The sequence below is a fragment of the Gopherus flavomarginatus genome, chromosome 9, assembly GCF_025201925.1.
Source record: "Gopherus flavomarginatus isolate rGopFla2 chromosome 9, rGopFla2.mat.asm, whole genome shotgun sequence".
Taxonomy (NCBI): Eukaryota; Metazoa; Chordata; order Testudines; family Testudinidae; genus Gopherus; species Gopherus flavomarginatus.
Window position 1 is genome coordinate 52,525,811 of NC_066625.1, and position 141,553 is coordinate 52,667,363.

Consider the following 141,553-nt stretch of genomic DNA (forward strand, 5'->3'; position numbering starts at 1 on the left):
TTGCCTTGAGGGGGTGGCAGGGAAAGGGAAGCGAGTGCTTTCCCTGACTGCCCACAGACTGGTCAGCTTTCAGATGCAGGGCTGAGCCCATTCTTCTGGGGTGGAGTAGGGAAAAGGGAGTGGGGGGGAATGAATGCAGGGGGACTGGACTAGATGACCTCTCATGGTCCGGTCCAGTCCTATGATTCTATGATCTCAGCTCTCCCTTGTGACTTCCCCTTTTTCTCTTCCCCTCCTGGCTGCCGCTTTCCCTTTCACCTTCTGCTTTCTCGAAAGCTTGTCTTTTGCCAGTTCGGTAAAAGATACGACCTCACCCACCTTGTCTTGCCTTCTCTTGCAGGCTGCTACCTTCTTACCCTCTCCCCTGGGCTGGCCTGCACCTTCCCTTCCTACTTCTTTTCCTGTGGTCTCTGCTGCCTCCTTCCCCCACCCTCCACTCCTTAGCCAGCAGCTGATGCAAAGCCTTGGACTCTAATTAGAATTACTCAGGAAACATCAAGAACCAAAGTAGGGGCTGAGCTCACAAAGGCTGAGTGCGAACTAGTGCAGCACATTCCCCGTCGTGACTAGCCCTGAATGTGTTGCTGTGCCGGGTCTGATGGTGCCTTTCTCATGCTGAATTTGGGGATTAAAACTTCACGGGCTACTGTGTTGTGCAGGTCCTGTACTGGCCCACGGTATGGGTGTGAATGTCATCAGGCTGTGAAGAAGTACAGACTGCCCCACAGTGCAGACTAGTGAGAGCGGGTTTGCCATAAGCGTTTACACAAGGTTTAATCTCTCCCCCTATGGCACTGATCCTGATCCAGGAGCCTCCCTGTCTGTGCTGGGATGGATGATGTAGCAGGGAAGGGTTTCCATGTAGACCTGACATGCTTCCCACTAACCTGTGGACTCTTGGAACTTCCTCAAAGTTCTATGCAAGCACAAAATTCCGTAGCATCCACCAAGTCATTGCCTTGCTCAATGACTTCTCAAGAAAACCAGGCTTGTGAGTCATGTGTAGTTGTTGATCATTAGCAGCCATGGGTGTGCTTGGACCAGGAAGATACTGGAACCGCAGCCAGACACCCAAATCAGCCTGGCTTGGGGAAAGGCTAATGGTGCTGTTCTGAGATAAGGGCTAATTAAGAGCAAATCAGTGTTCCTGGAGAATGACTGCATTGTGGGCCCTTGTACCAACAGCACCCTGCCCAAACAATGACCCACACTTGATACTCCACAGTCTGCGCTTCAGAACACCCCCCCAGCCTCTCCAAGCAGATCATCAGAAGCAAGCTACCCACAAGCCAGGACTCCCCAGCTCAGGCCCTGCCACTACAATTGCAAAACCCACAGACGTATCTCCTCTCAGTCCTTGGCCTTGAAGGAAACCTGCACAACGTTTTCAAAAGATGAGTCTAGGAGAGTAAATTCGCAACTCTGCTACACACTGGATTTGTAGCTTATTACAACAATCTATAACCTACTAACAAGCCCCCACATGCTCCCCCAACCCCATGACTAGAGAGGGGTTAACAGGCCACTTCACCTTGAAAGGCTCTTGAAATGTGTGTGAACTACATAGACGAAACAATCTGTTCCCCCTTATATCTAGCCGTGACTCTGGGAACATTTCCCAGCCCTGAAGAAAAACTCTGTGTGGCTCGAAAACTCGTTTCCCTCACCACCAGCAGTTGGCCCAATAACAGATATTGCCTCGCCTGCCTTGTCACTCCACACAGAGGCTATGTCTACACTACAGCAGCGCAGCTGTAGCACTCCTGGTGAAGATACTTTAAGCCAATAGGAGACAGCGCTCCCATCTACTTAATAATTCCTGCCTCCGTGAATGGCGATAGCTATGTTGGCAGGCGAAGCCCTCCTGCCGACATAGCACTATCCACCCCCGGCGCTGAGGTCCGTATAACTTACGTCAGTCAGGGGTGTGGATTATTCACATCCCTGAGCTACTTATTTATACCTAAATAATTTGTATAGACATAGCCAGAGACAGTTTAAGTATATAAAGCAAGACCAGCCAGAAGCAGTGAGCCGTGGAAAAGTAAACATTCTGCACTGCAATTGTTTTATGGTGTATGATGATTAGAGCTCAACAAATAACCCATGGCAAATATGTTATTCAATGAATTGCCCCTTTATTTTTGCCTAGGTCCCAATTCTCTTAAATTCATTAATTACTTTTAAATGGTCACCAAATAATTAGAGCTGACTGGAAAACAAGAATTCTGTTGTGTGAAAAATGTTGAGGGTCTGACATTTTGTTCAGCTTTGCATCAGACCAAAAACTGGGACCTTCTGAAGTTGTTATAAGCTGTTGTAGAAAGTATTTGACATTCAACATATGAACTGATTTGATTGAGTGATTACGTGATGTGATATGTTTCCATTTCCTGACTGATTACAGGAAACTCTCAAACTTTGTTGGCCATAGAGGCAGTGCTGCATTTGGAATTGGCTTTCTGCCCTGTTTATACTATGCATAATGTGGTAAACATTCCTCCAGGATTGACTCATTTGCTAGAATTGGGGTGGACTGTGGAAAGTGAAGGCAAATGTGACTGACTTCCCAAGAAGTGTTTCTGCTGTATTTGCCCAGCCGCCATTAGAACTGACTTCTTATTACTTTGATTCATTCCTGTTGCTTATGCCGTTATTGAATGAATAGTTCTGGAGGTAAACAAATGTCCTGCTATCTTAGCCCCAGTCTACACTACAGAGTTAGGTTGATGCACGGCAGCTTTCATCCATCTACCTGTGTCAGTGTTTACATTAAAATGCAGCTCCCACTGATCTAACTCACCCACTACACCAATGCAATAACTCCACCTCTGCGAGAGGCATAGCGTTTAGGTCAGTGTAGTTAGGTCGACACAGTGTTAGTGTAGACACTGCATTCCTTACATCGCCTGTTGCTGCCTTTCAGAGGCTGTCCCATAATGCCCCACACTGACAGTTCAATCAGTGCTAGCACTCCTGGCGAGGACGTGCATCGCCGACACAAGGAGCATAGGGTGGACAAGCAAAAGCAGTTTAATTACTGCGGTGGCTGTAAGTTGATGTAACTTAAGTTAATTTAATTTTGTAGTGTAGCCTAGCCCATATAATCTAGCCTTTGATTTGTATATTGCACCTACTGCCTATTACAGGTCATTTTTAGAATTACAAAATCCACATATTGGTTTGTAATCTATAAAATGAGCAGAGATTAACTGAATCAAACAAATTGCTGACTTCACGTGACCAGCAAAACACAGAGAACAGGGAATGCTAATTGTCTCCCCCGGTATATACAGACACATAGACCAGAAACAGTTCTCTGCAAGTCCGCATTCTCTATTACCTGGAGAGCAATGATGTATTTACATGCTGCAGGCTATGCACTGCCATACAAGTGTAAAATGCATGTATGTACACACTTAATAGCCACATACGCAGTGTAATAGCCTGCGAACCCAAGTAACAGGTCAGTAATAATCCCAGACAGCACAGCCAAAATCCCAGCCCTAGGCCTGGAGTGTAAGTCAAAGGCTACGTCCAGACTACCCGCCGTATCAGTGGATTAAAATCGATTGCTTGGGGATTGATATATCGTGTCTCATCTAGACGCGATATATCGATCCCCGAGTGCGCTTATATCGATTCCGGAACTCCATCAACCCCAACGGAGTTGCGGAATCAACAGGGAGAGCCGCGAACATCGATCCCGCGCGGTGAGGACGGGTGAGTAATCCGATCTTAGATATTCGACTTCAGCTACGTTATTCACGTAGCTGAAGTTGCGTATCTAAGATCGATTTCCCCCCCGTAGTGTGGACCAGCCCAAAGTAAAGTCATATCCCCGTGATCCACTGACTCACATTTGAAATGGCAGCCCCATTGGGGTAAAGCAGCATGACCCGCAGCCAGTAGAAATAAGGGGAACTTTTGCCCAGCTTGAGATGAGTCCTCTTTAGTTGGTTAAAGAGCCTGCCATAGCTTTGGGCTGGGCTGGGCTGGTCATGTCAGGATATGGCTGGGCTTTGGGTGGCTGAGTCTCCAGCGTAGTGCTGGCAGCACATCACTAGTCCATGGAGAGGGAAGGTGGGCATGTTAAACTGGTTTGGAAAATCATTTCACAAATAGGTCCTAGAAAGGGATTTAACTCTAGCGCTGGTGGGACTCCTGGCATGTCCTGCCACACACATCAGTTTCAGCACTGCCCCATAGACAGGGTGAGCCAGCTTCACACCTGTCCCGCTCCTTGCGTTGCCATTTCCCCCTGGCAAAGGGGCTCTGTGCAGGAGCATGTGCACACGTGTAAAAGGGCAGCACAGTGGAAAAGCAGGCATCCAGCCAAATCTTGACCAGCTTCTCTGCTCCAGCCTCTTTCTGGTCTTCCTTCTCAGGAGTGCCCCCTCAAACCATATTCTCACCAGTAGGATGCCAGGGCAGGCTGGGGTGTGCAGTGTTACTAGGACCTCATGCATCTCGCAGGCGAGCTTCTGTGTTATCCCCATTGGGTCATTGCAGCCTCACGCCTAGATAAGCTGGGTTGCAGTGATCAGCCTGGAAAGCACAAATGCTGTGGCTAGGGCTGAATTTGCTGGGAGGCTGTGAACATGGTGATCTGATGGCATGGTGACTTGGGGTGGACAGCACTGTAGCATGTCTGAAACAAACATGGCTGCCCTTTAGGGCAGGTTTGAATAAATTTGCCCTGACATGCAGTTTCTGCTAGCCCACTCCAAAGGCCTATTTCTGTTGGACAATGGAATGATTTTTAATGTGGTTCTCACTGCTTCAAAGTGAGCCAGCAGACAGGCACACGCCAATCTGCTCCTGCTTTGGAAAGGCAGCAGCATGAGCTCCTGGGCTGTGTTGCAGAGGGTGACGGCTTTGCAGCATCTCTCAACAATCAGCCCCTCAGTATTTCCGGGCGTCACCTGGCACAAGTGCTGCAACTGACACGTCTCGCTGTGACAGGTGCTTCCTTATTTACATTTTTCACTAGCTGCGAAAGGGGAAGGAGCTTTAAGAAGGAAGAGAGGGGAGTTCACATCTTGAAGGATTGTGTAACTTGAGGCAAAATCTCAGCCCATCTTTTTTTTGTTGTTGTTGAGAATGTCCCCAGGCAGCGTTTACTTCCTCTTCAGGTCTCTAAGTTAATACCTAGTTATGAATTGACCTTTGTGTCCTGAGTAAGCGCTGTGGCAAAGAGCCAGCTGTCAAGCTGGCTAGGGGTTAAACGGATCATTGGCTTTTTCAGGTAAAAGTGACACGATGTAAAAAGTGTGTGCTCAAGTCAGGCACCAGCTCCACGGGCCCTTCACATCAGCAGAGGAGCAATCAGATAGTTGTTAAAAATTGGCCAGTCTCGCTTTATGTCGGGCCTGGAAGGAGGACGGGAGGTTATCAAATTACGCCTCACCATTGGGTCCTGTGCAAGGCAATTTGCAAGGGATTGTCAAAGAACCAAGTGCAAGGTGTAGTGTACTTGGTTGTCATGGTTTTTGTTCCTATGGCAACTAAGTTAGATTATTAGGGGATAGCCCAGCCAGCTTCAGCCGGTTAGCTGAGCTCTATGTCTGTACATAAATGGTAGTTTTGTTAGCTGTCTGCTGTCTGGCCTCTAGTGATTTCTTCCTAAACCGGCTGCCCCCAAGGATGTAACAAGTGACGACAATAGATGGGATTCTGGTGCTGCTCCAGTAACAGAAGGAAGTAGAAGTCAAGGTAAAGAACAAACCAACAAAAAAACTGCTTGTTTGCACTGACTGTGAAAGTGAAACTAAAAATCATGGCTACTCTAACCGGGCCACTGGAACCTTTTGATGAGAATGTAGTGCAGTGGCATGTGTATACTGAGCGTTTTGAGCTTTTTGTTATTGCAAATGACATTACAGAAGAGAAGAAGGTACCAATATTCTTAAGTGTTGTAGGGGCTAAAACCTACTTCCTGCTACGCAGCTTACTACACCCTGTTAAGCCTGAGACTAAATCTTACAGTGACATTGTGGAAATCCTGGGGTCCCATTTTTCCCCAAAACCACTGGTAATTGCTGAAAGATATCGGTTCCACAAAAGAGACCAAAAAGAAGATGAAACAGTGGTACAATTTGTAGCAATTTTAAAAAAGCTAGCAGAACACTGTGAATTTAAAGAGATGTTAAATGATGCCCTGCGTGACAGGTTAGTGTGTGGCCTGTACAGTGAAGCTATACGGAAGCGCCTACTGACAGAGGCTCAGCTTACATTACAGAAGGCTGTTGATATTGCTGTCTCCATGGAACGGGCTACAAGGGAGGCGTAATACATCGGTGCATCCCCTAGGGTGCAAAAAGTGTCACAAAAATCTACCCACAAAACTGTGCAGAGTCAGGAATGTTACTGCTGTGGTAAGCCGGGTCACCAGGCATCAGAATGCTGGTGTAAGGCTGGTGTGTCGACACTGTGGCAAAAAGGGACACACTGAGTGTGGCTGTAAACAAAAGAAAAAGAGGCCTGTGGTCTGGCCGACAAAAAGAGGAACCCTGCATACCCTAGAGCAGACCCAGGATGATCAAGGTGACACCTCATCGCAAGAGGAAGTGCCACTGCGTGTTTTGTCTTTGGCAGTGAGCTCACATGAATACTGGGTAACCCCGTTGTTGGATGTAAACCTATACGCATGGAACTGGACACCGGTGCAGCCGTCTCGCTGGTCTCCGAGACTGTGTATAAAGAAAAGCTACAGCATCTTATAGATTCTAGGGTCAGAAGGGACCAATGTGATCATCTAGTCCGACCCCCTGCACAAAGCAGGCCACAGAACCCTACCCATCCAATTCTATAACAAACCTCTAACCTATGCCTGAGTTCTTGAAGTCTTCAAATTGTGGTTTGAAGACCTCAAGCTGCAGAGAATCCACCAGCAAGTGACCCATGCCCCACGCTGCAGGGGAAGGCGAAAAACCTCCAGGGCCTCTGCCAATCTGCCCTGGAGGAAAATTCCCTCCCGACCCCAAATATGGTGATCAGCTAAACTCTGAGCATGTGGGCAAGACTCACCAGCCAGCACTCAGAAAAGAATTCTCTGCAGTAACTCAGATCCCATCCCATCCAACATCCCATCACCAACCACTGGGCATACCTATCTGGCGATAATCAAAGATCAATTGCCAAAATTAGGCTCTCCCATCATACCATCCCTTCCATAAACTTATCAAGCTTAATCTTAAAGCCAGATATGTCTTTTGCCCCCACTACTCCCCTTGGAAGGCTGTTCCAGAACTTCAATCCTCTAATGGTTAGAAACCTTCGTCTAATTTCAAGTCTAAACTTCCTAGTGTCCAGTTTATACCCATTCGTTCTTGTATCTACATTGGTACTAAGCTTAAATAATTCATCTCCCTCCCTAATATTAATCCCTCTGATATATTTATAAAGAGCAAGCATATCCCCCCTCAGCCTTCTTTTGGCTAGACTAAACAAGCCAAGCTCCTTGAGTCTCCTTTCATATGACAGGTTTTCCATTCCTCGGATCATCCTAGTAGCCCATCTCTGAACCTATTCCAGTTTGAATTCATCCTTCTTAAACATGGGAGACCAGAACTGCACACAGTGTTCCAAGTGGGGTCTCACCAGCGCCTTATATAACGGTACTAACACCTCCTTATCTTTGCTGGAAATATCTCGCCTGATACATCCTAAAACCGCATTAGCTTTTTTAACGGCCATATCACATTGGCAGCTCATAGTCATCCTGTGATCTACCAATACCCCAAGGTCCTTCTCCTCCTCTGTTGCTTCCAACTGATGCGTCCCCAATCTATATCTAAAGTTCTTATTATTAATCCCTAAGTGCATGACCTTGCACTTTTCACTATTCAATTTCATCCTATTACTATTACTCCAGTTTACAAGGTCGTCCAGATCTTCCTGTATGATATCCCGGTCCTTCTCCGTGTTAGCAATACCCCCCAGCTTTGTGTCATCCGCAAACTTTATTAGCACATTCCCGCTTTTTGTGCCAAGGTCAGTAATAAAAAGGTTAAATAAGATTGGTCCCAGAACCGATCCTTGAGGAACTCCACTAGTAACCTCCTTCCAGCCTGACAGTTCACCCTTCAGTACGACCCGTTGGACTCTCCCCTTTAACCAGTTCCTTATCCACCTTAATCTTCCGCTTAAGGCAACAAAAACTGTTCTGAAGACGTATACGGGAGAAGCTGTGCCCATGTTGGGCACTATTGATGTTAAGGTGGAGCTCAATGGATAGGCTGCTAAATTGCCACTGTTTGTGGTGAGAGGTAATTACCCAGCCTCAATGGGTAGGTCTTGGCTTGGGAAGATTCAGCTGAACTGGGCAGAAGTGCACCGAGTGACTAAAGAAGAAACCAGTCTAACCCCTATACTAAGGAAACATGCTGCTGTTTTTGGAGAGGATCTGGGAAGTATGAAGGGAATCACTGTGACATTGAACATTAAACCTGACAGTCCACCAAAATATCTGAAAGCCCGAACTGTGCCATATGCCATCAGGCCAAAAGTTGAAGCAGACCTGGAGCGCCTGGTTACCAGTGGAGTCCTTATACCAGTTACCCATAGCCCATGTGAAGAAAGATGGCTGTCTCCAGATTTGCGGTGATTTTAAAGTCACTGTCAACCCAGTGTTGTGTGCAGAGCAATACCTGCTTCCCCGCATCGATGACCTCTTCGCAGGCCTGGCTGGGGGACAAAAGTTCAGTAAGATTGATCTGAGTCAAGCATATTTACAGATGCACGTCGATGAAAAGTCCCAAGAGCTGTTGACTATTGTGACTCATAAGGGGCTTTATTGATACTGTCGCCTACCCTTCGGAATAACGTCTGCTCCTGCCCTGTTCCAGAGGGCTATGGACCAGATCTTGTGTGGCTTGTCAGGAGTTCAGTGCTATCTGGATGATATCCTGGTCACTGGAAGGAATGAAGAGGATCACTTAAAGAATTTAGAGGCTACCCTACAAAGACTGGAAGAGTATGGCCTACGAGTTCGCAAAGACAAGTGTGAATTCTTCCAGCCCTCTGTTGAATATCTGGGACACATCATTGATGCTGCGGGTCTTCATAAGGCCCCTGCAAAAGTTAAGGATTGTGGAGGCTCACCCACCTCGAAATGTAAGCCAGCTGCGCTCGTTTCTAGGACTACTGAACTATTATGGAAAGTTCATCTCACAGTTAGCCACACTGCTAAAACCACTTCACGAGCTCCTTGGGCAGAATAAGGCCTGGAAGTGGACTGAAGCCTGTGATGTTGCATTTAACAAAGCTAAGGATGCATTGCTAAATTCTGAAGTTCTAACGCACTTTGATCCATCCTCTACCCCTACAATTGGCCTGCAATGCCTCCTCTTATGGAGTGCGAGCAGTTGTTTCACACATTATGCCTTCGGAAGAAGAGAGACCTATTGCTTTTGCTTCACACACTCTAAGCAAAGCAGAAACTAACTATGCCCAAATCGAAAATGAGGCGTTAGGAATTGTTTTTGGAATTCGGAGGTTTCATCAGTACCTGTTTGGGCAAAAGTTTACTCTTCTCACAGACCATCGACCTCTGACGTCAATTTTTGGGCCCTACACAGGCATTCCCCCATTAGCTGCTAGTCATATGCAACGCTGGGTGTTGTTACTTTCAGCACACACATATGAAATCAAATATCGGAAATCCACTCTGCACAGCAATGCAGATGGCCTCTCAAGGTTGCCTTTGCTGCTCAAACATCAAGATAGTGCCCAAAAGGAAATCTTCTACTTTCAACAAGTAGAGAATACACCCATCACTGCTACTCAGATAAAGAAGGCAACTCGCGTTGACTCAGTATTGTCTCAAGTTATGGACCTGGTGATGCATGGAAAATCTCGACAAACCTCTCCGGTCTCACCCGACCTTGTTACCTACATGTCCAGGAGGACAGAGTTATTGGTCCAATCTGGTTGTTTGTTGTGGGGGAGATGTGTCATTATTCCACCACCACTGAGATCACAGATGTTAGAACAGCTACATTCTGGTCACTGTGGAATAGTGTGCATGAAGGAAATTGCACAAAGCTATTTTTGGTGGCCTGGATTGGACAATGCTATTGAAGAGAAGGCAAAAGCTTGTACGTCATGTCAGGGTGTGAGGAATGCACCCCAGTGGGCACCCTTACACCCATGGTCCTGGCCTGAAAACCCATGGCAACATATTCACATTGACTTCGCTGGCCCCCTTGAAGGAAGCATGTTCTTGGTGGCAGTAGATGCCCATTCTAAATGGCCAGAAGTCTCTATAATGCAGTCCACTACTGCAGAGAGTACTATCCAAAAACTACGGGGACTCTTTAGTCGTTTTGGTCTGCCAGAACACTTGTGAGCGACAACGGACCGCAGTTCGTCTCTCAGGAGTTTCAAAATTTTATGAAGGCAAATGGGATAGACCACATCATTTCAGCACCGTATCATCCATCCAACAATGGATTAGCTGAAAGATTTGTGCAGACAATGAAACACGCTTTGAAATCAGCAAGGGGACAACACTCCATTCAAAAGCGTCTTACTTTCCTATAGAAACACACTTCATGCTACGACCAAGGCATCCCCGGCTTTTCTAATGATGAGACGACAGCTGTGCACTTGCTTTGATCTGCTGAAAACTTCTGAACCCTGACAAATTGTGCAACGTCAGCAGCAATATCAAGTCATCAGACAGGCACCCAGAGCAAAAGACCGAACCTTTAGTCCGGGACAGCCAGTTTTGGCTCAGAATTATACTTCCAGAGCCAAATGGGTCCCTGCCACGATCATCACTCAAATGGGACCTGTTTCCTACACAGTCCGGACTGCAGAGAATCTTACCTGACGGCGACATGTAGATCAGCTGTTGCCAGGTCATGCCAGTCCTCAGGACACATCTGCAGTTGAGTGGTCTGATTTCACCTCTTCTGGTGAGACACCGAATCACGAATCGCCTGTTCCTGACTGTTCTCCTCCATTACTGCCGGCGGCTGAGATACCCCTTTGCCCAGCATGAGCTGATACCACCTCCTCACCTGTTCATGCTGCGGACCCTGAGCCCATGGTACTTTCGGGTGCAACAACACCAGAAGTTCGCCGTAATCCTCCTCATTGGCTGGATCTTTAGCTAGAGCAAACCCACGGTTATGAGGCAAAATATTCCCCAGGGTTTAGCCAGGAATGGAGGCAGTCTACCCTCCTTCTCTAGTCTAGTGTGTGTTTTATTTAGGGGATGTTCTTATTGGGGGAGAGGGAGGAATATGTTGTGTATTTGATTGTCATGGTTTTTGTTTCTATGGCAACTGAGTTAGATTATTAGGGGATAACCCAGCCAGCTTCAGCCAGTTAGGCGAGCTCTGTGTCTGTAAATAAATGGTAGTTTTGTTAGCTGTCTGTTGTCTGGCCTCAAGTGATTTCTTCCTAAACCGGCTGCCCCCAAGGATATAACACAAGGCCTGGACCACGGAATTTGTAATAAAATGTCTCCGGATTTAGCCCTTTCCCCTTAGAAAGGCATATCCTAGATACTGTCCTGGTGGGCCATCTCGCTGCTATTGCTGATCCATTCATTCCCAGCATGAGGCACGTCTGAGCTGCTCAGTTCAGTCAGGCAACGGCTTGCCCAGCTCAGGAATGGCTTGAGCCCAGGTACAGATCTGAGGCCACTTGGGCACCTCACAGGGGTCATGATGCTGTGGGCCATGGCTAGTGATAACTGCACAGTACTGACAGGGCTAGCAGGGAGGTCCTTCTACCCCAAGACCAGAGGCACCCACCACTTGAGGCACAGGAGATCCTCTTGCACCTCTAGCAGTAGAGGGTCTATGAGACACAGTTGAAAAGAGGGCAGAGTCTGATTATATGCTATCTGGTGCAGTGCAGTGCAGTGCACCTCCTTGGCACACCAAATGTATATATGTTTAGGCTGAGATTCATCAAAGTTGCCTAATGGATTTGGAGCCCCAGGTACCATTACATTTGCAGGGGTGCAGGCACCAAGCTCCATCATGGACAGCTTCTCTGCTCCAGGCCCAGGGTCCCACCCACTCACCCAGAGAGGAACACAGATGTAGTTACACTAGTACTGGAGGGGTCCCTGCCAGCTTCCCTGGCTATGAGGAGCCCTGGCGCTACAGGACAGGATGGGCCACCCCCCTTGCAAGGTCTGAGGCCTTTTTCTGCAGTCATATTAGGAGAGCAGCAGCCATGAGCCAAGAAGCAGGAAGTCACATCCTCACATTCCTTCTAAATTATATCAAAACAATGTAATAGCTGGCTGTTCAGAATCCACCCCCCCCACATGCACAATAGTACCCACCATCACCAGAGAAAGGAACAGATCTTAAGATGTTTAATGAAAACGTTGATGGCTTTCTGCCTGGCAAGGAACCACTCCTCAAAAGTTGTGGGTGTAAAATTGCTACTTGTTAATTGTCTTGCTTTTGTGGTCCCCACTTTGCTATTGTTCATCTGTAGGGTCTCTGTCTGGTCGGGGTGATTGGTTAAAGAATTGTTTCATAATGGACTAAGATGGGTACAGCTAAGAGGACTCAAGTTTCACTGTACAACCTGGGGGTCCAAAGGGAAGTTCTCTGGCAGCAACTCAAGGGGACAGCCCCACGATCAGAGCTGCCAGACCTCAACACCCTGCTGCCAACAATAGCGTGCAAAAGCTGGAGTCCTCAGATGATGTGATCCTGCCTGGCCACCAGGAAAAGTTTGTCTGCCTTATTGGCAATGGTAAGCATTGTATGCTTAGCGCGTGCATTCTGTGTTGGTGATGGTTAATAAATGGAGTTTAAGGCTATTACTGTGTAAGGCTCTTTCACTGGTAAAAGGCCCCGCCAACCCACTGAGTGTAAGGTTATGCCCTGAGCCCATGGATACAGGTGGGTTATGCCTTGAGCCCTAGGAACAGGGTCAAGGTGGGTGCCCTAGAGTGTGAGGTTATGTCCTGCATGGGTGCTGACTCCATGGGTGCGTCCGTGTTCAGCACCCACCAGGGGGCCCTCCCCTTCTCCCCAGTGCCTCCCACCCACTGGCAGGCCCTGCCAATCAGCTCTTCCCCCTTCCCTCCCCCCACAGCGCCTCCCGCTGGCCAAGGAGCTGCTGTTCAGTGGTGGGCAGGAGGTGCTGGGGGGTGGGGGAGGAGCAGGGGCAGGAAGAGGTGGAGTGAGGGTGGGGCATACTCATGGGTGAGGTGGAATAGGGCAGGGTGGAGCCTTGGAGGTAAAGTGGAGGAGGGGCCTGGGACAGAGCCAGGGGGGTCAAGCACCCCTGGAAAATCAGAAAGTTGGTGCCTTTGACACCCTGAGCCCTAGGAACGGGGTACGGGTGGGTGGTGCGGGTAACACCCTGACCTCCTTCTCCACCTACTTGGGCTGAGGGGAGCCAGCTGAGGTCCTGGCTTGGGTGATGGTTTTTTTTACCCACCCCTATGGTGTCTGAGCCCCTTCTGCAGCACACAGTGCCTTGCATTCCAGGTCACAGTGCAGCGTGGACTCGCTGATGCTTTGCCTCAGAGCAGGGAGGGCAGCGCACCTGTAGCCTCTCCCCATGGCTTGTGCTCTGGAGCGCTGCCTCAGAGGGGCCCTGGGCTACCAGGTATGTCTGCTGGCTCCTGCACGCTGCAGCTTGTGGGGCTTTGCTGACATGGATAAATGATCTTAAGGGCCTCATGATGGGGCGCTGCCCGTTGGTGAGAAGGTGCCTGTGTCTCTCCCGCTCTCCCCATCACGGACTAGGCCTAGCCCAGGGCTCAATGGGTTATGCACTCTCCAGTTTCCCTTTGCTGCTGTGACTAGTCAGCACCAGCACTAGCGTTAGCATCTGCAGGGCTCTGCAAAGGGGCATGTACCCTGCTCAGTGGCCTCCAGTGCTCCCTGCTCCTGAGCATGACGGGATCCACGTCTTAGGCAGACCAATTGAGGAGATCTAAGAAGCCAGGTCCCCTGCATTCAGGCAGCTGTTTGGGCAACCCACCACCTCCCCAATACGCCCCGCTCCATGACACTGGGTCTTTGAGGTGATGGGGCTGGTTCCCCAAAGTGCTGGTGCCTCATCTCCTTCTGACCTGGGTGAGCAAATTAGTCACTAAATCCTGTGGCTGCGGGGACATCATGAAGGCTGCCAACAAGCCCAGCTGTGCTGTGCCTTGACCATAACCACAGGCTGGTTACACAGCAAACATGCCCCGGATTGTGTCATGTGCCCACGTTGGAGGAGCAGGACCAAGTGTGGGACTAACTGCCTACATGGGGCTCAGCCAAGCCCAGTGCTAGGAGCTGGAAGAGGCAGCGGTGGACAAGGGCATAACAGAGTCAGAACTAATGGGGCTGCAGGGAGTTTCCTTTCTGTAGCCTTTGTTTTTATTTCACATTAATTGTAGTGCTGTGATATTACACCATTGAGGGCTCGGCTCTGGCAGCTACAGCCTCATGTTCCTTAGGGCATGGCTACACTACCTGCCGGATCGGCGGGCAGCTATCGAGCCAGTTGGGGTCAACTGATCGCATATAGTCTGGATGTGATCAATCAACCCCCGAGCGCTCTCCCGTCGACTCCTGTACTCCAGCGCTGTGAGAGGCGCAGGCAGAGTCTACGGGGGAGCGGTAGCAGTCAACTCACCGCAGTGAAGACACCACGGTAAGTCCATCTAAGTACGTCAACTTCAGCTACGTTATTCACTCAGCTGAAGTTGCATAACTTAGATCAATCCTCTCCCCCCGTCCCCCCCCCCCAGTGTAGACCAGGCCATAGAGTTCGCTCTGCCTATTTTAGAACTAGAGTTCTTAGGAACATATGAAACCACAGGCAAGTAACATAGGCAATCACAAGAACAAGGGCCACTCTCTTTTATCAATTTTATGAAATTTACCAACAACGTTATGAAAGTCACGGCATGGACTTTCTAGACCCCTAGATCTAGCCATGCACCAGTTACGACTACAGCCAGCCTCGCAGCCTCCTAGACAGTGTTAGGGGCTGATGGCTCTTATGGATTGATCATCAGTGAAAGGATGAGCCCTGCTGGTGTTCTCCGACAGCAAGCGCCATTTTCCTCTGGGCACCCCCTTTTTCTAATGTGATTCTGCCTATACTGACATTCTGGGCGTATACATAAATGTGTCACCCCATCTCTTCCTTATTGGGCTGATGTTTCCCTAGAAACTTAAGGAACCCTGGTTTCCATAGGCTGTGTAGGTTCTCTTCATTCTTATTAGCATTGCAGCACCACTTGTATCCTGTGGTTAAGACACATGTTGGAGCCGGATGTGCCGCTACAGCATTTCTGTGATTTAAAATTAATCTTCCAGCTGATTTGTCACATACTGCCATGCGGTACCTCTTTTCCCATCATCGCAGGGCATTGGTTTGGCTTCACTCATTTACTTATGTGAGCATTTCTTATCTCCAAGGCCTAAAATAGCTAAGCTAAAATCTTGCAGGCGTCAGCCTACAGGACTTGCGGACCAGCCTTTCTTACTTACATGATTCCCTCTAAACACCGATCAATCTTATGCTATAGTCGACAATTTAACTCTAACAGACAATGATTATACATAGCAGGACGTGTGTATTAGGAGGGGTGTTGTAAGCACAACACGAGAAGTAATTCTACTCCATGCTGATTAGGCCTCAGCTGGAGTATTGTGTCCAGTTCTGGGCGCCACATTTCAGGAAGGATGTGGACAAATTGGAGAAAGTCCAGAGAAGAGCAACAAAAATGATTAAAAGTCTAGAAAACATGACCTGTGAGGGAAGATTGAAAAAAAACATGTTTGTTCAGTCTGGAAAAGAGAAGACAGAGGGGACATGCTAGTTTTCAAGTACATAAAAGGTTGTTTCAGGGAGAAGAGAGAAAAATTGTTCTCTTTAACCTCCGAGGATAGGATAAAAAGCAATGGGCTTAAATTGCAGCAAGGGAGGTTTAGGTTGGACATTAGGAAAAACTTCCTAACTGTCAGGGTGGTTAAGCACTGGGACAAATTGCCTAGGGAGGATGTGGAATCTCTATTACTGGGGATTTTTAAGAGCAGGTTAGATAAACACTTCTCAGGGATGGTCTAGCTAATACTTAGTCCTGCCATGAGAGAGCAAGGGACTGGACTAGATGATCTCTCGAGGTCCCTTCCAGTCCTATGATTCTATGATTCTGTGTTAATCATAAATGAATAATAAACTAAAACTACTGCTTACATTTTGCTAGTCACTAAATAGAGGACCAGCCCGACGTAATGCTCTCTCTATTGTAAACCCTGCATCAGTGCCCCTTGGAATTTCAGTCTGGCCTGGTGGTACCAAGACAGAGGGAAGACCTCACCCCATCCAAAGTGATGTCTGCAGTTCCATACACATACATATAGGGCCCCCAAGGTCAAAGCTTTCATACATTGTACAGATTCCCACATTGTCCCAACCCCTCTGCCACCCCCCACAGATGAGCTGAGTCTGCCATGGCCCTGCCCACAGACCTTGGCCCCTTAGCGCAAGTCGTAGAGATTTGGGCTTTTAGCTCTGAAGGTTCCCTGGCTACATCCCCACTGTCAGGAGAGAGGAAGCCATTACAACACCCTCCTGCAGATACCACCTGTGCTCATTACAGAACATGCTCTTCACTCATTACTAGCTGCAAATCGTTGAGTTCAGTGCTGTCATGCTGGAGCTACGCCATCGTCTGCTTCCTGTGCATTGACCAAAGCGGAGGGAACAAACACAGCTTCTTGATATGAACATAAGAATGGCCATACTGGGTCAGACCAAAGGTCCATCCAGCCCAGTATCCTGTCTACCTACAGTGGCCAATGCCAGGTGCCCAGAGGGAATGAACAGAACAGGTAATCATCAAGTGACCCAGTCCATCAGCCACTCCCAGCTTCTGGCAAACAGAGGCTAGAGACACCATCCCTATCCATCCTGGCTAATAGCTATTGATGGACCTATCCTCCATGAATTTATCTAGATCATTTTTGAACCTTGTTATAGTCTTGGCCTTCACAACATCCTCTGGCAAGGAGTTCCACAGGTTGACTGTGCGTTGTGTGAAGAAATACTTCCTTTTGTTTGTTTTAAATCTGCTACCTATTAATTTCATTTGGTGACCCCCAATAAGAAGGGATTATTGCTACATATCAAATAACAAACCCCAATAATTACCAAAGACAGGAGAATGATTCCGTATTTAACCAGTTTTATTTTGGAAGTGCCTTAAAATCAGTCATTTGAATTTACACATTCACAGCTCATCTAGATTAATGATTTCACTTTCCAGCTTTGGTTCTGAAACATGAAGCTTAACATTTACAAGTCATGAAAAGGGTATTTTAATACTGGGACAGTTTGCAGTAATCATTATTGCCTTTCTTACAAGAGGCATGAATAGTCAGTTAGCAAATTACACCAGGCTTTTTGGTGATTTGCCAACAAAAATAAGAGCTACAGGCGTAGCCATTAAATACGTAAAGAGAACAAACACAGACAAAATGGGTCGGACTTTAACAGCAGCAGCAAGTGCAATGAATGAATAGTTTCTTTTGGTAGCAGCCAGCAAGCACTGCTTTAATGAATGCACTTGCTCCAATACAACGCACACCTGAGTGGCCAAACAAGGGAGCCACAATTCTCTGTGTTGTAGTGGGAGCAGGCGAGAGCTGGGCAAATGGTGGAAATGGGTTTGAATGGGAAAGCAAATGGCGACTCATCCCTCGTAGGAGCAGGAAACGGGCTGCGTTATGCGGATGGCTACAGTCATTAGCAGAGAGGAGGAATGTTGGTCCCTGCAGGAGCACAGCACGAGCTCTAGGCACCACTTATGTTCCACGCCAGCCCCATGGAACGAACCCCCTTTTCACTCTATTCCAATGGCTCAGGCCCACCTAGAAGCCCTTTCAGGGGGCCCCAGCAACCAGCTCTGTACTGGATTTACTTGCAAGCATCCCAGTGCTCTTTGTACTGGTGTCTGCCAAGCTGAAAAGCCTCCTAAGGTCCCTTAGCTGAGGACTCCCCTTCAGCTGGAGTTGTGCAGACACCCTCCCTGCCCAAAGCAACCTGGTGTGGCTCTGCTGGTTTCCCCTTTCCACCCACCCTAGCATACCACACTGCTGCTGGCCACGCTCCCTGGACATGAAAATGCTGGTGCTGAGCTCCTCTGAGGGCTGTGCTGGGGCAGGCGACGGGCACATGACACCCCCAAAAACACATTGCCCCAGGTCTTCCCAGGCATTCTGCTTCCTCTCCCTCTGCTCGCCCACCTGTCCAGCCCGCAGAGCTGCTTGGGGTCACAGAGATTCAATTTCTCCGCATTGGATTACTGTTTGAGTGCAACCTAGAACTCTGACCCTAGTGAAGTCAATGGCAGCTTTGCCATTAAAATCAGTGAGACAGGACTGCGCCCAAGGGCTCTGTTATCTGAAGTCTTTACATTCGGTAAGATTTGCATTTCAGTTGCTTAATGCCAGTGTGTCGCTGTGAAATTCCAGCCACTGCTCTGGAGCACAGCTGAGTGGCGGAAGGCTCTCTCTCACACACGCACACACCTGCTCTGGGGAGCTGGCCACAGGGAAGCAGGTCAGAAATCCAGGAGGACTGCATTCCAGTGATGCTACCTGGAACAGAAGCCCCTTGTTTCAGGGCCTCCGAGACACAGCAAGGAGCTGCCGGATGCTAGTACAGAGGCTGACACAGTCCCAATCAAAGCCCCTTTTCATCGGTTCCTAAGGTCAGACGCATACAAAAGGAAGCCTTAACGGAACGGTGCAAGACGCATGCCAGGACCTGGTATGTCCCCACGGGATGGGAGAGCAGCGCTGGCTGGCTGGCTATGCTGCCATTGGGGTTTCCATAAATCACAGGCCAAGCTGCTTCCCGCTGGGCAGTGATTTCCAGGAACCTGCTGCCAATGCCATGCAGATCCCCAGCCCCCTCGCAATTCCCTCCTGGGACAGTGCGGCTCCAGAAGGGCATCTCCTTGAAGCTGTGCGGGGGATGTGCCATGGACACCCAGCAGCTCCGGTCTGAAAAGTGGCAGGGAACCTTTCCCAGGACTCTGGAAGTGCCTAGTTCACAGAGCAGCTGGCCCCATCACAGCCCAGGGAGCAGTGCTCACGCTGGGGCAGGGCTGTGCGTCTGTGGGGGTGTAGAGGGGTTAGAAGTTCTCATAGTGATGCACAAAGTAGGTCTGGTCCAGTTTGTTGATCTGCTGACAGGCTTGCTCCACATTCTTGGTCATCCCCGGGGGGCCGCAGCTGAACACTCCAATCTTCCACACCTGGGGACGCAGGAAAAAGGCAGGGGCGTCAAGTAACAGAGCTGCGGAGAGCAAGGGGCTCCCCCAGCCAGCCCCCTGCACTGGCCTGTCTTGTCACACCAGCAGTCTCAGTTCTGCCAGAAGCTCGGAGCGGTTCACCCTGCTGCCCTCAAGTGCCAGCTCTGGTTTCCTCCCACCAGCAAGAGGGGTGGGTGGCTCTACACCCGCTGTGCACGGGATGCTGGGGCCACCTAGCTCACACCTCCCTTCTCTTGGCAGCAGCCTCCCTGGTTTGAGTCCAGGAACTGACCCGTGTGCACACATGCTAAGGGCAGGCTCTGCCCTCAGGTCACAACACGGTCAGCCCAGTGCACTTGTACCTGCTTGGCCTGCACCTTGCATGAACGCCCCCCAAAGAGACCTCCCTTTAGGAACAGCTGCGACCTCCCCAGCGAGATGGGGGAAACAAAAGCCGCGTTTGTTTCTCTGTTCACCTTGAGCCTCTTTCCCAGAGCGTCTCAAACACCTCAGCTGGAGTTTCAGCCGCTGGCAGCGCCAACAGGCTCGCTGCAACCACGTCCTCACTCATCAGTGGTGCACTGGGCAGTACCAGGTCCCATCCCCCTCAGAGCGGGACTGTCCCCTTTGGGGCGCTTGCTACTGTTTTTGCCTAGTTTTCACAATCCCCAAGCAATGGGGCACCCCCCAGCTGGGCACATCCCTCCACCTTGCCAGCTGGTCAGCCACAAGACACATCCGTTAATTTCATCCCACTGCTTCTAGTTGGGCCTCCGACATCCTGCCCCATGTTTGCACACATGCAGGTGGTGGCTCGTCTCCCTTTGCAGAGCACGGCAGAGCTGGCTCTTCTCGGCCTCCCTCACCCATCAATCCCTCCCCAGGCATTTTCGTGGCTCTGCTGTGAGTGTGGCTGAGTTTTTCGGTACTTTCCCAGCGATGGGGTGTGCATGGTCTCTGCCCCAAGGCGAGAGGACACTGTGCATGCAGCCCTCAACCATGTTGGTCTTTCACTGGCCTCCATCAGTCCAGGTACTTTGGGGATTACTGGCTGGGTGCCAGGCTGCCAAGCCTGTGTTCCAAAGGCTTTTGACTCTTGCTTTGCAGGGGCAGGGCTCACAGATTTTTGTAACCCTTTGGTGTCAGGACTGGGGTCTGCCCAACAGGAATGGTCAGGAGGGAACATGGGCCAGTGACAGGATCAGCCTGGACCAGCTGGCATGAGGCTGCCATTTTCCCTGTAGGTGGGACTGGCAGACACCTCTCCCCTCCCTTGGCAAGGCTTCAGGGCAATCACTGGCCCAGCCCCACCATTTGGCTATTTGGGAACGTTTTCTCCTGGCCCTCTGGAGCTCCCAGTGCTGAACACAGGGTTCCCTGGGTGTCCCCCAGCATGCTGCTCAGCTGCCAGCTCCTACACTCCTTGCTTGGCAGAGATCGGTGCGGGCGAGGGCCAGCCGGCACTGACCTGGGGATGCACCTCCTGCAGGGACTTGAAGAAGGGCACAAAGGGGGGCCGCCCGAAGTGCGTGATGGAGCGCAGCCCTGTGAACAGGCTCCGGTTCAGCACCTTCTGGAAATGCCGCTCGCAGATGTACTGAAAGGAGAAAGGCGCCATGGGTCAGGGAGGGGAGAGGGCAGGGGCAGGGCCTCTCAGCTCTAATGTGGCCCAGAGGAGCCGAACTAGCGTGAAGCAGCACTGGGACCAGGGACACAGCACTGGGACCAGGGACACGGCATGGGGGGCAGGCCCAGCACATACTGGCACTGGGCTCAGGGACATGACACGGGGGAGGCTGCCCCACCACAGAGGAGAGCGGCCTAGCCCAGAGCGGCACTGGGGCAATGGCTAATCACCTTGTGCTCTCTCTTAGTTGGGTCCTGCCCCTCTAGCCTAGTCTTGGCAGAGGTGAAATTGGCCCTGCCCTCTCCTGTACCCAGACCTTCCCGTGGCACAGAGCAGCAGCCCTGGTGCAGGGCACTCACCAGCATGGTGGTGCGCAGGTCGAACTTCTCAGCCAGCTGGGTGATATAGATGTGCACAGACACCAGGTCGTGCCGGTCGTTCTCCTCCACCTCGCGGATGATGTCAGCCAGCCACTCGAACTGCCGCTGGGTCCGTGTCACCCAGATGAAATAGATCTGAGAGCACACAGAGAAGTAGCTCACCAGCAGGGCCCTAGTGACCTCAAGCCAAATCTCCTGCAGACAGCCCCCACTCCAGGGAATCCCCTGCAGCCAGCCCCCGTTCCCCAGGTCCCCACAGCTGGCCCCACCCTGGGGACCATCCATAGCTGGTCCCACCAGGATTGGCCATGAAAGGTAAAATTTCTGCGCTAAGGGAGGTGATAGGTGGCAGCCCACAGGGGGAGCACTGAGAGTGCTGGGCAGAGCTCACAGCGCTGGTCAGTGAGCGTTTCAGAGCCTCTGAGGGAATGGCTTGGGTCCCAGAGACATGTGCAGGGCCAGGGGACATCGCGCTGCAGCTGTCTGGGAGCTGTTGTCGGAGGTTCCTCCCATGTAACCAGGGCAGTGAGAGGAGGGGCCCAGGGAGTCCCTCGCACTCTGTGGGCTCTCACCTTCTTGCACGGCATCTTGGAGCTGACCGAGGACTTGAAGACCAGGTCTTTGAGGATGGAGGCGAAAGGAGTCACCCCGATGCCTCCTCCCACCAGCACAGAGACTTCAAACTTGTTCCACTCTTGGTGGCCCTCGCCGAACGGCCCGTCCAGATAGAGCTGGAAAGGAGCCAGCAGTTAGCAACGCTGCCCTGCCCGCACTGCTGCCTCAGGGAGCAGACCCAGCTAGCACAGTGCAGAGCACCCCAGGATGAGGGAAGAGGACATTTTACAAGCAGTGCCCAGAGATATCTGATGCCCACTTGGGGCAGACAGAAGCCAGGCTGGCTATGTTTCCTTGGACCGTCCCACACACAGCCAGTGGTAATAGAAACCAATGCACCGTCTGGGGTAGGATGAAGGACTGGGTCAGTCAGCCAGGAGAGAGACTTGTGGCTCCAAAGAATCTAGGTGCGCTAAGCCAGAGGCTTAGATCTAGGGAACCTGAGCTCTCCCCTCTCCTCCTCCTGGCCCACACAGCAGGTGCTGGCGCTCTGTAGTGCTCAGAGGACTCCACTCTCCAGAGATGTGGCTTTTTCGCCCATCCCCAGACTCACAGCGGAGGAAACGCCCGGCTGTACCTTGGGATATCTGCCGATTTCAGCCACAATCTCAGGAGAGTACAGCTCCCGCAGCCGGGTGGTCCAGGGGCCTGCAGCTCGGATATGCAGGCTCAGCGCGTCCTCGTGGGGTGCAGAGGTCAGGGTGAAGGGGTGGTATTCATTTGTCCCCAGCGACAGGCAGGCAATTCGCACCCACTGCCCGGACTTGTAATCAAAATCCTGTGGCCGCTGGAACTTGAGATAAGTAACGCCTAAGAGAAGGGCAAAGGTTTCCTTAGCATCTTTCTTAAGAGAACAGCTGCCTGCTCTGTAAAATCGACTTCCCCCTGGTCTGAGCCGCGAGGCTGCTGCACATAGCTCCTTCCTGGGTGGGAGCTGCACATGCACAGAACAGATGCTCCAACGCCCACCACGCCGCCAGGCCCCAGGCGGGAGTGGGACAGCAAGGGAGGGCTGAGATTGAGTGCAGGGAGAGTCCGGCTGGGTGGCGGTGAAAAGTGGTGTGGCGCTCCCAGCAGAGAAGAGCTTAGCCCCCATGGGCAGGGCAGCCGAGCAGGCTGCCTGGAGGGCGATGCCAGAGGGAGGCTCCTGGCAGCCTTGTGAGCCTGTGTCTGCTCCTGTCACTGGGCACGTTTTGGTCTCCAACAGGGACCAGGAGATGGAGGTTTCTAATAGGTGATTTGGCCTGGTTTCTCCTTTTCTAGCAAGTCTTTCCCATTGGTAGCTTTGATCCTAGTCAGGCAGGTATCTGGGGCTCAGCTCCCACCCCGTGAGGCAGGTGTAACGCCCTCCCCTGCCAGCCAGGGGCACTGGGAGGGGGAGCGAGTCACCACATTCACAGCGCTTGGAAGGTGCACCAACATCAGGGCGCAGCCGGCTCTCCTGTTCCAGCAGCAGCGTGGAGACGTACATTCCAGCGCCACTGCTGTGTCCGATGGCCTCAGACTTCAGCAGGGGCCTATCCAGGGACACAGGCCTGGGTCAAGGCAGCACAGGCCTGCCCCTGCCAGCCGGAGGTGGCTAACCAGGGACATTAAGATCTCCAAGGCTCCAGATCTCTGAGAAAGCTGGATATACCCCCCATGCCTGCGAAGGGTCATGCAGACTTCCTGATACGCTAGCACCCCCCGGGGAGCCGTCCTCACTGTACCTGAAGGAAGGAGCTCAGCTTTCAGCACACTCATCTCCACCTTCTTCCTGCTCAGGCTGATCAGCTTATCTGCCCCGTAGATGAGAGCTGGGATGATGAAATAGATGTGGAAGCGGGGCTGCTGGACCAGGCCGTAGCTGCCATGGATAATGACCTGGGAACACAGCGCCAAGCACACCCATGATTTCAGCACTCAGCACAGAAAACTGCTCGGTGTTAACGTGCCCCAAATGGAGCGACACGATGGCAGAGCCACCCAGTGGGCAGTAAGGCTAGGGTAGAGGAGCCCTGAGCAGCTGTAAGCTATGACAATAATCATCCCTACTTCTTTGCAGCCCCGTTCTACAGATGGGGAAACAGACCCGGAGCAGGGACGTGACTTGCCAAAGGCCACCCAGCAGGCCAGTGGCTGAGTGCAGGCTAGAACCCAGGTCTCCTGAGTCTCAGGCCCATGCTCTACCCACTAGGACCCACTGTCTGCCACACGTGCACTCTCTCTGTTTGCAAGGTTCCAGCACCTGCACGTGCTTTCTAACCAGGGCAGCTTGGTGGCTCGTGGTGCCATGCTACAATCTCTGGGTGCTGAGTGGATTTGCACCTCTCTCCTGTACTAAAGCATATTCTCTATGCTAGCAATAACATTCATTCTTCCAAGTCCTCACTAGTCCACAAAACATTCACCACCCCTCTGCTCAGCAGCCCCTTCTGCCGCCCGGTTCTGGTCCTGCAGTGAGTGGAGGATAATAGGAACTCTCACCTATTGAGTATAGGTTTGCAAACCGTGCTCACCCCTACAGGATCTGCGGAGGTGACAGACTGGTTGGGAAGCCCATCCACTCCCTGTACGTCCCTCCAGCTCCTTGCTGACGGCTGTGAGGAACACACTGCACCAGGGACAAAACAGGCCTGGTGCCCAACAGCTAGGATCAGCGCAGAGTGAAGCCGGGCAGCAGGACCCCAATCCACGTACCATGATGTAGAGCAGCACGTAGAGGTGGTGCGTGATCCAGAACCCCCGGAAGCTGATGCGCCGGAAGTGGTGGGAGGCAAACACATACATCACTGCCAGAATCACCAGCAGCAGCACCCCGGTCATGCCTGCCAGAAAGAGGGTTGAAGAACGAAGGCAAAGGGTTACCAGAATAGCCTGTGCCAAGAAGAGAGCCACTTCTCACTTGGAACCACCGGGGCGGTCGGTGGGGGAGCTATGCAGACACTCCCCCTCCCCCCGAATGCCTGGCATGCACGGATGGTCACCCTTACCTGGGATGGTCTCAAAGAACCACCAGTAGTACTTCTGGGGCAGCTGTGACCTAGAGAAGAAAGAGATGACTTAACCCTCTGACATCTGATCACAAACTTCTCCACAGAACAAACCAAACACCCACTGGCTTTCCACTCCACAAATGGCCTCTAACATCACCATTTGGGGATGGTGGCCGTCCACAGACTGCAGTCTCCCCAAGGATATCACCTCCCAGGCAGGTTGGACGAGATCTCTCAAGCCATCTAGCTCAGACTTCTGCATCGTACTGTCCTTCATCCATGGTCTTACCTAGCTGCTCCTCAAACAGTTGTGCTTTGCCCAGGGCAGGGCCTCCAAAATACACTCACCCATCATCCACGAAGACATTGGAGAAGAGGCAGGACAGGATGCTGAGTGGGCTGACCGAGAAGATATAGACATTCACTACATGGCCCCCGGTGTGGAGAACTGCAGGACACAGAGACAGCAAATACATGGTCACGCACCATCATATAGCTGTGCTTGAGAGACCCAAACACACGGCCGGAGCTAGGCAACCAATGAGTGCTTTGCAATACAGTGGGGCCCGCAATGTTTGCCCGGGTATCTCTGTCTGTGTCTAAGGGGCTGGTCAGTCCCGAACGGCACGGCCCGTGTCTGACTCTGGCTGTGCAGGATACACAGCAGCTGGCTTTGGGGGAATGTCTCATTCCCTGTCAGTATCAGGGCCAGGGGGATTCCACCCCTGCCCCCATGTAGCCAACTCACTTGAAAAGATCAGGGCCGCCATAGCGAGCCAGCGATGGAAGTCCACGGCGGCGTCAAAGGGGATGTAGCGGTTGAGGAAGGTTTCGCGCAGGAAGGTGATGAGGTTGCGGCACATGGTGAGCAGGATGTAGGAGTACATGAAGGAGATGCTGGCTGCCGCCCCCCGGGAGATGACGATGCCCACGTAGGTGGTGTCTGCAATTCCTGTTGCTGGCGATGCAAATGCATAGTCTGGGGACAAAACGGGGCAGGGCGGTTACAAACAGGGTGAGCACAAGAGAGTGAAGGGGAGGAGCTCACTCCCTCTCTGTGTCTCCTTAATAGAGGGGCAAGAAACCAGCTCATTTCTCCAAAGGTAGGGGTAGCAGGAATGCAAGGGTGGGCTAGTGGGAGGCTGGTTATGACTCTGATTCTGAGGACCAGACTGTGCCAGTTCCATCCTGAGCCCTACCATCATGTAGAGCAGCCTGGGGCCTGTCTGAACTTACACCCCCCCTGTATGAGATACTAGTGGAACGCCATGCCAGGGGAGGACTGGCGTAGTGGAGGGGGACTCTGCCATGTACCCTATCTGCCCCCGGTATGCCCCTCCATGCCAAGGTAGGGGCAGCAGGTACAGGAACTAGCTCTGCTAACTTTATGCCAGAGGAAAGAATGTCACGCCAGCTGCTATTGGCCAGAGTCAGGCCCCTTTGCACTGCGGGCGACAGGGACAAGTCTCACTAGAGTCTGGCTGGGGACCTCCATTCTCCTTGTCGTTCTGATGTCAGTGTGTGAGTGTGTAACTGGTTCATGGACTCCCCTCACTTTCCCAACCCATCACCGCCCCCATCAGGCTGGCCTAGCACGCAGAGCCCTGCTCCCGGCGAACTCCCCAGAAGGACACGTTCCTGCTTCTCTCCTCCCTGGATGGTGGCACTCTGGGCTGCCCCGTCAGCAGGGGACGCTCTACACTACTCACAATATGCTCTCTCCGCAAACACGCCGGCAGTGATGGCGGAGAACAGAACCACGCAGGCAATGTGGCGTCTGTAATTCTCGATGAAACGCTTGAACTGCTGGATCTTCTGGTGAACTTTGCTCCGCTCATATTTTGTCCTTTGGGCCTCGGTGTATAAATGTGGCTGGCGAGATGTTGCCCTAGAAAGAACAGTCGTCAGCTCCCGATTAAACAAGTGCAGCACTCTCCCCACCAGATGGAGCGCAAAACTCCAGCTGACTGCAAGCGAGCAGGGCTTAGATCAGCCATGGAACCACAGGGACCCCGCGGTTCCTTAATGCCACTGAGCGCATAGGCTCCGTGGGGTATAGACTTTTTCGCTATGTGTCTGAGCAGCAGCTAGCGCGTTGGCTGGGCTGGCGCCTCCGCTCACTCCTGTGATACAGCTAATGAATGAGAGTAGTAAGACAATGCAAACATGTGTCCAATGATGCCAGCTTGCAGAGTTATAACAACAAATAAACGGATCCTTAAATAAAGGCAGATAAGGTAAGCTTTAAAGGGCTGCCATAAAAGGATATTAATTACAGTAACAGGAAACCTGAGTGACAGCACTAAGGGCAGGGCAGAAGGCTGGGAACTCCGAGGGTAGGTCAGTAAATTCACAGGAGTTCCAATGTTGCTGCAGGGTGTGTTCCTTCCCTGGGTGATGTTTGGTGTCACTACAGCTGCAGGTTTGGGCCTCGCCCCTCTCCCACTCATGGGGAGAGAGTTGGGGTGAACAAGCAGAGGTAGGGAGACCATACGTCCCGTTTTGGTCGGAACAGTCCCTTTTTTAAGCTCTGTCTCAACTGTCCAGACTTCTTTGGCAAGAGTGGGCATTTGTCCCATTTCCCCTTGGCAGCCCTATGCAGGGGGAGAGACAGGGATTGGGTGAGAGGCAGGCTCGAGCGAGCAGTGATACCAGCCCCAGCCTCGCGAGGGGCAGAGAAGGCAGGCAGAGCACGGGCAAGTAGCGACACCAGCCCCACGGGGAAAGGAGGGCCAGGGCTTGGGTGTGCGGCTTGGGCCAGCCCCACACACTGTCCAGTTTTCCCTTTGGGAAATACGGTCACCCTAAGCAGAAGCCCCCAAAAGCAGGGAGGTGATGTGCGGGAAGTCCCCCACCCAGGGGAGCTCAGGACTGACCTAGCTCAGAACTGCCCCCGACCCCAGGCCCAGCTTCGCTTGGAGCCGCTCAACCAAAGGGACACGTTCCTCACAAACCAGCTCCTTTCCCGACCGATCCGACTGGAGTCGCACTGCAGTCAATGGGCCGGATTCTGACACCCTTACACCCACAGCGCAGCCACTTGTCCTTGTGTAGGTCCACTGAAATTAGTGAGGCTACCCCAGGTGTAAGGTACTACTCAGCCTGGGGAAGGGCATCAGAAACCGGTGCTTGGTAGCTGCGTGTGGCATGCAGGGAAGGGCAGAGGTGCTCAAGCCATGCTGCCATCCTACCCAAACGCCAAAACTGGCAGCTGCTTTCTTCCTTCCTAACGGGCCCCTGAAGTTTCAACTGGATCCAGATTCCTTCTTCATTTCCTGCCCTAACTGGTGTTTTATTTTATAATCCAAACCAATCTGCTACAGAGTCGTGCAGCCATAATACACATGACGCTCCAGGGCCCTTTTTACTGTCACCGTCCATAGAGAACAGCTGCATTAGCAAGGCATCAAACAGGAAACAGCTGAGCCAGAGCCTGACCCTTCAGCCAGCTGGCTCAGAGGCTCAGGCTGGTGCCCAAGGAGAGGGGGTGGCATATGCATTTCTTGCCCATCCTCCTCCCCAGACCTGGCCTCTTGCACTCCACAAGCTCTGTCGTGGTTTCGAGCTGGGGCTTCCTCCCTGGTTAGGATTGTGCTGCCAAAGGAACTATTTATATGCCAGAGATGCCTCTGTGGATAACCTGCGTAGCACAGCTCAGAGCCAGATGTGAGGGAATGAGCCTTTTGAAAGCAGCCCGGCAGGCTGAGGGAGGCCACAGCATGCCAGGTTCTCATGCAGCGGGAGCCTGGCAGGCTGGGTTATTGCATGTTTACACTGCAGTGTAAGGAGCCAGACTCCCCAGGCCAGGGGAGCCAGAGGGCTCCCCAGAGCAGAAGGCTGCACGTTCCCATGATGCAGTGTAAGCCTGCAGGTTCTGTACCAGAATTCTCATGTGAAATCCAGCTCTTGACGAGCTACCATGTGAACTCAGCAGCCAGCAGAGGCTGGAGTCAAGGGGAAAGACAGAAGGGGCCGTGTTCTCCCTTACTGGGCCTGCAGCTGGCCTGCTCCCAGACACACGCTGGAGCTTCAGAAGCAGCCATTTGCCTTCCCTCTCTCCCCGCATCCTGCTGGGGCAGCGTCCGAGTCTGAGCGTGCGCGTGGGGAGGAGAAGGGTTGGGAAGACAGAATGCAGCAGCAGCAGCACACTGCCTGCTAGCCAGGGGCAGGCCCCAGGCCAGTGGGCTCAACTTACCCATTGGCATTGGCCCGGTTTATGAAGGAGACACGGTTGCTCATGTTTTGCCTGAACACGTCAGGAACTCCTGTGGGAAGCAGAAAGGACAAAAGTGTGTCACGGAGACAGCGCTTCCAGAAACACCCCAATCATGCCCCTGGGCTCTCTGCTTGGCTGGCAGGGGCTCTGCTGGAATGGGCAGCCTGCTCTGCTCAAGAGAAGGGCCAGCATGTAGAGTCTCTGCAGCAGAAGGCAACCGCCCCACCTTGTAGCGAATGGCACCTCTGTGGGTTGCAGCTGGAAAAGAGATGCTGGAGGAAAGACAGGACTTTGCTCTGCCCTCCAGTGCCAGCCACCCAAAGCCCAGCTGAGTGCAGCAGAAAGGTCACTTGGACTTTCTTTGCTCTTTGTGTTCCACCACGCTGACCTTTGATGCAGAGTTGGGTGAAGCGCAGCTCGCTGTCATGGTCTCGCAACATGTAATGAAAATCCTCCCATGTCAGCTCCTGCTTATCCTGAAAGCCCGATGCTTGGAACATGGACGCAATCACCTGCTCCATCTGCTCGCCCGAGAGGCAGTTGTTGGAGATCTCGATGAAGGACCTAGAGCAAAGGGACAAAGCTGGGAGCTGCAGAGCAATCAGCTGACTCTCAGAGGACGAAAACACAGGCCTGGCTGTGCATAGCATATGCTAGTAGCCCTGGTGGGGTGCTGGTTATAGAGACCCCTGCAGGGGATGTGGCAGCACCATTACTGGAGCCACTTCAGATGAGACTGAACCGAGCATCAGGATACATCCAGGGGTTCTCAGCTCTGAGTACTGGACCCAAGGGTTTCACACTGGACCCCCAGAAGTTGAAACACCTCAAATGAGCAGCCACTTTTGAGAAGGCACATGCTGAGTACCTAGACAAGTGCAGCACGGACAGGAGAAATACCTCAGCATCCTGAAGAGCTCTTCCTTGGAGAGGAAGCCATTCCCGTCAACGTCGTACATGGTGAACATCAGCTTTGACTTCTCCTCTGGGGACCCTGTTAGGGAAGAAGATGGATGGAATAAGAAATACTTCCTATTTCTGTAGTTCCTTGCAAATTAGGGTCTCAAGGCACTTTACAAGGACTGAGGTGGGGCTTATGGGACCTGCGGTAACACAGTCTTCATTCCATCTGAGAAATTCCTGCAAAACAACACACTGCTAATGTTACTTGGAATTTGTAAGCAAGTTTGTTTCAGCTGCGTTTGCTGCTCCTGTGTGTGATTTCTCTAAATGCTGTCACACAAGCGTTACCAGCATGAAGAGACATGAAGAGAAATATCTTACGGCTTGAATAACTGAATGTTCGTCAAATGCAAATTCTTTATGACATATTTGAGTGTGAAAGTCACAATTCACACTTGTGTTAGTTAAGGACATAACTCATCATGTCAGGCAGCAGAAACAATCCCCTATGTTTACTTAAGTACCCAACAGGGCACAAATTTTGAATATTCCCAACGAGCTCCTTCTTAATGAGCTCCCAACCAAAGATGAATTGCTGTGGAAATCTGCAGAGATTCTGACTAATGAATAAGTCTGAGACCTTGGCTACCTGTCTGCAGACAGTTTGCAAAGAGAAAAAGAAGCACAATTTGTCAAGCAAAATTATTTGTTGTAAATTATTCTCCTAACCTGTGCAGAGCAAAGATTTTCTGGCAATCACCTTATCTAGTCTGTCAGTTACCATATCCCACCTCCTTATCCCCTCCCAGTGTCTCAATTAAAGTATTATGGCTGTGCATTTCTCTCCAGCCTGGGGGTAAACTGTGGAAGAGTCTGGTACTCTGGCTAGGAATAAAATCACATTTATTTTGGAACCGAGTGTCCACAGAGGCAATTATTCTAGAATAGCTGCTGGGAATAGCCTTTTCTGGTCAATTTCCCCATGTAGACAAGCTCTTTATAAAGCTTCCAAATGCACCCAGTATAATGCAACACCACCCAACTTCCCTCCAAGGAAGCTACCCATTAATGATCTGGAGGATGGCGTGGACTGCACTCTCAGCAAATTTGCAGATGACACTAAACTGGGAGAAGTGGTAGATATGCTGGAGGGTAAGGATAGGATACAGAGGGACTAGACAAATTAGAGGATTGGGCCAAAAGAAACCTGATGAGGTTCAACAAGGACAAGTGCAGAGTCCTGCACTTCGGACGGAAGAATCCCATTCACTGTTACAGACTAGGGACCGAATGGCTAGGAAGCAGTTCTGCAGAGAAGGACCTAGGGGTTACAGTGGATGAGAAGCTGGATATGAGTCAACAGTGTGCCCTTGTTGCCAAGAAGGCTAACGGCATTTTGGGTTGTATAAGTAGGGGCATTGCCAGCAGATCGAGGGATGTGATTATTCTCCTATATTCAACATTGGTGAGGCCTCATCTGGAGTACTGTGTCCAGTTTTGGGCTCTACACTATAAGAAGGATGTGGAAAAATTGGACAGAGTCCAGTGGAGGGCAACAAAAATGATTAGGGGGCTGGAGCACATGACTTAGGAGGAGAGGCTGAGAGAACTGGGATTGTTTAGTCTGCAGAAGAGAAGAATGAGGGGTGATTTGATAGCTGCTTTCAACTACCTGAAAGGGGGTTCCAAAGAGGCTGGATCTAGACTGTTCTCAGTGGTACCTGATGTCAGAACAAGGAGTAATGGTCTCAAGTTGCAGAGGGGGAGGTTTAGGTTGGATATTAGGAAAAACTTTTTCACTAGGAGAGTGGTGAAGCACTGGAATGGGTTACCTAGGCACGTGGTGGAATCTCCTTCCTTAGAGGTTTTTAAAGTCAGGCTTGACAAAGCCCTGGCTGGGATGATTTAGTTGGGAATTGGTCCTGCTTTGAGCAGAGGGTTGGACTAGATGACCTCCTGAGGTCCCTTCCAACCCTGATATTCTATGATTCTACCCCCAAAAACTGCCTGACAGTATATAAAATGATAGTATGAAGTGGTCATGGGATGCCCCCCTCCCACTGCCTCTTGAAAAGACAGCTGCAGTTTGCTGTAGCTTTACCTGTATGCTAGTGCATCAGAAAAACAGATTTTGAGAGTCACATCACTGGCCTCCTGACAGGTGGAGTGATACCTATTCATGGTAGCTTCAGAGACTAACTAGCCAAACTTTGTCCACCAGCATTGACTAAGAGAAGAGATTGCCTTCTCTGCGTTAGCAGCTGAAGGAGAAATGCTGTTCTGGTTGTTCTTGTTAATTAACAGGTAGAGGTCACTCTCTGCCTGTGTGAAACTGGGGTAGAAACTTGGACCCCAGTTTAAGAAAGCAGTTATCCTGTGCTAAATCCATTCCTATTCAGGACAACAATTGAGCACACATTTAAATTGAAACACGTGGTTACGTGCTGGCCTCAGTCAGGATCTCAGTCAGCTACTTCTTACACACATCATATTGAGAGGGATTTGGTCACACCTGTGTTCTGAGCTTGAAGGAATTTGGCTGAGGCACCAATGGACTTCAGTGACTACACAGGGACAGGACCTTCACTTTGTGTTTCATTTGATACATGGACCATGCCAAGGTTCAGCTGAGCTGTGATGGCTGATGAGCAGAGTGTGGACAAAGGAGGAAGCTGTTTAGCTGGGGTTCTGACTGCAGCAAGATACTTCCTGTTAGCAACGTGAGTCAGTGACTCTCAATCCTCCATCAAAGTCTCACCTTTCATGAAGACCACCAAGATGTCCAGAAACTCTCGGAAGGAGAGATATCCATTGCCATCTTTGTCAGCAAGCGAGAACATGGACTCCACAAACATGGACTGCGGTTTGAGCCCCAGCGACTCTGCAAACTCAGCTCGGCTCAGCTCACACTTGAGAGATTCTTTTGGTGTCAGTGATGTTTCAGAGTTGAGATCTCCGGCATCCAACTTGTCAATGTCCAGCACCTGCGATGAGAGAGGCAGGCTGAGGGTTAGTCCCATACTCAGCACTCAGACAACAGAACCACCCTAACCCACACCCCTTCCATTCCATACAAACACTGGTGGTCTCTCCCCAACTCTTAGCCAAGGCTTAATAGCAGATGCTCTGGCAAAGTCTCCTATGACTCCCATCTGATGGTCATTATTATTACAATACACACTGGAGAGCATTTACTGGTACAGTGTACTCATCATGCTGTCATGCAACAGCCTCTTCCTGGTATTAAATAGCCCAGCACTGCCATTTCCTCAGTCTTCTGTAAATAACAGGGATTCTTTACTGTCAAGCAGATTGGCAGCTTGTTCCTGGTGTGTGGTCTGCCTATTATGGTGGCCAACAATAACAGTAGTGCCTAATGCTTAGTCAATATAAATAGCTGCCCTCCATTTACCGGAGTGCTCACCACACCCATGTGCTGGCTTGGTACATACCTGAGCAAATAAATGTCTGAAGAAAGTCTCCAGGATCTGCTTCCTCTGCTCTTTGGTCACAGCCCTCTTCAGCAGGCTGCGTTCCGTCAGGTCAGACACGTTGAGAGACAGTCCGTTCCTCTCCAAGTAGTCGGTCAGCTTCCGGACAAAGTCACTTCGCTCCGCCTCACCATTAAAAAGCAACACCTGGAGGAGCAGCCCCCAAAGAATGAGCCATTGAGCTGGAGCCATTCTCAGCTGGGCTGGGAGTGGCACTCCACTAGCGTGTTAAAACCAGGCTAAAATGCCAAGACCCCAGCAGCAGCCCCAACACCACTCACAGCTAATCAGGCTCTTGCTTGAAGATCTCATTTCTCTTTCCTCTTACGTTCTCACTATGCCTAGGCACATGAGCCCAGCTTCCAACCGGCAAGACCCACCCAACCAGTGACATTTCTATTTCTAAGGGGATTGTTTGAGAGAAGGCTACAGCTTCTTGTAACTAAAGATCAGAATCTACGGGGCCCACCTGAAGCATTCGCTGTGTAGGCCAGACCATCAGACACCTCTGGGCCATTCCTATGGAGCTCTGGTTGTTATTTAGATAGGCAGGCATAGCCACCATTAACATGTTTCATGCTGCACATACCAAAGAATGGAAATATAGGATCCAAAATACCACGTGAGATAAAAATGCCTCCTATGGACTCTGGCGTTTCCACCTGTTTGATTGGTTTACCAGCACTAAGTAGAACCCTGATATTTCTTTCATGCATCTGTGGGACATGCATGCTTTGGAGCCTTGGAGCGTCATGTTTACTAGAAATTCAGTTATTAGACCTCACAGCTCTGGGCAAAAGGCTTTTTCAGAATGAGTACAAAGCATTGGTGTTATTATCCACTGGCCTGGAATCCCCAGTGTAAGGCTACTCCAGCAATAAACCCAGCCACCCCTGCCAAAGCATTTATTTTGGGCTCCCAAGAACACATCACCAAGGGAGGTGCAGGGTAGGGAATTTATTCTCTGTGATTGGCACAGCCAGGCAGAAAGAAAGCTCAGAGGCAATGCCAAGCACATGTCATGTGTCCCATTACATACCAGGTCATACTCTTTGGGAATCTTCAGGAGCAAAGCTTTGTTTCCTTTGTTGATGGAGAGGACCATGTCCACCTGCTGTTGGTTTTTCAGACTGATGCTGCGGAGCACGGCTCGCCGGCTGTCCAGCACTTTGATAATCCTGTCTGGATGCAGCTGAAGGTAGATGAGACTGCTGTCTGTCTTGGGACCTAGCCACTCCAAGGCTGGCGGGAGAGAAAGCAGGGAGTTGGGTCAGAATGGTTGTATGTGAGTATTAACAAACACCTTTCTTCACTGGGAGAAGTATTTCACTACAAATACATCTACTGCTGTATGAGATGGGCAACAGAAGCCCCTTATTCCTCTGCTGATCAAGTGGTCTATCCAAATTGCAGGGCAAACTGTACTGCTAATGGGCTCAACTCTGGTATCACATGGACTGGTTCTGTCTGGTATAATTCCATTGTCTTCAATACAGTTACTCCTGATTTACTTGAGACAGATCAAGGTCAGGTCACCAGGTTCAATTTTTAAGGACATTATAGAGCTGGAGGTCTTCATTTCATAGAGGATATGTATTATTCAGTAACCCAGATCTCCTACTGAATCACAAGGCAACACCGAGGGCAAAATTCCCTTATCCTATCCACATGGCTCTCAGAGCGTCAGAGCTGAGATCACTCATGCAAACAGGAGAGGGAGATTTTACTCTAACTGGGCAATGCCAGAGAGAAGCCCCATAGCTTCCAGATCAAATGCCAGCAGCTTGCTCTAGGGCCAGCCCCAGAAGCTGCCAACTGCCCTCACGATGCCCTATACCAGAGTTTCCCTCCCAGCTCCCGGCTGAAGGTGAGCTGCATGAAGAAGGGTGTCAGCTCCATGCCAGCACTGTCCTAGACAGTAACCCATGCTGACAGCAAAGGGGGTTTGGTGGATGCATGACTTGGAATACAGAGGAATCACCCAACTCCAGTGAAACGGAGGTTCCACCATGCTCCCCGAGCCAGCCGAAGGTCCCCGCCTTACCCTGCACTCCCTCGCCCGACACCTCTCTCCTCATGCTGGGGTTCGCTTTTCTCTGCAGCCTCTTGAAATCGCGCTTGCGGAAAGTAGCGACGATCCAGGCAACGAATAAACTCACTAGGGGAGCAAATGAGCAGGAAAGGGAGAAATGAGATAACAGAACGACACAGGATCACCCACCTCCTGGCAGCTCAGCCCTAGTGGTCACCCATGAGGGCTTACAACGATTCCCATCTACCACAGGGGCCTGGAGGGAATGTGGCATTGTTCCCCTCCCCCCTACGGCATGTTTCAACTGCAAATGGCTTTATTTAATCAAGGGTTCCAGTCACATTTGTGTCTCTTAGGTGTCACAAGTACTCCTATTACTTCTGCGGATACAGACTAACACGGCTGCTACTCTGAAATTTGTGTCTCTGCCTCCATCTCAGGCATCGCTAATGTCCCAAAGGCTCCTGCTGCTGCTAGGACCAGAGAGTCACACAACCATAGATGTGTCAGGCTAGAAGGGACCTTGAGAGATCATTTGGTCCAGCCCCTTGCAGGACCAAGTAAACCTAGACCAGCCCTAGCAGCTGTGTGTCCAACCTATTCTTAAAAACCTCCAAGGACGGGGATTCCACAACCTCCCTCGTACCCTACTCCAGAGCTTAACTCCCCCTAGAACTAGAAAGTTTTTTTCTAACATCAAACAAAAATCTATCTATCCTGCTGCAGTCTATGCCCATTGCTTCTTGTCCTACCTTCATCAAGACAGGACTATCAGATTGTCTAATCTGACCTCCAATCAAGCACAGACCCCTAAATGCCACCCAGCCAACATCTAAGGTATGTTTCCCCATTACACGTGGCCCCAGTGTCACAGGGGACCTTGGTGTGGTGAAGTGACTCTCAGTCAAGTGCAGCAGGAACTATCATCCTGCAGGCTGCTGAGCATCCTCCTTCCCCAGTGACTGTGATGGGAGCTGAGAGTGCTCAACATCTCTTGGAGGTATTCCATTCCAGCCAGGACTGGGCCTTTTCAGAGCAGGGGACAGCACACAGCTGCAGTGGGCCAATTCCCAAGGGCGGCCGAGTGCATGCAACTCCCGCTGATGCCAGATGGCGACACAGGTGCTCAGCCCTCAGGGGGATTTGGCACAACAACCACATTTAAGCAAGGAGTAAATAAACAAAGAAAGCAAAGACCAGTGCAAACCTAAAGGAAAACAGCAGAGGGCGACGAGGATAAGCCCAAATCCAGCTCCGCTGCCTTCAAAATAGTCCAGCACTGTCATGGGTGTGCAGTTTGCCAGCTTTTCCACAGTCAACTGCTGGGGCTGAGGACATGGATCCGCTGGTAGGCAGAGAGAAGATAGTCTGAATGCCATGGTGCCAACCCAGCTCATGCTTGCTTTGCCTCTCTAGGAGCACACTCACGATGGGATGATGAGAGGGCTTCTCTGGAGTTTGGAAGGGTTCCCCTAAAGCTTGGGAGGTCTTGGGGGAAAGCTCTGGGCCCTACATTTAACTCCAACTCAGAATTTTAGGGGCCAGATCCTTGCTATCAGTTACATGAGTTCCAGTCCCCTGGCTGCTGCACCCATTTTACTGAATTGGCCTGCTCTGGATTCCTTGAGAAGTCATTTGCACAATAGTGTTCTGCAGCGCCCACTCTCCTACGAGACCTGGGAATGGGCAGTAATGGAATTACCATGTCTTATGAGTTACTGGCACTACGGACCCAGTCCTCAACCAGGCTTTAGCGCCATACGGCAGGGTTGTGTTGCAATTCTGGAAATCACTCTTGATGCAACTACAAGTTGGCAGGATTTTTGTGTTTTAAACAGGAATCAATAAACCTCTTGCAATGGGATTGGAAGAATGCAATAAAAACGTTTGCATGGTAAATGGATAACTTTATAGGGCAGGGTGGGGCAAAAACACAGCAGCAAAATGACCACTGATGTTACTGGCCACAACTCACAAACAAACCGTGCCCTACTTTTTTCAGGCCAAGGTCAGTAACGGGATGAACGCATGACATGGAAAGTGAGGAAAAGTGACGGATGCTGGGTTAGCCATAAGTGCTGCCCAACCCAACTGCTAATGGACACGCGGTCCAGATGTGCAGTGGGGTGCATTAGAGAACAGCCATGCAGAGAGAGTCACCTGGACGATGCCCGAGCGGAGAGCCTCTCAGCTGGTGGGCAGGGTGCTGTGTGCAACCTGGCTGCATAGACCAAGACAGACCATGGGGAAAGGTGAAGGGACATAGCAGCCTGGCTCCCCTGGGTCATTGCCCCAGCAGCACAGAAAGGAAACACTCACTAGCACTCCAGTTAAACACCTGCTTTGGGACATCTGTCGGCTCCGCATAGGTGACACTAAGAAGGACATCACGGAATGTGGTCTTTTTAATCTCTCTAATTTCATCATCTGTGAATAACCTGCAGAAAGAGAAAATGGAATCCAGTGTAGGCTTCAGAGAACCCCGCCCACACCAGGAGTGTGTGTGACCCCCAACCCACGCCCTCCCCAGATCAGTACCTGGAGAGTCCCAAGAGTGTGTCTGACCCAGAGCCCCCAGCCTATACCCTGCCCCAGATCAGCCCCAGGAAAGTGCCAGGATTGTATAGCACAGACTCTGACGCCCACCCCACATCATCTCAGGAACTGGGGAAGAGGATTGAAGACCAAGGCTCCACATCATCTTGTTGATATGTTGCCAGGGCGCTGCTGGGACGGCTTTCTTCAGCCATATGAAAGTCTGAGCTCATTCTCCATTGGCCTGAAGTGCTTCTGGAGCTTCACCACGGGTTCCCACTGTGTAGGGCTCCAGGCCCCCGTCTCAGGCCAGTTACAGTGCATTACAGGATGTTAAATTGCACATCACCATCCTGGCAGTGCTCTGGGGGAACAACGGCCAATGCAGAGACCACCCATGACGCATGCTGCCAGAAGAGCCACTTACCTGTTCTTAGTGTTTTCGAACCAAAACCTGTCCCCATCACGCAGGCGCGTAAACTGGTCCAAGATGATGGCGGTGAAGAGGTCTCCAGGGTCTCCGTTGCTCTCCAGCATGCCCCCCGGCAGGAGTTCCAGCTTGGAGATGTCATTGTCGTATAAGGCAGATACATTCCCAAGGACCTGGAGAACAGGAAGGGCTGATTACACCCAGTGCCCCAGGCACTAGTGGGTGAGTGTATCAAAAAGCCTTGAGAAGTTTCATTAGCCCTTGGGGGTCTTATGGCAAAGCCAGCTGGTGGGGGATGGTGACAATGCCAGCTGTGTGTATTACCCTGTACGGGTGCCACAGCCATCCCACTGAAACGGAAGGAAGGAAGGAAGGAAGGAAGGAAGGACCAACCAAGGTCAATAGATCCCCTCTGCCCCTCCTCGCCCCTTCCAGAGATTTCAAGACTTGTCTGGTGTGGGAGGGGCAGGTGCTGAGAGCCCTGGCTCGCTGCTCCAGAAAACTCCCAGGGCTCTGCCAGTGAGAGCACAGGAAAGCCTAGCTGCTCTGTCATTGGCAGGAGTATCACTGTGCTTCCCATCGTGCTTGACTCCCAGTGGTCTGTGATCCATGCCTGGCACCTCCACCATCAGCTCCTCATCAATGTCCTCTGTGGCCTCTTTTACCTCAAACCACATAGACTCCAACTCTCCTGTACCATCCTTGCTGGAGCTGGGGCCTGATTATTTGCCATCAGATTTAGGATCTCCTAGCATGCATCTCGCCACTGGCAGAGAGACGTTGCAGCAACTGGGTGCGGGGCCTGATGATACTTCTAGCTAGGTAGGAGTGAGGACTGGGGAGAACCTGGCCAGTACTCTCTGCCCTTCCTACTGACCACTCAAAGCCTATGTCCACACTGCCGTCAGAGGGGTGGTGGCAGCAGCTCAGGCAGACTTACCCACACTAGCTTTAATCTCACTCGCAGGCTAAAAACAACAGTGAAACCACAGTGGCATGGGCTGTAGTGCAGGTTGTACAAGTCCACCAGGGACCCTGGGTACGAGCATGTGTTGCTGGCCTGGACAAAGCCATCCCGTCTTCACTGCTGTCTGTAGCTGCGCTAGCTAGACTACCTCTGACTAAGGTGCAGACATAGGCTCAGGGCCTGATCTGACCAGAGATGGCAAGTCAGTGGGAGGGGAAGGGGCTAAGCACTGCACTGATGTGGGCAGATGATTCAGTTGTATCAGCCTGGCTCACAGCTGTGACTGCTCTAACCCCCTGGCTGCTCCAATCCTCAACCTGGGACCAGCCGTGGCTCCAGGGAAGAGTAGAGCACACATAGCTATGTGGGAGGGTGGACAGCCGCCAGGCACAGAACTCAGCACAGAGCTCACCACCAGGGCAGGGCAGGGCACGGCAGGGCAGGGCAGGGCAGGGCAGGGCAGCCAACTGCACCAGCCACCAGGCCTGAAGGCCCAGTGCTGCTCTGAGGGCAGCAGCAGGGAACCCAGCACCTCACGTGGTGATCTCTCTCTAGCCAGTTTTAAAGCCAGACTGAGGCCTGATTTACACACCGCATTTGAGCTAGTGTAGCTACGTCGGTGAGGGCTGTGGCTCGCTCCCCTTCCCTTCGGGAATAACTATCCCAACAGAAACCCCTTTAGACCAGGGTAACTGGGTCCACATTAGGGTGTCGTAGTGCCTTGACTGCACCAGAACAGTTAGAGTCGTACGACTTTTGCATGCAGATGAGGCCCCAGCAGTAGGTGTCGGAGGCTAACACAAGCCGCTGAGGTTAAATAACATCTTGGTGCTTCTGACCTCTTTGTCCACGTGGGCGAAAAGTGACCAGTTCATGTCAGGCTTTAAGTCAAAGAGCTCCCTGGCCTTGGCATAGGTGGATAGGCCGAGGTCTCGCCCCCGCTGGATGTAGCTGGCCACGTAGTCGGTGCGAGAGTACTTCAGGGGCCCATACCAGTAATCTGGGGAGAACAAACAGAGTAGCTAAAGACACGGTAACACAAAATCAACCTCCAGCCCTCACCCTTCCCCTCGCAGGACAGTGGGGGCCCTGAGAGGACAATGCTTCATGCTGGCCTCTCCCCTCATCAAGTCCCCTTCCCTCATGGACTCATCTTAAAGCAAAGATCCCTGCCCAGCACTAGCTAGGAAGGGCTACAGGAAAGTGAGCAGCTGGGCACAACCACAGCTGCGGTTAGCACAGGAGAGTGTCAGGACTCCTCGGTTCCATTCCTGACTCTGTCACCGACTCTCTGCCAAGCCACGTTCCCTCCCTGTGCCTCATTGCCCCAGGGACAACGAGACTCCCTCGAACAGCCGAAAGAGACAGACGTTCAGCCAAACTGCACAACTGCAACAAGAAAGCATCTCAACCTCTGAGATCCTCCACCACCACGTTGTCCTCCAGCTCTGCGATCTGGGAGCTCATCCCCAGCAGCAGGTCGTCCACATCCTGCGCCGTCCGGTCATTGGGGTTCTAAATAAAAGGGAGATTCTCTGTCATTATGGTGCAAACCTGTGAGAGATCCGTGATGTTCGCACCTGCCTGACCCAGCACCCAAAGGAACCTTGATTCATAGAGTTTAAGGCCAGATGGGACCATTAGATTTTCTAGTCTGACTTCCTGCCTAGCACAGGCAAGTGACATTTACCCAGCTACCCCTTTATTGAGCCACTCCCTTGTGTTTGACTAAAGCTTGTCTCCCAGAAAGGCATCCAGGCTGGATGTGAAGGCATCCCGAGATGGAAACGCCACCCATTCCCTTGATAGCTTGTGCCCAGGGCCGGCGCTACCACTCAGGCAGCCTAGGCAATCGCCAAGGGCGCCAGAATAATTGGTGGGCGGCATTTTGCTGGAGGGGGCAGCAGGCAGCTGCCGCAGCGGTGCCTGCAGAGGGTCTGCTATTCCGTGGCTCCGGTGGAGCTGCCGCAGTCATGCCTGTGGACAGTCGGCTCCTCGCATGGCTCCAGTCAACCACCCGCAGGCACGACTGCGGCAGCTCCACTGGAGCCGCGGAGCACCGGACCCTCCGCAGGCACCACTGTGGCAGCTCCACTGGAGCCGCGGAGCACTGGACCCTCCGCAGGCACCACTGCGGCAGCTCCACTGGAGCCGCGGGACCAGAGCGCGGGGCGGCGAAATTCCCGTCCTCCTAGGGCGCTCAAAGCCCTAGCGCCGGTCCTGCTTGTGCCAAAGGTTGATCGCTCTCACTGAGAAACATGGGCCCGATCTCTAACTGAATATATCAGAGGGGTAGCCGTGTTAGTCTGGATCTGTAAAAGCAGCAAAGAGTCCTGTGGCACCTTATAGACTAACAGACGTATTGGAGCATGAGCTTTCATGGGTGAATATCCACTTCATCGGATGCATGTATTAGAATTTCCAGAGGCAGGTATATATATGCAAGCAAGAAACAGGCTAGAGATAACGAGGTTAGTTCAATCAGGGAGGATGAGGCCCTCTTCTAGCAGGGAGGAGAAACTGCTTTTGTAGTTGGCTAGCCATTCACAGTCTTTGTTTAATCTTTCACAGTCCTGCAGGCATCAAGCTAGATCCTCAGCTGATGGAAGTCACTACTGATGCCAAATCTACACGAGCTGAAGACCTGGCCTTAGACTTGAATGAGAAGTGTTCAGTTAATGCCCAGGACAGGAAAAGGCTGGCTCCTGATTCTCATTAAGCCAGTTATCCGGCTCACGCACTGCCGTTTTCACTGGTCGGCAAAACTGTTGGGTTCTATTTCAGGGACATTTTTACAATTAGTACTAAAAACATGATTTTTTTTTTGCCATTATTTGTGAAAATGTTACAGCAGGTGAAAATCAGCAGTCAATGGAAGGCAGAAGGTCCCTTGGGGCCTTGGAGGGTGTAGCACCCTGTGCCTTGTCTGTTCCCATAGGTGCCTGGTCTTCCTGTGACCCTGGGCAACACGTCACAGTGCGGCTGCAATACACATGTGAGTAACCATCTCCAGATCTGGTTCCCATAGGACAGATTCATTATCTTGGCCCTATCTGAGTCTCCTGTCTGCGGAAGCTGCCTCCCCAGGGATGGGGATGGAGGAACAGAAGCAGCATCAGAGAACAAGAAGGAGCTTATCAGGAGTCAAGCTGGTTGGGACTTTTCTGCTGAAACAGTTTTTCAATGGAAAATAGTTTCCACAAAATAGCAATTTTCTGTGGGAAAATTTTCATTGACCCAAAACGTATCAACTTTTTCTACGGAAAATCTCAACAAAAAATCTCTCGTCTGCAGTTGATTCGACCCAGATGAGAACATTTGGTGCATTCAACCACACGGACGCATTTCGTTTCAAATCTGTTCAACGTGAAACTGCATCTGCCGAAGGCACCTTGTTCCCTGGTTCCAGAGGTGTAGCGAGCGCTGTCTTTACCCTCCGACCGGAGGGGGCCCCGCAAGGAAGGGTGCCCCTAAAAGTGTCAAAAAAAATATAAGGTATAACTAGGTAAGTGACATTTATTGACGCTATTGCATAATCCATGTTGGTTTTACTGACAAAACCATGAAGTCATTATGATATATCATAATGCTATTGGCTACATCAGTTGTCTGTCGGTCAGAGAATTGATGCTGTGAAGCCATTGCGTTATCACCTTGAAGAATTGTGCAATGCTTTGTCATCTTTGCGAGAATATGCGCTCGAAAAGAAAGATGGCAATACAACAACAGAAGCCGGTGCGCTTTTAGACCATGCTATTACGTGGCCTTTTGTTCTGACTGTGTACACGTGGTACGATATACTATTTCACGTCAATAAAACCAGCAAATTAATTCAGTCACCAGATGTGTCAATTGACGTACTGCAGGCAGAAGTCGGTGCTACAATGACGTTTTTGGAAGACTATCAAAATACAGGATATAACTCTGTGGTCACAAATGCACGTGAAATAGCAGAGCATATGGGTATTGAGCAGGTGTTTCCAGAAACCAGGGTGCGACGTAAGAAGAGAATGTTTGATTACGAATGTGCTGATGATTCGAGTTGTCTTTCTGCCGAAGAAAAATTCAAATCGCAGTTCTTTCTTGTTCTCACTGATCAGGCCATATCTTCTGTTTCGTCACGATTTGACCAACTTGTGGAGTGGTATAAGTTGTTTGGATTTCTGTACAACGCTAACAGCCTGAAGCAGTGTCACAGAGAAAATGAACTGGAGAATCACAGCAAAAATTTTGAAAGAAAAATGGGAGACATTGATGTCAACTAACTCATAATGGAATTGAATCGTTTTATTTATGTCATCGAGAAAGAGAGAGGACCTGTCACGGCAAACAATTTTTTAACGTACATATACAAGAACAGCCTTCAGGAGATATATCCGAATCTTTGCATTTGCATCAGAATTCTTCTGACCACACCAGTTACTGTCGCTGGTGCTGAAAGGAGCTTCAGCAGAATGAAACTGATCAAGAATATCCTGTGCTCAACCATGACAGATGACAGGCTTTCTGCGCTTGCAGTTATCTCAATCGAAAACAAGATTGCCAGGTCTCTGGACTATGACGCATTGATTAACCAATTTGCGGAGAACAAGGCTCGAAAGAAGAGCTTTGCGTAAATACGGAATACATGTACACTGTAGGCCTATGTATACATAATATGAACCCTGTATATTGTATAAAATAAATACCGCATTCCAGTTTCTGCATTGTAAGGGGCCCCGGACATATGTTCGGAGGGGGCCACGTTCTTTGTTGCTACAGCCCTGCCTGGTTCTCCCCTATGACCCCGCCTCTCACCCAGCTGCATGGTGCATCATGGGATGGATATAGACCCCATTATGCTCAGGGGGTCGCTGCCCACGAGGTAACTCCCTGCTTTATCTCCTCAGATCTGCCGTGCCCCGCATGGCTGTTCACAGTGAGCTAGGTCGAGGCAGTGACTGAATTAGTGAAGCGCTGGGCAGGTGGGTGGGGTGGCCCTGGCGGCAGCTCCCTGCCGGCTCCTTCCTGCATCACTCTCTGTGCAGTGGAATTCCCACCAGGCCATTCTGGTGATGGGATATGGTTGGCAAGGGCCTTGCCACCACTGAAACAATCCATTTGGCCCCTGATGACCAGCAAGGCTCTGATCCCCAGGGTGGCCAGTAACGCTCACTCCTCACAACCTGACAACGTAAACTCTGCTACACGGCAGGCCGAACCAGCCCACTGCTACTGCACCAAGACCCTGCCCTCCTAACCCCTGAGTGCTCTACTATTGCCTATTGCAGGCACATTCAGAACCAGAGACCTGAATCCAGCCCATTCGCTGTGACCACGGCCAACTCGGCAAGCCTGGGGGCCCTGGGCATGCTGCGTGGCTGTGCTAGGAGCTGGCCTGTGTCATTAGAGCTGCCAATAAAGTCTGAGAACCCTGGGGATTCCTCCTCCCTGCCTGTCCCCTTTGAGTGGCTGGGCCAGGGCTTAGCATTCCTAGCTCTCAGGAAGGTAAATAAAGGAACAGGGGGAGGAGAGGGAAGTCTTTTAAACAGCAGCTCCAGGAGCCCCTCGACTGGCAGACAGCCACCAGCCTGGGGGGAGGATTAGCCTGCATGCTGGGTCTTTGCTGCCAGTGCAGCAGAGTTTCGGAGCGGGGCTCCTGGAACTTCCAGAACCTGCTGTGCAGAAGCATGGAGCAGCTCCCTAAATCCTGCCTTCCTGCTTCTGGGGCCGTGCCAAGCAGCGCAGCGGAGACAAGACTTGGCCTGCGATGCAGGTAGTCCCTGCCCTTGGCCAGGGCGCAGGTGAGACGCTGCCCTTCCCAGGTCTCCTGTACCTTTCTGCACCAGTAGTTGTTGCAGAGTCGGAAGGCCGGCGACTTGCTGTTGTCTTGGTTGAGCACTTCCTGGAAATTGCAGTTCTTGTTTCTGGAACAGAGGAGAAGGCTGAGGCCTGCAGCCCCTCTGGGCGGAGATAATGATGGGGCTGGGAGGGGCTTTTCTGCAGTTTGCTAGAGTCTGAGCCCTCAGAAAACAATCCTGAGTGTAGACAGTTGGTTGGGAGCTCCAGCCGCCCCAGCCTTCCCATGGCATGACCAGAGCTACACTTTGCTGGCAGAGAGAGGCAGCAGGGCAGGGAGCCTGCGTGGCCCCAGGCTCTGAAGGGAACACTTGCTACGGCAGCGATGCCAGCCCTGCTTCTAGGAGCTGGCAGGAAAGCACTAAGGTGGGTGATGCTTTGGAGCCTTGAATCTTTCAGGGTTTGGGGTGGATCTGCCACCCTCCAGGAGCGGAGAGCAGCTCTCCCTGCTGCAGTCGGACCTGTGTGGCACAGCCGCCAACACGCCTGACACAACTGCTGCCTCCATCTCACCCACCTGGCACTGCTGCCCCATCTGATGGGCACCCCCACCTGCCACACGGCTCTCCCTACCTCCTGTAGACTCCAGGGGGCACCATGGTCGCCAGGGAGTGCCCCATGGCAGCCAGGAACTCGGTGGAGATGCTGGGATCCACATGCTGCTTGTAACCTGCAACGAAGAGAAGCTGCTGGGCTGCACCTCCTGGCGGAGGAGTGAAGAGCCCCCTCAGGGCCCCTCACTCCCCATCCACCCACTGCTCCCCACAGCCCCCCCTCAGGGCCCCTCACTCCCCCATCCACTCTGTGCTCCCTACAGCCCCCCCTCAGGGCCCCTTGCTCCCCCATCCACTCAGTGCTCCCCACAGCCCCTCAGGCCCCTCATCCCACCCTCCTGCTCGCCTCTTGCACCCCGGGCTTCCTCCCCCTTCACCTGGGTACGACGGGATGGTTTTCTGTAGGAATGTCGGCAGCCACTCGTACAGAACGATATTCTGTGGAGGAGAGGAGGAGATGACATCAGCACAAACACCCACAGAGCTCTGGGCAGAGGCCCCAGCCGTCATCATTCCAGGGGCTCCTCATGCTGGCCCCTCTGCACGGGGCTCCCAGCTCCCTCACCTGGTAGGTAGCAACAACCCATTTGCGCGCGTGCTGGAACACGTCCTCGTCCGACCAGCTGGGGTTCTTCTGGGCCAGCTTCAAGGCCCAGTGATTGTGGTAGCGGAACCAGGCGATGCTCTCGGCCTGCAGGAAAAGGTTCTCGTTTCCTCTGGCATTCCCAAAATCTACAACAATCAAGGAGCCCATGAAGTGCAGGACAAACACACACAGAAGTTAGAAGAAAACATAAAATACTCTTGCTGGCAGGTTGCCACGTAACACAACTGTATTTCTTAGAATCCAAAACACTACCGCACAAACCAAATCCAGAGAGAGATAGAACAGGCTGCTCTCTAAGGCAGCAAGGCACAACCCTTGCTCTAGGCCAGCTCTTGGCAGACTGCGTACCAAAGACCCAGCTTGCACATATCCCTGCAGACCCCCTGTCCTGTGAGCAGAACCAGGAAACTCCTTGAAATTTAAAGTAGTAGCTTGTTTTTTAAGACAGTTTTCAATACACCACAGAGTTGACTGTTGCTGCCGCGGAAGAGAAAGGAAGCCTTCTGCTAGATTCCCACACGCAGCTTCCCTAGTGCTATGGGAAGGGAAGAGATTGGAGAGGGGATGTTCCGGTTGGGCTGTGTGTGCCGGCACTGGGTAGGGGACTTTCAATGTCCAAATCTGCCAACCAGAGGCCATTCTGTGGGGAACAGAAGAAAGATAGAAGAGAAGACAAGAGCCCTTCCTTGTTCTTATAGGATGCCAGTAGCTATTTTCTAGTCCTCTCTCTGTATATCAGAGGGGAGAGGAGTAAGAGGGAACACAACAGAGAAATAGAGAAAAACAAGGAGACAGTTGATTAATTTAAAAAGCAACACATTTAAACCTGATAAAGGAAGTCCTTTAACACTGAAAATGGCTACCCGGTGGAACTCCTTGACAAAGTGTGGCCAAGAAAAGAGGTTACATTTCTGTCTCCTACTGTTTTTAGTCTTTCCTCATGGAAAAAGTAAAAGACAAAGCAAACAAAGCTGTCAGATGCAATCAAGTATTTGATAGTTTTATGGTGAGCAATACACTTCGTCAGTCATAAAACATCTCTTGGCCGCAGCGTGGCATGGCATGAGCACACCCCTTGCTTTGGCACTGGAGATGCTGTGCTCTTCCTAGCATCAGGTAAAGGGGCAGAGAGCAAAGGATGGCCAAATAAAGAATTCAAAAAAAAAGCATAGCAGGATTATTACCAAGTTTAGTACCTGCAGCCTAGATCACTTCAGATTAGAAGGGGAGAGTGGGTTTCTATCAGCATAGTTTGGGCTGGGCTGGGAGTGATGCAGGGCTCTGAGCTGACGCAGGGCTATCTCAAATTCACATTGCATCTTCAACTTACACAGGGGCTCCTGTCAGCTCCCTTGCGTGATTTGGCATTTCTCTCCCTCTCGGACTGGGTCCCTGCCTCCTTCCCCGGCTGGGCACCGACACAGAGTGGTTCCAAAACTTTCCCACTTGCTGGGAACTGACTTTATTGTGACCTGACCGACATTATCCCAACAGGAACTTTCGCTGGCGCGTCCTTCCTGAGCTTGGCTGCCCCAGGGGCCTCCCTGACCTAGATCCCTCGCTCTAGGGAGCCAAACCGGCTAGTCAGGATGGAATTAACACGATGTACTTGCTATAATGAGTGGGTGGAGCTGCAGCAGCTTTGGGCAGAGTTCTCACCCTCATTGGCAGGGAGGTTCTGCCCCAACACACCACCCGATAACTGTCTCAGGGCTGCGTGGGCTGCAGGGCAGCCTGGGCCTGAAGCAATGCCTCCATAAGGGCTAGGGAGAGGGCCAGCCCTGGCAGGCCTTATGGTGCTGAATCTGACCAGGATTCTGCCTTCTTTGATCACTGCCTCCCTCGCTCAGGGTGTTGCTGGGGAAGAAACATTACACGGGTGAGTCTTCAAACTTGATTTGAGGACTTGAGTCACTCAGCCAGAGGTTAGGGGTCTAGTACAGCCACGAGGGGGTGGTTGAGGCTCTATGGCCTGCGACATGCAGCAGCTCAGACTAGATGATCATGAGGGTCCCCTCTGGCCTTAAAGTCTAGGTGACCCACCAGCATAGCCTGGGTCTGTAGGGGCAGCACCTGGCTGCAGGGAGTGGCCAGCACTTCGCTGCTGGGGCCTGGCTGGTGCTAAGAGATGTTTCTCTTCAGGGCACTGCGTGAATGCACCTTGGTTCCAAATCACACACCACACCCGGGAAACAAACGGCTTTTTGTCTGGGAATTTCCACTGGGCCACCCTTTCCAGGACGAGTGCTTGGCATCAGCTTCCCTAGATGCAGGGGGATCTGGCCTACCCACCCAGCCCCTCACTCCCTGCGCCGAGGTGACACTCTGCTCGGATGCATCCAGCGGTAGGTTTGCTCGAGGAATCGAGTGGGAGACTGATGACTCAGTGCTGGGGGAAGCCCAGCAGTTCTAACTGCTTTTCTGCATTTCTCTCAAGTAGCCTGTGCAATCGGCCACCTCTAGGCCTGATTCTGATCCAGGATGGGTTGGAGACTTCAGCCTGGTAGGGTGTGAAATAACCATTCAAATGCACCAGGGAAGCTGAAAGGTGGGAAACTGGGACATGAGGCTTCCTTACCATAAATCCCTTCAGAGCCCCCCTTTCCTGTTGACGGGTCCAGAGCCTTCCACATGAAGTTTCTCCCGTCCGTCTGCTTTGGGAAGCTCTCTTTAGTCTCAGAAGCCAGCTTCCCACCAGAGAAACTCCTCAAGGCATCACTCCAGGAATGGGAAGGGCCATAAATGGCACTTCCATCAAGCCAGCCTGTCACCATGTTTATCTGAGGAGAGAAACAAGGGCTGGGGTCAGAGCAGAATGATCAGCTGCCTCCTGGTCTCTACATGGGGACGGAGAAGAATCAGGGCTTAGCCAAAACAAAGGTCCTCTGTGCGCTTGTGTCTATTGATGGCCCACTACACACACGGTGAGATGGACAGCACGTATTCCACAAGGAACAGAAATCTTACCACCTTCTTATCAATCTGGAGCAGAAGTCACCAGAATCATCAAGAAAGGGATGGGCCTGCCAATGTTGATAAACTACCAACTCCGTGACCCTTCCTCCAGATAAAGGGGCTTCCCAGAGGCTGGAGGAAGTTCCGTTATCATTCTTTTAAATTATTTTTCATTTCCTGCTTTCCTTTAGATTCTGAAACAGAAGCTCTCGAATCACAGGCTAAATAAGGCAGGGCAGGAGGAAGTCCTGGACTCCTCCCCAGCAAACCTGTTCTCAGCAAGGTGGTTCTAACCAGACTCCCTCCGTTTGGCTGCTGCTCATCCATCCCTAGAGCCATGTCTCCTGCTGCTGCTTTGTGAAGTCTCTTTCTGCTACAGCTGGGCCATGCGTTTCACGTGGCAAACATTTCCATTGAAAAATGGCCTCTTTTGAAAATATACATTTCCTTGCAAACATTTTTGTGTCTTTAAAATGTTTCAAGATTTGAAATTTTTCTAGGAAACACTGAGTTAAAAATGTAACCTGCTAATCAGGCTCCATTGTGATTTTCTATTTTTGAGCTGTGTCCGATTGTGTTCATCAGGTGTCAGTTTCAGACTTTTTGTTTTCTGGATGGACCATCCTGACTGGCCAAATTAGGTACACAGTGGGACTTTTTTCAGCACAAAAACATTTTTCAGTTCTGAAAAAAATTTCAATCTCAAAACTGAAAAACTTCATTACAGGAAATTTTGATTTTCAAAAACAGTTTAAAAAATCTGTGGATGGGTTTTAAAAATATTAAATCAACCCATTTGGAAAACCAGTGACATGAAATGACATGTGCAATGCATTTTCATTTTTCAGCTAGCTTTGCCCATTTTCTGTCTAGTCCATTTCATTGCAATGTTTCCTCTCTTGCAACCTGGCCTGGTGATCAGTGGGAACTGTGCTGTTTTCAGGTCACTGTGGGCATTAATGTCATTAATAGGTGGGGCCAGTGATTGGTGTGTGAGAGAACGGTGCCGCTGCTCTCTGCTCTAGATTGCTTTCTTGTACTCAATTTCATAAGGCACCTTTATGTCGCTGTGCCAGAGACCTGTTGACACATGTCCTGCCTCAGCCCAGCCAGTTACGAAATACTCCTGTAAACAACCAGTGGAAGAAATAAGTACAACCCAAAAGGAAACAAAAAAGGAAATGCTGCCCCTTCACCTGTTCTCGGGGGTTGTTGGGGCTCTGCCCTGTCTCCACAGCCCACTTGCTGCGCTGAAAGGGTAGGACCACGTCTCCAGCATTGTCAGGGTCAAACACGGGGTCTCCCGCAGGGATGCGGATGTTTATGAATTGAGCAGGGCAACCGGGATTCTCCACCGCCATGATCTCCGAGAGCACATGGAAACCTATGAGAGACCCAAGCAGAGACACTGACTGGGACAGCTGGGTGGGAGCGGGTTGTCAATTGCACCCCAAGAATTACAGCATTCAACGAGATTCGGGCAAATTCTCCATGGCCCTGTGTAACGACTGCTGTTCCAGCTCAGTCAGAGCGGGTCAGGTGAAATGCGAAGGGGGGGGGCTGCACCCAGATGACCATGTTGGCAATGAGCCACATTCTCTCTCTGACTTTGCCACTGGCTTGCTGGCTGACCTTGGAGAAGTCACTTGACATCTCTGTCCCTTCGTTCCCCATCTGCAAACGGGAGTGATGATACTTGCCTATCTTTACAGAGCTTTGAGATCCCTGGGTGGGAGGGGCTATGGGGTAGAGTACTGTGAGGTGTGCTGGGCTTTACCCATTTGTGGGGCTGGGCGGATGAATACATGGCTTATGCAGAGTCCCATAGTCAGCAGGGATTAAATCTGATTGGTCCAGTGGCTGTTCAGAGATCCCCAGTAGGTGCTGCCTTTCATCAGCCTGACCTGCTCCCTCACTTGTCCTTGTTCCTGGAAATGCAGCCTGACCTGCTCCCTCACATGTCCTCATTCCTGGAACTGCCTTGAGGGACTGGGGGATCTATTCTCCAAGCCTGGTGACTGCCTGCCATAACCCGAGTGATGCACAGCAAGCAAGAACTGAGGAAGCGTCTGTCCTACAGGCAGGTGCTGAGCCAGAGGTTCACACCCTTCTTTGTCGGGAGCCTCTGAGCTGTCTGGTGTTGGTTGGAGCTGGAAGCAGAGGTGCCACAACCCTGTGAACCACAACCCACTTGTCGGCTAGTCCAGTCTGCCTAGCAGCAGGCAGGGCTGGAAATCTCACAGGCCGTTTTAATGCTGCCAACTGCGCGGTGCCTGGGAGGGGAATTTCTGAAGCTTGTGTAAGCACTGACCATCACTATCTCTAGCCCAAAACAGAGCAAAGGCCCCGGGGGAAGTGGGGGAATTTTGAGGACATATCCAACCCAGTCCCCTAAACCTTCCAGGGTTCTCCCACTCCTGTGTACTGCATAACTGCCCTCAGCCTGGGGATTGTGTCTCGCTAGGATAACAACTCGCTTGCCCACTTCGAGAGCCTCTAGCTCAGCTGGAGAGATGGGCTGGATGCAGGACTCTCTGGCTGGGTTCTCTGACCTGTGATCAGAGGAGAGGGTCAGGATGGTCCCCTTTACCATTGAAATCTCTGAGATAAAAATGAACATAGCACAGAATCCTGGCCAAAGTCTCTGCTAGCAGCCAGCACAGAGCTCTCCTGGGACAGGCTCCTGCTGGGATCCACTCCCCAGACGATCACAAATGCTCAGCAACATGGCTAATGAATGGGTGAAGTTCTGCATGTGACAGGAATGGACATTGATTCATGCCTCTTGCAGACAGCAGGGACACTGCTGATTGCCCCAGGCTAAAGGGACTGCCCCAGGCTAGAGGGACTGCCCCAGATGAGCTTGTGTTTGCTTTGCCTCTTAAATCAATGAGACTAAAGGAAATAATAACTGAACCCCACTTCCTCTTGCTTTTTCTCCTCCACTGAGATGGGCCTTTGGCTTCTGGGAAACCTGCTGCCTGGTTGCTCAACCTAGGTGAACATACCCAGGGGTTTACATTCTCCAAACATGACTCAGACAAATGGAGGAAGTCACCAGTGCACAGAGCATGGCCACAGGCCCCGGTGCGAGATGAGCCCGGATCATGACCCCACCGACAGGAATGTCCTCTGAGATGGATGAGGGACATGCCCCTGCAGGCTGTTCCTAACCTCCAGGGCTCCACAAGGTCAGATGTCTTGGTTTGGAAGTTATAGATTTGAATCTGTCTAACCAAGGGTTTAGGAGAAAGAGTAAGATGGGTCACAAAGATGGGAGTAAAGAAATAGCCCAAGGGCTGTACCCAGTGCTCTGCCAGACACCTCTTACCAAAGAAGACACCCAGCACGGTTCTGTTCCTGCGGGAGGCCAGCCCGGAGGGCCCCCGCGCAGCCACGTTGCTGAGCCTGCGAGCGTTGGGTACGTGTGGCTCCTGCAGGGGCTCGTACACGCCATCGGCATAGTTAGCTGGCAGGAGACGCAGCAGCTTGGAACCTGGTGGTACAACATCAGCATGTCACTGTGTCCAGTATCCCCAGGACAGATGGGATCCCAAGGTTGTTAGCAGCATATGGGGAAAGGGGGGTTGGGAAATCTGGGCTAGGGGGAGAGAATGAGGTAGATGGAGTGTTTGGGAACCTGTCTTCCAGAAAACCTAGTGTCTTTATAAAGGACCGTCAGGGCTGCAGTGTGCTAAACATCCAACTAGACACATTCCTTCTCCGCACAACCAGATCCACACAGCATCTCCTCATTCCATCGGGGCACAAGGGATGTTTTCACGAGGGTCAACAACCAGCAGCACAGACCATCCAACCTGGCATCCTCGATACTAGGCAACACCAGATACGTCAGAGGAGAACAAACATTTAATTCCAGCAGATCCACATCAGCCAGAAGCATGAAAACTCCCATAACTGACAAAAGCCAAAGCCCACCTGCAGATGCAGGTGTCCTGCATAAAAGCCCTTTTTCTGGGAGAGGTTATTTCATTTGGGGAAATGATATAAACTATCCTGGCAAAAGCACTCGTTCGTTGGTGCAGCTCTTCTGATCAATGCTAGCAGCAAGCCCTCGCCAGCGGAGATGAGGCCAAAATAAACAACGTTCTGCAAGCTACGCCATCTTGAGTTTCTGGAGGGATTGCAGGAGGGAGGTTTTAAAAGCACCTAAGGGAGTTTGGTGCCATCACCCTTTGAAAGTTAAAAGAAGCCACATGCACAAGAGAGTTTGGTGCCAACACCTATTGAAAGTCAGTGGAAGCTGGGGGCCTAAAGGAGTTTGGTGCCTATCACCTACTGAAAGTCAGTGGAAGCCGGGTACCTAACTCCCTTAGATGCTTTTGAAAATCCTCCTTGAAGGTGCCGCTCTGTTGAGGACCTGATTAAAGTCCACTGAAATCATTGGAAAGACTCAGGGGGCTTTGGCCCTGACCAGTGGAGTGGAGACTGCCTGCCCTGGAGGTGATCAAGGTATGGATGACAGTAGCAGGGCCTGCATCTGAATGTGAAGGTTGCAACCTCTCAACCAAGTGCAGGTGGCAGAAGCCATACGCTGCTGTATTACAATCACCTCAAAGGACCTGGGGATCCAACAAGAGCCTTGAGCAATACCCAGGAGCAACCAATGGTAGGCAACCCCCTCTGCCACTTCCTCTGGCTGCCCCAAGCCACCATCTTCAGCTCAGGCAGGTCTGGACTGAGCTTTAGCCTCCTGGCTCCATCAGGCCCCAGTTTCAAATCAACAGTTCTGCCCAGCAGGGCCGGCTTTAGGAAGTGCGGGGCCCAATTCGAACAGTTTTGACAGGGACCCAGCAGGGATGACAAAAAAACCCAACAACACGTGGGGCTTGTACTCACTGGGCGGTGCTCAGTGGAATAGGCCTAAAGCCGGCCCTGCTGCCCAGAGGCAGGACAAGCCAGGTCATCTACTCTGACCAAAGATGTCAAAGCCACTGGCTCTGCCTTGTCGCCAGCGCTGGCCTCCCGTACTCCTGCACTCACCTGCAGAGCCATGGTTGTGGTACAGGAGGTTGTTGTACCAGCCATCGTAGCGCTGTACTTCCCAGTGAACGTTCTCTTGAGCACCTGTGAAGACACCAGACCCAGGGATGGCATGAAGCAGGGATGGCAGCTGTTATAGGGGAGATGGGGACTGAACCCAGGGAACAAGATGCAGATTTGGTTTGTACAGTCACAGCTGGAGCAAACTGAAATCTCCTGAGATTTTAAACAAAACATTGAGAGGGGCCCTGGATTGGTGTGCTGGTAGCCCAGCCTGCCGAAGGGCCGCTGAGGCAGCACCTCACGCTGCCAGCAAGGAGAACATGCTTCCCAGTGGGGCAAGACAACTCCCCCTGCTATACAAGGAACGCTGGATTTCTGTGTCACAGGACTTTTACCTCTCAGCATGAGGGGCCAGACTGCCTCCGAGCCAATCCCCAGGGCTAAGAGTGAACTGAACAGCAAAACAATATCACTGACCAATCAAAGCCCAGGGACTAGACCAACATGTCCCACTCGCTGCATGGAACACACCAGCATGCCAGTGAAAGTCACTGTGCAGGCACGCCCACGCAGTACTATTCACAGCACACAACGGAGCCAGGGCATCCACCCCACAGTCACATGCCAGGGCACACCCTTATCTCAGCACCTCTCCTCCTCCCCCAAGAGATGTGGCCTTGGGCGGTAGATTCTTTCTAATCAAAGAAGCCCAAACAGAAGTGAGAAAACATGGGGCATTCCAATATGTCAGTAACCACAGATGGGGGGTGGTGGAAGCAAGGTAATGGTACTTACCCACTACGCTCCACGTCCCAGAGAGGAGCCACCCAACCAAGGCCAGGATCCAAGTCTTAGTCCTGGCCATGACGATTGTACTTTTCCTGGGAAACCCTCCCACTGATGCTTCTGAAAACAGAGAGGAAAGCAGGTGGATTGGAGCTCCACAAAGAATTTCTAAACCTCAGGAGGCCTTGGTGTCTCACAGAGCGCAGGGGGCCAGAGAATGACACTGTAGCTTGCTGGTTAGAGTACACACACAGGATGTGGGAGACCCAGGATTCAGTCTCCTGGCTCCAATAAAGTTTGAATTATTTATCCACAGGGGAACGGAGAGACCGAGGCAGCCCCATGTCAGAATATACCATCACCTAGTGGTTAGGGCACTCAGCTGTGAGATGCCTGTTCAAATCCCTTCTCCCCATCAGGCAGAGGGGGGACATGAACTGGGGAGGTCTCCCACATCCCATGTGGGTGACTGACCCACTAGGCTAAAAGTTATGAGAGAGATGCTCCTCCTCACATAATATGCCTTGGGTGCTTAACTCCAAAGGGCTTCCCAACCGTGGACCTCTAGGAGGAATGGATGCCTCCCTGCAGCCTAGACTTAGGTACCTATCTCTGAGACAGGGGCGGGATTTAGTATGCACTCCTCTCGCTGGCAGCTCCCATTGGCTAGCTTAGGTGGCTCCCCTAACATGCTAGATTGGAGTCAGTACGTGAAATCATCCAACCAGGTTAACACTTGTTCTGCTTCCGAGGCAGAAATCTTAAGGGTGCAGACCAGCAGTCTGCAAAGGCATCTTGCCTATGTATTTCTATAGTGTTCCTGTCCATAAGGCGCAGTTCTGAATAGCAGGTCTGCACAGGAGGGGAAAGAAGTTGCAGCAAATAGCAGTATGGCGGGTCTGTTTCCAAAGCTATTTTCACTTGCTCTGTGGAAGGACCCCCTCAATGCACTGCCTCGGCAAGAAGTCACATTGTTTGGATAAACAGTTTTCTGGACATGGTTTCTGACAAAGATTACATAATCGTCTTTTCCCACATTCCAGGCCTAAGTGACACTCCAGGTGTATCATGTGTTATACACAGAGGCTAATGGAACGCATGTATTGCACCTGATTTTTAGAAACCTCTCAACCTGGATCATAATATTATAGGTTCAGTTTTGCATCTGTAGTTAATGATACCTAGAACTTATCTCCTATCATTAGCAGAAGGTACAAATGCTAGCACGTGCACCTCTAATTCCAATGCAGTAGTTTAAGATCTAAATGCTAGCATTTGTGCCCACCTAACCAGATACCATCTCCAGGCCCTCAGTTTGTGTGCAAGAGGAGATACACACTCTAAAACAGGGGTTCTCAAACTGGGGGTCGGGACCACTCAGGGGGTCACGAGATTATTATATGGGGGGTTGCAAGCTATCAAGCTATCAACCTCCACCCCAAACCCCGCTTGCCTCCAGCATTTATAATGGTGTTAAACATATTAAAAAGTGTGTTTAATTTATTGGGGGGGGTCACACTCAGAGGCCTGCTATGTGAAAGGGGTCGCCAGTAAAAAAGTTTGAGACCCACTGCTCTAAAACCCATTATTTTTGTTGCCCTTTGAACACACGATGCCATTACAGGCGGTTTGATACACTGTAAACAAACCTTCCTTTACTTATGAGAAATAATACTGTATAAATCTCCGCTCAGCTGATCTCAGATCCATACGTCATCAAGTGTTATTACAAGCAAACCACTTCATTAGCTTTTTAAAGAAAGTTACATCTTTATGACATATGGATTTAAGATTGAACTACTACTGAAAGATTCTTCTACTTTGAAAAGCACAGTACACTGAAAACAGAACGGCGACATCCCCTTATGGTTGCAGGCAGTATGGCTATGTATGCATATGGGTATGTATTTATCAGTGGACAGAGTAGTTTCTAGAGGAAAGAGTTACAACCAAATTTACAAAAATTGCCAGCTGGGTGTAACATGAACTCAGATAGCTCCAATACAACTAGCACAGTGAATCCTTACTACAGCATTATCCAAAGCACCAGTAGAAAGAGACACTCACAAATGGCTACTTCTCACAAGCAGAAAACCACAAATCCAGACTGTAATAGGATCTGGGCTGGTATGAAATTAACAGGAAATTTCCACTCCTGGTCCAGTTTAAAGAAATAGAAGATAAACAGCAGAGAAAGATAGAATATTATGCAAGGAAAATTATTAGAAGATAGCCAACAGCTGGAGTGTCCAGTCATATATTTCTGCAAAGAGAGAGAGAGACTTAATCTCCACCACCAAAGCATTTATACAGTGCTCTTCCTGCCATGGTATCAGTCAATGCACTCTCCATTCAGGTCACATGCTTCACCTCTGTACGTAAATGCGAAGAGCTGAGCACATGCCTCAGGGATGGCTAGAGACACTAACAAGCAACTTGCCTTCGTTGCATTCTTCATTCTTTCCAGGGTAATACTTAGCTCTTATACAGCACTTTTCATTAGTAGATCTCAAAGGACTTTATAAAAGAGGCTGCTATTGTTAGCCACATTTTACAGATGTGGAAACTGAGGCACAGAGAGTGGAAGTGTCTTGCTTGTGGGTACCCAGAAAGTCAGTGGCAAAGTCAGGAATAGAGCCCAGATCTCCTGCATCTGAATTCAATGCTCCATCCTCCATAGCACATGAGCAACTAATGGATTTATGACAGGTTTCAGAGTAGCAGCCATGTTAGTTTGTATCCGCAAAAAGAACAGGAGTACTTGTGGCACCTTAGAGACTAACAAATTTATTTCAGCATAAGCTTTCGTGGGCTACAGCTCACTTCTTCGGATGCATAGAATGGAACACACAGACAGGAGATATTTATACATACAGAGAACATGAAAAGGTGGAAGTATGCATACCAACAGGAAGAGTCTAATCAATTGAGATGAGCTATCATCAGCAGGAGAAAAAAAAACTTTTGAAGTGATAATTGAGATGACCCATAGAAGCTGTGAGGAGAACTTAACATAGGGAAAGAGACTCAGTTAGTGTAATGACCCAACCATTCCCATTCTCTGTGTAAACCTAAGTTAATTGTATCTAATTTGCATATTAATTCCAGTTCAGCAGTCTCTCTTTGGAGTCTGTTTTTGAAGTTTTTTGTTGCAAAATTGCCACCTTCAAGTCTGTCACTGAGTGGTTAGAGAGGCTGAAGTGTTCTCCCACTGGTTTTTGAATGTTATGATTCTGATGTCAGATTTGTGTCCATTTATTCTTTTGCATAGGGACTGTCCGGTTTGGCCAATATACATGGCAGAGGGGCATTGCTGGCACATGATGGCATATATCACATTGGTAGATGTGCAGGTGAACGAGCCCCTGATGGCGTGGCTGATGTGAATGTGATTAAGTCCTATGATGGTGTCACTTGAATAGATATGTGGACAGAGCTGGCATTGGGCTTTGTTGCAAGGATAGGTTCCTGGGTTAGTGTTTATGTTGTATGGTGTGTGGTTGCTGGTGAGTATGGTGACTGCTGAACTTGAATTAATATGCAAATTAGATACAATTAACTTAGTCTCTAAGGTGCCACAAGTACTCCTGTTCTTTTAATGGATTTATCTTAACATTCCCTTCAGGAAGTAGGGAAGTGCTATCCACAGTCTATAGCTGGGGACCCAGAGACACATGGTAGGTTATGTGATTGACCCATGGTCCCACAGAAATCAAACCAAATGCACTGTCCAATAGCCCATCCTTCCTCCCTTTCCCCATCCCTTCACTGTATCAGAAAGGTTCTGCTCTCATGCAGAGTTCCAGCAGACAAGAGTTTTGAAAGTATCTTTTGTTCTTATCTTCTGGTGCAGTCTGGGGGATTTGTATTAGACCTGTGAAGCAGGGAGGTTGACTCTGTGTATCTGGGATTCTCATCTCTCCATGGTCTGGCCCAGAGGATCCACCCAGCCTCTATCAACTGACAAAATCCAAGACTGTGGGGAGTATTCAACAGGGACTGAGATCCCAAAATCCTCATGGGGAGCAATTAAACAAAGATTATATTGGTGGCTTCTGTGTTCCATTTTCCTGCTTGTCCTTTTGGGAACTCTCCATACTATCCATTTAGCATGTCTATCTCAGCAAGCCCGAGCAAGGACTCTGGGACTCAGGCCTGCCGAGAGGACCTTCTGCGCCTGAATAATGTGGTCTCCTGAGGGTGGTGCTCCTTGAGCAAGGGAATCTATTTCCCACGCATGGCCACCTAGAGCTCCAACTGGCCTGTGCTGCAGTTTTTTGCTTTGTTATCTACTCATCTGGGGGCTGATTTGCCTGATTTCTGGGATGCATTCATTCTGAACCAGGCCAGTGTTCTCTCCCAGCACAGTGGAGAAAGAGCAAGCACGTTGGTGCTGGTGAGCTCAGGCATAGCTAGCAAAATGCAGGCCAGCCCCTGCGTGCCAAACGAATGCCTTGTGTTATGGCATCTAGCAGCTCTTTGGCCTGTTTATTGACCCACTCCTGAAAACACGGGGCTTTGACTGGGGAACCAGTTTGCAGACTTGGGCGGGCTCCACAAGCCCTGGGAGCCCCACAAGGAGTTTGTAAGTTTGAAACCCCTCCTCTACTGTGGCAGAGGGAGGATGTGCTGGGAGGTAACACTAGGTAGGGGATCTAATCTCAGTTCTGCCCCAGGGAAGATCACTCCTCTCTGTACCTCAGATCCTTGCTGGTACATTCAAACAGCCAGCTCTGCGCTGTCCAGCAGTGGGGTTTGATCCTGCTTCTCTGCCCACACCCCACTCTAGCTCTGAGCTTCCCCACCCCATGAAAACACGGAACCCTCGTGTTGCCAGAGCCAAACCATGGTCCTTGACTCCTGCTAGGAGTCTCGGCGTGGGATTGCTTAGTTCCCTTGATATCTCCAAAAGCTCCAGACCCTTCATCGAATCGTTCAGTGAACCCTATCCAAAACCGCAAGGCTCTAGCAAACACTTCAGCAACTGCAAACAAATCCTCAGTGCCAAAGAAGGGCTTCCAGGAGGAATTGGCAAGGACAAGCTCCCTCCACGGCTGAGTTGCTGTATATTGAAAAAGGGAGTGGGGACTAGCTCCCCCAAACACTCACCCTCCTGTGTGGGAACCCCGGAGTCGGGGGGATGCTCACACAAGTACCCCAGAAAGTCTCTATGCTTAGTTAAGCAGAGCTGCGCAGCACAGGTGATTGGATAGCTCCGGGAAGCTGGTTTCTTAAAAAGATTAAACGCTGCAGAATGCGACTTGTGGCTGCTTTACGCTTCTTAACCTTGCAGCACATTCAGCCCCCAAGTTACATTTCCAAGACCCGGCTCCTTAATGGGTCCCGTGCGTTTAGCACCAGAATCCGTCTGGGGCCAAACCGTGCTCAGGGCTGGCTGGCAGGGGATGGGGTGGATGGGATTTCGCCAAGTTTCAGGGCAGGGCAGGACTTGCTGTCCCTGTAACCAGAGGGGGTCTGGGACCCCGAGTATGAAGAGAACTAACCCAACGGGGGCTCGGGAGCCCCACAGGGCTGTTCTACGTGCCGAGGAGACAGATTCCCACCGCCTGGCCCCGGACCGCCTAGTTGCGCGGAAGGGGAGGGACGGGGTATCCGAGAAGCAGAGCCAGCTCCTGGCGAGCCCCGGGGAACAGGCGCTGGGGCCCTGATCTGACTCCCCGCCTCCCTCTGGCCAAGGCACAGCCAGCAGCTGGGGCGCCCAGCACAGCCCTGCCCGGGGGCAGCTGGCGGAAGCAAAGGGCACAGAATGTGCAGGGGAACCCAGGCGCCCGCAAAGGGCCAGGGAAAGGAGGCTTCCGTCCAGAGGGGCCTCTGTCCTGAGTTCTGGCCTCGGCCAGGGAAATACAGAGCCAGCAAGCCCCACACGCGGCTCCCCTGGGAGGCTAGAGCCAGGGACTCAGCCCCTCCCCAGAGAGACCCTCCCGCCCAGCCCCTCCATCAGCGCCCTGAGCAAGGGACCAGCCTGGGAGGAAAAAGCGTCCCCGTGGCCAAGATTTAATTGGGGGTGGGGGCGCGCCCGGCCAAGGGCTCCCAGCCTCGGGGAGTGTGAGGCGGGGGGGGGAGCGCTGTGCCTGGCGCTCCGCATTCGGGCTAGGCACCTCCAAAGCGCAGAGCGACCCGTGCCGGGAGGGAGGCTGCGCAGCGGCTGTGCCAGGCTCCACCTGCCCTGGCCAGGCCGGCTCCAGGACGGCTGGCGCAGCCCGGCTCTCCCCAGGGACGCCACCTGCCCGCAGCAGGACCCTCTGCTTAGCACAGGTGGGCTCCCAGCTGGCCCAGCGCCGGCACAGATTCCACGTGTCAACGGACCGGGGGCGCGGCGCCCCCTGGCGGTGTCCTTCGGGCACCGCGCCGCTAGCGCCCAGTCAGACTCTCAGCAGGTGCATCCCGCTGCACCTCCTGGTCCAGGGCCCCCGCCCCAAGAGGGCAGCACACTCACCTGGACAGCGGGTGCGCCTTGTGTGCGGTGCCGCGCAGCGCTCTCGCCCTGGTGCCTCCTGCCTGGCCGGCTCTGGGCAGAGTGGGGCTGGGCGGCTCCAGCGCCGGGGAGGAAGCGCTGGGGGCGGGGCCCAGCTGCCTCATTTGCATAGACACCTGCCCCGGAGTGTGGCGGGCACCCCTACGGGGGAGCGGGCGGGAGGGCTATAAGAGAGCAGCCCGCGAGCTATTGCCAACACTGCTTGACCCTGAGCGCTGCCCTGCCGGACAGGTAAGAGAGGGGCAGGCGCCCATCCTGGGCTGGGGCTCCAGGCACCAGGGAGATGCTCTCCCGGGCCTCGCTAGGGTATTTCTGCCGGGAGCGGGCTGCACGGGAGAAGCCAAACACCCCGGGCTTCTCTTGGCTGCCATAGTGCAGGCCGTGGGGACTGGCTGTGTCCCTGCGTGAAGATCCTTGGGGACATGACCCGTAGCCCCTTTGCCTGACCCGCTCCCAGGAGACGTGTGGGTGCAAGGACCGTGAAGCCAAGTCCGCGCTGGCCCCCCACGCAGGGCATTGGCCATCCCCGGAGAAGCCCTTGGGGGCCGGGTGGGATTTCATCACTTGCCTGTCCCGTCTGGGGCACCCCAGAGCCAGCTGCACCCGTCTCTAGCCCCGACAGAAATTGCCAAGGGAGAGTTTTCGTAGGATGCTTTTTGCAGGAGAGCTGGGAAACAAACCGGCCGGTCCCCGCGGCGGGATTCGGAGCGAGATGTTGGCTCTGATTTAGTTTTCAACACCCACTCCCCTCGAAATGCCGGGGTTGGGTTTTCATTCCCCTCCCCGCTTGCTCCCCCCCCCCCGAGTCCTTTTGCCGCTGAATGGGGTAGGATGAATAGTGCCAGCCAGCTTTGCTTTCTTTTTTTTTCTTTTCTTTTCTCACTCTTAACTTTTCAAAGCCTCTTCACCCTTTGAACGCAGTCAGAGCCGAGGAGTTCACAAGTTTCATTTGTTACACCTGGGCGATTTTCCCCAGCCTTCTGAAAAGTTTCGGGGAGAAAAAGAAAAAAAGGAAAAACTAACCCCCTAGGTCTAGAAATTCTGGATCCAGCGCCGGGGGGGGGGGACCCCGCCCCGGCTAGAATTTTGAAAGTTCAACGAATTTTCCGTTTTCAAAGTGAACTTTCCATCCGGAATGAAGCCAGATGAAAATGGTTGTTCGACTTTAAAATTTCTCATTGAGAAATAATTATTTAAAAATTTAGAAAGAGTCGCCCCTGATTTCTGCGCGATCCAGGGAATTCCGGGCTGCCGTTCAATGATCAAAGTTTGATGCCGTCTGATCGCCGTATCGGGTTTTTCTCCGCATCTCAGAGCTGCCTGAGCGGCTTTACCAGAACTCGATTCCCCAATTCACACTTACCCTGCGAGCTACCCCACTGGAGTCCCTGCTTGAGAACGCGGGTCGGTTCTAAATTCTAACTCGGGACTTGTCTGCACGGGGGAATTGACCGGAAAAGCTCTTGTGGAATAATTGCTCTGGAATAAATGTGATTTTATTCCCGAATAATTACTCCGCTTTGGAAATACGTTAATTATTCTGGAATAAAGTGATTTCTCCTCCGGAAGAGAGGTTCTACATGGGAACTATTGTGGCGTAGCCATAGCCGGCTCCAGGGGTTTTGCGGCCCCAAGCAGCCAAAAAAAAAAAAAAAAAAAGAAGCCGCAATCGCGATCTGCGGCAGTTCAGCCGGAGGTCCTTCGCTCCGAGCGGGAGTTGAGGGACCCTCCGCCGAATTGCCGCGGAAACCCTGAAAATGCCGCCCCACTCCGGACTTGCAGCCCCAAGCACCTGCTTGATAAGCTGGTGCCTGGAGCCGGCCCTGGGCGTAGTTTATTCCACAGTAGCTATTGCGGTCAATTTCTCTGAGTTGACAAACCTTTATAAACACAGGGAGGGATCCCAATCTAGGGCATAGTAAAACGCTAAATTCCTTTTTATAAAGGCCAGAGTCCTTGTCGGGTGTTTATTCGACTGAGTTTAGGTTCCCGTGCTCTGCCCACCTATTTTCAGTGAGTTGGAATATTCGGAAACTTTCCCCTTTGCGGCTGAACTGTTCCGAGGTCTTCCCGGGAAGATGAAATGATTTTTGCTGAAAAGTTTCAGCAAAATCAGTTTAGCTATTTGTGAGAAATGAGAAAGAGGAGAGTGACAAACAGCCCGGACTATGCATGAAATAGAAATAACGCTTTTTAAATCTGGCTGCTTTCTAAAGAAATCACACAACAATCTTAAGAGATAATCAAATCGGACAGAACAGACCCGGCTGCCACGAAAACTTATGGCAAATATGTATCTAAATCTCCTAGGCAGCGTTAGAAAATGCCAGCTAATACACCTGTGCTCCAGCCAGTCTGGGGAGAGGCGGGGATTGCTTAGAGCTGGGAACTCCGAGCCAAATCCTGACTCTGCCAATTGCTCCCTCTTTGACCTTGGGCAGCACCTCGCACCCCTTTGGTGCGCATACAGGATTCCTGCTCTGCCAGGCTGGAACGGGGGGTATTTGTTGCTGGTGGCGATGTCCAGCCCACCAATGGCATTTGAGACCCAGGGCCAGGAAACGGAGCAAATACAAAGCCAGCGTTATAGATGCAGAGCGCAGCCTGCGGCGCGTCTGAGCGCCTGCTCGCCCGGGAGATCGCTGGCTCGCTCGCTCCTTCGGGTGCAGTGCAAGGCGCACCGCAAAACACACGTGCCCTGATTCCCGCTGCTGCGGCGCCAGGCAGGTCCCAGCTAGTCCCCGCCCAGCGCGGAGTGGCGGCACTGGCTGCCTTAGGGTCAAGGGGAAGGGGGCAGCTGAGCAGCGGGGAGCAGAGCGGCGCTCGGTGGGGTGCCCGCCCGCTCCCACAAGCCCAGATCGCCTGGAAAACGGGGCCCTGAGACTAGCGGAGCCTTTGTCCGGCGCGTTTCCTCTGGCCCCGGGCGCGTTCCATCATCTCAGGCACGTGTCCTGGCGCCGCTCGGGAACTCGGAGGCGAGGTCAGCCCAGCCCAGCGCGGGGAAGCCAGGGCCGGGCAGCCGCCCCCGAACCCCGCACAGAGATGCAGCCGATGGTCCTGGGGCCATCCCAGCCCTCTGCCCGGGGCTTCCCACAGGGCCCGGGCGGATCCCAGGTCCGAGGCGGTGCTAGACACCCCGGCTCTGGGCACGTCTAAGTCTCTCTCTGTCTCTCAGGTTCGCTGCCCTCTGCCCAGCCCCAGCCTGCACAATGACTCTCTTCGACGGCGTCTACCCCTTCTACCCGCAGCCGAGGAAGGCCTACGCCTTCGATGTCAGCTCCATCATCGTCATCGCCGTCTTCCTATCGCTGGGGCTCAGCTTCCTGCTCATCCTGCCGGGGATCCGGGGCCGAGCGGTGAGTGCCCCAGCCGCCAGCCGGTCCCAGAGAGACTGAGAGGGCTGATCTGCTACCTAGTCCATGCAGGCCCTGGCACCCCCAGACCTCTGCCAGGGCACCTCAGCCCTGCCCCCTGCTCTGCCAGGGCACCCCAACCCTGCCTCACAGCGCCCTGCTAGTCCTGCACTATAGCCCTGACACCCCCGAGCTCTGCCAGGGCATCCAAGCCCTGCCCCACAACGCCCTGCTACCCTGGCACTATAGCCCTGACACCCCCCAGAGCTCTGCCAGGGCACCCCAACCCTGCCCCACAGCAGCCTCCTAGTCCTGCACTATAGCCCTGCCCCCTGCTCTGCCAGGGCACCCGAGCCCATCCTGCACTATAGCCCTGCCCCCCAACTCTGCCAGGGCACCCCAGCCCTGCCCCACAGCGCCCTGCTAGTCCTGCACCATAGCTCTGCCCCCTGCTCTGCGAGGGCACCACAGCCCTGCCCCACAGCCCCCTGCTAGTCCAATCCTGGGCTTCCCCCACCTCTGTATTTGCCCTTCCCCTCTGATAGGCTGCACCTCCTGCTACTCAAGTCATGGCCTCTCCCCGCCTCACAGCAGTTTTTCTGTAAGTCCAATGATGTTATTGTTTGTTTCTATTACAGTAGAGCCTAGAAGCCCTGAGCAGGATTGGTGTGAGGTGCTGCACCAACATATGCAGAGCCTCTGTCCCTGTCCCAGAGAACTCAGTCTCATACTATCTTTGCGCCTTTTAAGTGGTTTTGTTACATTCACTGACTTAGAGAACTGAGGACCTGCTGGGCCACTCCTTACGGCTGACCCCCCTTCCATCTCTCTCCTCATAGAGGCTGTATTGGCTATTCCGGGTTATCCTGAGCCTTTTCATTGGGGCGGTGATTGTTGGTAAGTGCTCCCTCGAACTAGCTAGTGATACATGGGGCTGTATTCCTAGAGGAGGGGCACTTCCTGGTAGGGAGGCTTTGGGTGTGTACAGAGGAAGCATGGGCTAGCGGTTAGAACACAGGGGATCTGGGTTCTATTCCCAACTCTGACTCAATCTTCCTGTGTGACCTGGACAAGTCACTTAAACTGTCTGGGCCTCAGTTTCCCCATCTCTATAATGGGCTTGATAGTATTTTAATGAATGCATGGCCATCTAGGAATGCTGTGAATGTCACTATTCTTCTCTCTGTGGCCACTCGGAGCTTCTCAGGGAAGAGGAATCAAATCCCTCTGTGCCAAAACACTCAGCCCCTTATGTAATCTACAGAAGAATGGCTGTAAGCAGGACAGAGGCCTCCGATGCACCGCTGAACAGTTCTGGTGCCAGCCAGTAGAGGGCAGTGGTGCATGTACACATACCTGCATACACTGTGGTATTTGCCCCTCTCACAGGGGTGCTGAGGGTGGCCGAATCCCTGTTTGTAAAGCTCACTGGGACCCTTAGAAGGCAACTGCTGGAGAGATGCTGAGTGTTGTTACAACTGGCAGCACCCAATAGCCCTAGGGATCGGTCCCTGCCATTTTTGCAGGCTGCTCCCTGAGTCCAAGTGACACGGGAGCACTCTGAGGAAATGCAGAAGACTCTCAGAGAAGGGGCGAGAGGCAGCAGGTACAGCCCCCATCGCCTTCTCTGGGAGTGAGTCCACCCTCCCTGAGGCACTTGAGAGCTGCCACATGCAGCTCTCAGCATAACGTGACGTCCAAGTGCTGCTTGGGCACACAAGAATAATGAATAGTTTTCAGAGCTGAAGCCAAGAATTTCTCTGTCTGGCACCACCCAAAAGCCCAGTTTGGATTCCCTAGATAGATACTCTGGCTCTGTGACCCCCTCACAGCAAGTACTAGGGAGGGGAGGGGTCCTGAGTACTCAGGGATCATACCATTTTGCAAGCCCCAGTCCTTCTGGACTGCAGTGTGTCTACAGCAAGATCTCAGAGTTTGCCCTGGGGGCATTTCCTCCGAATTCTCCCCCTGGGTGAAAGGAACAGGTCTGGGTTTCTGCCTCCACAGCAGAAGCAGGAGGTTCAGCCCCTGAGCCTTGCAGGGAGCTCAGGCAGCTGCTGAAGGCCCCCCCGTTGCAGGCCACCCCAGCTCTGATTCCCCCATTCCCTGGCAGTGCAGTGTCATTGGAGCTGGGGTGCTGAGAACTCTAGGGTCTCTGCCTGCCCCACCACCGCCCCCTTTGAGGCCTGTTCTCCACAGGTCTTAGGTTGCATGAACTAGACATGCCCCATGGCCTGGAGGGGGGACAATTTGATGCATCCCCTCTGCCCCACTCCTTCACACGGACTCCCAGACCTCCGAGCATCTCCCCCTGGGGTGAGGGGTTGAGGAAGAGCATTCTGGCCCTGTGGGCTGAACCCTGCCTGAGACAGGGAGGCTGTGCAGGCTCCATCTTTAGAGCTTTGAAAATCAAAAAGGTTCAAGGATGAATGAATGGTTTGTTTTAAAAGGGGGCAGCTCAGCAAACAAGGGGGGCAGCATAGGGCAGCTGAGCACCCTGCTTGGGGCTCCTAGGTCTGCTGGACCATGCCCTTGTCACGGTGACCCTTTGGATCCAAGATGTGAAGGCTCCTCTCTGCTTCTATTTGCCATAGAGCCAGGCAATTCTGCCTGGAGGCATCCCAGACAGGGCTAGGTGTGAGACTAAAGAGTTTATTTCAGTAGTGAGAAGCCAGTCAGGGCCTTTTGGAGCTTGGCTGGCCTCTGTCTTTGAACAGATGATTGCGCAGAGTCCATCCCTACAAACCCAGACTCTGCCCACAGTTGGTGATCATGAGGGCGGCAGCGCCTGGTGCCAACCCCCTGACTAACTCCACCCACGATTCCTCTCCCCTCCCAGCTGTGCAGTTCACCGGGGACTGGGAGACTGGCCAGGTGACAGCGAACACTTCCTACAAATCCTTCAGCCGCACCATGGTGAATGCTGACATTGGCCTGCACATCGGCTTAGGGGGAGTCAATGTCACGCTAATAGGTGAGTGCAACGCTGGGATGCATCAGTCAGTGAGACGCAGCCCATGTGCACAGCACGTGGGGATCTCTCCCCAACCCTGACTTTGGACATCGTAGCATGAGCTGTTGGCCACTCACTTGGTTGTAAGGCCACCAACTCCACTACTAGCCGCAGGGGCCCCATACATTTCCTCTGGCTTCCAGTGCATGCTGGATACCAGTCTGCTTGCTGGGCCACCTAGATCCTGGGGGCGAGGAGGGGTGGGGGGGAACTGCCTGTAACATGCAGTCCAGACTCTGGTTGGGGAGAGTGCAGTTGCTTATCACCCGGTCAATACTTTCTGGATTCTGGGTCACATCCATGACACACAACCCTCCAGAACTGGTCAGCCTGGGAAGATCTGGGAAGGGGAGACAATAGGGCTTCTCATCTTTCTGGGGTGACTACCCCAAGGCAGGCTGGCGGTATGAAGGGGCAGTAATCTCAGCAATAGCCCTGCCCTTGAGGTAACTAACTGGCCCCTCAGTTACTGCTCGGCCCCCTGGATCCCCACACATTGTGGAATCTCTGTTCTGCCCCAAGGCTAACGAGACGCTTCCCTTTCCTGCAGGAAACCCAGTGAATCAGATCAATGAAACCATCAACTACAACGAGCACTTTGCCTGGCGCTTTGGAGTAAACTATGACCAAATCTACAAGGAGGGCCTGGCGAAGGGGCTGCCTAGCCCCATCCTGTACGTGGCAGAGAAGTTCAGCCAGCAGAGCCCCTGCGGCGTGTACAGCCAGTACAGGATCTCCGGCCACTACGCATCAGCAACTCTCTGGTGAGCCTCCTCCTTCTTCATAGGGAGCCAGACAGTCTCCCTTCCTGAGGGGAGCAGACGGTGCATCCTGGGTTTGCTAGCAAAGCCTGCTGTGCTGGGAGACTCCTCTGGAAAGCCAGCACTGGACTCCCATCTCTGGGAGCAGACATGGCCTGCAGCGGTGCCTGCCTCCCCCACCCCCCGCTGCAGTGGGGTCTACACAAGTCAACGCATTCACAATAACCATACAGCAGCCAAGTCAATCTGTAGCAGAAACCAGGCCCTGGGGGTCACAGGTGTAGGTTGGGGGGAGGGGGGGCTAGAGAGTGCTCAGCATTGCTGAGGATCAGGCAGGTGCCTAAATATGGATGGAGGAGTCTGACTTTAGGCTCCTGTTTTTCAAATCTTGGCCCGTTGCCTACGTCCAGGAAGCACGAGTGGATGGGGAGACTGCGGGTGAACTTCACGGGGGCTGGACAGATGGGCGAGACTGGAAATATGGTCCTTCCGATCTGACTTGGAACCTTCCTTTGACTTGGAGTTCAGGGTTGGAGCCCACCCCCTCTGGGCGCAGGGGGCTGAATTTGCTGCAGTCTGCCTCTTCCCTTAGCCTGCCCCTGGCATGGCTTTCAGTACCTCCTGGCCCTTTGCAGAACTATGAAAAAAAGCTGCTCCACCCCCTACAAAGGAACAGCCGTGTCCCACATTCTGTCCATGGGTACCGCTCCTCTGTCTTGGCCCGTGGAAGCTGGGAGGAGCATCCAGTTCTCTGAGTTGGCAGTGCCTGGGGAAAGCCCAGGAACAGCCTGGAGCTCCTAGACCAGCCTGGAGGTGAGCGTTCAGGGAGTGAGGGGGTTACAAGGCCGCAGCTTGCCCAGCAGTCAGTTTGGTGCCAAAACAGTGGCCCGTTCCAGTGGCTGTGTGTGGGTCTCATCATTTTGTGGCCTTTCTGTTCCCACCAGGGTGGCATTTTGTGCTTGGCTCATTTCCAACATGCTGTTCTCCATGCCAGTCCTTGTCTATGGGGGCTACATGATCCTGGTCACTGGGGCCTTCATGATCTTCTCGCTGCTCTCCTTCTCCACGGTCAGGAACTCACCCATGTGCGCCATCCAGTTTGGTCCCGCCTCCTTGCAGATCGTCTATGGGGTATCCTTCTGGCTCACGCTTGCAACAGGTAGGCATCACACTTGCTTTGTTTGTAACATGGTTCCAGGGAAGACCAGGTGACGGAGGAGGAGGCAGATTTGCCCCGTGCACCTGCTGCTTCTTGTCCAGTTCCAAGTCCCTCACAGCCAACCCGTGAGGGTCAGAGCCATCAGCTATGAACCTGGCCATGTTGCTCCATGCTCTGCAGCTCCCCCTGGGGCTGATGCAATGCACGTGTTCCCACAGAGCACAGGAGCTTGTGTTTTTTCATTGGACGTTTGATTGTGATTGACATTTCTGAAAATGTTTTGGTAGAAATTATTAGTTTTGGCATTTGGAAAAAAATTGGGATTTTTAAAAACTCATTTCTTTAACTGAAAACGTTTTTTTAAAAAACAACTTTTTTTGTTAAAAAAAATCACAGGAAATTTAAATATCAAAAGGAAAAAATATTAAAATTTTCCGCAAAAAACCCCTGTCATTCTCCAGACAGTTCTGCTGAGCAGGCTGTATCCACAGCTGATGGAACTCAGCTCTGAATCGCTAACACCCAGCTAGCCTGGTCTCCGGTGCTGTTTGGAGGAACAGGTCTTATGCTCAACAAAACGTACCAGTTCCTTTGCACAGTGAAAAGCATCGCTCCTGGCAAAGGGGTGGAGTGGGCTGGCAGGTCACTGTGGGATTTTTTCAGTAGATTGTGGAGTTTGTATGCACTTAATGGCCGGAGTGGTAAGAATTCCCACAGTCTATGTATGTTCCCCAAAATGTCCAGCTGATGGCGCTGCAGGGTGCGGCATGGGATTTGAAAGGGGGGCAGAGCACAGCAGCCCATGGTGCCAGTCACTGCAGTGAGAGGTGGAAGGTGATGTGACAGTTCCCCATTTGGAGGCTGTTCCCTCTTGCCTGTCAGAATACACACAGGGGGCATCAGCTGGGTGGAAGCTGGGCTGTGTCCCAGGCTGGTAGCTGGGTGTGATCTGTCGCCCTGCGGGAGGGACATGCTGCTCCCAAAGGACCCTCCTTGTGTGGAAGGTGCACAGAAGGGGAATTTGCTGAGTGTGTGTGCATTGCTTGTGTCTTCCAGGTCTGCTGTGTTTCCTGATTGGGGTGGTAGTGGTCGCGTTACATTACCTCCGACCTAAGGTACTGAAAGCCTTCTTTGATCTGAGCGAGGACAAAGAGGAAGGGGATGCGATGCTGGGGGAAGCATATGGCAACCCCCACTTCCAGGCAAACAGAAAGAATCCTTATGACAACTTTGCAATGACCATCGAGGCGGTCTAGATGAAGCTTCTCCTCTCTCCCTAGTTGGACCCTAAGCAGGAGGGACCGGAGCACTAAGGAGTCAAGAGCCTTCTCTGTGTCTCCGCTGAGATCAAACTCGCTTGTCCTGCTGGCACCTGAGAAATCAGCAAGCACCTTGCCATGCTCTGCTGGGCCGAGAACCCTCCAAGTTCGTCTCCTCTCCAGCGATCTCCAGAGAAAGGGAAGGTGCTGCCTTGGAGCCAGCAGGGACTCAGCACATGGGTTGCGCTGCATAGTCGCGCTGCTCAAATGGGTTCCCAGGGGCCATTTCCACTTGCACTTCCACACCATTTCTGGAGTCAGGTCAAAACCCTCCCTTCTCCCACTGGACTCACATCTGGCTATAGATGTTGAACCCACGAGTAGGGGGAATGGAATCTCGCATGGAGGGGCTGTGACACCCACATACAATAAGTATGTGAGACACACTCGGATCCTGCAGGCGGGACTGAAATGCTACTGGCATCCAGTATTCTACGTAACAGACTGAAAAGGCCAATCCCAATATGAAGAATATTCAAGCTCTTTAGTATGTTCAATGAGCAACTCTGGGCAGGGGTGGGGGGAGTGGCGATAGATCGCAAAGAACAACAATCAAGCCATGCAATGACGATCCCTAATGAGCTGCCTCCTGGTGCAATCCTGCAGGTCAGCACTGCACCTCTCTCTCTGTTAGGGAGGGCAGCTGGAATATTGGCACGACAAGACAGCAGGGGAGCATTGCACTAAAGTACTGCCAGCAACCACAGGTATAGATACAGCAAGGGGGTAGAAGTACCTTCATGGGGAGCAAGCGTTGCAGACTAAAGGGCTCTAATCTAGCAGTGAAAGGCAGCACAAGAACCAATGGCCGGAGGTTAAAGCCAGCCAAATTCAAAGTGGAGAGAAGGCCCCAGTTGTACACAGTGAGGGAGCTTAATGACTGGCACAAACTCCCAAGGCAGGAGTGGATTCTCCATCTCTGGAAGTTTTCAAGTTCCAGCTGGCATCTTTCTGGGCCTCACAGCCTTTAAGGCCAGAAGGGACCATCACAACCTCCTGCGTGTTACAGACCACAGACCCTCTCCCACCCACTCTGGCAAAAGGCCCATAACACAAGTTATGAGGCTCAATACAAGGGCAACGGGGGTGAAGTTCTCTGGCCCGGGCCATACAGGAAGGTTACATTAGATGATTGAATGGTCCATTCTGGCCTTAAAAACCATGTATCCCTGCCTGCTTCAGCAGTCATATTGGGTACGCGCTGTATGCTGCCTGTAGCTAAGAGCACAGCCATGGGCCTAATCCACTTGCTGGAACAAGGGCTTAGGGAGGTTTCACTTTAAAAAGAGATGCATTGGGTGGGTACAAAGCTGAATGACTCCTAAAGCCATGGATTCAGTCGCTCGTACCAGTCACACCCCAGGTCCCACGGCTTCGCTGGCATCTGAGCCAGCCAGTCCTCTGTCTTAGGCCAGCCCACCCTCATGTTCCTCCTGTAGCTCTCAAACCCTAGGGGCCACACCTGGGGCCTCGCCCCTTTGAGATCTAGCTCCCTGTTCCCCCTGGCGAGGCAGCACTTGGGCTCACCATCACCTACTGCTTCCAGAGACCCTGCTGTCACCTCCCTGGTGCTGTGAGTCACCACCCCGGGCCCAGCTTTCTGAGCCCTCTGTAAATCTCCCTGTGATCAGCCAAGCCCCTTGCAAGTGGTTTCATGAATATGCTGGGGCAGAGGATTTGTGGGGTAAGTGCCCACAGGCAGGCGAGCTCCACAAAGGAGACACTAAGGCTGAGCGTGGGCCCACAGGCAGGTGGTCACATGGCAGCACCTGACTGTCTGACAGTGGGCAGGCGGTGGGGGACCGTGCCTTGGCGCCGCATGTCTGGTGGGCTAAGAGCAGGAATGCAGGTGTGGGGGATGGGCCTGTGCGCAGACTGCCATGCCATTGTGGGGACTGGCTTCCTAAGAGAATCTTCTCACAGAGCCCGATTCTGTGAGGTGCTGAGTGGCTCTCCAGCTGGAGGCACATGCGCCAGTCCTAGGGCTGCACAAAGGAAAGCAGCGTGTTTGAAGCAGCCTGGCTCCCTTTGCTAAACCTGGGCCTGACCTCAACTGAGCTGTGACCCAGCACCCATTGCCAGCACTGCGGTGTGCAGCCGCTCAGGGGATTGGGCGACTCTCTGTACTGAGTGGGTCCTGAGAGTGGGCATCACATCACACTGAGACTCCATTGTCTCTTGGCTGGCTCCCCTCGGCTAGGCTGACCTCTGTTTATCCAACATTCCCTGCTGCATTTCAGCATCTGTGCACATGTGATTTGTGATGTGTCTGGGTGAGTTTTGGAGTTTGTGTATTTATGCTAAGAACAGCATAATAAAAACAATAGAAATGTAGCAATGTGCAGGCTCCTGACCTTTTCTGACTGGCTGGGCCAGCTCCCAGGGGCGATTCACACAGTGGGATCTGAACCTGCGAGGGGCTGCTCGCTCCTGTCTTTTCCACCCCCCAATAGTGCCTCAAAGCAGCCTCCCAGCAAGTGTCAAATGACACATTTTGAAGCAGAGGTGAGACAGGATTTTCTAAAGCACTTAAGTGAGTTAGGAGCACAAGTCCCACTGAATGTCAACCCAGGGGCTCTTCTAATTGCACCAGGGCCTCAGAAGGCCCTCAGCAGACCCAGAAATCCAGAGGCTGCCAGGTGGTAGAAAGCCTGAGGAGAACAGAATCTAGTCCCCAATCTCTGAGGCCCAGATCAAAGGTATTTAGGCTCCCCACTTCCACCGAAATCACTGGGAACTAGGCACGTAAATGCCTTGGAGGATCTGGACCCAAGTCATAAGCCCACAATGCCTCTATTTCTTGTCACTTAAACTCAGCTTTCGCATCTGCAAAATGGGTATCATCCTACCTGAGGCTGTGGGAATCTGACATCTGGCACATTCGGGGGACATTGCGTATGGCAAAAATCTTTATTGGGCAGTGGAGCTGCAGCTCAGGGATTACGTGATGAGTCAAGATACAGTTCCTGGTATCAAAGGCTGTGAACAGACATGATGACATCATGATTGACACCTCTCCAGCAGCCGTAGCTAGGAGTGGATCAATTACCAACAATAACATCCTCCACGCTGTAATGCCCTGAGATCTGTGTTATCTACCCAGAGCTGATAGGTGCTGCCTGATTCACTGCCAGCCGCTTCCTTTGAGCTGGGATTGCGCTATATGCTTCCTTGTAGAGGTTGGACACAGAGCCCAAGATCCACAACCGTTCCAGGAATAATGCTGGATTTGTTTCAGAAAGGGTGGCATCTGTCCTGAGATCTGTGTTATCTACCCAGAGCTGATAGGCGCTGCCTGATTCACTGCCAGGCGCTTCCTTTTAGCTGGGATCGTGCAGTATGCTTCCTTGTAGAGGTCGGACACAGAGGCCAAGAACCATACACCATGACTGTTCCAGGAATGAAGCTGGATTTGTTTATGCAAACATGGCAGCAACAACACTGAAGCTGAATGGTGACTGTGGGGAGCTAACAGCTAACATGCGGAAAAGTGTGTGGAGGATCATGGGCTGTGAAGTTACAGCCCAATGTCTTAAAAAGACAAGCTCATTACATGAGTGAGATGGTAACAGATCCAGACTGTATTTAAGAACATGTCTGAGCTAGAATCATAGGGTTGGAAGGGACCTTAGGAGGTCATCTGGTCCAACCCCCTGCTCAAAGCAGGACCAATCCCCAGACAGAGTTTTATCCAGTTCTCTAAATGGCTCCCTCAAGGAGGGAACTCACGGCTTATCAGGCTAATGCTCAAGCCACTGAGCTATCCCTCCTCCCTGATGAAAGCCTGACTCTGGCACTGATTAGCAGATGGCATCCTCTGTGGAAATGCCAGTTACTGATGGAGTGCCCATGTATGCCTGCACACATGGGCTGAGCCAGGAGCTCCCTTGCCCTGTTGTGAGGAAGAGAGGTGCTGTACAGCACTATGTGCGGAGAAGCAGAGAGCCCTGTATTAAGGCTGGCTAATGCTTTCCAATATAAAAATTCTTGGGATGGTTTCTTTCAAGAGTACTTGCATGTCCCTGGGCTTTAGCAGGACTTGAGCTCTGGCTAAGGAATGGTCTTGGGGCCAAGGAGGTGCCTTTTCCTGGCCTTATTCACCCCGCTCTGAGTTATACACTGTTGAGACACCATCTCCCATCTATGGGTCGCTTGGTTTCAGAAGTGTGCCCCACAGCCTCAACATTCTCCAGCCCTGGGCACGCACCAGCCTGGTGTCTCACTTCAGCCTGGCACATAGACCTCAATCACCAGCCAGACTGCATCCGTCTCCTTTGGCTTTCCCCTGCAGGGCTGCCGGGGGGGGCAAGTGGGGCAATTTGCCCCAGGCCCCACAGGGGCCCTCACAAGAGTTTTTCAGGGCTCCTGGAGCGGGGTCCTTCATTCTCTCCAGGGTCCCTGGAAAACTCTCGCGGGGCTCAGGGCCCCCGGAGCTTCTTCCACTCCAGGTCTTCGGGAGCGGAAGGACCCCCCACTGCTGAATTACTGCCAAAACCCCGGCACTTTGACGACGGGTCCCACTTCGGCGTTAATTCAGCGGCGGAGGCCCAACTGCGGGTCTTCGGGGCACTTCGGCAGCGGGTCCCGGAGCGGAAGGACTCCCCTGCTGCCAAATTACTGCTGAAGTGGGGGCCCCCTGCCGCCAAAGACCCCAGACCCCCTGAATCCTCTGGGCGGCCCTGTTCCTCTGTGGGCTAGGGAAAGGGCACTGTGCTGGGACCCAGGAGCCCATGAACTCTAGACTGTCATTCTACAGATTGGGACTAAGACTTCTGGCAAGGTTAGTTCTGTGGCTTGCGTGGGCACAGCCTGTACTGACTGCTCAGGGCTCAAAGCCTGATAATGCAGGTCATGAACTGACTGTTGCAGATGCACATAACTGGAAGTGACTTTTGCCTTTTTCACCCCTAGGAAATGGCATTAAAAAAACCATAACTGAGATTGCAGAATCAAGCACCTGACAGTTGGAAAATGCCAATTTTAACCATGTTTCTGCAGCCTTAATTCATTCCCCTTGTGCCTCTGCATCCTCCACCCAGTCTTTAATCACATGACCACATGCTCTAACTCTGCCTCAGTCCACTATAAGAATCTGACGTGACAGGGCAGAGGTCGGGTGCACACCGGCCTATGGTGGGTGGACTTTGCTGCTGTTCAACAAACTAATTAATAATGTTTACATGGAATAATAGTTCCCCATAAACCTAGGCTGCAGCCCTGCCGCTTAGCATAGGTCAGGTACTCCTTCTCCCCAAGTGCCCATCTTTGGAGGGGAATTTGGGAACTAATCTCAGGTCCATCGCTGTGAGGAGGGACACGCGGCAGGTCTGAGCAGGCAGCGGCTGCCCCTGGTCACAGAAACGTGGGAGTCACATAAGCCACCACCAAAGCCGTGGAAAGCAGAGGGCACCACTCCGTTTGGGACAGTGGACAAACGTTTGTACCCTTTGCCATCAGGTGCTAAGCTGAGAGAGCAGGGCAGCATGCCGCCAGCATGCCACCTGGTGGAGGAATGCAGACTAGTGCCATATGACTTGCAGCACTCATCTAAGAGCTGCAGAGCCACAAGGGGTGTTGTGTTGGGGGAGCAGGGTGGGACGATAGGGTCTCCAGTGCACTAGTACCATGCCACAGCACAACTTCCTGAGACAGCCCCAGCCCCTCCCCTGGCTACTGGGTGAGGAGCTAGGTAGCCTTCTCTCTTCCTTTCTCTCCATCCCCTCCTGGCCCCAGGCAGGGAAACAGAGCCCTGTGCACTCCCTACAGCAGGGAAGGGTCGCTCCTACACCTCTTGCTGGGGGATCCCCACTTACTGATCAGAGGGGCCCAACTTTTCTGTATCTTTCCCTCCTGGGATAGGGGGATCACAGGTGCTGTCACAGCGAGTCCAAGCCAGGCTCCATCCAGTCTAATGCCCAACAGCAGGCCTCCCAGGAGGGCTCAAGAATCCCCACACGGGACAACAATGCACTAAGCCAGCCACATCTGGAGCCTGCTCCTGAGCACAGGATGTCAGGGCTCAGCTTTTGCCCTGAAGGACAGGGTTTAGATACCAGCTAAACAATCACCTGTGGAACTGTGCATGGAATTCTTCCGATTCCTAAAAATGTCCAGTCCTTTTGGGAGATCCTCCTATGTCCTTGGCTCAACAACGTCTTGTGGCAGCGAGTTCCCCAGGTGAATTATGGGTGGTGTAAAAAAGTATTTTCCTTCTTCCTTTTTATTGCAATGACTGTTCATACATCCATCTACCTACACCACACACACCCCCCATAGCCCTCTCTATGTATCTGGTTCAAATTATTTTTATTATTTTTTTAATTGAAGCATGGGGCATTGATAATACTTTTCACTGGGGAAAAAAACATTTTTATTTAAATGTTTCATTTGTCAAAGAAAATTTCAAAATAAACCATTTTGCCCGGATTGGGTTAAGAGCGCCGTGAAAAAGTCAAAGTGCTTGAAACGATGGGAAACTAGAAGGGGGGATGGTGCTGTTCTTCTCGGAGGATCAGATTCTCACTGCCACTAATGCCATGCCTACACGTATGGCACTGCAGCAGCCCAATACAGTCAGGCCGCTGCAGCACGCCTGCTGAAGACGCTTTATGCTGACGGGAGAGAGCTCTCCCATCGCCATAAAAACAACCCATCTCCGCAAGTGGCAGAAGCGATGTCAGCAGGCCACACTTTCCAGCTGACACAGCACTGTGCACATGAGCACTTATGTCGGTGTAATTATGTCGCTCAGCGGAGGGTGGTTTATTCACACCCCTGAAGTGACATAAGTTCTGCCAACATAGGCTACACAGGAAAGCTGCACCTTGTTAAAGCAGTGTTAACCGCTCCATGGACACCCTTATTCCGGTTGAAGAGGGACTCGTTTCTGTCCAGTTTAATTGATTCCTAGGGCTTGTCTACATGGCAAGTTACTGTGAGGCAAGCTGGGGTTTGAATCTGCAGTGTGCCAACTTGCTGCGCAGTATCAGCCCCTGGGGGATATTCAGTGCGCAGTAGCAATGTCCACAGGGGATGTGTAGACACCACAGGCTGGTGTGCTGTAGATTTAGACCGTGTCTCGCAGTGCAGAAACTCACAATGGAGATAAGTCCCTAACTAAAATTATGCTACAGCATAGTCTGGTTTAAAACTGAGATCACAGTGTCCACAAAGACTCTGGCACTGTTGTGACATGGCACCCACATCTCGTGAGTGCCGCCTTCTGGACGGGTGTTTCAGCGTCCCAGGCCTTGCCTCAGGCTGTACCCCTCAAGGCTTCCTCCCTGGAGGCAATGCTTTTGCCCTCTTACTCCATTCTGGCCCCAGCTCTCCAACCAGGCCTCTTAACAGTTCATATCCCCTTATGGGGGCTTCTCTCTGTCCAAATGTAGGCCACTTCCCCAGGGACCTATGGGGGGACCCAGACCCACCCCCTATTCCAGGTCCCAGCCCAGGAACCCTAAGAATAGCAGCCACATGCCACTATGTCCCTTTAACTACACTGCTTTCAGTTCTCTGGGCCATTTCCCCCAGCAGGGATAGATTAACCTTTTGTGGGCCCCTGTGTAGTCATTGTGGGCTCCAAGTGTGGGCCTGGTATGGCAGTGCCATAGTATATCTGGTACTGAATCTCAGAGACATTTTTCATTTTGATCACACCCCTCTACACGACTGTATGCACTGCCATACACAGCTCCCTCAGCCCCTAGTTTTTCTCATTGAGCTGTACACCCATGTGAGTTTACCAGTGTCCACAGTGAGCAGAACTTTCATAGTGATCAGGGAAACTCTCCACAGATTTATCTACTTCTTCATTCAGACCTTCTCTAGCCATGTCTCCAGTACCACCCTATGTCACCAGTCACTGCATGTGGTTCTGGTCGCAGTTCAAAGTTCCAAAGCTAGCAGATACTTGATCAATTCTGATAAATCCCTCCCTGAGCACCCATCCTCCATTTGAGCAAGCCACTTGCAAACACCATTTCCCCAAAGTGAGGACTTAGCTCTTGGGAATCTGAAGACACCAGCCTCTCTCTCTCTGCTCCCATCTACATGCTAGTCTACTACCTGATCACCACACCTCTCCCCATGCTTGTTTCCTTTCTACTTTGGACATGCTCCCCAACCAGCTGGGGCCATTCTCCCGCTGCAAGCCTGACCTGCTTCCTCTTTCCCTGCTTCCCTTGACATTCCTTTCCTACTGGTGACCGCTGTTCCTTGAGGTTAATTGCAGTTTCTTTATCTGCTCTAGTTTAATGGTCCCCAGTAGACGGAGTCACCTGCAGCTTCTCTGGCTATAGCCATGGGGCCAATTGCCAGCCTTGGACAGGTGCACCTACTAGCTGTGGGAGGGGCAGCAATTCCAAGGCTGAGCATGCTTGAACATTGCAATGGCAGCACTAGGGACTCTTAATTCTCAGCGCTGGCCCTAGGCAGCTGCAGACTCTCAGTTAAATGCTTCCCTTCTCTAGGCCATGGCTTTAAGTACATGAGATGTCCATCACCTGCAGCAGAGGGCACCACTTCCAACGCACCCCTCAGCTAGCACAAAGTTGTGCAGAAAGTGCAGCTTGAATGATTTTGGAGGCTAGGGTGCCAGGAGGCTCCCATTCCTGAGCAGCAGCTCTGCAACAAGCTCACATGGCCGCCCCTCCTCTGTGAGACCAGGACCCTGTGAAGACAATGGACTTACCCTGTGTATAATCAGTTCTGTCCAAAGCCTGAAGTGAGTGGGAGTCTTTTCATTATTTTTAATGGGCTGTGTATAGAAGCAAAGGACCTCATTCTGGACTCTAGGAGCAAAGTGCATTCTATGCTGCACTGATTTGCTATTGTAACGGGAAGGTCTCACATTACCTAGTGAATAAGCAACACCTCCTACAGCACTTAACTTTTTCTGAGAGCCTTCCCACCCAATTACTAAATGTAAACCCACTTTGCTTACAAAGGGCTGAAAATATCAGGTAGTATGGTCACAAAAGCAAGGCACTTCTGACTTCAGCAGGAATTTTGGATGTGCACAGAACACAGACAGGACTGGTTCCCGCATGGTTACAGAACTGCAGAAAAGTGGAAAATTTTTCAGCTTGTGTGACTGGAGGAGAGCTGGATCCATATTTTAAGACTGTCCTACATAAATGAGGAAAAGTTGAGGTGCCTTTTGTGGCAGAGATCTGACCTTGCCCCCGTGGGTCCTGCGCTTCTAAGTGGTTTATGCTAGCCTCAGTGGCTCACTGTGACCCTCTATGTAGCCCTTCTCTCTCTAGGGCCAGGAGTACAGTCTACCGAGCCCTTTTCATCATAAGCCAGCACGGAGGTTAGTGAGAGAACTTCCACAGTCTCTGTTGTCCCTGGGGGTTTATTTCAGAACAGTTTAGCCTCCTGTCCTGATAGGGGCCTGACTTTCCCTCCCAGGCGATGTTCCTGTAATGGAGATGTTCCTGGAGGGTGGGGGGAACCTGGGCCCGCCCTCTACTCCAGGTTCCAGCCCAGGGACCCTAAAGGTAGCAGCTGTTGACAGCCAACCTTTCACTGCCAGAGTTGCTACATTTCCCTGGGCCACTTCCCCACAGCTCTCCTGCTTCTCCCTTCTTCACCCATACCAATGGTTTGAGGGTGTCATCATTAACTAGCCCTTCAGCTGCACTTCCTCTCCTCTGCTTGACTGGAGTGAGCCCTTTTTATAGTATCGGGGGCCTTAATTAGAGTCAAGTGGTCACCTTAGATTAACGGCCTCACCTGACTCTTTTCAGGTTAATTAGTCAGGTGTTCTCATTAGCCTAGAGCAGCCGCTGCTCTGGTCAGTCAGGAAACAGAAAACTGTTAATCCAGTGACCAGTATATCTGCCTTCTGCTATACTCAACTGTCCTGGGTCTTTCACACTTTGTTATTCTTTTGTTCCACTCTTCGTTTCTATGGGGAATTTGCCAATGCAATATTACTGCCTTCCTTTTAAACAAAACTAAAATGATAATGGCAGTTGAAAATAGCAATTCCAGTCCTAGTTAGCACTGGGGAGATGCCAGCATTTGTTGCTCAATTTTATCCTCATTTTTCTACAGCAAGTTACAGTGGATCAGCATATTTGATTTGGGAGAAATGAAGTAACAGCAGCCTAAACTGAGCTTGAGCACTCCTGAATTTTGAGAGTGTTCAAATCTGGAAGGCGGGTGCTAGATTCCCTTTCTGAATATTAGCTAAATCTGGAAAGGAAAAGCCAATTTCTGCTTCCATGGCTCAGATGTGGAAATCCTCCTGCATGCCTGGTACTGTATCTAAAGCTGCCCAGGTCCTGTAGTAGAGCCTCCCCTCCCTTACTTATCATTTTAAATTCTGGTGGGATCCACATACTTCCCTTGCTAGGCTTTAGATAGAGAGGTGCACTGTCCATTAGTCCCCCCAATTCCTTCTTTGGGAGCTGCCACATGAGGTCACACCAGCATCCATAATCTAGTCTGGGGAAGTCTTCAGAGGGTGATATCTGGGCCAAAACCTTCTATACTCCTTGGGCATACTTGTTCCTCATTCACAGTGCCACCCCCTTTTAGCAGCCAGCCCCCTTCACAGCAAGCTGAAACACATGGGGTCTCAGCTTCCCCACTCCCTTTCCTGTTGACAGCTGCCAAGGGAATACAGGGAAATGTTGTTCTTTCCCTGCTCTAGGGCCAGCTCTATAGGCAGGGAGCTGGCCAAGGAACTACAGCTCCCAAGCCGGGTCCCTGCTGCTCCAAGGCTCACTCTCAGGGCCTCTGCTTCTGCAGCACTGCAAGAGGGGAGGAAGTGAATATTATGGGGCTCCTTCTGAGCTTTGGCCCAGTGCTATGGAGCCATTGGCACCAGGGTAAATCTGGTACTGCCCCTGGCACCAGCCTTCATCAATACTTCACCCTTACCATAGGGCTCATCTAAGTTCAGGCCCAGCAGCCAGCCAGGAGCGCTTCCTCACTCTCCCTGTCCCTGCCAGCACTAAGCTATCTGCAGTGTGGCTGTTCTTTGTTAAAGTTAGAAAAAGGACTTACAATTTGTTAGACCACTCTGTTTATTAGCGCAGCGCTCCGCCAATAACATTTAGAATATGTGAGTGGCCATGCAAAGCCCAAACAGTCTTATTTATACAGATAAAAGAGCAGGAATTAGACAAAGGGACAAAGAAATTAAAACAGTAAAATTTACCTGGGGCACAGCATGCATATTTTATTTTTTTACTAACTGTTATTGATTTAAGGCTAATGCTTTACCAATTGCCCTTAAACGGTGCAATTGTTTTATGTTAATGTTTGTATTTAAAAGGGCCCATTTTTTCTTTAGAATGGCTGCAAAGAAACCAAGAATTATTTTTTAACATGGTTTTTTTTAACATTTTTTACAAAGTTTTTAACTGCTTAATTTTTTTTAGCCTTTGTAGAGTTAACTTTTTACTTTTTTTTTTAAATTACTTGTTTATGTTTTAAAATGACACCTTTATTACCTTAGATTTTACCATTTTAAGTATTGTTCCAGGGATTTATGCCTGCACTTACTGCTTTTTTTACTCCTGACGCTATGCCCTTAGGGCTTTCAACCTGTTTTTTAGTTTTTTTATCTGTTGCTTGCCTGCTTTTCTGGGCCCGATCCTACTTTTTTTTTTTCAATGAACCATTTGTGAGTGCTATTGTGGTTACTTTACAATTTTGAAAGAAATGTTTAAGGAAAGGGACCAGGAAGGGTGGGGGCTAGTTGAGGAGCCCCCTCCTTGCTGAATTGGTAGTGGAACACTAAAGAATCAGTTTTTGAGGCAGACAACAAAGAGGAACAGAACAAGGGGCTTTTTGTTCTTTTTACAATGAGATGGGAGTATGAAAGGGGTTGGATTGATCCGGGGTTTGGAGAACGGGGTAAAGGGAGCGCTTTATCTGGTGGTGGGAGAGGAGGCTTTTAATAAAGCTTTTAACTTATTATTTGAATATTTGAGAGAGGCCAGTTTTGATTTTGTTTGCCTATGATTTGCCTTTTTTTACCACTGCATGAAACAATTAACCTTTTTTTTAGCCAATTTAGTTTTAGGTTGGCCGAGTTTGTCCTTTAAGACGTTTACTTAGTCTTTGTTTCAAGATTTTAACAGTGGCCACTGAGTTTTGGGATCCCCCTGAGTTAGCCTAGACCATTTTTCCAGAAATTTACAGGCGTCTGGACCCTTTTTACAAGAGTCTGGACCCATCCTAAATACATAAAATGAGCTGGCGTTTATTTAGGAAACTGTTCTGACTTAGACGTCTGGTTACCTATACAGGAGGACTTTACACACCAATTACTCAAGAAGGAAATTCGGGTTTGTCAGAGCGATGCCCAGTGCAACACACAAAAGGAGCCCACAGGCTACTGCCTCAGTCGCCCTTGCTTTTACACCAGGGGTTTTACCCAAAGTGCGGTGCGGCTGCGATTGTGCAGATTTCACTTACTTAGACCGCGGGGACAGGAACCCCTTGGTCGGCCAATTTTCAGACAAAGACGGCACCCAGACTTAAACACTCCACAAGAGGACAGATAGACACAGAGACAGGACAGTCCTTAGTCCGGACAAAACACAGAAATAATTACCTGACCAGATTCCTGATGTCAGATCCCGGGATCCCTACCAGAACTGAGTGGGAACCAACAGGTTCGATGGCGTAGACCTCACTGTGGCTGTGCACCTTTCCGCTCTAGTGGGGGACCGCTTGGGCCAAATGCCCAGGTGCCGGCTGCCACAGTTATTCTACAAAAACAGTCAGGAATTACACAGCTCCAGTGAAGACGGTTGCCATCTCGGTGGAACCTCCAAATTGTTAAAGTTAGAAAAAGGACTTACAATTTGTTAGACCACTCTGTTTATTAGCGCAGCGCTCTGCCAATAACATTTAGAATATGTGAGTGGCCATGCAAAGCCCAAACAGTCTTATTTATACAGATAAAAGAGCGGGAATTAGACAAAGGGACAAAGAAATTAAAACAGTAAAATTTACCTGGGGCACAGCATGCATATTTTATTTTTTTACTAACTGTTATTGATTTAAGGCTAATGCTTTACCAATTGCCCTTAAACGGTGCAATTGTTTTATGTTAATGTCTGTATTTCTGACACCTGGTTGCAACATTTTAACAACTTTGCTTAAAGGTACAGACAACATTTTTTTAATTCTTTTTATTTTTACTATATAATTTATTTTACTTTTACATCTTTTTAGCCAGCTAGGAGCACCATCTACATTCCTCTACCTCCAGCAACAAAGTGAGTCTGTCTCTGTCACTGTAGCTCTTTTTATAGGGGCCTCCTGGGCCCTGATTGGCTGCTCCCTGCAGCCTCTAATTGGCTGTTTCCCCTGCAGCTACTTTAGGCTGCTTGGAGGACTTCTCTACCACTCCTGTCTTGGGATGGGTGTGGCAGGACACTGAGGTCTCCAGCAAGGGGCCTCTGGGCCTAGTCTACCCCATCACAGGCACTAAATCAGTTTAAAATCACACCTTAAATTAAACCAGTTACATTAACCATTTTCATGTAGCTAATCCCAAAATGCTTTACAATAGCAGTGTGAAGGGCCCTTAATATGACACCTACAAAACAGGATTTAGTGTGAATGCAACCAAGAACCCACTCAGGGCACCTTGTTGAGGGAGATCAAAGCTTAATAAAATGGCAATAATAGGTGACTTCCACTGCTCACACATAAGCTGGTGAAATGTCATGGGGGTGGGGGGGAGAGAGTGAGAGAAGAGACTGTTGACACCTTACATGAGTGTCCCTTGGAAGAGCTAGTTCTACGGCATTCAAGAGGTGAGGCGATGCTCAGTTCAGTCCTAGATCACTCACCAGAGATGGTTCAAGAAGTGAGTATTGCTGAGCCACCAAGTAAGAGCCAGTGAACGCGGTCTAATTAATGTCCATATCCCTGGAGGAGAAATCTTATAAAAAACATCTCGGTGCCACGAATCTTTAGACAGCAAGATTCCAAAAAAACCCCAATACAACTCACCCAAAAGACCCTCAAATAAAAGGGGAGACAATCCAAATCCTCACCCTTGGCGTCGAGACTCTTCACACCGAAGGACAAAACACGGGAGAGCTGGGCCAAAGCATTCTGTTTCAGGGATCTGACTATGGAACCAGCATCCAGAGTAGACCCAGCGAGGGTAGAGTCTGACCATCTTTAGGAAACACTGCAGAACCTCCTCCTTTGAAAAGGTCTTTCTACCGTAAAAAGGACACTCACAGCATGAACACCCCCTTCTACCTACAAACGGCCACCTGGCTCTCAAAACAACCCTGGAAACCTGAAACCAAACACCTAAAGAATCCCCAAGACTAATAAATTAATACAATTTGAAAAAACACACAAAGCCTCCTACAAGCCGAGATCTTACCCCTGAAAGGGGAGAAGTGTCCGAGACCTATGAAGTGCACTAGGAACTTTGCTAGTGCTATTCATTTTAAGTGGCCGGTGCTGCAGTGATGGGTGGCAGGATAAACCCCAAAGAGAGAAAGGTTTCAAGAGGGTATTTAAAGCAAACAGGTATCCTTTGGAAGACCGAAATCCAGCCTCAATGGCATAACCTTCGGCAGGTTCAATGAATGTCAGAGACTGGGAGGGTGAAGAGGGAACCTGATGAGCAAACAGCCATGGACACAAAAACAATACACAAAAACTCCTCCAAGTATCTCAGGAGCAGGAAGCCTCTGAGAGGATCAGTGGGTCTGCTGGGGACAGACACTTAAGGGAAGCTAAATGCATCCCTCTCCAGCACAAAGTGGGTGGGGAGATTACCTCAGACCTACTCTCTTCAGATAGCAAAGATGAGGCACTGTCAGACTGAGGTCTCAGAGGAGGAGGTGCTGGGAAAAGCTACATTAAAGAACAGCCAGATCACCAAGACTAGGTGGAAAGTATCAGAGGGGTAGCAATGTTAATCTGGATCTGTAAAAAGCGACAAAGAGTCCTGTGGTACCTCACAGACTAACAGACGTATTGGAGCATGAGCTTTCATCAGATGCATGTAGTGGAAGTTTCCAGAGGCAGGTATAAATATGCAGGCAAGAATCAGTCTAGAGATAATGAGATTAGTTCAATCAAGGAGGATGAGACCCTCTTCTAGCAGTTGAGGTGTGAACACCAAGAGAGGAGAAACTGCTTTTGTAGTTGGCTAGCCATTCACAGTCTTTGTTTAATCCTGAGCTGATGGTGTCAAATTTGTAAATGAACTGAAGCTCAGCAGTTTCTCTCTGAAGTCTGGTCCTGAAGTTTTTTTGCTGCAGGATGGCTACCTTAAAATCAGCTATTGTGTGTCCAAGGAGATTGAAGTGTTCTCCTACAGGTTTTTGTATATTGCCATTCCTAATATCTGACTTGTGTCCATTTTTTATGTAGGGACTGTTCAGTTTGGCCGACGTACGTAGCAGAGGGGCATTGCTGGCACATGATGGTGTATATTACGTTGGTGGACATGCAGGTGAATGAACCGGTGATGTTGTGGCTGATCTGATTAGGTCTTGTGATGGTGTCGCTGGTGTAGATATGTGGGCAGAGCTGGCATCGAGGTTTGTTGCATGGATTGGTTCCTGAGTTAGAGATACTATGGTGCGGTGTGTGGTTGCTAGTGAGAATATGCTTAAGGTTGGTGGATTGTCTGTGGGCGAGGACTGGCCTGCCTCCCAAGGCCTGTGAAAGCAAGGGACCGTTGTCCAGGATGGGTTGTAGATCACTGATGATGCATTGGAGAGGTTTTAGCTGATGACTGTAGGTGATGGCTGGTGGAGTTCTGTTGGTTTCTTTCTTGGGCTTGTCTTGCAGCAGGAGGCTTCTGGGTACACATCTGGTTCTGTTGATTTGTTTCCTTACTTCCTGGGTATTGTAGTTTTGAGAATGCTTGGTGAAGATCTTGTAGGTGTTGGTCTCTGTCTGAGGGGTTGGAGTAAATGCGGTTGTACCTCAGTGCTTGGCTGTAGACGATGGATCGTGTGGTGTGTCCAGGATGGAAGCTGGAGGCATGAAGGTGGTGTTAATGTGACCATCACTTATTTGTACCGTGGTGTCTAGGAAGTGGACCTCCCATTTAGATTGGTCCAGGCTGAGGTTGGTGGTGGGGTGAAAGCTGTTGAAATCATGGTGGAATTCTTCCAGAGTCTCCTTCCCATGGGTCCAGATGATGAAGATGTCATCAATGTAGCATAGGTAGAGAAGAGGCGTGAGTGGATGAGAGCTGAGGAAGCGTTGTCCCAGGTCAGCCATAAAAATGTTGGCATATTGTGGGGCCATGCGAGTGCCCACAGCGGTGCCACTGGTCTGAAGGTATATATTGTCGCCACATTTGAAATAATTGTGCATAAGGATAAAGTCACAGAGCTCAGCAACCAGTTGTGCTATGGCATCATCAAGTATACTGTTCCTGACAGCTTGTATTCCATCTGTGTGTGGGATGTTTGTGTAGAAAGCCTCCACATACATGGTGGCTAGAATGGTGTTCTCTGGAAGATCACCAATGCATTGCAGTTTTCTCCGTAAATCAGCGGTGTCACGGAGATAGCTGGGAGTGCTGGTGGCGTAGGGTCTGAGTAGAGAGTCCACATATCCGGATAGTTCTTCAGTGAGAGTGCCAATTCCAAAGATTATGGGGTGGCCAGGATTTCCAGGTTTGTGGATCTTGGGTAGTAGACAGAATAACCCCGGTCAGGGCTCTAAGGAAATGTTGATTTGTTCCTGTGTTAGTGTAGGGAGTGTCCAGAGTAGATGGTGCAATTTCTTAGTATATTCCTCAGTGGGACCCGAGGCAAGTGGCATCCATCCAAGAGTTTTGAAAGAGCTCACTGAAATCAGCTCTGGTCCTGGCAAGCTGGGGGATCCTCAGGGAGCCTAATTACAGTGCCAGGGGATAGGCGCCGTCTTTATGAGTTTCCAGGAGGTACTTGATCCCCACTCCGCCCTAGACCCCGCCCCCACCCCTTCCCCCAAGCCCCCACCCTGCCTCTTACCTCCCCTGCTCCACCCCATTCAGTCCCTTTCCCCAAGCCCACCCCCTCTCGCCCCCACCGCCTCCTGCACACCAATGAACAGCTGACCTGCGGCAGGTGGGAGGCTCTGGGAGGGAGTGGGAGAAGCTGATTGGTGGGGCCGCGGGTAGGCAGGAGGCACTGGGGGGAGGGAGAGGAGCTGATGGGGAGGGGCTGCCAGTGGAAGCTAAGCACCCACTATTTTTTCTATGGGTGCTCCAGGGTTGGAGCACCCACGGAGTCAGCCCCTAGATCAGGGGAACAGTGTGAAACAACCTTTGCAGAGAGAGTGATAAAGCATCTAGATGGGTGCTAGGTGAGGGACGAACCAGCTTGGTGCCAGGGAAGGACAATATGTCTCTGCAGTCTTCTGGCACACTTTGACCACCCCAGAAAGCAGGACCAAATGGCGCGCTGCCTGATTGTATTGATTTGGACTTTCAAAACTCCTTCCATAAAGGCCCTCGCAAGAAGCTTGTAAGGAAACTAAGCAGTGCTGGAGGGAGAGGGGAAGAATTCCTGCCTGGGATCAGAAAGTGATCCAGAGTTCATCTACACAGCAGCAAGGAGGTGTAATTCCCAGCGTGGGAAGATATACATGCACTAGCTATGCTCAAGGGAGCACCTAGAAATAGCAGTGTGACCACCTGAGTACAAGCCCCCCGACCCCTGGTTAATTCTCGCGTGGCTGGCATCCCACAGCCTTGCTGCTATTTTTAGGTACTAGCACTGGGAATTACCCCTGCAGGTGCTGTACAGCCGTACCCGAGAGAAACAAAAACAAAACGAGGAATACATGACCTGTTTTTAGGTAACAGCAGGCGGCTGCCCAGGGTAGTATACCAGGGCTGTGCTGTTTAATACCTTCCCGAATGATCTAGGTGAGGAGGGGAGCAATGGCAACAACTATTGAGCGTAGGCAAGACTAAGGGAAGTTGGGGGGTGGCCAGTGGAATTCAGGCTTGGCTACTGGAAGGCAATGCACATTAGCTGCTCAGATACATGGCTGGGTCCTACACAACGCACAACCACTCAGGGGAAAGAGCTGGCCATCGCTGGGAGCAGCTTGAGGCTAGATGGACCCCAGGCTTGTTCAGGCCATGCCTACATGCCTCGTGTGGCTGTGCAGAGCTGTGCAGAGGAGGGCAGTTAATGGTGGACAGGCCGCAAGAACGCCCTCACCCAGCCCGGGCACAGGCTGCTACCACCTTCCCATCTTGGCTCAGCTCTGCCAGGCAGGCAGGGGAATGGCAGGAACCCAGCAGGGATTCCCTACAGCTGAGTAACCATCACTTTGCAATGCTCAGTCAGGGGCGCCAGGAGCATGTCCTGCTCAGAGGAGCTTGCTTTGTCTCTCAGGGATCGCTGGACAGGCCCCTCCTCTTCCTCTTCCTCTCTCCCTTCCTCACTCAGATTAAAGACCAGCTTCAGCTTCTCAGGCTGCACAGAATTCAGGATGATCACACCCAGCCCCAGCAGGAAGCACAGCAGCCCTGCAACGCAACATGGGGGGACTAGTTACAGGCTGCATATCTGGACCTTTCCTGCACTATACTACCTCTGTGCCACCAGAGCCTCATGGCCAACTACACAGGCTTTGGCGTCACTCTGCTCTGACAGTGCAGTGCGAAGCAGTCCATGATTTGGGACATGGTGAGCAGAATGGACTATAGCAGTGGTCCCCAACCTTTTCGTCTGGCAGGCGCCAGACAAAGGACCGTGGTGGCGGTGGAGCACCCGCCGAAATGCCACCGAGTTTCTGCGGCATTTCGGCGGCGACGCCTCTCGATGACGTTGCTTGTCGGCGGCAAGTGATGTCATCGAGAGGCGTTGCCACCAAATTTCTGCAGCGTTTTGGTGGCGACACCTCTTGATGATGTCACTTGCCACCGACATGTGACGTCATCAAGAGGAGCCACCGCCGAAATGCTGCAGAAATTCGGTGGCATTTCGGAGGATGCTCCACCACCGGCCAGGACGCGGGCGCATTTAGATGCCCCCGCGGGCACCACGTTGGGGACCCCTGGACTATAGTATCCCAGGGGAGGCCTCCCTGTCGCATGTCATAATATGACAGAACTCTGTGCCTCAAAAACTAAACCGCATCTCTATGGAGAGAACTATTTACAGAGCTGCTGCAACAGCATTAAGCATTCCAGCCATATGCACACTGACCGACGGCCTGGTGCCTCTTCCATTCCCTTCCCTCCTGCAACTTTGCTGCACCCTCCAAGTTCCATGCAGATTGCTACCACTTTATGTAACACAGTATCCTCCGTATTATCCATCTTGTTCCTTGTGCACGTTAACATCTTGTTCGCTTTGCAGATCGCTGCTATTGTTGCACACTGAGCAGGACATCACTGAGCTGTCTCCAGTGAGCCTTGCCCCTTTCCTCAGTAGTTACAGATAATTTAGAACCCACTAGTGAGTCTGAATAGCTAAAATTGCTGTTTCCAATGTGCATGACATTACATTCAACAGCACTGAATGCCATCTGCCATTATATACCCCCCAATCATGTAGCTTGGTTAGCTCTTTCTAAAGTTCCTCACGTTCTTCTCCAATTTTGCCCATCCTCAATATTTTTCGGTCATCTGCCAATTTTACTACCTCGCTGCTCAGTTCTTTTTCCAGATCTTTAATAAATGTATCAAACCAGTCCTAGATTTACTGCTCCAATATTAGTAGAATTGAATATGCCAACCCTTGTAGTCACTTGCTCATACTGTACTGGTGAATGCCTTCTTTGAAAATATACCAACTCTTTGCATGATGGGCATGAATTTTCAATGCTTTTCCTCTTGCACTGTTATCCAGGGCTTAACTTGTGCCAGGGCTTGCCAGGGTTGAGCCCCCAGTACTTCTGGGCTTGGCAGTTCACAGCTCCGGCACCTCTGGGCTTGCCGCATCAGTTATGAAAGTAACAAAATTACTGGAGCTCCAGCACCCAACCACTTGGGCTCTGGCACCTCGTTTGGTACAAATTAAGCACTGCTGGTATCCCAACGGTGGGGAGGGATTCAGGTAAATGGCATTACCCACCCCAAGTAGAAGCAGAAATTTGCTGTCTGATTAGAAACCTCTAATTTTTCTGACTAGGCATTTAATCAAATCCAAGACTCTAGGGGGCCCATGAGCTGCAATGTTGCTCTGACCCATCTCTCCAGAATCACAGCCTAGGGCCCTCTCCTTCCTCATGGCTAATGTAATGCTGCATTTGGGGTCCGGAAAGAACTTTCTCAAGGGGCTTTTAGAGCCCTGGGCAATGTTCCCCTGGAGCTCTGAGCCAGTTTTCCCTGGTGGAATCAGGTGGAAGCATCCAACACCATCAGTTTCCTGGGACCAAGTGCAGCATAGGGGGAGATGGTGGCCTTTGGTCCCGCCTGTCTCCTCCTCTGTGTTGCTAGGTCACATAGTAGCACTGAAGAAGAGGAAAATCCCAGTTCACTCCAAGGAGCAGCCCACTGACCTGTTGCTAGCGTGAGCCAGAAGGATGCCCCATAGACAGTCTGCAAGGAGGCTGGACCGAACCGGATGGTGCACATCGGGGAGTTCCTCGCAACAGAGAAGAAGAGCAGTGAGCAGATCAGCAGCGCTGCCGTGAACAGGATCATGTAGCTTCCATACAGCAGGATTGGCATGGAGAACAGCATGTTGGAAATCAGCCAGGTGCAGAAGGCCAACCTGCGAGAGAGCAGGGGGGTTGAAAGGAGAGGCCGTCCCTCGCTTTTACACTGACCTGCTTTGGGCTGCTCCCGAGCCCTTCTCGCTGACCACTAGTGGGCAGCATCCTCATCACCTGCCCCTGCGGTCATCATCCTTTGCACTGGTATAAAAGGCTACAGAGAGCAAGGCCCACAGATCCCATTGCCTCTGCGCTGAACCCAACCTCCCGCCTCACCTGACAGGCACTTCCGGCTGAGCTCAGCCCCGGAGTAATGCTACTGAATTCTAGCGATGACTTTGTTAGAGGAGCCCAGTTAGACACACTTGCCCTTGAAACCACCTTCTCCTCGGCAACAGGGAGGACTGGGCATGGTGATAGTGTGCAGTGAGAACTGGGCTAAGTGTGCAAGTGTAGGGGTCCCAGTGCTCACAGGACACATGCGCCTCTTCACTCCTCAACTAGGGCAACATCTTCCTTTGAGAGGCCTCAGAATCCATGGGACCAGGGCTGGCTCCAGGCACCAGCGCAGCAAGCTGGTGCTTGGGGGGCCCATGGAAGGAGGTGGCAAGTCCAAGTCTTCGGGGGCAATTTGGCAGTAGGTCCCTCAGTCCCTCTGCCGCTGAATTGCCGCCGAAGAATGAAGCGGTGGTGGTAGAGCAGCCACCGAAGTGCCGCTGATCGCAGCTTTTTTTTTTCTCTTCACCGCTTGGGGAGGCAAAAAAGCTGGAGCCAGCCCTGCATGGGACGTGTGCATACGAAATAATTTCCTAACTACCCATGCCAGATGGCATTATCAAGGGACACACCTGCTCTGTGATGCCAGGCCTCCCACAGTGGCATTGCCAGGGAGTGTTCTGGATATTGATAAACACTTCTTGGGAGATGACCCCACCGTTCTAAAGCAAGACCCTACAGCAGTTTGGGCCAGGGAGTGACAAAGAACATGGTACCCCACTGATGCTGCAGGAGGGCTTTTGGGAGGCAGAATGCAATTACTAGTTCTGCAAAAATGCCATGTAACCATAACTGACCATGAGTGGCCAGGGCCTTGGCTGTGTCTCCTCCAGGATTGGCATCTCCACCTATCCCCTAGGTGATGCACTGAATCGTCACTGGCTAAGAATGAAGAGTACCTGCTACAGAACCACCAATTTCTGGAGCATCTCAGAGGGGTTCTTGTCACCCAAGTATTGGCCTTGCTTAGCTTCTGAGGTGGCATGGCAGCAGGTCATGAACCCAGCTAAGTAAACCTTAGCTCAGTGCTAAGAGCATCTGGATAACTCTGCAGCCCGCTCAACAGTGGAGCAACCTGTTAGATGCTATTCAAGCCTTGGACAGTCATTTCCTAAGGATGATTTATGGCCAATGAAATCAGTCCCGGTATGATGTTACATTGAGCCGCACACTGTGCATCTCAGGAAGCTACTGAAGTTCTTTAAAAAGCGACAAAGAGTTCTGTGGCACCTTATAGACTAACGGACGTATTGGAGCATGAGCTTTCGTGGGTGAACACCCACTTCGTCAGGGTGAAGTGGGTGAATACCCACTGAAGTTCTTTGACCTTCTACCCAAGAGGAGCCCCTTCCCTTGTGGATGGTTCTCCCAAGGCGCGGCGTCTTGCTGGGCCTTACCACAGAGTGACAGAGGTATAGTGGCCGGAGATCCTGTACTGGCTGTGCACGCCACATGGGCTGTGCTTGCTAAACTTCTCTGCCACATATAGGATGGGGCTGGGCAGCCCCTTCGCCAGGCTGTCTGCGTAGATGCAGGTGTAGTCTGCTCCCAAGTGCCAGGCAAAATGTTCGTTGTAGTTGATGGTTTCGTTGATCTGATTCACTGGGTTTCCTGCAGGAAAGAAACCTGATCAAGGAGACCGATCAAGATCAAGGAGACCGAGCACATGGGGAAGGGGAGCTGGGAAGAGGGCTCGGTCACCCAAGGGCAGGGCACTTTTGCTGATCTTACCTCCCCTCTGTCCTGCCAACCTGCCCTAGGGGAGCTGAAAGACCCCAGTGCCTCCCCCTCCTACTCGCCCTTGACTCAAAGACCTGGACTCACCCACTAGCGTGATGTTGACCCCTGCCAAGCCGATATGCAGACCAATTTCTGCGTTCACCATGGCGCGGCTGAAGGATTTGTAGGAGGTGTTTGCCGTGACCCAGCCAATCTCCCAGTCCCTGGTGAAGTTAACACCTGTGAAGATGGCAGTAATCAGACATAGCCCGTGTGCTACTGAACCAGCCATTGACTGTGCACAAAGATCGAGTGACAAACTCCTTGTCTCCATGGCAGCAGCCAAGCGACTGTACATCAGAGGGGTGTGCACCAAGAGCGCTCTAACATAAGGCTGCCCTGTAACTGCGCCATGTAGACCATGTGGGTGGGTCAGCTAGATACCTTCCACAGCATGACAGCAGGGTCTGTGTGGGGCAATCAGAGCACAGCCCCATCTCAGCGTGATCTCCATGACTGTCCTGCTCGGCTGATCCGGAGGCCATGGTGTGTCCTGCCCGTCCTAGCCCCAGTATGGAGAGCCTCACGTCCCAGCGGAAAACACACCATCAATGGTGGCCTCTGGTGAGGGGGGCAACTTCACTGGGGGCAAAGGCACTTGGTTCCCTGTCCCCTCAGCAAAGAACAGGCCAGGGGTTGCTAGGCTGGGGGAGGGCACTGGGCTCTGCATGGGCATGGGGGGAGCTGGGCTGCTTGCAGGGGCAGTGGAATTTGTGAGGAGGCTTGTTTGCATGGGGCACTGGTTTTTGGGGGATGGGGCTTTGGATGAACCTGAGCAAAAGCCAGCTGGCCTCTGTGGTGCCCTTGAGCCCCAGAGAATTGCTGGGGAGCCTGAATGACAAATGCACAACCTCAGCTCACCTCTGGGCGAGATTTCACTTTCTGGCCCCTGTGTGAATGAACCGTTCTGCAGCGCAGGACAAAGGAGCCTGTCGGTCACATGCAGGGGGCAAGCGCTGGCAGCCAGCCTCGAAGGGTTTATTTACTTTGAGATGTACAGCACCCAGCGCTGGCGGTGGCCTGGTCACTGCTCACAGCTTCTGTTCAAGTATGATTGAATCCTGCACATCCGTCCCAGCACAGGCGCTGACTTTTATTTTTCCCAGTGAGTGCTCCATCCCTGCTCTGCCCCGAGGCCCCGCCCCTACTCTGCCCCCTCCCCAGAGGCCCCATCCTGACTCTACCTCTTCCTGCCCTTGCTCCAGTGATTCCCACTCCCACTCCACCCCCTATCTCAAGGCCCCCGCCACTCCCTGAGCGCTTCCCGCCAGCTGCTGAACAGCTGATCGGTGGCCCCATCAAACAGCTGTGGCTGGTAGGTGCTGAGCACTCCCTATTTTTTCTATGGGTGCTTGAGCCCTGGAGCACCCATGGAGTCGGCACCTCTGACTCCATCATCTCCACTTACTGAATGTCAGCGGTCTCGTCTCTGAGAGCTGCCCTTTCCCCGATGCAACCAGACAGATGGCACCGTGCTGCTGGGACACCAGGGCACTGCAGCCCTGGATGCCTGAAAGGGATCTCACTGAGCCCAAGGGGAAAGGACTGGATCGATAGCCCGAGGGACTGCAATTCCCTCGGTATCCATAGATCAGACCTGCCCCCCGCGCACCCTTCCCCACCCTCCCCCCACAGCTCTGCCCTAGAAAGGCTGTGGCCAGGAGGTGATGGCAATTCTACACCTATCAGCCTAGGCCTTCCTGACAAAGCACAACAGAGGGTTCCGCTGAGGTGCTAGTGTTTGTGATGCAGACGCATTCGTGACTAGGGGCCCCCAGCTGCTGTCCGGTGGCAGTGGGCTTTGTGTTCTGTCTGTGCTGGGAGATGACTCTCAGAGGAGAGCTGCTTGAATGACTTGTTGCAAATAAATTATCCTCGCGGGGCCAGCCATTCCTCTGCTCGCTAACTGCACTGCTGGAGCCAGTGCCTCAGAATGTTAGTCAAAAAAGGAATCGAGTCGTCTTCTTTCCCCATGGAGTATTCAATGGGACATCCCCCTTCCTTGATCCTCATCAACCTTTACTCTTCCTCGCCTCTCTTCTGGGGAGGGCTTCTTGCTATTTCCTGCTTTGTTCCAGTCTCCCTGCTTGAAGGGGCAGATGACTACAGGGAACCCGCGGCGTGGCAGCAAGTACTCACTGAGAATTACTGCTCCAATGAAGAGGCTGGTGATCACTCGCAGGAGCCAGAAGAACCTCTGTAGGGAGGACAGGACAGATCAGGAGCCAGCCACATTCCCCTCTCCAGGTTGTGAACTCAACAGGGGCCAATGGCAGACCCAGAGAAGTTCTGTTAATTTCATGGTTCCTGTAGGCCAGAGCTGGCCAGGAATTTCTGATCAAAACATTTTTCCTTCAGAAAACAGGGCTTCATTGAAATCACCACTTTCTGTGGGAAAAGATTAATTTCAGAGGGATTTTCCAACGGGAAAATCAAAACAAATGAGTTCAGTTAGAAACCTCAACCCAAAACAAATCACAGTGTTTTGGAACCTGCCCCCCTCCTGAGTAGGGTGACCAGATAACAAGTGTGAAAAATCGGGACACATTTTTGGGAGTGTAGGGGGGCATAATTGCGTATATAAGACAAAGCCCTTAATATCGGGATGGTCCTGATAATATCGGGATGTCAGGTCACCGTACTCCTGAGCCCCTACGGCACTGCAGTGGGAGTGGTGGAGTCTGAAACAAACTGAGATGGGACAGGAAACTGCAACTCCCACAAGTCACTGCGGCAGCTTCCTCACAGGGAAAGACTACTGTGCATCATGGGAGATGGAGTCCAGCTGTGGAGTGGGGCCTCTAGGGGAAAATGGAGGGAGAGGCCCACAGACCTACAACTCCTTGAGCCACTGCATTTTCACAGGCCAAAGGAGCATTCTGAAATGTTTTGAAAGGTGAAACCTTTCAGCAGGTTGAAAATGAGGTAGCAGTGTTCTGTTTCCTTGTGCCCAAATGGAACTTTTCCTGAACTTTTCAATTCACTAGAAGTTTAAACATTGCAACATTTTGTCCCAATTCAGGAAGAAAACATGTCACAATATTGGAATCTGACACCAGATGGGAAACCTGTTGGTCAATCAGATCTAATGTAAGCACACGTGACCAGGGCTATTGTATTTTATCCCAGTGTTGGGGACAGTCTGAAGTCACAGTGAGGGTTTGGCTTGAAGATGGAGGCAGGGGTGTGTTGGGCATTCCTTGTGGAGGTGTGGAGATTAACTGAGGACGTGGGGTGTCGTGGCATGTGATGTGTGGCTTTCTTCACTGAAGTTCTCCTTGTTTCTATGGGGTTGTGTGGGTGGGTTTCACACATCAGCTGTGGGATGGTGGGACAGATACCACCAAGGCTAGAGCTGGGCAGGCACTGAAAGAAGGGCTGATGCAAGGATATTTTGTGCCTCACAAGTCTGACAGTTGGTCCAGACCTTCAAGAGATGGGGCCAGATATGGAGGTCGGAGCCAGGTCCAGGCTCCAGGCCCACCTCTAGATAACACCTCAGACATTAAAGAGTCCATGAAAGCAGGCTTCTTACCCAGTGTCCTTGGCGAGGCTAGCTCCCTCCATGCTGCTTTTCATTAGGAGGAGTGCCCAGACTGCATTTCCCCTGGTCAAAGTTGCTGCAATAGCCCCTCTAGTTCCCTGGATGGTGACTAGCGACTGGGTTACGGGGGAAGTGATGTGTCCCCCTGGGGTCTCTGTCTTTCCTTGGGGGATGGGAGGGCTCTCTGCCTCCTCAGCACTTTAGTGGGTTATTCTAGTAGTCAGATGACCGCTCATGCCCCCCGCAACCCCCAGAGTGCCTCCCCAGCATACAAGTTCAATATCATCTGCCCCCAGGGGAGTTCACCCATCCAGAGACAGTGTCAGCGGTTCTGTGCCATCATGGCCTATCAGTCTGTGCCACATACTCAGTGGTGGAGCTCTGCGTCCACCAGCCAGGAGGAAAAGGGAGAACTCCCCCTTGCTTTTCTAGCATGGGGAGTTGTGCATCCCCCACCCCCACCACTGAACCCCGGCCCTTACCCCTTTGCCCCGGATTCCAGGCAGGATGAGAATGAACATGGCCAACACGTTGAGGAACACCGAGATGATCAGGACCAAGGTCGTGTTAAAGGGGAAAGGTGTCCTGGTGTTGGGGTAGAAGGGGAAGGAGCCATCGAACAAGGTCATCACAGTGCCTGGGAGAGGCAGGAGATCTACAGACACAACACAAGCAGCGAGTCAAACGAATGCTTCTGGCTATTCCTCCCCACAGAGCAGGGACACACCTCCTCCTCTCTGGGGAACAGAGAAAATACAACCTGGGATACCAGTCCTGCCTCCTCCAGCTCTGCTGGCGCCCCTCAGTCCCAGCCCACAGTCCTCTGCTATCCCAACCCTGCCCCCCCAGCTCTGCCGGCGCCCCTCAGTCCCAGCCCACAGTCCCCTGCTAGCCCAGCCCTGCCCCCTCAGTTCTGCTGGCGCCCCTCAGTCCCAGCTCACAGCCCCCTGCTATCCCAGCCCTGCCCCCCTAGTTCTTCTGGCACCCTTCAGTCCCAGCCCACAGCCTCCTGCTATCCCAGCCCTGGCCCACCAGCTCTGTCAGTGCCCCTCAGTTCCAGCCCTGCCCACCCAGCTCTGCCGGCGCCCCTCAGTCCCAGCCCACAGCCCCCTGCTAGACCAGCCCTACCCCCTCCCAGCACTGTTGGTACCCCTTAGTCCCAGCCCACAGTCCCTTGCTATCCCAGTCCTGGACCCTGTTGTATTAATTTAGATGGAATATAGGGACCAAAGATGCAATCACAACCCAGTTATTGTTTAACAATAACCAGTTTTGAACAAGGCATAGAGTTTGGTGTGCAGAGACCCTTGGCCTGCTCAAGCTCATGGCAAATGCACCATTCAACAGTATTTTAACTTTTTATTAAGAATACAAAAAAGGACAAACAGTTAAAGCCTTTGAGATAGGTCTTTTCCCAGCTCAGAAATAGTCCCACTCACTAGCCCCTGCCCCATCTTTTGGGGGAATCAAAATGCCTAGACTGAACAAGCCATGTTTCAATAAAATGTGGTTTGAAAAACCATGTATCTTGTGAGTCCCATCAATAGAAATATTAGAATCTCAAAAATGGCTCATCCATATCACCTCAAATTTGAGGGGAAAAACCCCCAATCGTAAAAGTTGCACAATTTGAAGTGGAAAGGGCCTTTGCTGAGGCTCTCCGAAAGCAGCCAGTCAAGTCCATCAGTATAGTGGAAAGCAAGACGCCTCCTGAACCATGGGAGGAGTCTGGCTGTCGCTGGTTGCCCTGGTTTTGGCCCATGCTCTGGCTGTTTCATGGGCCAGCTTCTCAGGACAGCTCAGCATTCTGGGTTGGGGATATAGGCGCTGGGCACTGCTGAAAAGCTGGTCTGAGGTGTGGGCACTGAGCACACAGAGATCTGCACACCCCGCAGATTTACAGATTACAGGCAGTGAGTCACCCTGTGCATATGCTGCCAGCCTGTCCCTCCATGAGTCACAAATGGAACTGCCACTGGTCAATAAAGTAAAACTAGTCAGTCATCATGGGAACAAATTCTTCACGGCTCCCTCATGCCTGCCCAGGATCCCAGAGACATGGCACGAGGCTGCAGAATCCCCTCGAAGCCTCTTCGCACATCTGAACTGCCTACTGCCTCGTTCCCTGGGAAATCTTCTCCAGTGGACCTCCCACAGGCATGCCTGTGGAGGGTCCGCTGATCCTGCTGCTCTGGTGGCCCACCAAACCGCGGGTCCAGAGGACCACGGGACCAGTGGACCTTCCGCAGGCATGCCTGTGGGAGGTCCACCAGAGCCACCTGCCGCCCTCCCGGCGGCTGGCATAGCGCCCCCCGCGGCATGCCGCCATGCTTGGGGTGGTGAAATGTCTAGAGGCCAGGGCCTTGGGCAGGGTAGGCACACGTTGGGAGGGGCAAATATACTTCACTTGGGCCCAGCGCAGTGCCAGGGCAAATGCCCTCCCTGGGTCGGTCATGAGCACAAAGGGACTGGGAGAGGAGGGGAAACACGCGGTTCTCAGGAAAATGAGCATTTCAGCCAAACAGCGGTGGCTCTAGCTTTTTTGCCGCCCCAAGCAAGGCAGGCAGGCTGCCTTGGTGACTTGTCTGCAGGAGATCCCCGGTCCCGCAGATTCGGCAGCTTGCCTGCAGGAGGTAATCATCTGCTAGACCAGTGGCCCTCCCGCAGGCAAACCACCGAAGGCTGCCTGACTGCCGCCCCCACAGGGACCGGCAGGGCGCCCCCCGCAGCTTGCCGCCCCAGGCACGCACTTGGAGCGCCCGTGCCTGGAGCCGCCGCTGCAGCCAAAGAACAAGGAGTTGCTGAGGGCGCTTCCAAGCTGGCCAGAGTGATAGAATGCTAAACTATATTATACTGTTCAGCCACCAGGTGGCACCATGCGTCAAATACCTTATTTAAAGGCCCCTCAGCCATGCCTGCAAGAGCTTTAAAGAAAGAATCTAATGATGAACACATCTGGGGCACATAAGCCAGCTCTGATCTGGTACTGGAGCATGACAGCCAATGTCTCCTGCCAACTCCATGGAGACCAGCTCAGGTCTCTGCTCCTGTGCTGTGCCCTCACCAGACTGCAGTCTGTCCTCGGGGGCCAGGCTGGGGGTACTAGGGCAGCGGGACCCAAAGAAGCACAATCCCCATCCAGGCTGGCGCTTCCACTAGGCGATCCTAGGCAGTTGCCTAGGGCAGCAGGATTTGGGGGGCGGCATTTTGCCACCCTTGGCGGAAATACGGCGGCAGGGGGTCCTTCCGCTCCAGGTCTTCGGCGGAAATTCGGCAGCGGGTCCTTTGCTCGCTCCGGGACTCGCTGCTGAAGTGCCACGAAGATGTGGAGTGGAAGGACCCCCGCCGCTGAATGCTCAGAGGAGGAGCGCTGCTGCCTAGGGCAGCAAAAGCCCTGGCGCCGCTTCTGTCCCCACCTCTCCCGTTTATTAACATTGGCTGCACGTTCTTGCTGGAGCTCAAAGCACTGGGCCTGAGGGGCTTGTTGAGATGGTGACATTCAGCCCCAAGGGGGTGCTGAGCCGGCCATTCCAGTTCTAGGTAAGGGGCCCTTTTCCTTGTACTGTCACGGAGCTCTCTCTGCCCCTTCCCTGCAGCAATGCTCAGAGAAGACGGGTGACTCTGGGGTGCAGAGAGTGACCCCCCGGGCCCCACAGTCCAGGAGTTTGATCATGCCACAGACGCCTGCTCAGGAGTATATGACCCCAGGGAAGCAAGACTGCAGCTTCCCCCCACCCCCATTCTCATGTACAGAGCAGCATCTGTCACCATGGCAGTGAGGCACTTAGTTCCCGTGGGCAGTTAGTTGCCAGCACCCCAGCAAAGGGCATGTCCCAGAAGCTCCACTCTGCCCACAGAATGCCCCCGTCCCGCCATACCTGGCTCTCCCCCAGCTGTGTGTGAGAGCACAGCACTGGGACAGCAGCGACACACGCTGACTTACCCGTCACCACTAATCACGAATGGCTGACTGGGCTGCTGAGCAGTGGTTCCACACGCAGCTGAGCACTGGCTAGAGAATGAGAGCTGCTCTCCCTCTCTCTCTATAGGAACTCCCTGGGCAATGGGCAGGCGGCCAGGCCTGTGCGTCTTGGCTGTGCTTTTCCCCATGGCACATTCCTCCTGCACTCCAACAGCAGCAGGTTGCTGGAGTGTGTCAGGGAAGCACCAGCCCCACCTACAGCTGAGCAACATCTTCCTGTTACTGCAGTTACCCACCCCTGTTCCAAGCCCTGGTGCAGAGAGGACGCAGCAGAGCCACAGACACGACCTCCCCACCTGCTGCAGCAGTGAGCACCCTCTGGGTGCTGAGGGCCTGCTGGGAGAGAGGGGTGCAGGGGAGAGGCATCTTCCAAACTCTCTGTCCTGCCCCTACTGGCCCCTTTGGGTTAGTTTCAGTCAAGCAAAAAGCTGGATGGTTAAAAGTTCCAGTTGCCTTTTTCAATGAGCCCATTTGGGGGCAGCTGAACTTCCCTCTGACCCTGCCCAGCACAGGCTCCATCCCTAAATCCAGGGCAGGGGTGTGCAGAATCGGTGTGGATACAGCACCATGTCAGTGAGACAACATATGCAGGACAGGGGCCTTGGCAGCCCATTACACATTGGGCCAGTCCTGCCTCACTTCCAACAGCCTCACGGACTGGGATCAGCCTGGGTTCACCTCTCCCTGTCTGAGAGCAGAGTCTGGCCCTGGGGTGAGCTGGTAAGAGAGCAGAGGTGGGTGGGGCTGCACTGTAACTTGCACAATTTGGCAGGGGTGCCACATGACATGCTGAGGGAGTGCAGATGGGATGTCACAAGAAAACTACTCAGCGCACCAATGAAGCAAGTCCCCAGCCTTGGCTCACAGCAGGGCTGCCCACTCTCGTGACTCTATTACAAGTCTCATTATATTTGTTATGCTTAAGACCCCAGCTCCTGGAGTGACGAGAATCTCAGCTTTCATGGAGAGGGAGGAGTAAAATGTCTAACCCTGGTGGTTGTGGAGGAAAGCTGGAAACCGTGACCCAATGCTCAGAAGCCAGAACACAGTCAAAAATAACCCAGCATGAAGAATTTTTAAAACTTCATGATTTTTGAAGCCAATTTCATGATTTTAGGTGCCTGATTCATGATTTTTGAACACTTGGGGTTGGTGTCACAGTCACAGCCTGCAACCAGTGGCTGGTCCTGCTCTGCCCATGCCACCCTCCTGCAGGGAAGTTGTACCAGTGTAACCCCAGCCCTGAGGCATGACAAGCCTTTTCCCTGTTGCCTTCTGCTTGGATGGGCTTCTTCCCTCTCACTTTAGGGGCATGGGTCCTGTATCTTGGCGCCTGGTGCCTCCACCCGAGGGGGATTCATCCCAATGCCTGGGACACATGAGGAATTACTGAGGGGTTATAGGTGGTGACTAGGCATGGAGTGAGAGGAATTAAGAGAATGAAAATGTAGCTGGATACTAGGGGAAATATCTGAGCAGTGAGATGTATCAGGCTGTGGGACCATTGTGCTAAAGCCCTGGAAAAAGCACTATAGGGAAGAATTCTGCACTGACTTAGGGAGCGTGAGAGATAGTGTGGGTGGTCTACAGGGCTTTCCTAGCTCAGTGCTGGAGAAAGAAGGGGCCCATTCTGTGCTGTCGGTGTATCAGAGTATCCAGGGACCCTGAGCCCAGACACAAAGAGTGGTTCTCTGAAGCCTAAGTCAGGATCGGTCACAGCTGGAACTTGTCCAATGCATACGAAGCCAACCTTCTCTGTGTGAAACGGCAGACCCCACTGGCTCAGAAAACTGAGTCACCAGCAGAGTAGAAAGAGAAGGAGGCTGTGACAGGTTCCCCCCAGGATGCCACCTGGAACTGGGGTACCACTGAGCCCTCTGACCTGCCAGCCTAGGCTCCCTCTCACACTGTGCTGCTGGGACAAGTTGCAAAGCCCTCCAGCCTGCACTTCCACCAGCATTCACACAGATAGGAACACATCCAGCTGCAGTCACATGCAGGCTCTCTGACCACCAGCCTCCCAGCCTGGGACTCCAGACCAGTCCCATCCTGCCCTGCTCAAATTTGGCCAGTATATGGGTTTAATACCTGGATCGCCTCTCCCCCAATGTGAAGAGGACTATGCACACTTGTGCTAATCAAGCTGAGATTTTCTCCAGACACCTTAGTCAAACACACACTGTTTCGGATTAAAACAAGTTTATTAACTACAGAAAGATAGATTTTAAGTGACAGCAAATAGATCAAAACAGATTACCCAGTAAATAAACAAAACTGCAAACTGATCTTCACATACTAGATAGGCAAGATATGAATTAGCAAATTCTCACCTTGAGTGATAAACTGGCTGGCAGATTCTTAGGGCACACGCTGCCTTTGCTTTGAAGTTTGGGTTTCCCAGGTTTTCATACACAGGCAAGCAATCCTTTTAGCCTGGGTCCAGCATTTCCCCCAGTTCAGTCTTTGTTCCTCAGGTGTTTCCAAGTGTGTTGTTGAAGGGAGAGTGAGGTATCATCATGATGTCATTGTCCCCTGGCCCTTTTATATCTTCTTCCCACTTGCTGGAATGTTCTTTGCTGTGACCTGGGTCAAACAGTTCCCATTATGTAGTGCTAGCTCTGAGAGGTTTCTATTGTAAACAGTCCCTGGGGTAATCCTTGCACCTGTGTGCATTTCCTCAATAAGCCATTAACATTGTTTGGCCTTTTTACTGTTGTACCTGAAAGGCTGCTTGTGGGTGTTTTCAACCTCACAACATGTTTCAGGAACACATATATAGTGTGGCAGAGCTCTGACCTTGCCCCCGTGGGTCCTGCGCTTTTAGGTGGTTTATGCTAGCCTCGATGGCTCACTGTGACCCTCCATGTAGCCCTTCTCTCTAGGGCCAGGAGTATAGTCTACTGAGCCTTTTTCATCATAGGTCAGCAAGGAGGTTGGTGAGAGAACTCCTGCAGTCTCTGTTGTCCCTGGGGGCTTATTTCAGAACAGTTTAGCCTCCTGTCCTGACAGGGACCTGACTTCCCCTCCCAGGAGATGTTCCAGGCCCGCCCGCTGCTCCAGGTTCCAGCCCAGGGACTCTAATGGTAACAGCTGTTGGAAGCCAACCTTTCACTGCCAGAGTTGCTACACTTCCCTGGGCCACTTCCCCATAGCTCTCCTGCTTCACCCTTACTGATAGTTTGAGAGTGTCTTCATTAACCAGCCCTTCAGCCACACTGCCTCTCCCCTGCCTAACTGGAGTGAGCCCTTTTTATAGTATCAGTGGGGCCTTAATTAGAGTCAGGTGGTCACATTAGCTTAATGGCCTCACCTGACTCTTTTCAAGTTAATTAGAGTCAGGTGTTCCATTAGCCTGGGGAAGCCCCTGCTCCGGTCAGTCAGGGAACAGAAAACTGTTAATCTAGTGGCCAGTATATCTGCCTTCTGCTATCCTGCTGTACCCAGCTGGCCTGGGTCTATCACAATAGCCAAACTTCGTAACTTCAGGTACGACGATAGCACATACAATCCAACGAGATATTAATGTCCAGCAGATCAAGACTTTTAGAATGACACCACACAAGGCACTCTTAGTACAAAACAGATCCTAATAACATGACAGCGGTGAATATTGGGGTGCCAGAGTGTCACAGAGGCATCAGCAAGCTGGTCTCCCAGAAAACAGGTATTAGTCATGGTGTGCTCCAGGAACCGGAGCCTGGCCTTGCTTTGCTTATTTCTGGCAGGGCTGTGGAAGCTGGGCTGTCTGTACAAGTCACAGAGTCCAGTTCCAAGCTCCAATTCATTTAAATGGCAAGAACCTGAGCCAAGCAAGAAAAAAAGTCCCAAGCAAATTCCAGGGGAGGCAAAGGGGTTGCCCTAACAGGACCAGGCCTTGGAAAATTACTCTTTGTGTGTTGTCCACAAAGCCATCATCACTCACCAGCCCTCACAAAAGCCTGTGTCAGACACAAAAACAACAGGAAAATTCCAGTTCTTCTTCCCTTTTCTAAGAAGCAGAGCAGACGGCCGTGGAGGAAGAATGGGCAAGTGGTGAAGGCACCTGCAGAGTGGGGGAGCTCAGTGCCAGGCACTGCACAGATCCTGCCCTAGCCCCCCCGCCCACCACCTCTCCTTGGGCAAGTCTCTGTGGCTCAGGCTGGGATGCAGCATGCCCCTCACTCACAGGGGTGTGCTGGGAGGAAAGAGGCATTCCAGACTGAGAGGTGCTCAGTGCGCTGGATACGTACCTTGCTCCAGTTTTCAAAGCAACCCAAGGGAGTTAGGTGCCCCGAGCCCTTTGAATTTGGACACCTGACTCAGGCTCCATGAGAAGTCCACCCTGAAATAGGATTTCCCTGACATTGGTTCTGCACACACACACGCTCTCTGAAGCAAAATCCGTGCACTCGCAGGGCTGTGAAGTTATGAACCAGAAGTAATGGGTCAGATGAGAGGCAGCCAGGGCTGGGGAAGGGGTCCCAGGTCAAGCCATGCAGAAACACCACCCCACCCTCTTAGGAGGCCGGAGTTAACCCCTGGAACAAGCCCCACTCTTTACAACAGCACAAGACTTTTATCAAACCCAGGCACAGCCAGGAGCAGATCCATGTCCAGAGCTCTAGCTGAGGTTACACAGACTCCCCTCCTACTCCCCATCTGGCTTGACACACAGACTCTGCCCCCTGACAATGCAATCCCCTCCCCCCTGTGGGCCAGACCCACCTCTCCCTGCACTCTGCTCTGGTGCTAGCATGTGGGGGGGAGCTCAGGCCAGTGGGGCAGGTATGTGAACTCACCTCCTGCCAGCTCCAGGCTGAGAGTTTCTAAGGCCTGGGTTACACTACGCATTTAAACCAATTTTAGCAGCGTTAAACCGATTTAACGGCTCACCCGTCCACACTACGAGGCCCTTTATATCGATATAAAGGGCTCTTTAAATGGTTTCTGTACTCCTCCCCAATGAGAGGAGTAGCGCTAAAATCGGTATTACTATATCGGATTAGGGTTAGTGTGGCCGCAAATTGATAATATTGGCCTCCGGGTGGTATCCAACAGTGCACCACTGTGACCGCTCTGGACAGCAATCTGAACTCGGATGCAGTGGCCAGGTAAACAGGAAAAGCCCCGCAAACTTTTGAATTACATTTCCTGTTTGCCCAGCGTGGAGCTCTGATCAGCACGGGTGGCGATGCAGTCCCAAATCCAAAAAGAGCTCCAGCATGGACTGTACGGGAGATACTGGATCTGATCACTGTATGGGGAGACAAATCTGTTCTATAAGAGCTCCGTTACAGAAGACGAAATGCCAAAGCGTTTGAAAAAAATCTCCAGGCTACACAGTGCTGCGTGACAAGCATAACGGAAAGCCAAAGAATCAAATGGACGCTCATGGAGGAAGGGAGGGGGTACTGAGGACTCCAGCTATCCCACAGTACACAGCAGTATCCGAAAAGTATTTGCATTCTTGGCTGAGCTCCCAATGCCTGTAGGTTCAAACACATTGTTCGGCGTGATTCAGGGTATAGCTCGTCAATTTACTCCCTCCCCCTGCCATGTGAAAGAAAAGGGAAAGAAATTGTTTCTTGACTTTTTTCAATGTCACCCTATGTCTACTGAATGCTGGTGGTAGACGTGATGCTGTAGCAGTGAAGAGCAGTATCCGCTCTTTTCCCCTCGCCGGTGGCAGATGGTACAATATGATTGCTATCTGTCGTCACCATCAGCCTGTGAGTGCTCCTGGCTGGCCTCAGGTTAGGCTGGCCGGGGGCGCCTGGGTAAAAATAGGAATGATTCCTGGGCATTCCCAGTAGATAGTACAGAATGGCTGGTAACCGTCCTCATCATAGCAACTGGGGGCTGAGCTCCATCAGCCCCCTCCCTTTCATGTGTAAAGAAAAGATTCTGTACTGCCTGGACTATCATAGCAGCGGGATGCTGGGCTCCTCTCCCCCGCACCACTTAATGTCCTGCCTGGACTGTCATAGCAGCTGGAGGCTGCCTCCCCCTCATTTTATCTCACTAACAAGTCACTGTTTCTTATTCCTGCATTCTTTATTACTTCATGACACAAATGGGGGGGGGGCACTGCCACGGTAGCCCAGGAAGGTTGGGGGAGGAGGGAAGCAACAGGTGGGATTGTTGCAGGGGCACCCCCGTGAATGGCATGCAGCTCATCATTTCTGCAGGATCTGACACAGAGCAGCTGTGCTCTCTGATACACTGGTTTTCTAGTACACTTGTCCCATATTCTAGGCAGGACTGACTATTTTTAGAGACCATAAAGGAGGGATTGACTCGGGAGAGTCATTCCCATTTTTGCTTTTGCGCCCCTGGCTGACCTCAGCCAGAGGCACCCATGATAGCAGCAGACAGCACAGAATGACAGATAAATGTCATCTCATTGCCAATTTACAATGGCAGCAGACGGTACAGAAAGACTGATAATCATCTCTGCTATCATGCAAAAACAAATGAATGCTGCTATGTAGCGCTGCAGTAACACCTCTGTCAGCGGCATCCAGTACACATACGGTGACAGTATAAAAAAAGCTGAACAGGCTCCATGGTTGCTGTGCTATGGCGTCTGCCAGGACAATCCAGGGAAAAAGGGCGCAAAATGATTATCTGCCGTTGTTTTCCCGGAGGAAGGAGTGAGTGACGACATTTACCCAGAACCACCCGTGACAATGATTTTTGCCTCATCAGGCACTGGGATCTCAACCCAGAATTCCAAGGGGCGGGGGAGACTGCAGGAACTATGGGATAGCTACGGAATAGCTATCCACAGTGCAACTCTCTGGAAATCGATGCTAGCCTCAGACCATGGACGCACACCGCTGAATTAATGTGCTTAGTTTGGCCACGTGCACTCGACTTTATACAATCTGTTTTACAAAACCAGTTTATGTAAAATCGGAATAATTCCATAGTGTAGACGTACCCTCACAGTCCCCTTTTGCCAGCAGCTGGCTCTCACTCCTGCTCCTTCCCTTGTCTCTTCTCTTCCAATCTCCCTGGGCTGGGCTTTTCCTGCCCTGCTTACTCACTCAAACCCTCCCATGGGTCAACGTTAATGAGGGGTATTTGACTGGCATCCCCCGTCCCCAGGCATCAGGTTTGTGCACAATAGTCGGGGCAGGGGAGGGGTGAGGTCTCTCTCCCAGCTCCATAAATGGGATGCAATGGAACAAAGCAACCTCAGAGCTCTCTGAGAGCCTGCAGTCCTCTTGTGTTAGTGCATCTTTACATACCCTGTTGGACAAAACACAAGGCAAAGTAGTTCAGGGAATCTGGCCTTGGCCAGTTATCGTGTGTGCACAGAGGGCGGACACAGACTTGACCTTTGTGAATGCACTGAGTCGATGACCAGGCTGGGTTTTAAAAAGTAATTCTCTCTTTCGTTGTAATTCTCCATATATGTCTGTTGCTGTCCGGGAGCAGATCCTCCCCGGGCATACATTTCCATTGACTTTAGAGAAGCTACGACAGTCTACACAAGCTGGGGGACTTGCCTCGCACCTGGCTGTAGCTCACGTAACACGTTTGCAATCACAAAGCTTTTAAGCAAAGAGCATGTCACCTATTCACGATTCAGGTTCCGCAAAAAGGCATCTCTTTAATCACAGCAGCCTGCATTGTTTTGGTCAGTTATGGATTATAGAACAATTATAGATCATTTCGTATACGTCTTTGGAAAGAGACAAATGAAAATCAGCTCCAAAGCATTTCCCAGGTAATAAAATCACCACATCAGTTCAGCTGGTGTGGAAAGAGGCAAGTAGCCAATTTAGGGAAGAGTGGGACACTTGCCTGATCATGCTGAACTGCCCACATGGAGTCCCAAGCTCTGTCTTCTGGTCCTTTATCCAGTTGCTTACCTTGAGGCCTGGGCTTGACTTCAATGGAATGAAAGTGAAGAGTGTGTTTAAGTGCTGTCCTGAACAGGAATGGACTTAAACAAGTACTTAATTGCTTGCCATAATGCCATTGATTTTGCATTAATTCCAGCAGGGCTACTCCAGTATGGTGCTTGTTAGCCTGAATAAAGATGGTAAAATCAGCCCCCATGCATGTGCCAAGAATCTCCAGATGGCTGCCTGGCCCTCTTCCAACTGAGCCCCTGGATCTCTAAGACGGGTGATGCTGTGGGTCAGATACAGCCTATCTTACACAGGGCTGTGATGCAGTAGGGACTGTCTGTGTGGGGAGTGGGAGAGCAGGGGAGGACTTTAGGGGATGGACGATGCCAGGGCCTGTAACCTGAGCTAGGTAAGGGAGGGGAAAGGTCAAACACCTTTGCCCGGGAAGGGGAACAAAGGAAGGGAGTGGCAGGAGGGAAGCAGTTTGAGTTTGGGCTTGGGGCTGTGTGGGTGGAATTCAGGGTATCCTAGCTAGGATCCAAGCACCCTGAAAGCCCAGAAGGACTCGGTGGAGGGGTCCTGACTGTGCCTGCAAGCTCTGCTGTAACCTGTGTTCCTGTTGTCCAATAAACCTTCTGTTTTACTGGCTGGCTGAGAGTCACTGTGGGTCCCAGGAAGAGGGGTGCAGGACCGGACTCCCCACACTCCGTGACAAGGGCAAACTGAATCCGTGACACAGTGAAGCTAGCAGAAAGGCCGAGTGCCTCTGAAGGGCCATGGATGAGATGCCTGCCATATTTTGTATTGCAGCCTGCATCAGGCTTCCGCTGTGCCTGAGCAGTTCCAGCTCACAAGCCCAGCCCTTTTCCCAGAGGGGAGCTCTACGAGAAATGGATGACAAGGCCCTCCTTTGGCTGCAGCCCAAGCTAATAGCAATGGCAGGTCAGGCATTAGCCCCATGTGATTTCTGCCTCTGTAGGACTGTCTCACAGTGGCAGCAAGATGCGTTGTCCGGGAGGAGACAGTGTGCAGGGTGTGCCATAGGGTGACACAGGAGCTCCGTCAGCAGCACAGCTGGGCTGACAATTCCAGTGAAATTAGCTTCTCCTGTTTGTGAATTGCGCTGGCTGATTGTACCAGTTTATTAACTGATCAACAGCTGTTCAGTTTGAGCAAATGTGGGTGGTTCCCCCCATCCATACAGCCAGTATGGGCTAGAGATTGGCCACAACACTAGGACTCAGGAGACCTGGGTTCTGGGCCTGCTCGGTGATCATGGGCAAATCAGGTCCCCTCTTTTACTCCCATTCTATGCCTCATCCATTTCTCTTATTTGCTCTTCAAGGCAGAGGCTGTCTGTCTGTGTGTCTGTACGGAGCACAGCACAGTGGGCTCCAGATCTCCGCTAGTGCAATATAAATAATAATAGTAATTAGCCATTTCTTAGTCAAGAAATAGGACTGGTCACCTAGGTGCCATGGTGTTTCCGCTCCCTTACTGGATGACTTCACCATCATAAAATACGTCAGTGTCCATCCAGCATGGATTGCTAGCTGGGAGCTCACTGCCTGCATGAGCCTTACAGATAATGTCCCAGCCTCCTCAGCAGTAATTAGCAGCTAGGAAAACCACTTGGTTTCCCCCACTAAGTCTCTGCAAAGTAGCATGGGGCGCCCCTGGAAAGCCCATGAGCCAACTCAGCACACAAACAGGACTGTTCCTTGGCCTGCTGCTCTAGTTTGGGGGAGAACTTGGCTTTTATCCCATCTTTGTTGAGCAGTACGGGGGCTGTGACACACAGCTGCTCAGTACAGATGCCACTATCGGGGGGAGTGCTACAGCTACACAGCAGGCAAATCACTGCAATATCGCTGTTGAGAGAGGGGCAGCTAATCCGGAGTCTCCTAAAGGAAAACATGGAGGCCACATTGCTTAAGTCACATCTGGGTGAACTGGACAAAGTGCTGGCAGACTGTCTAGGGATGACCCCAGGGTGTTGACCTTGGAGGGGATGGCCAAGGGGAACCACATAGATCTTTTCCATCCTTGCAGTCTGGGCTCCTCTGCTGCATGCAGAGTGGTCCTAAAAAAATGTGTGTGTAGGGGGGTCTCTCAGCATCCTGGAGCAGCCGCTTTGGTGAGACAGTGCTGAAAGCAGGCCCCTCAGTCATCCAGCTCAGTTTCAACACAACATTTTTTGCCAGGTCCGCGAGCATTTGCATCCCCCTCCCGCTTGGAGCACTGGCTCTGGGTCAGATGGGGGATTTATTCTCCCTGTGGTGCACGCAGCCAGGAAATGTGGAGGGACCATGGTGAGCTGGCCTCGGGGTTTGCCAGTGGGGCGGGTGGAGGCTTGATGTGCTGAGCTTGCTGCCTTGTAATGCTTTAAGCCATGACTCACTGGGAACAGGCGCTTCTTTTCATAGAGCCTGGGAAGTGGCGAAGGGAAAACAAAGGCATCTGTAAATCTGCTGTGAAATGAGAGACAAGAAGTTTACTGTTCGCAGCTCGGAAAGCTCCCACCTGGGTTTAACTATTCAATGCCATAGCAGCGCGCAGGAGAGAAAGAGATTAATAAAACTGATTAGGGCTGGAACATTGCAGACAGGTGCCAGGCATGTTTCCCTCACACAGCTCTGACCTTCAGCTGCCCCTGCTATACCAGTCCTGTGCTCCCCCCACAGTTCTGCCAGTGCCCAGCCTTCCTGGCCTTCAGCACCCACACCAAGGCCTGTCACCATCCCAGGCACTCTCAGCGGTGGAGGCTGTCACCGTTCAGTAGGAAACTGCACCTCTGACTTTCTAGTGGCCACCTTGAGGATGACCACTCAGGTCTCTGGCCTCTGGCGATCACCCTTTTCAGGGTGGAGTCCTGTGAGATTTAGGCTGCAGTTCCTGCAGTTCACTGTGATCCCCTTAGCAAGTCTGAGTTTAGCTCAGCCCCTGCCATCCTGTTCTCCCTAGGGCAATGGCAGGGTTAACTAGTGACCAGCCAGCTTCACAGAGCAAAGTGGTATTTATTCAGAACAGAACCATTTCAGAGAAAATGGATCTTAAAACCAATAAACAGCTTCTTTGCAGGTCTAGTTTACCAGATGTCTCCACCTTCCACAAGAAGCCCTAGCGGTTCAAAGCACATCAGAGCCTTGCAGGGCTGGTCCCAGTCTGATGTCAGTTTTTGGATTGGATCCCTATGCTAGGTTGGTCACATTTTCCAGTTCTCTGTGTGCCTGAACTCTTTAACCAGGTCAAACCAGTCTATGCTATTTACCCAGGGGATGAGGCTTCTCCAGCCTAGTTATGGGCCTAGGGGTTTGCTTTTAATCATTTCCAGGTGACTATAGTTTCTGCAGGAAACCCTGTAACTCCCCCATGGAGCCAGAACAGTCCCCAGCCCACACAGGACGCTTATAGAGTTGATACCGCGATCTTTGAATATTACGTATCCATCACATTTATCCCAAAGACAAATTAGTGTGAACGCCACTGTAGTTAGATGTTCAGGCCAGAACTATCTAGTCTGACCTCCCATATCACATCCAATGTGCTGCCCCATTGCCTGGCTTTAACAGCTTCTGAAATTCCTCACAATCCAATCTAGACTTGACTCACTTCAAAAATTTTGGTGCCTCTGCAGATTTTCCTGTATTTCACCCCCTTTCCCAAACCATTAATAAATATAGTAAGCAAACTGGTCCTTGCATGGTCCATTGGGAAACCCAGCTATTCACCTTCTTCCATGTTGACGATTGGCCATGTTTCCTGCTCTTTGTAATGCGTGATGGAATGAGTTCCTGTGAGCAGACTGAAAGTTTGCCTATATTTTCAAAGCATTCGAAGGACTGGGTTGTGTGTCTGTCACTAAAGCAAGCAGATGCTGTGAAAATTCACCCAGCTGGACCACAGGTGCCACAGAGTCATCGATTCCCACACCAGATGGGACTATTGTGATCATCTAGTCTGACCTCCTGTATAATATAGACCAGAGACATGCCCCCAAATCATCCCAAGAGCAGAGCTTTTAAAAAAACATCCAACCTTGCTTTAAAATCTGCTTTCGCCATTAAAAATGCACACCTCATTTCCAGTCTGAATTAGTCAGTACGAGGCAATGCAAAAAAGAGGACGGTCATAGTTTTTGGCCTTGTTGTGTTATGGCCAGTTGTTTCTGCTGGGGATTAATGCAGCATCTCACAGAACTTGCTCCTATTCCCACTGGAGACAATGGGAGTTTTGTGACTGACTATCTTAGGTACAGGGTTGGGCCCACAGTGGAAAAGGGCTGGGTAATGACAGCTGCAGATAGCAGCATCCCTATTATTATCCTGATGACATAAAATGCTCAGGCTTTCTCTGGTTGCAGGAGAGAAAGCTCTGAGTCATCCTCATAAACCAGCTGCCATTTGGCACAGACTCTGCCCCAGCCCTCCCGTATGGGATTCTAATGTATGTAAACAAGTAAAAGCCTGGAAACTCTAGGTGAGAAACACTTGCCACAGGTGTTACAACAGAACCAACCCAAACTTTCGCTGACACTGAGCTTGAGCCCCCAGCCAGTGCACCTGCCCCCCAGGGCGGTGATGCCCAGGGCAGGTGGAGGGTTCAGGACTCTATGGCTCCCCACACTGGCCTGGGCTCCCTGGGCTTCTGGCCTGGCCAGGGACAGGGCCTTGGATGGGGGTGGGGAGAGGAAGAGCAGGGGATGGGGCCTTGTAGCAAGAGGGAGAGCTGAGGTCCACTTCAGCCCCCTCACTAGGAAGAGGTTGGCATTTCCCCAAGCCTTGGGCAAGCGTGGAGCAGTGCCGCAGGGAATCTGGGACAACTCTGCATTTTGGGACTGTCCCACCCAATTAAGGACTGGTGGTCAGCCTAGTGCTGGGCCCCAGAGGGATCTAGCAAAGGACCTGATCATGCTGCACAGATGCCAGACTCCATCCCCGCCCTGCTGGGAGAGGAGGACATGAAATGCTGAATGGCTTCTCTGCTCTCTTACCTTCCTTTCTCCTCCCCCAGCCCTTCTCTTTCGCCTCCAGTGCTGCAGGTGGCAGGGGGTGGGGAGGGATGCTGCCACACCCCATTGTGTCTAGGGGGCTGGGAAGGAAGGCACACAAGAGAAGCCACAGTCCTGTTGAGCTGCTGCTGGTTCTTAGCCCCAGGGCAGCTTCTCATCTGCACCACCCCCCTGCCACCCCAACAGCCGAGCGGAGTGGGGCTGGTGGCCAGAGCCTCCCCCCCTCCCCGCCCCGTGCTGCAGCTGTAGCGCTGTACATGGGCAGGCAGTGCAGTCGTTGTCTGAAACATTCCTACTCCCTTGGGGGCGGGGGGCTGCAGAGGCTCCCTGGAGCTGGGCTGGGCTCTGCCTTTCTAAGCTGCAGGAGAAGCTCATGGGGTTTCACAGCACTCCAGGCTCATGGACCCCTTCATTGCCAAGGAGTAGCCATCGAATGTGTCTTATGTCCAGCTGTTCTGCTTCTGTCCCTGCTCTTTACTGCTCAATGCCTCCTGTGTCCTGGCTTCGAACCCACAGAAAGTTCCCATCTGCCATGTCTCCTGCTCCTGACCTGTGGCAACTTTCTGCATACAGCACATCTGCGATTGGCACTTGCAGAAGGTGCTGGACTTTGGGCAGCCCCCCTTAGCCCCTGCTTCAGTTCGCTGTCTAGAGGATCATCCCCAGGTCAGTGCCAGCCGGCCCTGTGCCCACCATCAGGGGAGAGGCTGCTTTGAGACAAACACTTCCCCTCAGGCACAGAGCAGCACAACAGAAAAGGTGACACACATGCACTACTGGCTGGCAGGCCATGCTCCCACACCTGCTGGAGATCACACACTCAGCTGGCTGGCAGGTTACACACATGTGTGCATGCTTGACACATGTATGGCTGACTATGGGACCTTGCACACACATGAATTAGAGTCATGTGGTTAATTACCCATGTGAGCTGCAACTGCTGTCTTCTGCAAGCACTCACTCTGCTGACAGATGCCATATGAACCCAAACAGCTGCTAACACTAAGGGCTTATGGGATGGAGGACCATGATGCAACACAGGGTGGGCCAGCACTCTTCCCATGTAGGAGTACACACACACAGGTGCTAGAGGAGAGACTGCTCCTCAATTGCCAGGGCTGATTTCACATCCCTTTACTTGCCGTGAGAGCAGGACAGACACTCCAGCTTGGAGATGCCCCTGCAGCTGGTCTGTCCTCTCTGGCATGTTGACTGCTCCCTGGCCATCATCTGACCACAGGAGCCTCTCCAGCTCCAGCTTCCTCTGTGGAAGATGCCAGAGTTGGTTCACTCTCTGCTGTGACCCAGTGACCCCAGCCGCTCCTCTCTAGCAAACAGAGCTTCCAAAATCCTCTGGGCCTTAGGAAACAGCAGGAAACAAATCATGTTGCAGGGACACCAAGAGATCAGAGACTTCATTTCTCTTCCCTTTGGATTCCCCAGTCCTCTAAAGTCTTGCAAAGGGGAGAGGGAGAGACAGGCAAGGACAAATCCCATCTGCCAAGATTGGCATGTTCAGCTGCACTGCCCCTCCCCCCCCCCAGTGGGAATAACCAAGAGCATGGCACAAACCTGTCCATGGATCAACAAACAGGACTAGGTCCATTTCTCCCACCACGGTGAGAATTTCAAAACCTCCCGCCTGATCCCTCTGTTTAATGCCTGCACCAGGGAATTGGCTACAGCTGGTGCTCAGATACTATGGCAATGGGTGCTGAGATTAGATAGATAGATAGATAGATAGATATAGAGGGGGTGTATGGGGTTAGATAGATAGATAGATAGATAGATAGATAGATAGATAGATAGATAGATAGATAGATAGATAGATAGATAGATAGATGGGGTGTATGCAGGCCCATAACCCTATGAAAGGACATTACATTTCACACTTGACACTCTCTGCAGCTGGATGGCAGCTGGAAAAAGCGACCCCCAGAGTGGTGGCATGCTCTGGCATTGCTAGGTCCAGAGCAGCCCCAAAAAATTCTGTCCTATTGCAGGACATTAAGGGAGAAGGCAAAAGGACCCAGATCTGAGGCCAGTCTGTCCGTCTGCATCTCCCGCTGTTGTCAGACACTACTGGTGTAGTGCTCTGCTCTGTTCAGTGTTGATAACAGTCGGCTGTGTGCGCGTGTTCCCTCTGTGTGCTGCCCCAACTCTGTGCAGAACCCAGATCAGACGTCTACAGTTCTGCTAGTACATATGTGCTCCCTGACAATGGACTGGCTCAGTCAGTGGCAGGACTTTCCACTGCCCCCTATGCCAAAAACATCCACTCAGAAGTGCATTCTTATACACAGGTACAAACAAGTTACACGTCACTCCCGACGTATTGAGGTGCAACCCCTCTACGTAGCAAGGTACAACCCCTCCACGCAGTAAGGTGCCGCCTCTCACCTTGTACAGGTTGGTTCTAACAAAACAACTCTATCCATCATATTACCTTTGCGCCTCTGTCCTTGTTATCTGTGTGGAACGTGCAAATATCGGAGTGTTCTGGTATCTCTAGTCAGGGCCGGCTTTAGGAAGTGTGGGGCCCAATTCGAACAGTTTCGACGGGACCCCGGCAGGGATGACTTAAAAAAAAACAAAAAAAAACAAAAAAAAGCACATGTAACAAAACACATGGGGTTTGTACTCACTGGGCGGTGCTCCGAGTCTTCGGCGGCACTTTGGCAGCGGGTCCTTCACTCACTCCGGGTCTTCGGCGGCACTGAAGGACCCGCCACCAATGTGCCGCTGAAGACCCGGAGCGCCGCCAGATGAATAAAAATTAAAAAGGCGCCTCCAGCCAGGGAAGGGATTCTCACTGGGCGCGGGGCCTTCTAAGGCGCGGGGCCCGATTTGGGGGAATTGGTGGAATAGGCCTAAAGCCGGCTCTGTCTCTAGTGTTCAGTATCTTTTAGGTATGTATATTTTTGCAACGTCAGCCCTTTCATTGTCAAATTCTGGGAGCAGGGCCTGCCTCTGGCTCACAGCTTAACTTTGCTTTATGTTAGCAAAGTCTTGATCATTACTTTAGTTCAGGCCTTAGGCCTCATACCGGGCCTCTGATAAGGGTTTATTTTTCAGGGCCTCATCTTACTACACCCGCGTTGATGCACAAGGAAGCAGAGGCCCCGGGGTGTCCTACCTGTGCAGGGCTGGTCAGCTGCAGGGCGGTGAAGCTACCTCCATCAGTGTGTGGGAGAAGTACCCAACTACCACCAGGGCAAGCACCACAGCCAGCCAGTGGGTTAATGTATAAGCTGCTTCCTGCAGCAAAGGGGGAGGATGGAGCCAAGCAGAGGGGCCAGCGTTGTGCAGAGCCACTCTGTCTGCAGGATGCTTTGCCAGGGGCCAGAGGTTCCGTGCGGCAGCAACTCCACAAATATTTGTGCTTAGTTTTACGAGAACACCGAGTATTTTTCTGCTGCTTAAAACTGGGTGTTTTGCTGCCCAAGTCTGCTTCCTCTGCAGACATGGGCCACTTCCCACTGGGTGAGTAACAGAACTCCCCCCATCCGGGTGGCAAAGAGCCAGGCCAGCCCAATGGGCGTGTGTTAGCAAGTGCTCCTGCCAGTCTGTTTCCACCTGCAAAACTTATTGTCACCAGTGCCAGGCATCCAGCAGTCCTGAGTCGGGCCCCAAACCCAGGAGGTTGGCTTAACGAGCAGGAGGTTTTAAAAGGTAAATAACCATTGGGCTCTTTGCCTTCTGGGTGGTGAACCTTTAGGGTACAGCTGAGACGTGTTCCAGCTTTTCTCTGCACCCGCCAGGCTGGAAATGTACCACTCTGTAACACACACTGAGCTGGTTGAGCAGTCACTGGTTGACAATAGCTGTGGACTTTAGAAAAACAACCATCGTGAGATGCTCTACAATCACTAGAACTGTGACCCTGGACCATGCAGAGTCCCAGCTGTGAGCTGAACAGGGCAGCCCAGAGGATTCAGGGGGCCTGGGGTCTTCAGTAGCGGACCCAGCACTTTGGCAGCGGGTCCCGGGGCGGAAGGACCCCCCGCCGCCAAATTGCTGCTGAAGACCCGGAGAGGAAGAAGCTCTGAGGGCCCAGGCCCAGCAAGAGATTTCCAGGGCCCCCGGCGCAAGTGAAGGACCCTGCTCCAGGGGCCCCGAAAAACTCTCATGGGGGCCCCTGTGGGGTGCAGGGCAAATTGCCCCACTTCCCCCCCCCCCCCCCCGGCGGCCCTGGAGTTGAAGGGCTGCAAGCCATGGGACTCTTCCCAAACTTGCCTGGACCCCAGTTCCTCCCAGGACAGTGGAAAAGGGAACAACCGAGATCCTGCTGTGGGGCTGCAAGCTGAGGTCAGTGCCTTTGGGTACATTGGATGGAGGTGAGTTTTGTTTGTCTTGAATGTTCTGTGCACCCCTTTCTTGTACCAAGTGCCCTCCCTGGATGTCTCAGCTGTCCGGACCCATCTCAGCCAGAGGCCTGGGAGCTGGCAGCTGTAAGGGAGTGTTTGCATTCCAGCAGCACATGGCTGTACTTACCTTGAAACCATGTGAGGCTGGGGTGCTGGGGGCAGAATGGGGCTGTGGAGGCAGAGCTCGCCAGCCTCGTGCAAGGTGCTGCACATGGGAACAGTCTGAACACACGCGCCGCTGAACTCCGAGTCCCTGTCAGTGCTCACAATTACCGTGGGCAGGTCAGGGAGGCCTCCTGCCCAGCGAACAGTTGCACTCCTAAGCCCAGATCCAGGCTTACAAGATCCTAGTCCCCTAGAGGGCAGAGGGATCTGTAGCTCATTCAGATCCAGCACTGTCCTCACACCGCACTGATCACTTGCCCACTGTGTTTCCAGTTTGATCTCTCACGTGACCTTTGCCCCTTGCCCCAGGGCTGTTCTGTTGCAGGGTTCACTCCAATGGAAGCAGGAATTGATGCCCTGAGGCATTTCCCCTTCGGGCTCATCCAGGGCGCCAGGCACTCGCTTTGTATCACAGCCTTGTGGCTTCCCCAGGGTTTCATACCCAGTTTCTGTAGCTGCTGCCACCTGCTGGTTGTTTGTTGCCTGCAAGGAGGTACAGCTCAATTGTGTCATGCTCCACAACCTAATGTATCAGCCCGAGAACGCGATCCTGGGGCATCCGCGTTACACTGGCACCAAGGGCAGGTTGGCAACAGCCGTGTAAACTGGCCACCTCCATACCTGGGTCCCTGACCACCAGGCTGTGATGTGGCAGGTGCAGGATAAAGGAGCACTGAAGGCAAGTACAATTTTTGACAACTAATGGAAGGAGAACCCTGCACAGAGCAGAACCCTGCTGCAGGGGTAGGCAATCAGGGCAGCCACCCTGGGCACCAACATTTAGGGGTGCCAAATCTTTGCATTTGAGGCACCAAATCCTTAGGGGGTTGCACAAGAATTGTGCTTGACTTTTTTTTTTTTTTTGCTTGGACTTTTTGGGTGCAGGGGTAAGGACAGCAAAACTACTAGCCCTGGGCCTGCTCTGCTGACATCACAGCATGAGGACATTTCCCCACCCCTTCCTAGCCCACCCCTCGAGCTGCAGGACACCCCGCAGCTCCTCTGCTGGATGGAAGGTGACTCCAGAAACTACGGCACCTGGGCAGCTAGGGAAGGGTCTTCTGATCAACTGCAGGTCTTCCCACTCTTCTTTCTCTCAACCCAAGGGCATAGGTTGGGGGAAGGGACATTTGAGGTAGAAGGTGGTAGTGGGGAGAGGAAACAGATGGGGCAGTTCTTGGGAATGGGAGCTGGCAGGGCAGATGGGAACAGTTTATATAAGTGCCCGGGAAGAGGGGAACTGGCCATAGCAAAGCGGGGAGAGTTTATACGAACTCCCCATGGTTACCAAGACGAGTTGTGCACTCGTCCCCGCACCAGTCACATTGTGTGCGGGGAGGTCCCCTCTCCGGACCATTAATGTTGATTTTCATTATCTGGAGCCCTGGGGAACTTCCAGAAGACTGGAAGAAAGCTAATGTTGTGCCAATTTTTAAAAAGAGTAAAGGGAATGACCCTGTTTATAGGCCTGGCAGCCTGATGTCTATCCTGGGCAAGATAATGAAGGGACTCGATTAATAAAAAATTAGAGGAGGAAGATGTAATTAATGCAAATGCAGATGGGTTTATGGAAAATAGATCCTGTCAAACTAACTTGATATCTTTTTATGAAGATATTGCAAGTTTGGTTGATAAAGGGGATAATGTTGACATAAGATATTTAGACTTCTGTAAGGCATTTGTCTTGGTACCACACAACATTTTGACCGAAAAACTAGAATAATATCAAATTAACAGGACACACATTAAATGGATTAAAAACTGGCTAACTGATAGTGTGACGTTGCAGTCTATGTGATTTTATAAAAACTGATAATGAGTGAATATAATGTAACTGGAATATGCTTCATGCAAAAGGTCTCTTGTAAGGTATCATTACAAAGCTTATAATCTACTGAGTATGTTCATCCTATTTGTATAAATGTATCACTCTTGCATTTGGAACTAGAAATATGAAATATAACTCTGAGGGCCTATTGTAATTATGCAAAGTGTGGGCCATTAGTGGTGGTTTGGCAATTGACTGGATGGCTCTGTTTGTAGGCAGGCCTTCCTGTGAGTCAGTTTGGGAGGAATGATGGCTTGAAGTCTTGCAGTGACATGTGATCATGTCACCTGAACTGGAATCCATCTTTAACCTGGTGTCTTTCCATTGAGAAGAAGGGGATGGGAACCCAGAGAGAGACAAAAAGATTCCCGCCTTATACAAAAGATATATAAAGGGGTGGAAGAGAACAAAGGGAGGAGAGGAGCTATAATGAAGAATCCCCTAGCTACCGCCTGAGTTGGAACAAGAGCTGTACCAGGGGAAAGAATTGTGCCCAGGCCTGGAAGGTGTTCAGTCTGAGGAAAAAATTACTGAAGCATCTCTGAGGGTGAGATTATCTGTATTTAGTTCGATTAGACATAGATTTGCACATTTTATTTTATTTTGCTTGGTGACTTACTTTGTTCTGTCTGTTACTACTTGGAACCACTTAAATCCTACTTTCTGTATTTAATAAAATCACTTTTTACTTATGAACTCAGAGTATGTATTAATACCTGGGGGAGCAAACAACTGTGTATAGCTCTCTATCAGAGTTATAGAGGGTGAACAATTTATGAGTTTACCTTGCATCAGCTTTATACAGGGTAAAACGGATTTATTTGGGTTTAGACCCCATTGGGAGTTTGGCATCTGAATGCTAAAGACATGCACACTTCTGTGAGCTGTTTTCAGGTAAACGTTCAGCTTTGGGGCAAGTAATTCAGACCCTGGGTCTTTGCTGGAGCAGATGGGAGTGTCTGGCTCAGCAAGACAGGGAGCTGGAGTCCTGAACTGGCAGGGAAAACAGGAGCAGAGGTAGTCCTGGCACATCAGATGGCAGTTCCATGGGGGGTTTCTGTGATCCAACCTGTCACAGGTAGGTCTCAGAATGTAACTGTAAACAGGGAACAGTCCTCAAACAGGTGTGTTTCCAGTAGGGTCTCTGCAGGAATTGGGTTTTGGCCCTTCACTACTGGACATTTTTATCAATGATCTGGAATAAAACAAAATCATCACTGATGAAGTTTACAGGCAACATAAAAATTGGGGGAGCAGTAAATAAGGAAGAGGACAGGTCAGTGATTCTGAGCGATCTGGATCACTTGGTAAACTGGGAAGAAGTAAACAATACGCATTTTAGTATGGCTAAATGTAATGTTTACATCTAGAAACAAAGAATGTAGCTACCCCTGCAGGACTGGGGGCTCTATCCAAGGAAGCAGTGATTCTGAAAACAATGTGGGGGTTGTGGTGGATAATCTGCTGAACATGCGCTCCCACTGTGATGCTGTGGTCAGAAGAGCCAATGTGCTCCTGGGATGCATAAACAGTGGATTCTCGAGTAGGAGTAGAGAAATCATTTAACCTCTGTGTTTGGCACAGGACTCCAGCAGCAGTGGTACCAGTGTCCTGTTCTACTGCACGAATCTGAGGGTTCAGAGAAGAGCCACGAGAATGATTAGAGGACTGGAAAACCTACCTTACAGTGATTGAGCTCCTTGAGTCTATCTATTTAGTTTAACAAAGAGAAGATTGAGGGGGTGACTTGATCACAGTCTGTAAGTACCTACAGGGGAGCAAATATTTAATAATGGGTTCCTCAGTGTAGCAGAGAAACGTCGAACACGATCCAATGGCTGGAAGTTGAAGCTAGACAAATTCAGACTGGAAATTGGATGCAAATTTGTAACAGTGAAAGTAATTAACCATGGCAACAGTTTATCCAGGGTTGTGGTGGATCCTCCATTCCTGGCAATTTTTAAAATCAAGACTGGATTTTTTTCCAAAATATCTGTTCTAGGAATTATTTTGGGGCAGTTCCCTGGCTTGTGTTATGCAGGAGGTGAGACTAACCAGTGTTTCTCAATGACCAGTCTGTGGACCGGCACCAGTCCATGGCAGCCTCCTTGCCAGTCCCTGACATGGTTTAGGGAGGCAGGAAGCCAGTCTCTGGGTCAAAAAGGTTGAGAAACTCTGGATTAGACAATCACAATGGTCCCTTCTGGCCTGGGAATCTATGAAAATCATCTTCTGTGGTTCTTCTTTTAGACTGCAGGCTTTTCAGGGCAGGGACTCTCTTCACAACATGCATGCACCGCACCCATCACAACAGGGCCCTGATCCTGACAGGGGCCCATGAAATGCTACAGCAATAAATCAAATAACAAAAGAGCAACGATACTCCAGCCCCTGCAGCTAGTAATCTGCTCCAGCCCTGTTGTCCCAACCCTGGCCATCCTGCATTCCAAACACCTGACTTCCTGCATCGCTAACCCAGGGCATTCTGCCATCCACCAGCAGGCAATCCTCCTGGAGAGCCCACCCCTCCAGCCACCCCAGGTATCCCACCTCCCAGGCACAGCCACCCTGGGCATCCACCCTCCCAGAAATCATTCCTCAGGCTCAGCATCCCACCATGATCCCTCCTCTGAGCAACCCACCTCCCAAACCCCCGCTCCTCAGACATCTCACCCCCAGGCCCCTGATTCCTGAGCACTCCACTCCACACATGCCTCAGCCCCAAACACACAACTCCTGGGGAACCCCATCCCCATATAACCTCACAGCTCATCACTCCTCTGCTGCACGGCTTTTATCACAGCCTGCAGCAAGCACACCCATGCCCGCTCCATCCCCTCAGCCACATTCACTGAGCCCCTCACTCCCCCCACCCTCTGCTGCAACCTCCCTGCAACAGTCAGTAGGACTCTCTCAGCCCTCACACATTCAGCTGCAATCCCTCCCCTCTGTTGCATCCCACCCTGCCCCATCAGTCGCACTGTGCACAGGACACTCAGGCGTCCAAGAAACAGATCACCCCCTCCCTAAACGCTGGCCTGTGCTGACTGCAAAGAACGTGCGTGCAGGTGCTGTGCAAAGAGTTAGTTTTATTCACAAGGGCTCTTTGACCTCAGCAGTAATGCAGAAAATGCAAGGGAAATATACAGTCAGGGATTTGGGGCTTTCTTCATACAGATGGTCAATATTCACAATATTACAGTAATACTAAATCATAAGAGTGATGTAGCGCCACAGAACCATAATTCAAACATTCCCTGGTGTTCACTACAAACCAGCCAGGCCTTCCTGATGCTGGACTCAGTCATCTATGTACATGGCCCCTTCGTCCCTTCTTCAGTTTGAAAGGTATTTCTCCAGCACCTTCATTACCAATCCCGTCTCCTGAAATGAGAGCAATAGTATGGGTCCCTGCGTGACCACTGCCAGGTATAATTCACCCAGGGCTATGGGCAGCAGGAGTCCCCCCAGTCCCTAAAGCCATCTACAGGGGGACGCTGTACAGGTGTCACTGCACCCCGGGGAGGGCTCCTGTGCCAGCCTATTCCAGGCAGCAGAAGAGCAGTGAGGGGCTGGTTGGGATGTGCTAGGGAAGAAGAGTTTTCACAGACCCATTGGCCCCAACTCACAAATGGGGCAGAGTCACTGGGGCCAGCACTGCAGCCCATAGGCTAGAGATGCAGGAGGGGCAGCTCTGCAGATCCAGGCTGGAGGATGGATTCCATCTCCCCAACTCATCCAGGTGTCACCGTGACCTGGGCTCCCACATTAGGAGTGACTTTCGCGCTGATAGAATATCCTGCTATGACATGATGGCAGACGCGTGGGTCGGATTTCAGGGACAGCTGGCGCAGGAAAAGCCTAAAGCTAGGATTGGCCAGGCACAGATTGCCCAGTAACTGACAGGGAGGCCAATCACATTGCATGGGGACTGGGAACAAGGTGAAAAGAAACCCAGAGGGAGTTTTTACAATGGTGCAGATGTACGTAGACCAGCTGCTTGTTGCATCCCTGGCTCTCCACCACTGAACCAGCAATGCCTCCCTGCTGGTCATGAATAGCCAGGAGCTACCCAGAGCTTTGCAGTGTCTCCCTTACAAATGCTCAGAATACTTCACCTCCAAGACCAGTCTAACGTGCCCATTGGATACAAGCCCATTATTTCAACAAGGCTTTATGGGAACACAGGAACTGCTGGCTCAGAGTGGACATGGGGCCCTGCTAACTCAGCACCTTTTCAGGAAGGTGATAGCCCATGGGGTAGGCAAATGTGGGATGATCTGCCCCAGGGACTGCTTCCCCTGAGTCCCCTGGAGTTGGAGGTACCTCAAGCCCTGAAGCAGATGGATCCCTGCCAAGATGGTTGGTCCCAGACTCTGTCCTGCACTGAGATCTGCTCAGAATAGGAGAGAAGAAAAGGCCAACAGCAAGCTGGTTACAGTTCATGGTGCATCTGCACCAGCCCTGACATACACTGGAGCAGCCTAGGAGCTGCTCTAAGTTACATCATCTGGCCATAGGTCCAAGGGGCTGTCTGCCAGCTGCAGCACACTGGAGTGTGCTGGCACTCCCCTCCTCCTGACACCTCCCACTCCCATACCAGGCAGGGAGCAGCTGTAGGAGCTGGATACAGCAGATTTGCTTCAGCTGCGAGCTCCCCCATGCTGAGGGAAGTCTCACCTGGTCAGATCTGGTGGCTTCACATGCACTTTATGCCACCAAAGCAACACAAAGGGACTGGAGTACAGCAAAGAACCAGGCCCCTGTTTTTTAATGTTCAATCCTTACTGTTGTAATTCAGGCTATTTTCATTATTCATAGAAATGCTCAGGCCTTTTGGGAATCCTGCTACTCTCTTGGCCTCAATGGCTCCTTGTGGCAGTGAGTTCCACAGGCTCATTGTGGACTGTGTGAAAAAAGGAATAATCAGTTTTAAATTTGCTGCCTTTCAAGTTCACTGCACGAGCCCTTGTTCTTCTATAATGAGGCAGGGCCAATAGCAGTGCATGGCCTCTTGATCAGTCATTGGTATATTTGCTGTTAGCCCCTCTTCCTTGTCCCCTCTCATGTAAACAGCCCCAATCCTTTCACTCTCTTGTAGTATGCTCCTACCATTTGCCTATGCATCATTACCACTGTGCATAGGCAGTTTAAGCATTCCCTCTAGTGGGTGCCATTTGTGTGATGTAGGCAAGGAAGCACCAACTTTGGCATTATAGCATGAAGGAGACTCATTGTGCTGTGTGCAACAGCTCCCTTCCCAGTTGGAGGTAGAAGAAAGTTCCCTGCGAGGTTGTTGAGTCTGTCGCTGGCCATGGAATTGTACTGCATTGGAGTTCATCTACCAGGGATCTTTGCATTTCAGGGTGCACACAAGGCCCCACTCACTCATCCTTACACCCTGTTACACAAAGTTTTGTGTATGGAATTTCCATAGTTATACAGACATGATTTATGTTCATTACTAACATTTTCCTTCACTCTGTCACTTACACCTCTACAGCAAATGTGATTATCCCCTGTCTTCAGCAGAAACATCATCGGGCTGATACTGAGAGGAGGAGCATCAGTTTCATCCCTAAAGGTGACAAGATTCAGGTTGCTCCTGATCACCCATGGCAGAGTTCTAGAGACTTCGTACTTCCACCAAGGATGCCATGTGCATGGCCCTGGAGAGGTTCCTCTTGGTGCTGTCAGCCAAAGCATCTCTGCAGTGCATAGGAATTGGGGAGTATCCCTTTAAATAGTGTGTGAGCCCTCCAGTAGACCTTACTGTTGTGTACGGTTCAAAGGCTACCAGCACCCTCCTAGAGTAGCAGCAGCGGGTGAACAGACCTAGGACTAGCATATTAAGCACAGTGAGTAAACACCATTATTTGGACCCCACTGTGCCCCGGTGTGTCCTGCACATGACAGTAACTGTGTGAAGTGCAAAAGACCTTTCAATAGGCAACGAATCGTACTCCTGTTGAAGGAACTTTTAGTGCCTGTGGTGGAGTGTCCATCGCCAGTCACCGTGTGGCAAGCTGTATGTTATGGACCAAGCCTTGCTCTCTCTACTCTCCGCTGCTCTAGTAACACGTCGCACAGACAGGCACTCGGTTCCCACTGGGGAGAGGCAATGAGAAATGGAAGGCTCCTTACAACCACCTACAGACTGTTCCCAGAAATACCAACAGGAGAGAGTGGAGGGGAAAGAAATGCCCATCCCCCAGTCAGAGGAGGAATGGGTGGAGGGGGAGGTAAAGGGAGCTATTGAGACGGAGGGGGGGGAGTCAGCTGTGAAGGGGCAATTATTTGAGCAAATTCAGGATGGTGAAGTAGCATCCCTCAGTATCACATTGCAACACCACAGGGCAGCAGGGACAGTTGGCCCCATCTAGGATGACCAGCTGACAAGAACAAAATATTGGGACACATTTGGGGGGGGAGGGGGCACAGCACAGAGCCCAAGCAAAGAAAAAAAAAGCCAGAGCACCACCGAAGCAAAAAATAAAAAATAAATAGAAAAGAGTGCACCAAGCCAAAACAATCAGTATCCCAACCATACATCTGTCAGGACACAGGACAAACAACTGAATATCTGGACAGTCCCAATTTTATTGGGACATCTGGCCACCCTAGCCCCATCCAAGTGAAGTGCTGGGATGAGGTGGTAACTATTTGCCAGCAAGAGGCAGGGTACCACAAAGGGTAGAAATTAGACTGGGAAGTGCAAGAGGTGTGCAAGCTCTGCACAGTTACGGAGCCGCTGCAGGGTCTGTCAGCCCCACCCCATGTCACCTGCCAGCAATTGCAGGCTTGGGGAGGGCAGTGGGAAGGGGAGAGCTGGCTCAGCCAGGGAGCAGGGGCCAGGGCAGTTCCCAGGTCATGCAAGAGGCCTGGGTGAGGCCAGGAGCTGATGGAAGACTGTTTGGGGCAGGGTAGGCCTGGTAGCAGCATGTGTGTGACTGGTTACCAGGCACCATTGGGTGGAGGTTAAGGCAGCCGGGGTTCACCTGAAAGCTGTGCCCAGTGGAGCCAGAGTCTCTTGCACTTTGACTTGAGGACTCTGCTCCCCCAGAAGGGGTTGAACACTCACAGGGCCTGGGCCAGAGGCTGAGTCCCAGCCAGAACCATTAGGGGCACTGAGGCAGATCTACTGCAGCGCTGTGCCATGCCATGAGGGAGCATATAGGGGTGGCACCTCCACCCCAGGGAGCTAAACAGACACTGGCCAAGAGTTAAAGAGCTCACTGACCCATGGGAGGAATTGTGCACTGAATATGCCCCTGTGCCAATGAAGGCGAAAGAACAGGGAAGGCCAAAAGAGGCTGCAGAGAACGCCCTCCAGGAAGCCTGTAAATCCAGAGCCAGACCTGACATACTGAGCAGAGCAGGAGCTCAACAGCTACAGAAACTGGGAAGTGATGTGCTAATCGCCTCAGCTGTTCACACTGTGCCAACTGCCCCTATTGGAACCCATTGGTGTGAACCAAGGGGGTGAGGCGGTGACAGCCCACCCTTGATCAGCCCTACTCCATGCCAAACATTCCCCCTTGTAAGCAGGGTGAGCAGCCCTGGCTCTCCACTGAGCATTGACAGTTTGTTCACCTCACTGGAGCACATGCTCAAACTTGCAGCAGACACATAGGATCATTGCTGTGTTAGTCAGGTAGCAGTCAGCACAGCTCAGCCAGGTCCCCCCTGCTGGCAGTCTCCTACGTGCACCTGCTGCGTGCATCTGGATTGGTCTCTTCGGTCCAGACAAAGTGCAGCCGCTGGGATCATCTTCCTTAGCCACTGCCCTGATCACCTCACACCCCTCATCAAATCCCCCCTGGCTCCTCACCTGTTACTGCACCAGATCTTAATCTCAAAGCCCCACAGGACTCTGCCCTTCCTGCTGATCCTCTCCTGCCATGGGTCAGATCTTCCCCACACCCTCCACCCACACGCTCTGCTGCCTGGTTGCAAACCCCAGCTCTTTCCCCACATCGATAGCAGCCCCCAGCCTTGTGCTCCATGTGGCAATAACAGGGAACAAAGAAAGCCTCTTCCCTCATCCTGAGGTTTCGCTGCTGCTGCCTCCCCATCTCCAGAACTTGTTCCCATCGGTCCATGCTCAAGCTCTGGGTCCTGCAGCCATCCACCTGGACAGTGCTACAGAATCACTGCAGGATGAAATTTGGGAGCTGCTAGTTTTGGGCTCCAGCTCTCAGCTGGCACATCCCCCACCTCTCACCATAGACACCTCAGCCTGCCCTTGACAGCCTCTAGCACAAACCTCTCCTTCAAGCATTCATGCCAGCCTCCAAGTTCAGAAAAGGCCTAGGAAAAGGTACCTGTGCCAAAGGGCTACATAGGAGCTACACAGGGCAATCCCTCAGATTATGGGAGCTGGGCCTTTTCACCCACAATTCCCACAAGCAAATTCCAAAGTATCCCAGAAGGCATTCTGAATCCCACAGAAGGCACTGCTCCCCCGAGCTGTGCTGGGCAGTGTGGGATAGGTGTCCAGTGCACACAATACCTGGTGTGTGCAGACCCCAAGGCCCTCCATCAGCTCATTTGCCGCTGGTTCAATTCTCTAGTACAGACAAGGCCAGAGATGGTTCCTGTGCTTGACAGCTCCAGCAGAACATGTGTCAGTGCAAGCAGGGGCTGTGGAGAAACCCTGTTAATCACCCAGGTTCAAAGAGCTCCTAGCGCTGATCCACAGCTGCACGCAGTACCCAGCTTCTGCAGTACCCAGGACTCTACAACGGCCATGTCTCTGTCTTCCCAACAGCCCCTGACCCCGCTCCCAAGAGAACAGCCTCACCTCTCCAGGAGCCCTGAGGGAACTCTGCTGTATCCCAGGAGACACAGCAATGTTCCAGTTCCAAGGCACTGGGCCCATTGGAGACACCCCCTTACCACAGGTAGCTCTACAGACAGGCAGGGGGTGAGGCTGAACGGGATAAGGGCTGTGAAAGGGCATTCATCTATTACACAAAAGGAAATGAGTGTGGGAGGAAGAGCAGGTGGCTGATTTAGGGCAGGCCAAGTCTATGCTAAGAGAAAAGGGGTGCTTTTAACACACCTTAGCTGGTAGTGGTAAACCCTATGTTGAGCCCCCGATGGTTTACCCCACCTAGCTCATGGGGCACATTATATTTTAACTCATTTACACTAAAGTTTTAACACATTACCTGACATGCTAAAAATATCCCTTTTCTCCCAGTGAAGACAAAGCCTTTGGCAGTGTTTGAGGGCAGTTTGCAGGCACAAAAAGCCTTTCCCCAACCCTTGTGCACCCTACTGAAGGGCCAGCTACAGCTGCAGTTCGCAGGCACAAAAAGCCTTTCCCCAACCCTTGTGCACCCTACTGAAGGGCCAGCTACAGCTGCAGTTCATGTGCTCTTGGGGGTGCAAGGACTGCTCCCTAGTTTTGTCCCCTGGGGCATACGGCACCTAAAGAGTAGGAGATGGTGACACCCCTCCATACTGGCCCCCGATGGCCAGTGCAGCATGCACAAGGGTTTGGGTATCTCTGCATTGCTGTGTATTTGGGCAGGGCCAATCAGGCAGTTTGACTGTTAGCAGGATCCGGTGCACTGTGAAGGGTAGCTAGCAATTGGTTCAGGTGAGACTTTCTCAGGGAGAGATGGACTTCAGCGGATCTACCAGCATGTATCAAATAAATTAGCAGCTGATAGTTTGCACCACTCTTCTGTAAAGAGACTGGACTTTGTTTTTGAGCTCCTCATCAAGAGCAACGAGCAGGAGTAAGATGTTACCTAAATGGGGCTGATTAGTCTCTGAATGCATTTGGTTGTGCTACACACACAGAGCTCCAGTGTAGATAATTTGCCTTAGAATGACCATAGGATTCCCTTTGCTTCCTGCAAGGAGATTGTAACCTAATTCTGAGAGAATAAAACTGGGCAAGTCTTTCTACTGTTTTTAAATCGGCCAGGCTGTGCGCCTGCACTGCATTCCCAAGTCCAGTCAATCATGGGCTGGCCTGACTAGTATCATTTTGGCCTAACAGAATGTGTGTCCCTTTTAAACCACTGTTTAGGTTATTTTCACCCACTGTAGTGCAGTGACGGACCCAGAGGAAAAAGGGCAGATTTCAGAAAGGACCCACTGCGGATGACAGCTCAGGGCAGGGGCAGCAGAACCAGGGGCTAGTGCCCCCACACTGGAAATACTGAAGGGGGCTGAAGTGTGATTCCACCCCCAATGTTTTCTGTCCCAAAGTATCTCTTGGAGGCAAGAGTAGGACTTGGAGGAGCAGCTAGAGCAGCAGCTGCAGTGCTTGGGATCAGGCCTGCCCCTAGGGAGCAACTGAAACCAGCTCGTTTCTCCCCATCTCCCTTCACTTAGCTGGCCATAGTGGCCAGGGCTGGCATGCAAGGGGGGAGACTCAGGGCATGCCCCCAGCTATCTGGAAAAGACAGCCACTCATGTGACTTACCAGCAGCCAGCTTAGCCCCATCCCACCTTCCAGCCATTGCAGGTCCCAGCAGAGACACCCGGCCCAGGAGAGGGGCTGCAGCATGTGTGCCATCTGCTGGTCACTAGCCATCAAGGAACTACCAAGCCACCAATTCCCAGCCTGAAGCTGGCTTCCCCTCCCCACCCAGCTGAATCTCAGTAGCTCCTCACTCCCTTCCTATCGCTCTGCGCCAGCCATTCACAGCAAATTCTGTCCCCCCTGGGGTTGGCCAGACAGTTGCCACAAACACAGGCCACTTGGTGTGAGACTGTATGGAGCACGCAGAGGGGCCAGCTCTCTCCCCTACAGTTCTGCCTGCCTGGCATGTTAGTCACTGCTAGTGGGACACCCAGCCTGTGTGTGTACAGCCACAAGCCACCCCAAGAAGTTGAGGTTATACCCAGGCCAGTATTACAGCCTCCAGACAGCTGGCATTCAGGGAAAACGTCCCAGAATTCCAAGAGGCTGCAGTGGGGGAGACACAGGTAGGGCAGCAAACCACAGAAGTGCTGCCCTAGAGTGATGCCAGGTAGTAGCCGTGTCACCACGACTGAGGTGCATCAGTGGCTGTGGGCACAGATTAGATCAAACTGGTGTTTAAAACCAAATTCAGGTGTTTTCATTCATGCAGCATCACTGCAGGGCATTCATAGTGTCCAAAGAGCGAGTACTGGCTGGGGGGGTGGGGGTGGGGAGAACAACAAGCTGCGTTCTTTGTATGTGACTAAGTGCATGAATACCTGCTTGAAGTGCACAACACAGCTTCGCCAGAAGATGTCAAGTGTGACCAGTGCCTCCGTAACATGGGCTGCATTCCCTGCTGTGCTCCGCTGATGCTCACCAGCCAGCTAAACCGGGTGTCCCGGCATTTTATGTCACTGGAGCAGCACAATGCGATGGAGTAGGCAGGTGATTCTGACCCATCTATCATCATGCCTTCCTACTGCCCTGATTTTGTCACTCACTGAATCCCCCTGCTCCCTCCCCCCAGTTTACTTACACCTCTACCCCAAGGTAATGCGATCCAATATAACACAAATTCGAATATAACATGGTAAAGCAGTGCTGAGGGTGGGGGGAGAGGGTGTGTGTACTCCGCACTCTGGCAGATCAAAGCAAGTTCAATATAACGTGGTTTCACCTATAACGCAGTAAGATTTTTTTGGCTCCCGAGGACAGCGTTATATCGGGGCAGAGGTGTACTTTTGGTATTTCTAGGGTAGGGTAGGAGTTCCCCAGCCTGCATGCAGGATTCTCAGCATCAGAGATGTTAGAGGCCCTTGCCACTCCCCTGTGTGTGGGATGCCTCTGAGCTATCACTCCAGAGGATACAGAAAGGATCAGCCCTGCGCTACTAAGGGCTAAGTGCCTACAGGCTTTTCCCTTGTAAGAGCTATGGCTCAGACCATCCCCACTGCTCCATGAGCTGACGGGACAGAGATCCTGGGCATCTGCCCTTCGGCTGTGAAGGGGGGAGAAGCTCCAGCCTTTATCCTAGCTCTTCCATTGGCGCTCTGCAGGGCCAGTGCCCGGCAGGGGCATGAGGGATTGGAGCAGGAGCCCAGCTTCTGGTATTAGCATTGCCAAGCCAGAGTTAATGCTGCTTCCGCGTTTACTCCCATTGAGCTCCTCCCAAGCTGCAGGGGGTCTCTGCCCAGGACAGCCTGGCTCCAATGGAGGTGGCAGGGTCAACCTCTCTTGGGCATAACCTCCTTTGGGGAACGGGTGTTTCCTTCCCTCTGGAGTTAGCCTCCTATGTGGGCTTCTTAGCCCAGATAGGAGGAAAACTGTTGCAGCCCAGCCTTGGGGGGCTTCTTGGCCCCTCCTCTGGCTGCCCTGGGGGAGGGGACGATTTGGCCCTATGCTGCTCCCTGCTGTACTCTCCTGCAGCCTCTCACTCAGAGGTCTCTCTCTCACCACCACATTGCTCAGTAGTCACCTGGTTTTGAAGCTCAGATTTTCCTTGATTCTCATCTATTAGTCTCTCTTGCAAGAGGATTTTCAGGAGCTCTCTGGTAAGCAGCTCTTTCATGTCCTGCAAGACAGCTCGGAGAGTCGGGCTGAAGGCCACTGGGATGGAGTTTGCTGCAGCATCTCCTGGAGACTCCAGAAGTGGGGAGGCCGCAATGCTCTTCTTCCCCATGAAGTGACCTGAAATAACATTGGGCACATGTATGGGACCAGGAATGGGTAAGATGGTTTCAGGGGCTGGGGGAGGATTTCAAGCTCTGGCAGAGGAACTGGATGCAAGAGTCAGACAGCTCCCTAATGCCAGCAGCCTCTGAAATCAGCCGCAGCAGCCACTGCTATATTGCAATGGAATTTTTCAGAAGCAAGATACTGTAGCACAAACCCACCTCTAACTGAAGGAGGCAGAACAGAGCAGGGAACTAACAAAAGAGAATGTGACAATGGCCACATGCTTTGTTCCTCTTGAAATCCTAGAAACATTACTCTGGGTGCCACGACTATCAAGAATTATCACAGTAAGTAGCAGAAAGAACCACAAGTTTTGCTTTCAAGAACAGTAACTATCAGAGCTTTGAAGGGAGCTTTCCCTAGGGGCCAGAGATCTGTCACTGCCTGCTGCATGGTTCTTATGCCTTCCATGGAAGCAGCTGCTGCTGGCCCATCAGAGACTGGAGACCAGCATAGAGGGACCCCCATCTGAGCCAGGGTGGTAATTCCCAGAGCCCTAAAGACATCTTGGCAGCTCACCTTTAATACCATCCAACTAACAACCTAGGAGTTAGCTTAGCAGTTCAGAGGAAGGCAGCCAAGCAGGCACTGCATGCAGGCTCTAACAAAAAGACAGCAGCATTAGAGGGCCAGTAAATCAGCTGGGATGTAGCATTGGCATTTGTAGAAGTCTTCAGCGCTGACACCAGTTTCACACTCGGCTCTTCAGACAATGCTGCGCACCTTTTATAGCAGGGATGGGCAAACTTTTTGGACCAAGGGCCACATCTGGGTATAAAAATTGTATGGTGAGCCATGAATGCTCACAAAGTTGGGAGTAGGGGTGCAGGAGGGGGTGAGGACTCTGGCTGGGGGCTCTAGGGTGGTGCCAGAAATGAGGAGTTCAGGGTGTGGGAGGGGGCTCTGGGCTGCGGCAGCAGCTGTGGGGTGAGGACTTCAGCTGGGTGTGCAGGCTCTGGAGTGTAGGATGGTGCATCAGGCTGGGATGAGGGGTTCAGAGGGGGATCAGGGCTGGCTCAGGGGTGCAGGCTCCAGGCGGCGCTTACTTCAAGCAGCTCCCGGAAGCAGCAACATGTCCCCTTTCCAGATCCCATGCGGAGACATGGCCAGGCAGCTCTGCTGCACGCCACCCCTGCAGCTCCCATTGGCCGTGGTTCCCAGCCAATGAGAGCTGCAGGGGCAGTGCTTGGGGCACGGGCAGCATGTGAAGCAGAGCCCTTGGTTACCCCTATGTGTAGGAGCCGGAGGGGGGGACATGCCATTGCTTCCAGAAACCACCCAGGGCAGCCCTCGACTCAGCTCCCTGGCTGGAGTGGGGCAAGCCCCAGACCTCACTCCCCAGCAGGAACTCGAGGGCCAGATTATAATGGCTAGCAGGCCAGATGCGGCCTGTGGGCCGTAGCTTGCCCACTCCTGTTTTATAGGGATCAGTGCTAACTACCTGATTTGCATGCACAGTCAGTAGTTAGACATTTAAGGGCTATAAGTTGCATGGACAGTGCACCTGCAAAATCATAGCTTGTTTTCCCAGTCAGGCTCACCATGAACTGTAACTGGACCCAGTGTGACCAGAAGACCTAGTCCCCCAGGTGTTCTGTAGCACATGCTTGGAGTCAGGCAATCCAAGCAGCAGACCCTTCAGGATCTAGCCCTCAATGAGTTCCCATAAACACTCTCAGACCTGGTCTACACTAAAACTTAGGTTGGCCTAGCTGCACTGCTCAGGGCTATGGAAAGAGTCACACCCTCTGCAACATGGTCAATAGAAGAATTCTTCCCTGCTTCCGAGGGGATGGATTAATGGTCACTGTAGGAAATGTCAGCACTCCAGTGGCATGGCTGCAGTGCTGTGGCTGTGCTGCTGTAGCACTTGCAGTGAAGATGTACCCTCAGAGCCCAATTAGTAACAAAGGGGGCTGAACTTGGGCTGCCAGAAATAAACCCTGAAACAAACCTGGCACAATGGCTGTAAATTGCAAACTACAGACAATAAACACAACCCACAACAAATCCCAGCCCAGCCCAGGGCAGCTCAGCACAGGGAAATGAAGGTCAGATCTTGTGCCAGGGTACCAGCTCCAGACCTCTCCCAGAGGCAGCCAGCACCTGTAGTCTCATTCAGACTCATCCACATGGACCTCCACTTGCAAGCTTTCCCTGGGATCCACCACCATGGCTACTACTGGCCCCTCTGCCAGTGACAGGCTGCTTCCCAACCTGGCTCTCAGCCCTTCAGACCCAGCTCTTAAACTGCCCAGCCTTCCCTCTACAGCCACCTCTGAGGCTGCTACGTGCAGGCTCCTGTTCCCATGCAGCCTCTAGCTCCCTCCTGAGTGTTTCCCATACCCGTTCTGGAGGTGTATGGAGCCCTCTCAGGGTTGGGCAGTACCCTGGAGGTTAACAGTGCCAATAAGGAGCCTGTGGGCTCATTACACTACAAGCCAAGGTAGCCCAGTACTGGAGATAAAAGCTAGCGAGCTTCTTAGCAGCTAGCAAGATGATGCAGCTTAATCAGGCTGTGTCCCGCTGTGTTAACCAGTGTGTGTGTCCCCTTAAGTCTACCAGGAACACAATATACACAAGTAACATCCCAGGGAGACATCTGAGAACATTTCTGGTCCCACTAGTGTAACTGCTTCAGCCACTCCGTGCTGTGGCACAACACACCCCTAAGGTACCAGTAGCGGGCCAGGTATACCACAACTTGGAGCCAAGGGCTGAGGGTGCTTCAAAACATTCAGCCATATCAGCCCTAGCCCTAGTGGGTCCCAATGACAAGGACGCATGGCTAAGTGAAAGGCTATTGTGCTAGGGCCAGCACAGAAGGAAAGGTTGCAAATTGCCTCAATACAGTGGCTAAAACAGTTGCAATTGAAGTTAATGCTCCTATTTGGGCTCTCTGCCAAGGGTCATGGTGGATTCTCCATCACTGGCCTTTCTGGTTCAAGACTGGGTGTTTTTCTGAAATCTGCTCCAGGGATTATTGTGGGGCAGGTCTCTGGCCTGTGCTGTGCAGAAGGTCAGGCAATATGATCATAACGGTCCCTTCTGCCTTTGGAATCTATGAGTCACCGGAGGGCTAGGGCCTCTTGGCCAGGTGCCTCTCTAGCCTAGCCTCTACTGGAAGCGAGTAGAAGTTTGCAGGTTTCCAGGCCAGGATATGTCAGTGGAGTTTCTCACTGGGGCCCCTCTGTGCTGGCTCCCTATCCTGTCTCTGCTGCTTCCCCACAGGTTCTGCCCAGACCAGACCCACACGTCCACCCTGGGGGTTGGTCATAGCTTGATGGGAAGGGTAATTCCTCCTTAGCAGATTCATCACCCTAGTGGGCAACAAGCATTTCATAAACCCCTCATCCTTCAGGGCACAAACAGCGCAGGGGTATGGGAAGATCATTGGTGCTCAGACCAAGGCCTCTTCATTCTGCACCTGTTATTACAAGGCCCACAAATGGGAGCTTGACTAGCCAGCGCATGCTGTGTCAGTGGTTAATGCCATGGGGGCTTCTGGCAGCAGATTCTGATTACAGGACATATGGTTGTTTGCTGGGCTTCCCTGAACCACTGGGGCATCAGGGCCTGGTCGATAACAGGGAGGCAAAGGTGCTGAGAGACCTCTCAGGGGGCTTGAAAACCTGGGCAGGGGGCACTAGCAGGGCAAAGCACTCCAGTTCTCATTTGGGGAGGGCTCCTGCAGGCTACATGGAGCCTTTCTGGCTCTCCCTGCCCTCCCAGGCTTCAGGCAAGCAAGGAAGAAAAGGGGGAGCAGAAAGGCCCTTCACACCTCCGTTAGCAAGAGTCTGGCTGAGGGGAAGCAGCCCCGGGGGACAGACTGAGGGATCAGATCACACTTAGGTCTGGGTTTGTAAAGGAATTTGTCCTTTTTCTGGAAGTCTCTGCTCTGGGCATTGAGCAAACTGGCCCTCTGCCAGCTGAGGAAGGAGCCCTCCCCAGAGCAGCAGCAGCAGCAGAAAGGACAACACATTCTGGATTCATTGCTGCCTGGCTAGTGGATTATCTCGTGCTACCAATCCACTCCCAACTAGCAGGCTCCATGGCACACAATGCCCAGGGTTACAGCAGCTGTGTCCTTAACTGGGACGGAGCCAGCATTGCCATTCTGAGATAGGGACATCACCTGGGGGTTCGCTCCACAGCAAGCCACACCGAGGTGGTTATTGAAGGGAAACTCTCACTCCTAATTGAGCTGATTCTCCAGGGGCTCCCTGGGTTCTCTCCTAGCCAAGCAGATTAAGTGAACCCTCGGCTCTGTCCTCCACCCCCATTCTTGGCTTCTTGTCTGTGGGAAGTGTCACAGCAGCTTTCTCCCACACACCCATCTTTTCGCTTGCTCGCTCCCCTTTAGAGAGCACTATTCAGACAAGTTTCGCAGTGGTACTGAAGGTGCCATACTAGATTTTGAACAAGCAGATGAGTAGTGAGAAATAGATTTGGTTTCCTCTATCTCGGAATACTGCAAATCTGGAAGGCATTTCTGCTTTTCCTTTGCTTTGCCTTAAAATAATGGACAGGCTCTCTGCTTTGCATTTTATCATACCAATATTTTATTACATGCAATTAGTCCAACTGCATGTAAATGGTCCAATAAAAGCTATTACCTCCCGCACCTTGTCTCCCGAATATCGGATTGTGTCTGAAGTTCTGAAATCCTGTCTAATCTCCCAGTATTTGGCTCAGTGCAGACCTTGGTGCCTTCACAGCACACTACTACTCATCACAAGGCAGAATCTGCCCAAGGAATTTGCTTCCTGTGTCTGGGACTGTGGATGCCATCTCTGCGACAAGGATTTGGAACAATCCACCTTGCCATGCACCCACAAAAGGGAAAATCAGCTAATAGTAGCTAGGTAATATTGTCCAGGCACCAGAATATGGGTTAATCAAGTACAGTTGTTCTGATGATCATCTATCTATATTCCCACCCTCATCCTCTGGGATTAGGTTTCTGGCATTTCATTGATTGTGTTACTCAGCTGGGGGCAGGTGTGTTGGTGGAGTTCTGTGGAAGTGGTCTGTCCCATTTAGGGTGTGTCTATACCACAAAAGAAGTGCGTTGGTAACTCGGGTTAAAACAGCAGGGAAGACACAAACTTGGCTTTTAATTTGGGTTAGCAGCACAAGTGAAAATCTAAATGAGTCTCCCAACCCAAGCAGACAGACTCCTGCTAGTGGGGCTCCAGCTAGTGTGCTAAATATAGCAGTGTGGACATGGTAGCTCCGGCAGCTGCTCATCCTAACCCTCAGCTTGGACCTAGGGGATCAGGTGGGCTTGAGCGCCCAAGCTGTCACCCACAGACCCAAAGTCCACACTTCTTTTTGCAGTGTAGACAAACCCCTGGAGGTGGGAGGGATAGTTCAGTGGTTTGAGCATTGGCCTGCTAAAACCAGGGTTGTGAGCTCAATCCTTGAGGGGGCCATTTAGGGATCTGGGACAAAAACCAGTCTGGGGATTGGTCCTGCTTTGAGCAAGGGGCTGGACTAGATGACCTCCTGAGGTCCCTTCCAACCCTGATATTCTAGATTTGAAGAGACCAGTCAAGCTCCACAACCTGCTCATGTACCTGAATTAAGATTCTCAATAGCACAACTGTTTTCTCTCCAGAGACCGTGACCAGCAAGCATTTCTAGCACTACTTATGTGGTAATGCAGTGTGCAACAGTGCTCTGGAGCTGCCAACATAGTGTTTTGGGGCAACCTGGGCTGGGCAATGGAAGGGCGTGGGGATTGTACGGTGACTGACAGACAGCATCTACCTGCTTCTCCCCCTGACTTGTGCCCTCTTGCTCTCCAGCCCAGCTCCAGAGAACGCAGGAGCCTTCTCTCACTTCTTTCACCCTTCTCCACCACCCCTGCATTACACAAAAGAGGATGCAAAGGAAAGGTGACTTCTGACCTACACAAAATAGACTCCTAACAGCTTTGTGTCTTATTTTTGGATCTCTTTTTCGGAGGGGGGATTTTAATGGGGTAGCTGATTTCAAGGGAGCGCTAACCCTGTGCTTTTAAAATGTTCATCTGTTTTGAGGATCTGACAGAGTTTAAAATGTGAATCTATTGCAGTAGGCACAATGGCCCCTGGCTAAGCCCTGCCTCATGCTCCTTTCTTCCTCCCCTCTTCCTCACCCACTCTCCTGTTCTCTTGCTTTAGGTTTTTTTTTCCCCGTCTGTTAATTTTTGGCATCAGAGGAACTCAGACATTTCTGCAGGTAGATGTGCCTGCACCAGTTCCTGGCAGCCCTCCCTGGCACCAGGGTTCCCCAACTGGCAGAAGCTCGTGGGCCTGGGTAGCCCTTGACCCATTTGCCTTTTGAGTTCTCCAGGCCAGAGCACCCTTGGCCCAGAACTCCGCATTCCTTTGCTCACTGGGAAGGCACTGCAGTGAATTAACCTCGACTACGACCCACCAGCACATCCAAAGCAAAGTGCACCCCACCACCCAGCTGAAGGGCAGGCGTCGATTCGGTGTGAATTTAGCCCTGTAGCTAACAGGGTTGTTCACTCATTGCTAGAGTCGGCCTCGGAGGGGCTCCAGCTCCCAGAGCCAAGTCCCACACTGCTGCTGCCAGCTGCGCTCTGGAGAGTCTGGTATGTTGGCATGGTACCCAGGCAGGCAGCCTACCTGCCCCATGACAAGATGCTCTGCCCAGGTGCGCTCTCCAGAGCCAGGAACTGAGCCCCTGTACCACAGACCGGCTCCTCCCGCTGCAGCTCTCAGCCGCTTTTCCAGCCCAGCCCCTGGGCAGCGCTAGTGCCCGGTCCTGCCCAGATGGGCTCCCTCGCTCAGCTGCCCCCGCCCAAGGCTCTCTCCTCTCCCTGCCCGTCCGGCCACAGCAGCGGGGGGTTCCCCGCAGACACGCGCTCCCCGCCCCAGCCCGCTGGCTCCGGGGGTCCGCTGCCACCCTCCGCCCCGCGCCTCGGCTCCTGCTCCGCCCGTTGGCTGGCCCGCAGCCGGGAGGGGAGCGGAGCGCGAACCCTGGGGCTGCCGGGAGCCGGGCAAGCCCCTTCCACCGCCCAGGAGCGCTCCGCCGGGGCAGGCGGAGAGCGGCGCCCGGGCGGGGCAGCGGACGGTACCTGTGGCCCAGAGGCTGCCGCGGGGGTTGACTTTGATCCTGGCCGCTCTGCCCAGCGGCTCGGCGAAGTCCGCCCGGCCCGCAGGGGCCGCCGAGAGGAAGGAGAAGAGCAGCAGGCAGCCCAGGAGCCGGCTGGCGGGCAGCGCGCCCATGGCTCCCCGCCGGGCTCCGGACGCTTCGCCTCTGGCCGGGGGAAGCGCGGGTGCCTGGGGAGCGCAGCGGCGACTCGTGCTCCAGGCTGGCCGCCTCTGGCTTCCCGGGCTGCTCCATTTAAAGCCTCCCACCGCGGGGCGGAGACTGGCCAGGAGCAGCCACAGCCCTCGCCTGACGCACGGCGGCGGGGGGCGCCCAACCCCGCCCCTGCCCGGGCCACGTCTAGGGCCGGGAGCGGGACTGGCGGGGTGAGTCACCGCCCAGTGGGCGCCCGGTGCCCTTGGCCCGGAGGCTCCGGCCACGTGTCCGGCCGGCCCGGGCTAGGGGGGCCCTTCAGCCGAAGAACCCGCGCCAGGCAGTGGTGCTGGAACAACGTGTGTGGTGCGGGTGTTGGGAGCTGCTGAACCAACCTGTAAACCTTGTAGCGGATGGAAACTACTTCAAGCCAAGGGGCGCGGCTGCATCCCTAGTTCCAGCATCTGTGGGGTCAGGGCACCTTCCCTGGAGCACCCCCAAACATGGCGCACAGAGAAGTCAGGGTGCAGATCCTGCTGCCTTTGGCAGTGGCACAGGGCCAGGCCCTCCAAACAGCAGCCTCCACGCCCGCACAAATCGCAGGCTGCATTTTATCAAGCACAAACTGGCTCGCCAAAGAGAGCCCCCCAGGGTCTGCCCTAAAGCCCCCTGCAGTCTGTGGAAAATGCCCCACCATGGGCAGGGGCGCTTCAGAGATCTGGGCTGCAATCCATAGGTACTGAGGAGGGGTGAAAGCAACTGGAAAATATTTATGGATCCTTTACATGTCAAACTCCCCCCCTCCCCCTTTCTGGCTCTCACCCTGCCAGCATGGGTGGGTTGCTTCCTTCTCTCTTCAGGGAGTCAGGGGATCATGGTCAGGGCCCACCTGTTTCCCAGGAACTTGAATAAGAGGTTCTTCAGAACATGAGCCTTGGCA

The 141,553-nt window shown here is 51.9% G+C and overlaps 3 protein-coding genes across 3 annotated transcripts; 1 reads left to right on the forward strand and 2 right to left on the reverse strand.

The window, feature by feature from the left end:
• Window positions 1-19,052: 19,052 nt before the first annotated feature.
• On the reverse strand, window positions 19,053-101,504 carry DUOX2 (dual oxidase 2). The gene is made up of 38 exons (XM_050966784.1): window positions 101,442-101,504; window positions 97,981-98,153; window positions 96,094-96,151; window positions 94,000-94,134; window positions 93,573-93,786; window positions 91,744-91,958; window positions 55,183-55,293; window positions 54,385-54,468; window positions 52,712-52,876; window positions 50,577-50,764; window positions 49,004-49,205; window positions 46,384-46,550; window positions 46,196-46,256; window positions 45,838-45,934; window positions 45,242-45,332; window positions 40,839-40,941; window positions 40,266-40,426; window positions 38,457-38,632; window positions 37,808-37,932; window positions 36,702-36,839; window positions 35,507-35,620; window positions 34,502-34,704; window positions 33,424-33,609; window positions 32,730-32,955; window positions 29,969-30,062; window positions 29,457-29,632; window positions 29,048-29,117; window positions 26,562-26,740; window positions 25,601-25,831; window positions 25,201-25,300; window positions 24,850-24,899; window positions 24,557-24,684; window positions 23,587-23,740; window positions 22,455-22,687; window positions 21,835-21,993; window positions 21,242-21,397; window positions 20,724-20,852; window positions 19,053-19,258 (listed from the first exon to the last, which is right to left on the reverse strand). Exons 2-38 carry the CDS (start codon window positions 98,125-98,127, stop codon window positions 19,136-19,138), a joined length of 5,349 nt encoding a protein of 1,782 aa, XP_050822741.1. The 5' UTR covers window positions 98,128-98,153; window positions 101,442-101,504; the 3' UTR covers window positions 19,053-19,135.
• Window positions 64,879-71,211, forward strand: DUOXA2 (dual oxidase maturation factor 2). Its single transcript, XM_050966836.1, has 6 exons — window positions 64,879-65,025; window positions 65,862-65,919; window positions 67,862-67,996; window positions 68,586-68,799; window positions 69,741-69,955; window positions 71,012-71,211. The coding sequence occupies exons 1-6, from the start codon at window positions 64,879-64,881 to the stop codon at window positions 71,209-71,211; spliced, it is 969 nt and encodes a 322-aa protein (XP_050822793.1).
• A 22,257-nt stretch (window positions 101,505-123,761) lies between the features above and the next one.
• On the reverse strand, window positions 123,762-140,632 carry NMB (neuromedin B). The gene is made up of 3 exons (XM_050966854.1): window positions 140,447-140,632; window positions 133,097-133,308; window positions 123,762-124,076 (listed from the first exon to the last, which is right to left on the reverse strand). The coding sequence occupies exons 1-3, from the start codon at window positions 140,595-140,597 to the stop codon at window positions 124,029-124,031; spliced, it is 411 nt and encodes a 136-aa protein (XP_050822811.1). The 5' UTR covers window positions 140,598-140,632; the 3' UTR covers window positions 123,762-124,028.
• Between the last annotated feature and the right edge of the window lie 921 nt (window positions 140,633-141,553).

What these genes read in the sequence shown, in the direction of transcription:
- DUOXA2 (XM_050966836.1), top strand. Translation starts at nt 64,879, where the DNA reads ATGACTCTCTTCGACGGCGTCTACCCCTTCTACCCGCAGCCGAGGAAG. An exon ending in CGGGGATCCGGGGCCGAGCG is followed by an intron (nt 65,026 to 65,861) that starts GTGAGTGCCCCA and finishes CTCTCCTCATAG; the next exon opens with AGGCTGTATTGGCTATTCCG. An exon ending in AGTCAATGTCACGCTAATAG is followed by an intron (nt 67,997 to 68,585) that starts GTGAGTGCAACG and finishes CCTTTCCTGCAG; the next exon opens with GAAACCCAGTGAATCAGATC.
- DUOX2 (XM_050966784.1), bottom strand. Translation starts at nt 98,127, where the DNA reads ATGACCTTGTTCGATGGCTCCTTCCCCTTCTACCCCAACACCAGGACA. An exon ending in TAACTGGAGTGCTAGTGAGT is followed by an intron (nt 36,840 to 37,807) that starts GTTTCCTTTCTG and finishes TCTGCCTACCAG; the next exon opens with CGGATCCATGTCCTCAGCCC. An exon ending in AGCTGAGCTCCTTCCTTCAG is followed by an intron (nt 22,688 to 23,586) that starts GTACAGTGAGGA and finishes CCCTTCTCTTAG; the next exon opens with GCGTTACTTATCTCAAGTTC.
- NMB (XM_050966854.1), bottom strand. Translation starts at nt 140,597, where the DNA reads ATGGGCGCGCTGCCCGCCAGCCGGCTCCTGGGCTGCCTGCTGCTCTTC. An exon ending in CGGCAGCCTCTGGGCCACAG is followed by an intron (nt 133,309 to 140,446) that starts GTACCGTCCGCT and finishes ATGTTATTTCAG; the next exon opens with GTCACTTCATGGGGAAGAAG. An exon ending in AATCTGAGCTTCAAAACCAG is followed by an intron (nt 124,077 to 133,096) that starts GTGACTACTGAG and finishes CTCTCATTTCAG; the next exon opens with GAGACGGGATTGGTAATGAA.